Source organism: Engystomops pustulosus, chromosome 3 (genome assembly GCF_040894005.1).
Source record: "Engystomops pustulosus chromosome 3, aEngPut4.maternal, whole genome shotgun sequence".
Lineage (NCBI taxonomy): Eukaryota > Metazoa > Chordata > Amphibia > Anura > Leptodactylidae > Engystomops > Engystomops pustulosus.
Genome location: NC_092413.1, coordinates 196,885,180 through 197,029,358, shown reverse-complemented (window position 1 = coordinate 197,029,358; position 144,179 = coordinate 196,885,180). Strand labels below are relative to the sequence as shown.

At 41.7% G+C, this 144,179-nt stretch overlaps 1 protein-coding gene across 1 annotated transcript; it reads right to left on the bottom strand.

The window, feature by feature from the left end:
* Positions 1-131,847: 131,847 nt before the first annotated feature.
* On the bottom strand, positions 131,848-134,781 carry SOX11 (SRY-box transcription factor 11). Its single transcript, XM_072143526.1, has one exon. It carries the CDS (start codon positions 134,559-134,561, stop codon positions 133,407-133,409), a length of 1,155 nt encoding a protein of 384 aa, XP_071999627.1. The 5' UTR covers positions 134,562-134,781; the 3' UTR covers positions 131,848-133,406.
* Positions 134,782-144,179: the final 9,398 nt, after the last annotated feature.

Here is a 144,179-nt window from a genome sequence, read left to right as displayed (position 1 = left end):
TGTAGAAACCACTATTGCAGCTGGCACCAATACTGTGCCATTGTTTTCCCTAGAATCGTCTCTCCCCAATGAAGTCACAAGCCTTGTTGGTGGCATTAAAAGGGTTAACTCCACCAGTGATGTGCGGACGTGTACCTGTAAATGGCAGTGGCATTTAAATGGTTAACATCCTTGTTCAGTGCCAGCGTCTAACACATTTGTGACCAGGGGTGTTTGGGATCGAATACCCAAATCGAATTTTTGTTTAAGGTTCGGCTCGACATACCCAGTCCTACTCATCACTAGTGGTGAACCTTACCCAACGCAGCACTCAGAGCCATCTCTTTGGGAATGTGGGCTATCACCACAACAAGCAGTTTGCCCGAAAGGCCACCTTCTGCTGCTCCTGGCAGCGACCGGCGGCCAACCGTGTGCCTCGCTCAGCACTAATTTAAAGTGACACATCCCTTGGCTGCCTAAAACTGCAAGAATAGTGAGTAAAAGTTTGGATTGTCATTGAAGCTACAGGAGTTCCTGATCCTAGAGCCACCATCTTCTCCTGCTGTGGGGGCCCTGGAGGGATGCTACAATCATAACATGAAATTCTCCAATTTACAATAATTAATTTGGCTGTGACTTGCAGTTTGAGCACTCGGTCTTTAGAAGGTTTGTTATCACTGTGTGTCCATGGACACCAATATCTGCCATAATATAATTGGGTGTATAGGACCATGAGCTGGCCAAAGAAATGGTAGAATATCCTGTTGGTTCATTGGTGACCAGTTGTCAGGAGTAAAATGCGAAGTATACTTGAAAACAGCATACAACTCTCCCAAAACTTATTATTTATGGACTTAGTCCCAAGCAAGAAAACACACAGTCCCAAGCTCTGTATACTGTCATGGACTGGCTAGCCAAAGCAAAACTTACCAAAGAGTGGCCTAAGGTCTGACCAATCAGATCCAGCTTCTAACAAACTGTATATTTAGTATGTTCAGTTTGTGAAAGACTGTAAATGAGTCAAAATCATCAGGCAGCAAATCTTGTGCCTTTTTTGAAAATAATCACAGCACAAGACATGTCAATCTTTTTGTTGTGCTTATTATTAAGAGTCCATAATCCATGGAAAGCCCGGCACAGACAAGTCCTTCTTGGAATCCCAGGAGTCTGATGTCATCTTTGAGGTTTGATTGAATTTGCTGCCTCAATAGTAGTACTACTATTACTATTACTACTATTACTATTACTACTATTACTACTATTACTATTACTACTATTACTGTGACGACTACTATTACTACTACTGCTATTTGGCTTTTTTGATTATCTAAACATTTTCTATTCCAAGTAGATACAGTATTATAAAAACATATAGTATTATGCTTAGCAAACTGTGGGAAACTCCAAAGGTCTTGATAAAATTAGCAAAAATCAAAAGAAAGAAAAAAAAATGCTGCATCAGCGATTCTCGAAATGACAATCTATTTTATGCCAATCCGTAAATTGACAAATTAAACAAAGATAATGACACGGGTTCATTTACATTATTGCTCCCGTCGAGCTCCCGTCTATCCGCACACTGTACTCTATGCAGCGCAGGGACACGAGGATCTGAGGCTGCAGTCAATAATACATTTAGATTTGCCTCTGGCCACTGTGCAATGCCACTATGATTTATGGATTTACATTAGCAGACAATATACCAAGAAAGTTTTGTGATCTAAATCTTTTCTGTAGACTACAGTTTTCAAATCTCAGAATGATATACGCCTCCAAGTGCCCGTTTTGAGCCCGAAACTCGAGACAGATGTACTCATTTCCTTTAAAACTTTCCAAACAAAGTTTTTTGAAGGATGACTCGAGTATTACATGATGTTTACGTCCTCTTAAAGTCGTTTTTAAAGGGAAAATATACCACATTAGACTAGTGACATAAGGCAGAGTCCTATCGTTTGAAGTTGCTTTGGGAAAAGAAAATGTAAAATAACGCGTCTGGATCCCACTCATGAAAACTCGGCTTGTGCCTACAAAAAACTATTAATCACTGAAGTACACAGTTCCTGAAAGTGGCTTTAACAGACTAAGTGAAGGCAATAAATCTTCGTTCTAAACAGTCTTTGCCTCATTACTTATCCCTGTAAAGAATTGAGACGTTTAAGACATTCTTAGCTTAGCATGTCTCATGTCAGTTTGGGCATTGACCTGCTGACTTCAGATTCTTTAAGGCAGTAACAGTAATAGCCAGGAGTGTATATTCACAGTACTTTATCAATGTTATATATGTGTGTGTACATGTGTCCACCCTTGACGTTCTGCAAAATTTGATAAGGAGGACCTTTCACCACCTCCACTACTCTGAATGCTATAAAAGGCATCACTCTACCGATTCTGGTTCAGGTGGAATTTTTCTCTCACTCACACTGTTCTAGAACAATCAGTTCTGGCACCCAGTTTGTCTATAAGGTTATTCAAAGACTAGTGGCAGATGGACCCTGGGCTGTTCACAAGCCTAGGGTTCCCCCAGTTTCCAAACCAACCTTGTGCCCCGAGGCCTAGTCTCCTCTTCCCAACGACACCACTGCAGCGCATACTGGCCCCCCTTTAAAGAAATATCCACAGCAGAGTCCCCCTTTACAGAAGTATCCACAGCAGAGCACCTCTTTAATGAAATGGCTACTACAAGGACCCCCTTTAATGAAATGTGCACTGCAGATCCGCTCTTTAATGAAATGTCCACTACAGAGCCCCCCTTTAAATAAATGTGCACAGTATAAAATGGGCACTTCAGGGCCCCATTTACTGAAATGTTCACTGCAGAGTCCTCCTTTATAGAAATGTCAACAGCAGAGCTTCTCTTTAATGAAATGGCCACAGCAGAGCCCTCCCTTAATTAAATCGCCACAACAGAGGTCTCTTTACTAAAATGGCCACAGCAAAGCCCCCACTTATGAAATGGCCACAGAAGAGTCCTCCCCCATAAAAGAAATGTCCACAGCAGAGCCCCCCTTTAATGAAATCGCCACAGTAGAAGGCCTCCCTTTAATGAAATAGGGCCATAGCAGAGCCCCCCTTTAATGAAATGGCCAAAGCAGAGGCCCATTTAATAAAATAGGCAAAACAGAACCCCCCCCATGAACGAAATGGCCACTGCAAGGCCCTCCTTTAATTAAATTTTCACAGCAGTGCTTTTCCCTTTACAGTATTGTATTTGAAAAAAAAAAACACTATACTCCCCTCCGGCTTCTTCTCCCTGCAGCTCAGTATTCTCCTCTTCCAGCTCACACGTCATAGTGTATGTACACGGGCCGGAAAAAGAGAAGACGGACCCAGAGGGAGAAGAAGCCAGGGGTGAGTATAGGGCTTTTATTTTATTAACCTGCTAATCTTCATGTAGGGCCCAGGTATGGGCGGGCTTGGGCCACGGGGAAGCTGGAGGCCCTGGTAGCACGCCAATGCCGCCATTACCAAAAGCAGTTGGTCATTGCCTGGTTGTTGTCTGCTACAACATGGTACGGCCTTCCTAGCAGTACACAATTAGCATACAGTACACAATTAACATATTGGACACCAAAACTGACAGCATTGATTGCTTAATGGGATCAAGAGAAAAAGAATCCAACTTTGCTGGAATGAGTAGAGGGACACCTTTCATAAGGTGAAAAGAGTTTGAGTTGGTGATGGTGGTAAGGATTCCTAATTAGTGATGAGTGTACCTAAACCACAATATTCAGATCAAGGGCAGATGTAGACTGCCATGGGTCCTGGGCTGTATGAATATTATAGCCCCTACAATTCTGGAATTTCCTTCCTACATATTGTACTAGAATCAGATTCTTGGGGAATGAAGGATGTGTCCCTTCTATCCGCTTTCAATCTGCAGTATTAAAATCTTTGGAGGAGCTTCAAATTTCTAAAATGGCTCTTGGGTACATCTGCATTGAGAGAATGATCAAAGTTTCATGGGTGAAATTCCATCTCAGTATCTTATTTGGTATGTAGTTTGGGTAGCCCGGATTATTACACAAACGGCATATAATATAATCCCCTGCTGATTTGTATCCATGCTGAACATTGTGTGATTGGGTGCCCAAACCCAGAATTCATCCAGAAGTCCAGGTTTGGCTCACAATCCCAATGGGGGTGTTAACTCTTTAAATTCTACCAGCGGATGCACCTTGCCTTTTAAATTTGTTGGGTTCCCAACCTGGAATTGGTTAACTCACCCCTCATTTCTATTTTCCATTATACAATTTTGGTCTCCTACTATCCACTGTTTTTACCACCATCTCCAGAACTTCTTCCACATACTTCCTACTCTTCCAAAATAAATCAGACTGTAGCCCACCTTAAAAACCTTCAAACGTAACCTGATAATCTATTTATTTCTGCCCACAATATGCATTAACCCTGCTATGCTCCTCACCTAATGACTCCATCTACCTTTCAATATAGATTGTGAGCCCTCGCATGCAGGGTCTACATTTCCCTATTTTTAGTTTCTATCTAATACTAATAACCATATGTGGGCCACATATAAGAACCTTCACCATCACCGGAACCCTCACCACTACCCAAACCTTCACCACTACCCAAACCATCACCATTACCAGGACCTTCACCATTACCTGAACCTTCACCACTACCCAAACCTTCACCATTACCAGGACCTTCACCACTACCTGAACCTTCACCACTACCCAAACCTTCACCATTACCAAGACCTTCACCATTACCCAAACCTTCACCCCTACCCAAGCCTTCACCTCTACCTGAAACTTCTCCATTACCAGGAACTTAACCACTACCTAAACCTTCACCATTACCAAGACCTTCACCATTACCAAGACCATCACCACTACCTGAACCTTCACCACTACCTGAACCTTCACCACTACCTGAACCTTCACCACTACCTGAACCTTCACCCCTACCCAAACCTTAATCATTACCCAGACCTTCACCATTACCCGAACCTTCACCCCTACCCAAGCCTTCACCACTGCCTGAAATTTCACTATTACCAGGAACTTAACCACTAACTGAACCTTCACCACCACCCAAACCTTCACCATTACCAAGGCCATCACCACTACCTCCAACCTTCACAACTACCCGAACCTTCACCAGTACCTGAACCTTCACCACTACCAAAACCTTCACCACCACCAAAGCCTTCATTACTACCCGAACCTTCACCACTACCATGCCCTTAAAAGTATTTAACCCATAATATAAACTTATCTCACATGTTAACTGTGATCTGCTATAATCTGTATTTGGCTGCAGTGGTAAATTACCACCTATGTCTACAACTATAGAACAGAGTTTTTTTGGTCTTTGTGAATAATCCTCAATGAATCACATACAATATACAGTAATCTACTATACATTTATAGAATTTCTCGCCTTTTTAGTACTTACAATCAGGCAGGAAATGTGTGTGCACACATCAATGACTCAGTATGGGAGACCATGTCCAGGAATGATTCAACTTATATACATAAATTCCTATATAGCCTCGTTTGTTTCCCTAATTTCCGTAGGTCACTTGTCTCAATGCATACAGTAAACCTCCAGGAATGGTTAATAAAGGCTATTGGTTACAAAACTCTTTTTGGTCTTATCTACCTAGGCAAATCAGATTCATCATCTCTATACTTCCACGTTAAACCTCTAGAAGTCAACATGTTATCTTACTATTTACTCTATTTGGTTTATCAAAATTTTTAAAATATTTTTCTATGGCAACTTTTACTATTTCTGGACTATTAACTGTGAACATTTGTGATTATCAGTTAGAAGGTTCTGCATACACAGTGGTCTTGAATTATGACCTTGCAGTAAAACCATGGGAAACAACTTCATAAACCATGTCCGGGACTCTCATAGACAGTAATGAGAGTTCCAGAAATAGCCAAGGGCTGTGCTGGGTAATTTACAACACTGTATTGTATTGAATAAAGGAGATGGATGCACGCCCGATCTGCCAAGCCATTGGTTATTGAGAACAGAACCTCGCTTCTAATGATCGTTGTGGGTCCTAACAGTTGGACCCACACCAATCAGGATGTAATCCCCTATCTGCAGGTACTATCATACTTGGTACCATCAGTAGTGGATTATAATATAGGTGGTTTGGGAGGGAGCCCCGGACCCAAGCCTTCTAGGGGGCCTATGGCCACTCGTCCAACCACTCACCAAATTTTATACCGAGAAGGGCCTTCACCCATGAAATACATGTATATCTGTTCCTGCGCTGAATACACATGTACACAAAAGCTGCTTCAGGACCTTTGAAGGTCCTCCAAAGGTCCAAAAACCGCATCCACCATTCTCCAAGAAGCTGACTCTAGTACCATATGTAGGAAGTGATTCCAGGCAACGCAAATTGGCCATCAACCCTCCCATCATCCAATGCTCAGGCCACTCACCCACATTCTCCTCCTCCTAAAAGAAAGCCCCATAGCCTACGGGATAAATGAAGCTCAGCATTGGAGATTGGAGACATTGCTACCATCCACAATGTCCTACCATTATAATCCACCAGAAAACTATCCCAGACCCGCAGATCAGCCTGACCAATCGGATAAAATGGTCTAGATGCCTAATCCCAACCGTCTCTGGCACCAATCGATGACACAACACCCTTCCCATTGACATCATGCTGCAGGAAAAATTCAACTTCCCCAACTTAGATTGAAAGAGACACAGGGTGATCTTTGTTTTTACCAGAGCCTCCTGCACCATCAAATGCAAATCCAACAACTTAGCCAACAGTAGTCGGCCCACCATACACACAGTATTAATCTCAATCCTAAAGAAACTCAATGTCGTGATCATCCCTTTAGTCTTGTCCTCCCCTAAAGATACCCAACCAGTTTAAAAACATCCTGCAATGTGGTCAACAAGATCTGACATCCAATGCCCCTCGCCGGGCCTACACATAAAAAAGTCATCCAGGTAGTGGATGGCCGCCTTGAAACCTGTGACCTCTGTAATGACCACTCCAAAAATGTGTTGAATACCTCAAATATGGAGATGGAGATGGAGCAGCCCATGGGGAGGCAAGCATCAACATAAAACAGATCCTCAAAACAACAGCCCAACAGGTATATCAAATCTGAATGCACCAGAAACTTGCGAAAAGCAGACTCAATGGGGCACATTTACTTACCCGATCCTATCGCGATCCAGCAGCGCATTCTCCGATGAGGATTCGGGTCTTCCGGCAATTTACTAAGGTCGTGCTCCCGATGGCCACTAGGTGTTGCTGCTGCGCTGAGGTCCGCTGGAGTTCACCATCCTATTCCTGGTTCCGAATCTGTCGGGTTTTCCGACGGCCACATTTCTGTCACATTCATACCGGCGCCGATGCGACACAATCCGATCGCGTGCGCCAAAAATCTTGGGAAATCCCGACTTTTGTCAAGTTGGATCTGGTTGGACGTGGTGTAGCGATGGGTCTTGGTGAGGCTCCACCCATCATTTTCTATTTTATGTCACCTACCTGCAGCGAGCTACATAATCACATTAGGTGAATGACTTGAAGTCGTTTTGGAACACATATGGTACTGTACTCCGGATGAAGAACCCCCTCTATGATGTCACTATAAATGTTCCATCTCCTTCATGCAATCTTTGATGTGAGAACCTCTACATCTCTTTCTTCCTTACATGGCATTAGAAGAATCAGTCAGAAGTTAATATTCCTTGTCTGCAATAAGGACAAAATCTCTCCAAATTTTGCTCAGCAGTCTGTATCCAGAGCCTCACATTTCACTTCTACGTTGCAAGGTCAGGAGATGAGCAAAAGGTCTAGGGAAAAAGGTCAATGAATGAAATCTGCAGATTTTGGAAGCAGCGGTACAATTATTAAGATAACAAAGGATCAGCTCCAGGCTTTAATATAGATCTTCATTTTATTAACAACCGTGCAATAATATGAGAGATGTGAAGATACACTAGCACTTAATACAAGAGGAGATGCCTTTGGGCTTGGACACTGCGAGTTCATATGTATTTTAGAATTAGTCAGCAGTGTCACAACATTATGATTTGCCCATAGTATATGGAAAAAGATCAAGAGATCTTATTATTTCAGGTGAAACTCATTTCCTCCCTAATTAAGTGCAGACATAAATTGACATTCCCATATTGATGTTATAATAAATGTGACCTTATTATAGTCAAGCCTAAACTTCTACATGCCAGTAGGTTTCGTTGCACTGATATGTTTTATGCCCATTTAGCAGGTTTCGACTATAAAACCTTAATTTGAAATTGGAAAAAGTTAAAAAGTATATTTTCAATTAAACCAGCGACTGATGGCCATATATAAGCATCCAAATTACAGCCGCTAAACCAGAACCCGTACACAATTCTTGTAAGCTAAACCTAGACCCACAAAGCTTCAGTCCAGTTAAACAGAACCATTGGGATTATGAATTTTGCTGCCATATTGTGGAGGCTGAAATATGAGCACATTTATATAGTATATGTTTTATACTTTTTATTTTTTTAAATAAGACTTTTAGTTTTGCTCCCAAAGAACAGCATCCTTTGACGTCTTACATTTTAAGCATTGTAAATCCTTCAACCTTACTCTGCACAATAAGATTTATGACTCAAGCTGCCAGAAATGTCATCCCTTCCCTTAGGAAATCATTTTGATGTCAGAAGTAGCAGTAGGTTAGTATATAGTCAAGTAATTAAGGTTATAGTGAAATATTCTACTTCAAGGGCTGCAGTATCTGCTTTATTCTCACAACATTAAAGTAAATCTATTTGCAAAATCCATCAAGATAAACCAGGGACACTTACTCATAGATCCAGACATCATGACTGTAGTAATCTTCTTCTTCTATATTTGTTGTTCATGGTCTCCGTCCTTCTAAAATCAACTCTTAAAACTATGCTAATGAGTCAAAAGGGCTCAGAGGAACATAAAAATGTCATTCACGTGTCTCTCCCTCCCCCTGCTCCCTCAAAACTTCCCTCCTTCCTCTGCCTGCTGTGATCTCACACAGTGGGAGGAGGGAAGTGCTCCTGCACAGTGTAACAGGGTATGAAATTGTAGCACTGAAATTACTCTGTGCAGGAGGACTTCTTCCCTCCCACTGTGAGATTATAGCAGACAAAGGAGGGTGGGGTGTCAAAGGTGCAGGGGGGAGGGGAGACAATGTAAAAATCTGTAAAGCTGCATCAGGGAGGGGCTCTTCTAACACACCTGCAACCCTTCAGTCTCATTAGCATACGTTAAAAAGTTGATTTAAGAAGGAAGGAGTCCATGGATAACAAGTATAAGAAGATTACTACAGTCCTGGTGCCTGGATCTATGAGTAAGTGTCCCTGGTTTATCATGATGGATTTTGATGACAGATTTCCTACAAGTAGGACCGCCCTCTGGACTCCTGATCCCACAATAGAAAATATCAAAAATCAAATCCCTTGTTTGGGATAAATATCCACTTTTTCTGCTCTTTTACTCATTAAATTCTCGCCACAACACAAAAATTCTAAAGAAAACTTCAATGCGGCTCTGTGTATTCTTTTCAGGGACAATGCTGTACGGGGGAGATGAAAAGAGGGCACGTTAGTATAAAAGAGGTGGAGTATTTAGTTTTGCTGAATAGTGAAAACAGCATTTTACTTTGTAAACTAATCAAGATGAATGTAAGCCGTAGCTTTTCCAAAGTGGCACCCTGCTAAATGCACTGTCTGATCCAATCTGAGCGGAGGCAGCGCTCCACCACCGCTTCCCTTTAAGCCGCCTTCATAAAAGATCAAATAAACAGAACTGATTTGCGATCTCCCTTTCTTCAATGTGGTGGGTACAATATCCAGAATTTGATTGCAGATGCTGAGACATCTTTGTTGTGGAATTGGCAGGGTGACAGTAACAGGATATGATATAAAAAATAATGGCGAAGAAAGAGCAATTAGAGATTAATCTCTGATTTAGAAATAAGGGGGCGCCGCCTCCTCCCTTAGAAGCTCCGGCGGGATTTAACCCCCTTGTACAATGCTGGGGACCACAATTGTTTCAGCTAGTGGTGCGCTCCACACATCTGCTTATGCTCAAGGAGATGCGGCTGCTACAAGCGCCTGGAAGGAAATCGTGTAAATGTCTGCATTGCAGATGATAAATGGGCAGATGGGATACAATTATCATTTGTAGATGTGTTTTTGGATGACTGTTTAATGGGTCGTACAGTATTGGAAATTAATAGTGGGGGAAAACAGCACCACACCTGTCTGCAGGTTGATTAGGGTATTACTGCTGAGCCCTATTCACTTAATCCCTTAACGACTTGTGACACCACTTTGTGGCGCGGCTGCACTATACCTGATGCGAAACAAATTTCTGCACTGAAGGGGGCGTTCCGGTACTCAGTTGGACCTTGCACCACAGACGTGTGGCACGCCCCATGTTACAGGTGCACCAGAAAAAAATGGTGCACTCTGTTGGGGCAGTGCAGGGGGTGCCAGATCTCAGGAAGAATGTGAGGCACAAATCATAAATCTGGCAACACTGTGACTACACAGGGAAACTGCACAACAGTTTGCACTGTTCTTAGTAAATGCGCCCCAGTGTCATCAGAAAATCCAGACACACTTCCAATGATTTAAATCATTTTTTATTTTCATATTCAAATTAAATTCATATAAATCATTGGAAGTGTGCCAGGATTTTCCGACTATACATATGGGGTAGGAACCCTTCCAGTGCACTGAGACTTGGAGTGCCATTAAACCACCATTGTTGATCTGTAACAGTGTGCCAGTGGCACACTGTTACAGATCTACTGCATGTTCTCCATACACGTATACAGTAGTAATGGCGAAATGAAAATTTTTTTTGTACAGAACGCTTTCATTTTGTAAAATGTATTAAAACATAGTAAAATCTGTATAAATTTGGTATCCCTGTGATTGTACTGACCCAAGGAATAAAGCTGACATGTCATTTGCACATTGAAAGCAGTCTAAAGCAAGCTCACAAAAAATAGTGCAAATGTGTTTTTTCACCAATTTGACTGCATTTGGAATTTTTTTCCTGCTTCCCAAAACACAACATGGAATAATAAATACTGTCCAATATTTAAGCAGAAAGTTATGGATTTTTGAAAATGCAAAAACAAAAAGGGGTCATTTCATTACACTATTAACCTCCTCAAGTCAGGTATGAAATGTCATTTCTAGAATTTCCGGTTTTATGTGAAATCTTACCCCTTTACCTTATAAAAAAAAGTTTCTTCAAGGTCATATGCAAATTAGCAGAGTCCTATTTTACCTGAGATGAGTCATGTTTAGAGGTCGCAAGGTAGGGACACTTCAGATGCCACGATCTTCTACAGTACCTACAAACATGCTAGTGTCATATTAAAGATAACAGTCTCAACTTTCATATGGCATTAGGCTTCTGCATCTGTGAGGTACAGACCTGGAGATAAAGGCAGTTAAAACTGCCTAAAGGAGTCTAGTGGATTTGTATCTGCAACTTACATTCCCAACTACAGGCAGTCCCCAAGTAAGGTCCCACAAGGTAGGTTCTTTAGGCTTGTTCTTAGGTTGTATTTATATGTAAGTCGGAACAGGTATATTTTAGAATTGTAACTTTTTTTCTGTCCCGGTGACAATTGGATTTTAAATGTTTTTTGCTGTACTGGGACCAAGGATTATCAATAAAGCTTCATTTCAGCCTAGGACTAAAGAAAAGCATCCAGAGAGCTTCACAAGAGGTCATATTAGGCAGAGTGGTCCGTCTGTAACTACGGGTCGTCTGTAAGTCAGGTGTCCTTAACTCGGGGACCATCTTTACCTTCTGTAGCTCACAAAGCCACAATCCTGATGCGATCTGAAAGATGAGATTCTTATGTTTAATATGAGATCATGATTCTAGGTTTTATAGAATCCGGAAAAAGGGTGTCTGAAATGACAACCCTCCCCTGCAGCCTCTTAACTTGACTGATCTCAGCAAAATATGATTCTTCTATGCTCATTTTCACATGACTTTTAAGGAGATTATTTTATTGGTAAACAAGAAAAATCTACATAAAAGAGGGAATTCGAGAAAGGACATGTCATCCATTAACTGGGGTGGGGGCTGCTAATTTAAATGGGGTAAAATTTGGTGTCTAAAGCCCCTTCCACACTGGCGTTTTTCACGCGCGAGTTCTGCGCGTGCATTTGACGCGCAGAACTTGCATTGCACTCTGTCCCATTGTATTCAATGGGTCTTTCTTCATTAGCGTTGTTTTTCACGTGCGTGCTTGCGTTCGTTTTTCACGCCCCATTCAAGTCTATGGAGATGCATCAAGAACGCATTGCACTCGCAATCATTACAAGTGCAATGCGAGTGCAATGCGTTTTAAACGTAAGGGTTGCTAGGTGACCAGAATAACAGTATTTCCCCTGCTCGAGAACGATCATTTAATTAAAAAAACACAATGAAGAACAGTAAAGAATAGAATAAAAACAGTGAACACAGGATCATTTAAGAGAAAAACACAGTGCAGAACACAGTGAAGAATAGATTACAGATGTACGGCACATCTGCTTACTTTTGTCGGGAGATACGCGCGGAACGGTGCGCCCAAAATAGCATGTGAAGAACAATATATATGTGTGTGAAGAACACATTGCAGATGTATTTAAACATCTGCAATTTGTTCTTCACACATATATATTGTGGTAGATATAACTATAATATTAAATGGGGTTGTTAATAACATGGTGGGGATGTCTTGCTTTATAAAAACTTTTTCGGGGATATGTATTTGGTGGCTGGGCTGGACCGTGTACAATGTGCTCCACTAACCAGCAACCGTTTAGCTAGATTGGCCACTGACTGTGGCACGTGCATCGGCACGGGGCAGGAACACTGCACACACGCCCACTCTGCGGCCGGCCACACCCCATCACGTCCCTCCGTGTTTCCTTGTGGTGGCGGTGGTGTAGAGGGGATAATGTTTAGAATTCCGGGTGGTTCACAAGACACTGTTAATATTTTAGCACTTGTATATCTGAAAACTGATGTACCTCTCTAAATCTCTAAAAGCCCCCCTCTAAATTTTATAATGTTCTGGAATCAGGAATGAGTATTTTCAGGTACTCCAGCCTTATCATTAACAACTGATGCGAACATCAATAGTTTCCATGTAGTTGAACTACATTCTTCTGTTAAAAGAGAAAGAAATCTGCACCCTCCTGCCACTTTATCATTACTTCCTTAAAATGTTACTTCTTTGGGGTTAATTTATCCTTAGTCAGGACTCTTGTGTTTGTCTTTTTTTGGTTATTCTGGGTTTTGGACTCGTTTGAGTTATCTTAGAGGTTGGTATATCAGGCAGCTGAGTCTGTGGGGCTATTGCGACTTTTTATTAAAAATTCACACAAATGCCACAAACTCTTCTGCAACCTGTTCTGAAGTTTTTCCTACACATGAGCGGAACTGGAGTTTAAGTGCAACTTTTTAACAGCGATTTGCGCCAAGGTTGTGCCATTTATATACGTCCACATCTGGATTTTAAAGATACATCAGGAGCAACACTGAAAACTTATTGCGCCTCTAACTTTGCTATGTGAGTGGACAAGTTGCAAAAGTTGGCGCAAATATGCAAAAAAGTTGCAAAAATAAGAGGAAAAAAAAGAGGCACAGGTATCAAACAGTTGACTGGGCTGTGTTTTGCCCTATGCCTCTCTCCCTTTCTTTCTTAGGATCCTAGAGAACGCTGACATTAAAGGAATTTTCCAGGACTAAAGATTTCCTGTGACGGTATTTCCAAGTGATGAGTTAGGGTACGTACCGTACTTTGCTGGTTCAGGTTTCCCGGACCCAGCACGCGATCGGATTGTGGCGCATTGGCGCCGGCATGCACGAGACGGAAATCAGCGGGCGTGGCCGTACGAAAACCTGACAGATTCGGAAAAAACGCCGCATTTTTTTTAAAAAAAGTGTTGCCGGACACGCGCTTACCTGCACCCAGGAATAACTTGGTGAAGTTCAGTGCATTCCGAGGAACTTCAGCGCAGCAGCAACACCTGGTGGACGTCGGGGGAACTGCCTTAGTGAATCCCAGCAGAACCCGAATCCTCCGCAGAGAACGCACTGCTGGATTGCGAATGGCCTGGGTAAGTAAATCTGCCCCATTATTTATAATATACGAAAACAACTTGATGACCCAATGTACATGTGTTTATTACACAAGTCCATAGGACCAAACTGTCCCTCCTTATGCCACCAGTTTTACATAACAGAAATAAGTCTCTGAGATTAGAACTGTTCTAGTTGCCAATGGCAACCAATCAGAGCTCTGCTTCCATTTTTCCACAGCTGTTTATAAAATGAAAGCTGAGCTCTGATTGGTTTCCATGGGCAACTAGAACAGTTTTACCTCAGAAACATGATGATAAATATCCCCGAAAGTGCCTGTTTTTTGTGCGATTGACAGTAAAGCACCATATGGCGGCGCGGACCGCACTAATGTCAGATATTCCGACGATTACCATTTTGCGCCGCATTTAAAAGGGGATTGTGGTGCACATGATCGGAATTTGGTGCATCGGCGCCGGCTTTCATGCTTCAGAAATCGGGGGGCTTGCTGTGGGACGATCCAACGGATTTGGACTGAGCGCGGGATTTAACATTTAAATTGTGTTGCAAGACAATGCACTTACATGCACCAGAAACAAGATGGTGAACCCGGCGGACCTGAGCGGGAAGCGACACATGCAGGATATCGGGCGTACAATCTTAATGAATCGCTGGACTTCATCTTCGTTGGACCATCTGGATAGGGGACCGCGACAGGACCAGGTAAGTAAATGTGCCCCACTGAGTAGTAGGGACCTCCTAGTATACACTTTCTCTGAGTATTTTCTATAAACATATTCCTTTAAACCGTCATAAAATAAATCACCCAACGCTTTTTCGTGCATCAAACCGTCCACAGAAGTGATTTGTAGCTTTGTTTTCTCAGACAGTTTAGTCTTGGTCGCGTAATATGATTTATTTCCCTGGATGCTATGTGGAGTACATTTCCTAAATGATACACAGCTATGTACACAACGGTAATTACACCCTATTAATTGTATGTAATGTGTACAGTGAAACAAGCACAACAATGTGATGTCACTGGCTGCAATCCTATTACAATCCTATTAGCTGACAATTAAGAAACCTTCCTACTTAATAACACACATTCTGTTATTACATCAGGTCCCTATCTAAAGAGTTATGTTAATGGAGAATGGGGAATTCAGAACCTGTGCATCCTGATATCCTGATACGTGCAAGGAAAACCCAGTGTGCCGTGTGTACCGTATTGTCCCATATGTCACCGCTAATCTATATTATGTTGTTTTGTTGAAATACATTATAAACTAACAACATCATTACATCTGTATAGGCCCAGTCATAATCTTCCATGTCAATTTCTGTTTATTGGAAATGAATCTCAATTCTAGTGGATCCTTATGTTGTTGTTATTGCATTAAAAATCGAAAAACTAAAAAAAATGTTGTACCTGGAAGTCTTTCTTGAGAGCAAAAATATTTTAGGTTATGGGAACAAAACCTTTTGTTAATGTGATGTTGATCCAGGGATTTAATACAACTGCCATATTGAGGTCGGAAAGGAATTTTTTTCCTTTGTTGGGCCATAAGGCTCGTAGGATTTGTTGCCTTCCTCTGGATCAACACTGTAGGATTATATGTTGGACATGAAGGAACTGCATCTATTTTCCACCTAATCTACTATGATGCTATCACTACAGGCAGTCCCCTGTTTGTTTGTTATTAATTAATTAATTAATTTGTATGTAAGTCGGAACTGTATATTTTATCATTGTAACTCCAGCCAAACGTTTTGGTCTCTGTGACAATTGGATTTTAAAAATGTTGGATTGTCATAAGAACCAAAATTAATAATAAAGCTTAATTGCAGTCACCTTTTATAATTGTTATGGCTGTTTATTGTAACCTAAGACTTAAGTACAGTAAATTATAAACATTCACTTACATAAATGTCTGCTGAATTTTCTCACATGCACAGCTCTGCTGCATTCACTCCAAAACACAGCTCTGCCACATTCACTCAAATGCACAGCCCTGCTACATTCACTCACATGCACAGCTCTTCTACATTCACTCACATGCACCTCCCTGCTACATGCACTGACATGCACAGCTCTTCTACATTCACTCACATGCAGAGCTCTGCTACATTCACTCACATGCACAGCTCTTCTACATTCACTCACATGCACAGCCCTGCTACATTCACTCACATGCACAGCTCTGCTACATTCACTCACATGCACAGCCCTGCTACATTCACTTACATGCACAGTTCTGCTACATTCACTCACATGCACAGCCCTGCTACATTCACTCACATGCACCTCCCTGCTACATGCACTGACATGCACAGCTCTTCTACATTCACTCACATGCACAGCTCTGCTACATTCACTCACATGCACAGCCCTGCTACATTCACTTACATGCACAGTTCTGCTACATTCACTCACATGCAGCTCCCTGCTACATGCACTGACATGCACAGCTCTTCTAAATTCACTCACATGCAGAGCTCTGCTACATTCACTCACATGCACAGCTCTTCTACATTCACTCACATGCACAGCCCTGCTACATTCACTCACATGCACAGCTCTGCTACATTCACTCACATGCACAGCCCTGCTACATTCACTCACATGCACAGCCCTGCTACATTCACTCACATGCACAGCTATGCTACATTCACTCACATGCACAGGCCTGCTACATTCACTCACATGCACAGCTCTGCTACATTCACTCACATGCACAGCTATGCTACATTCACTCACATGCACAGCTCTGCTACATTCACTCACATGCACAGCTCTGCTACATTCACTCACATGCACAGGCCTGCTACATTCACTCACATGCACAGCTCTGCTACATTCACTCACATGCACAGCTCTGCAAACTTTACTCACAAGCACAACTCTGCTAACTTTACTCACATACTTCTCTGATTAATTCACTAACATACACAGCATTGTAACATTTATTCACATACACAGACTGCTACATGCATGCACATAAACATGTTACAATAAAGGATATTGTTTGTCCGAAATGGGTCAACGTTTTCTCAAATTGAACCATCATCTATGCTTTTAAATAATATAGAATAAAGATTTTGGTTTTAGTTTGGTCACACTGGGGAATCTCCTCTTTTTCATCATACTCACCTGAAACAGCTCAGTGCATCAATCTTCCGCGTGTCTGACCCTTCTTACTACATGTCCACCTCTGAACCTCCTCGCTCCTCCCTCCCTTTGGGTCAGCAGTGTCAGCATCATTGAGGAAACTATGCTGGAGCTCCCCCACCTCCATAACCGGATCTCAAGTAACAGAGGACATCAATAAAACTCTCTTTCTATAAGAATGCTGGTTCCTATCCCAAGTACAGAGGCATCAGTGAAACTTGTTTGAAATCATCTTAAAGATACTTTGTATGCTTTGTAGGGCGGGGGGTTGCTGCTGACAGGTTCTCTTTAACCTGTATCACAATGCATGGATTTAGACTTAGCTGCGACCACCTGGTCGCTTTCTCTGTTGGTGACAGCTAGTGTACAGGCCTCTGTAGCACCGAGGGATCAGACAAGGAACATGGCAAGAGAGCAGGCAAGGGACTGCGCAGGTAATTCTGGTATAGGCTAAAATCTGGGCAGGCATTAAAGGTTTCAAAATAGTTTACAAGCATCCAGATACAACTAACAAGACATTCACAAAGAAAAGTCATAATGATAAAGTCAGACATCCAGACATGGGTCAGGGAAATGACAAGTACCGAATCATGTAGCAAAACAGACAGCAAAACACCTCATTGCAGGAACAAGCAGGTCAAGGAACCTTTGCTCAGCCAGATTTCTGTTGAAGAAGCTGCTTTAAAGGAAACCTCCCATGAGGAATCTACCATCAGAAGAAGATCTGATAGTAGATTCCTCCTGCCGGGCTCTGCCCTAATCTGTAATTAAATAATCCTGCAACCTAACCTAACACAAACTTTACTTTAACCCCTTAGCGAGTCCCGCGAATAGCGCTCAGCGCAGTACAGCTACTGCGCAGAGACGATGCCGGTTCAGCGCTGCATAGCAGCCGAACCGGCATCGTTAGCCGCGGGATTTCAACGGTAATCTACCGTTGACATCCCCGGCTAACACCCGTGGTCGGAGTGGGCTCCGATCGCAGGTGTTTAACCCGTTAAATGCCGCGGTCAACGCGGCATTTAACATGCCTTCTGGGGGTCTTTACCCAACGATCGCCCCCCGCACCGTTTTCGGGGGGCCATCGCTGTTTTGGCACCTCTGGGGTCCGATCGGGACCCCAGAGAAGCCTGGAGGGATTACCTTTAAGATGGCGTCTGTGACGTCATCTTAAAGGCAAAGTGTCAGCCTATGCATCTGCATAGGCTGGCACTGATAATACCCTGCAATACATTAGTATTGCAGAGTATTATCAAGAACAAGCAATCAGATGATTGCTTATTCATATCCCATGGTGGATCATGTAAAAAAATGTAAAAAAAAATGTTTTTCAATAAAAAATTACTTTATAAATCACTAAAAATGCCCATAAGCCCCAAAACATATAAAGAGACATATAACGCTCAAAAAAGTCTAAATCATAACACAAACCCCACATATATAGTATCACCGCGTCCGTAACAATCCATAGAATAAAACTAAATAACTATTGAACCCATATGATGAACGCCAAAAAAAACGTTAAAAACCCGCCAAAATTATGATTTTTACCTATTATATCCCACTAAAAATGCAATAAAAAGTGATCAACAAAACATATGTACTCCAGAATGGTACCTTTGCAAAGAACAACATGTCCCGCAAAAAACAAGCCATCAACCAGCTCTGTAGCCAAAAACGTAACAATGTTATGCCACTTGGAAGACGGCGATGAAAAAATGATATATTTTTCCCCACATTAGGGTTTTATTTGGCAAATTTAGTAAAACATAAGAAAAAATATTGATGTCTGGTATCCCCGTAATCGTATCGACCCATAGAATAAAGATAACAGGATTATTAGGCTATACGGTGAACACGGAAAAAAAAAAATCCAGTACAGAATTGATGCTTTTCTACTCATGACCTCAAAAAAAGTTCAAAAATTTTCAACGATAGGTGATACCAACCCCAAAATGGTAACACTGGAGAAAGCATCTCGTCCCGCAAAAAAAATGCCATCACATGGCCCAAATAACGGAAAAGCGAAAATTTTATAGCCTTCAAAAAGGGGCAACGAGAAAACTAAAATCCTGACAGCTGCAGGGTGCTTCTTCCCTTCTGCGCCTCGCTGTGCCCCCATAACACAAGTAACGGCCACATGTGGGGGGTCGCTGCACTCAGGAGAAATTGTAGAACAAATTTTATGGTGAGTTTTCTCTTTTTATCTTTTGGAAATGTGTAAATTTTAGGGCTAAATGAACGTATAACCTACAAAATTTGACCATTCTAAATTTCACCGCCATTTTGATTCAATTACTATGAAGATCTCAAGGGGTTAACAATCTTTGTAAATGCTGGTTCTGATAGTTTGAGGGGTGCAGAATTGAAAATGGGTTGGTTATATAGGGGGTTTTTGTTGCTAAATATGTAAAATTTGATTTCAAACTATTTATCCCCAAAATAGTCAATTCTGAAAATACGGAAAATCGCTATTTGATTTGTAGGCCGCATGACGTCAAAATAAATTATCCAAACATTTCAAAAATTATGAAAATGTAAAGTAGACAAATGGGAAATGTTATTCTGCAAGTTATTTAGGTGGTAAATCGATCTGCCTGAAAACGCGGTGATTTTGAATTTCGAAAATGGCAAATTTTTCTAAAAATTCAAGTTTTTTTTCTTTTTTTTGTAAATAAACTCAAAACTTATCAGCCAAAATTTACCACTAAAATGAAGTACAACATGTGGGGAAAAAAAAAATCTCAGAATCACTTTGATAATTAAAAGTGTTCAAAAGTTATAACCATATAAAGAGACGCAGGTCAGAATCTAAAAAATGGGACTGAGCCTTAAGCTGTAAAATGGCTGCGTCCTTAAGGGGTTAATAATAATACTGGGGCGTGTACTGGCCTGGGCAGGCACAGGCAGCTAAGGCTACTCCACGCCCCAGTAGCCTCTGCAGTTAATTTACATATTACCAAAATAAAGTTTTTAACAAGTTAGGTTATGTTCCAGGATTATTAAATTACAGATTAGGGTAGAGGCAGGCAGGAGGAATCTACCATCACATCTACTTCTGATAGTAGGTTCCTCTTGGTAGGTTTCCTTTAAATAGGTAAATAAGATTGAAAGTGGACAAAAATTAAGGTTTTTAAAGAATTTAACTGGATAATTTGCATTCTAGGATGTATAATCTTTAGATAACGCAATGAACTATTATTTGATGTAAAAAAAAAAAAAAATTTCTTTTGCAACATAGAATTTCAGCAAAGTTGTTTTAGGCTAAGCAAAAGCATTGACTGCCTCCAACAACAAGCAGCAGAATTATAATTACAGCTCTGGAGCATAAAACATGCTAGTAATAAGTAACACAATGTTTTAAGGAGCATAAGTAATGCAGTGTTCTTTGGAGAATTATGTATACTATAACATAGTGGCCAAGGAAAACATACTCTAAAAACGAGATGTTCATGTACGGTATTTTTGGAAAAAGTTAAAACAATTTATTTATAGCAATGAGGAGGGTTTATCACATTAGGTTTGACCTTGTGTTCAAGCTGGCGTTGTAACAGTGAATGCTCAGCGAGAAAAATCCCAAATTCATGTCAGCAAACATCAGATGTACATTTCTTAGCCTACGACAGCCCCAAGAATCTTTGGCATGGAGGGATGTCTTTAGTGGCAAGAATTCTAGGAATTGGACATCACTCATGAGCTATTTAGTAGAGTCTGTAGGGTGTAGACATTCATTCATTACTAAGATGCTTTAAAAGCTTCAATCCAAGATACTTTGCTGTTCTTTCCTATCCCTGCAGTGGTGGAAACTGTATATATATATATATATATCTATATTATGTAACAACAAATTCATATAATTGTAGCTACTCTATTTAACACCTTTATGGAACCCAACTTAACAGTATGTCATGGTGTGTTCTGCATAAATTGGGTTTTCAAAGAGCTTAAGTACTAATGACCTCTCTTTGGGATTGGAAGTTGGGGTCCAACTTTGAGGCCTCTACTGACCTGCACAATACAGTGGCTATTTCATTCACCGTTTGCATAGGCATAGCAGCCCTTATGTGCAGGCCATGGTACTATAGCATGTCCCATTTTCTTTAACCTGTGAGTGGAATGGAGACCTTTATTTGCTGAGAGGAAGGACACCCATATACAATTCATAAGGGCCTTGAAGGCATATTAACCTTCAAGATAATTTCATGACTATAGTTATGATTGACCACTCAATTCCTGCTGAAACAGAAAGGATAGCAGAACTCTTCGATGCTGCATCAGGGGTGCAGAAGTATACCTGAGATACTAGGGCCTGGCAGCAACGTCTACTTCTGCACCCCTTAGGCCACTTTCACACTGACATGTTCTCGTCTGGGTGTACATGGGTGAGCATGTCTGGGCAGCGTTCACCCCACCTCTCCAGCACCCTGCCGTGTGCTCGCCCAAGCAATGGTCGGACAAGCAGCCATCAGTGTGAAAGCAGCCTATAGGGAGAAGTGCAGCAAATAGGTACTTATGGTGGGAGATAAAGCCTGCTCTATCTGCCCCCCCCCCCCCTCGGTAAAGTAAGGAACGGTGGACAATACATCCATGAAAATGGATGGACGTATTGCCCACTGAAAGGTATGGAAATGTATTCAACCTGTATCGCAACAGTATGGCACGTGTTGCGTATGGCCATTTTCACACGATCATGTGAATCCACCCTTATACAGTAGCTGCACCCCTGATTTGGCATCTTAGGGTTCTGCTATCCTATCCATTTCAGCAGGAGATGAGCTGAAATGGATGCTTCATAATACGATATTGCCTGAGCATTCACATACAGTAATAATATGTTGGGATAAAAAAAATTATTCCAATGAAATTTGAAAAATTTGTTCAAATTAAAAATATATATATATATATATACATTTAAATAGAAACAGTCTCATTAAATAAGTGTGATCAAATCTAAAAAGGATACATTTATAGTATGTCTGTGGCAACTCGAAAAACTACAGTGAAAGTGAAGTTTCATGTAGCAACTGTTAAAAAAATGGTGCAATTTCTTCTTTTGCAAAATCAGTGCTAATTCCCATATTTTGCAATAAATAAATTATTTTCCTGATAAAATAACCAATGCAGTTAGTTAAACAAAAAAAGAATTACAATATGGCGAAAAATTGGTTCTCTACTAAAATGGGATTTTCCAAGTTTTTCCAAGTAGACCATGTGATCTACTTTATTTACATATTTTACTGGTCATTTACTTAATTTCATTACTTATGGTCTTATGGGACCAAAAGCAAGAATCGGGAAACATCCAAAGTATGTTTTTTTTTCTAACTGGCCCCCATTTCTCAAATTTTCAAGACCCTTTTAATAGGTTTAAATCAGGATATTCAATTGAAGCTTTCCAAGCCTATAATAATTGAAGTGGCTCCATTTAGGTAAAGAGATGGCATTGCTGTAGGTTACAGTTTAGTAGGTTTTAGTTTAGTTTATATTACTTATGTATGGTTTGGTGTATTAAAAAAAATGGGAGAGGGTGTGGGGCATGGTTTATGTTTTCTGTTATTCTGTGTTTTTGTTTTGATGTGATCATTGGCTGGGTGGGGGTTGTGGTGTCATTATTGTGGTGTATGTTTTATTATTGTTATATTATTATTTATTTATTTAATGTGTGCTAGGTGTGAATGGGGCTGGACCAACAGGTGAGCTGTAAATATTGTGTATATACTTTAAAATAGGGGAGGGATTAGTAATGTTTGGTTTTGTGTTTATGATTGCATTTATGTTATGTTTTTTATTTTACATTTTAATAAAAAACCTACAGGACCTGCAATGACAGGTACAGGTAGTCCACCTGGCCAATCACAGCCATGTCCAACTGCTAGGGGCATAAATAAGCCGGATCTGCCGCCAGCATATCACTCAACATTTCCAGTTGGGTCCAATCATCTCTAGATGCAGGACTTGTAGTGGTGATCTCCAGTTGGCAGTAAGCATGAGTCTTTATTTAAGAACGAGAACAGGAAGGGAAAGGTTTGGGGACTCTATGGGGTAGGGATGAGGGACACTGCTTATATCTGCAGCCAGGTGCACCCAATATACTGAATAGTAACGTTTTCACATACACTATAAACCAGAATGTGGAATTAAATTTGTATCATCGTCAACACTGATTTAGAGATGTTTAACCCAAGGATCATTGACCATCCCTCAACTCCCCCAACAGCATTTCTAAGAAAATATAAAATTGCAGTCCAGAATATTCAGATAATTATTCTGAACATTAATTACTCTGCACATTGATTTAGTTATTACACTACAAGAGAATAGTTCTATGTAATAACAATGGCTTCCAGGAAAGATCTATAGAAAGTAAGCAAATTATTCTACAGGTCTTACATGGTTTAACTGCCAAAATGTAAGGAATTCAGGGTAAATATTTTCTGTAAAATAAAGGTAGATAATATACTACATAATATTATAAAGTGATCCTATACAGTTTACTATAGAGAAGAAGGGAAAAGAGGCTGAGCTATAACACTAAACACAGGTCATGGACAAAAGGGGTTCATATTTTGTGGAGAAAAGCATTGTTGGCCACAGGAAAAAAATCCCTAAAGAATTTCTATCAGCCAATGATCCAGACATTTAAGGGAGATGGCAAGATAGCAATAGGTGGGGGACAATATTGTTCCAAAAGCCTCCCAGTTATCATAGACATAAATCAAAAAGAGGGAAACAGCATGGCCACCAAAAATTATCAACTACACTACAAAAATTTAACTTGATATTGCCAGCACTTGATAAATCCCCCTCATAATATTTGATACATCTGCCTATAAATTTTCGCAATTTATGACTATTAAATTTCCACCTGAAAAGGCACAGCCATAATATGTGTCCATGATGACAAGCCCAATAACATCCCAGGAGCAGCTTGAAATTAAATTTGTAAAATTATTTATGCTTACCTATGTGAAAGTAAAATATGATAGTTTTATCTGAAGAAGAGTACATCCTGACAGGATTCCAAGAAGAGAAGTGAGAGTCCAGATTACCCCGCCAAGACACAGTGATTGACAGTGAGAGTCCTGATTACCCCACCCACACACAGTGATTGACAGCGAGAGTCCTGATTACCCCGCTAACACACAGTGATTGGTAGTAAGAGTCCAGATTACCCCGCCCACACACAGTGATTGACAGTGAGAGTCCTGATTACCCCACCCACACACAGTGATTGACAGCGAGAGTCCTGATTACCCCGCTAACACACAGTGATTGACAGTAAGATTCCTTATTACCCCGCTCACACAAAGTGATTGGCAGTGAGAGTCCTGATTACCCCGCCTACACATATTGATTGACAGGGAAAGTCCTGGTTACGTCACTCAAGCACATTGATTGACAGTGAATGTCCTGATTACTCCTCTCACACATAGTAATTAAAAGTGAGAGTCCTGAATACCCCATCCACATAAAGTGATTGACAGTAAGATTCCTGATTACCCCACTCACACACAGTGATTGACAGTGAGAGTTCTGATTACCAGACCCACACACAGTGACTGACAGTAAGATTCCTGATCACTCTGCCCACACACAGTGATTGACAGTGAGAGCCCTGATAACCCCACCCACACAAAGTGATTGACAGTGAGAGCCCTGATAACCCCACCCACACAAAGTGATTGACAGTGAGAGTCCTTATTACTCTGCCCATATACAGTCATTGACAGGTTCTGGTTACCACCTCCTTACCATAGCAACTAATTTGTATCCAAAAATATAAAATGCAAATACATTTTTATGCATTGAATAGTTATACATTTATAACATATTTACTGTACATTTTTCTTAAACTTTTATGTGTATTTTTTTCATTTTGTATTAGACATGGGATCATTTTGACAATGTCAGGGAGAAAGAAGCTCTATCCTGCTCTCTGTTCCTGTCCAGTGCAGTATTACCAGTGTCTCCTGAGGCAATTTAAAACCTGGCAGCCGTCCCAAATGTACTGTTTGACAATCCCCTTTCCACACAGCTGGCATAATGTGAGAGAGGCATGTGAATGATGAAAAAATAGCCCTCATTCATTGTAAGACGCCACGGGCAATTTTGAGTCCTCAACATATCTCATCCTTCTTTCATGTAACAGGCCGCTCGAATTGGGGAATTTGTTCACACATCGAGTTCAAAACAGCCCCACATTGCGGACTAAATTTACTGAAGGGGAAGGCCTCTAGATATGCAGTGCCTGGACTCCATGTGGATTCCTTTCCTGTAGAGGAAAAAAGAGTATTCTTATAAGATATTCCAGAGTTCAGCTTCACTTTAGTACTACTGTGAAGAATGAAGATAATGGGGCAGATTAACTTACCTGGTCCAGTCGCGATCCCGCGGCGCGTTGCCTGACAAGGATTCGGGTCTGTCGGGATTCACTAAGATCATGCGCCCGATATCCAGTAGGTGTCGCTGCTGTGCCGGGGTCCGCCGGAGTTCACCTTCTTCTTCTTGCATATAAGTGCTGATCTTGCTACACAATTCTTTTTATAAATTCCGCAGTTTGTCTGAATCCGTCAGGTTGTCCGACGGCTATGCCCTCCGATTTCTGTCGCGGCGCCGATGCACCACAATCCGATCGCGTGAGCCAAGACCCGATCCCGACAGAATCGCGGCCGGAGGACCCTTAGTAACTATGTCCCAATAAATTGTTTGTAGAGTTTGGTTTAGTTCATATCTGGGATTGAACATGGCAATAACTTTATGAAATTTGTAGGAATTTTATTATGGGTTGAAGTGTCTGATCTGTGAGGGTCTGGATGCTAGGAACCACATTGAATTCAAGAATGAAGGCTCTGTGACCCCTTGGTAGAGGTCAACTATACACTACAGCATCTATTCAACAATATGAGACTGCTGGAGATAGAATGGAAGGTAAGAAAGATGTATTGATGAAACAAGAAGACCAATCTATAGCTAACCAAAATCTATAAACCACTTTTAATAGGTGTCCTAAAGGGAACCTGTCATCAGATACCCTTTTTTGAATTGCCCACAGAGATTAATCGTCATATTCCACAACAGTTTCTATAAAATCTCTACCATTTATTGTGAAAAAAGATAAATTAGATCTAAGTTTTACCTGGCTCCCCGCCAGCTTGCCCCTTGGGTGTGGTTTAGCAAGCAGCAGGTTTGCTCACCCTCCATGAATCGTCACACTGCATTTAATAAAAAAACCTCCCCTACACTCCTGCCCCTTCTCTCCTCTTCTTCTTCTTCTCGCTGACCACAGCAAGCAAAAATCATGCTTGCGCAGTCAGCACCTTCTGCACAGCACAGATAGTGGACACGGCCGGACCAAGCATCTCAGTATGGCGCATGCGCAGGTAGCAGTGAAGACGGTGCAGAAGGTGCTGACCACTCAAGCGTGAATTTCATTTGCTGTGTTCAGCGAGTACAGAATGAAGAAGAGGGAGGGTTTTTTTGAAATGCAGTGTGATGAGCGCTTCACAGAGGGCGATCAAACCATTCCCAGGGTTTGAAAGTGAGCGAAAGGGAGTGAAACCACTCCCAGGGGACACGCTGGCAGGGAGCCAGGTAAAACTTTGATCTAATTTATCTTTTTTCCCAATAAATAGAAGAATTTTTTTAAAACTGTTGATATGATGATTAATGTCTGTGGGGACATGGGCTATTTGAAAAAAGGGTCTCTGATGACAGGTTCCCTTAAACTACTTTTGAACTCCCTATTTAAAGGGTCCAGAATTATATTTCTGTTTGGTGGGGAGCAGAAACTTTACATCAATGATGTAAACCAATGGAACCTTTGTTCGAGCCTAAACTCAGATCATAGAGCCGGTAGCAGTTGGCTCTGTTCTCTATGTAGTGGACAGAAGCTTTAAAGTCAGCCTTGGATACTAATGAAGAAACCAGCAGTCGGCTTCATGTTCTGTTTTTGTGCTGAGCCCCCCATCAACATCTAAAAGGGCCATGAGGATGAGGTTAGACCATCAATATTAACTCCAGGACAACAAGTTTAAGATCTTCCTACCTAAAGTAAGCCAACCACAAATTGGCATAAAGTTTTAAAACAACTCTAAAGATGTGCCTAATTTATGCTACCGCTTGAGCCCCTCTAATCTAAGACGTAATGAATAAATCTCAATATGTCTTACACTACTAAAGACGAAAACATGCTAAGAACTTTCCCTACAATTATTAGTAGATCATTTGTATTACTATTTATATAAAAAGAAAAGTTGTTGACAAAATAACATTATGATTTTGGTGTGACATCCCATGACCATGGCATCCAATCAACTATGGTGGTCATGAGGCCACTGCATTTCGCCATGTAGACTTTGTAATTAATATAAACAGAAAACGGCAATGAATATATGAGAATTGTATTTGATTATTTTTACAACACAGAAAACCCCTTTATCATCTTTCCCCACCATTTTGAATCTTGACTTTTTAGACCGGGGTGTGATGATCATGAGACGCACATGGTGCACCGCTCTGTTTGTGCAGCTGTCTGCCACAGCAATAAATGAGCAGTTGAATGCCATAGTGATTAAAAGATTAGTATGTTCAGAAGTGGCACAGAGAATGAAGACAATCTCAATGACCTTTTACACATGTCATAGTTTGAAAAACATTTCAACCTACAAAAAAAAAGTACCTGGAAATACAAATCCCACAGAGGGAATGCTTATAATTTTCTATCCAGCTGTTACTGCGTTATTGGACAAAACATAACCCCAACACACACCTAGGCTGCCCTGTCCTACTCTCAGTCCCACATCTGTAACATTCTTATAGCTCAACTTCGGGACTACATGACCAGGTAACAACAGGAAAAATTATTCGGATTCGATAGGAATAATCCAAGATTCTTTATTTACACAGCAGTTTCTTCCAAAAATCTTCAACTATGATCCACACGTTCTGGTGCAATGTGTCCGAGCATATGGGTTTTGAATGTCAAATTGTATTCCCATTCACAGCTCTTCAGGGTAAACATGGATGTGTTATGTCAGACCATGTGGATTGTAGCTGACATTTTTATTGTCCCTATCTTATTTGTCAGTTAGTGGGACCAAGAGCATTCAATTGGTCCCAATCTCAAGTATTCCTACTTAACCACAGAACTCTTCCATGTTACCTTTTGGTTTGTCATTGAGACCTTTTTGTTGTCCACTTCTGACTTTCCCATATTGCGGCTCACATACACAACTGCGTTCCATCCAGAAGAAACAAGTTCTGTTTGTCGTCTGTAATGAAAAAGCTATTTGAACAAAAATAATGCCATATTTAATAAGATAAGGTAAAGGATTATCAATTCCTACCTAGAATGCTACATTGTTGATCCAGAGGATCCAGAGGAAGAAGAAAAATAAGAATTTTTTATTATTGTCCCCACTGTATCTATGTATTTGTCTAGGATGCCATTATTTGATATGCTGACAATTGTGCAAGCTTTCACACCTATAAAGAATGGAAAGGATTAAATTCTTATCGTAGGTACACTTCAACTGTGATAGACAGAATTTATTTACAAAAAATCACATTGTACGATTTTTAATAATTCATTTTTACTTTGTTGGATGAAATAAGGACTTGATCTTCTACCAACCACCAAGAATTCAGTCCAGACCTGTTAGTTTTTCTTTAAGAAGCTCCTCCTACTCTGCACTCATTAGCTGTTTGAACTTGTTTCCTGTATATAAGAGACCTGTCCACACTTAGTCAATCACACAACAGCCTCTTCACCATGGACAAGACCAAAGAGCTGTCTAAGGACAACTGGGACAAAATTGTAGATTTTACAAGACTGGGATTGGAAACAGGAAAATACGTAAGTAGCTTGGTGAGAAGACAAAAACTGCAAAATTATTAGATAATGAAGGGAAAACAAATTATCTGTCCAACTTCCAAGGTCTGGGGCTCTATACAAGACCTGTGAGGTAAGGATAATTCTGAGAAAGATTAGGAATGAGCCAGGAACTACTCCACTTGACATTTTGGGAAGAAGAATAAGAATTAGTACAATCTCAAGAACACCGACCTAACTGTGAAACATAGGGATTGAAACATCATACTTTAGGGGTGTTTTTCTGCAAAGACATACAACGACTGCAAAGTATTGAAGGGAGGATGGATGGGCCGTGAATTGAGATATTTTGGCCAACAATCTCTTGGTAAGAGCATTAAAGAATGGTCATGGCTGGGTCTTCGAGCATGACAGTCACCTAAAAAACATTGCCTGGGCAACTAAGGACTGGTTCCATGAGATGAATTACAAGGTCCTAGTCTGGTGACTTGGAGTTACCTAACAAGTCACCAGAACTCAACCCAGTTGAAAATATTTGCCGGTTGCCGAAGATCAATTTTGCCCATCAACAGCCCCAAAACCTGAAATATCTGGAGAAGCGGGTTAGTCTCATGCTGGGGTGCGGGAGAGAAGTAGAGAGGAGCTTGTAAGTGCCCGAATCTAACATTGCACCTAAGTTGTGCCTAAAGTAAAGTAATTAATAAGAGGCAGGAACTGAACTCATCACAGATGGTTGTAGCTTGTGACAACAATGCGCCAGAATTAAGGTGCAACAACTTCACTTAAAGGGGTTATCTGGGTGTTAAAAATTACTTAGGGCTGGGCTGGGGAGGGCTATTTTAAAATAATAAACATCTACTTACCTCGTCCGGTGCTGCTGATGTCCCATGCCGTGGTCCGTCTCCTCTGTGCGGCCGTTTGATTACAAGGGCACACAGGCAGCTTTCAGCCGGCTGGAAGCTCCCATCCGACACCATCTCCCATCGCTTACAACGCTGAGAGATAGGAACAGATGGGAGGAGCCGGCCACATCGCGGACCGGAAGCTCCCTATGCGCGGCTTCTGTGCCCCTGTAAACAAAGAGGGGCACGGATCAAACGGGCCACGGTGCGGGACATCGGCGGCACCGGACGAGGTAAGTAGATGTTTATTATTTTTAAATAGCCCTCCCCAGCCCGGCCATAAGTAATTTCTTATAACCAGATAACCCCTTTAAATGCATAACACTGATACATCTGGCCCAATATTGTATAAGTATGTATATAGAGATAGAAATTTCATAGATTGACAAAAACATAGAGATAGATAGATAGATAGATAGATAGATAGATAGATAGATAGATCTGAATTAATATAGTTGCAGGCCATGACTTAACTTTGAGTTTAATATATTGATGACTTAGCTTTTTATGCTTCTACAAAAAAAGAATGAAAGTATTTTCCTGTATTGTATGTGCACCATGTAATAATATCGTCTTCATGTCTTAAATCAATGCATATGTTATTGCTGTTGGGAAGTCAGAATCCATTAGTGAACTTAACTGATAGGTCACGAAAAGTAATAGCCAAATTAATATTTCATCAGCTTTTTGTGGAACTTGCTAATGGGAGCCAAGTCATTCAGCAGCAGAGTTTTATTCAATGTTACATCATTTATTCTCTGGCCGTTATCTGTAATTTTACACCCAGTGAGCGCTTTATATCAGAAAGTGCAGTATTTTTCTCATTCATTAAATCTTTCCTAATTGAACTCCATTCATAATATCGATGGCGTAGTCCCTGGCAGCGATAACTTTCTCTATGACGGACTTTATGTTTTAGTGAAGTAAAGCCATTGAAGGCACTTACAGTCATTTACAATATTACGAGCAATGTAATGTTAATATTATGTAGCCGCATGAAAGGCACTTTGTGCATTAGGTGAAAGTTACATTTTTTACAAATTAAGTTTTTATTATATATTTTTGTTTGGTAAAAGTTAATTTTTCTCATGTAAAACGAAGAATAAGATGGTATGGTCTACTTTTGCATCTCGTGCATTAGCTTTACTGTGTGGACTTGGACAGAATAAGGAAAATGAACTTGTTATAAAAAGGAAAGAAGGTTCAAAAACCTTCTTTATTGCTTTCTATCAGGTATCCTTCCGATCAGTTAGGTCATGTGATCTCATAGTGACCAGCTCAGAATTATGTGCCTTTGTATATGTGGCCAAAGGTCTCTCTCCAACCTGATCATAAGTTACACAGTTATAAGGATGGAGATGACTTATGATTAGTCATGACCCGACTCATTAAAGTTCAGGTTCAGCCAAAAAATCTGTGTGGGTCCCGAACTCGGACCCTAGCCTCAATCGGTGCTGATTGTGGGTGTGAACTATTTAAATGGTAAAAGCAAAAATAATGGTGACATTCAAATTAATGTGTTGCGTAAACTAACTTGCCAGTGGCACATCCCCATTTTAGAGAAGATCATCAATCCCCTATGATTTTATTGGGAGTGCCAATCCTGCCCAAAGTTGTTGACACACACGTGCCACATTAATTTGAATGCCACCATCAGTTTTGCCAGTTGCATTTAAAAGGTTAATACCTGAAATCGGTGCCGGCATCAATCACAGGCAATAATAGTGGAAGCAGTGAGTTCAACTGAACCTGGACAAGAACTTCTCCTTGAAGTCGGGGTTCTGGCTCAGGACCTGAGCCTGCAATGTTTGGTAAGGTCCTGAACATTACGGTTTGGGTCTGTTCATCACTACTTGTGATCTTTTAGATCTAGTAGAAGGTTTATCATAATGTACTGTCAGCAAACTGGGATAATATAGTCTGTAGCTGCTGATGTGATGTTCTCCTGATTCATCTTGGAGGAGGTGGTAGACTTTGTATATGACAAGGATGCTTGCTCACTTGAAGACCACTGAGAAGCTGGGAAAGGAGAAACTAAAAAACACCAAATATTCTCTACCTACTTTAGCTCCCCAATCTCCCTGCACTGCCCTCGTCTGTTTACACTATTGACAGCACCAGAAGAGCTGTAGATGCAGTAGCTGCTGAATTAGTGGTCAGCAAAGTCCATGGGGCTGGAAGTTTCTACAAGCAACTAAGATTTGCCTTCTCTTCCTGATTTAGTTTAGGGCATATATCACAGGTAAATGTATTGAAAAAGTAGTGAACGAAAAACTAATTTCTTAAGTAAATATGGATGGATATCCTAATTCAATATGGATCTCTATCCATACTGGTTATGTATAAATATGAGAAATGTTAGATGGGAAAACAATTGCAAAGGCTTACAGAAATGTATTTCTGGAGATGTTGTTGTTGATAATGACTAGGGATGATCGGGCTCAATGGGATACAAGATACAAGTTTGTTGGATTTGGCCAAACCTTGAGAAAAGGCTTGTGTACCCGAACACCTGTGATTGGAGCCGACACCAATGTCGTTTTTAACCCTTTAAATGGCGCTGAAAAAAATGTGTTGGCAGCGTTTAAATACCTTAAAAGCATCTAAGGGGTTAACACTTGGTGCTGGCGCCAATTGTAAGTGTTACTGGTGGGGGTCAGCCTGAAAGGTGAACCCAAAACCAGACATCTGGACATCTGAGGGTCTGCTTATCCCTAGTGATGACAGCTCCCGGATGCCTCTTAGCTGCATGAATGGCTCAGGTGGGATTTTGAAGTGATACCAAATTAGACCAGGCGGAGATTTCAGTTACATCTTAGTATAATAAATATGGCAGGCCGTAGTGTTCAGGACGGGCTGGGTTGAAAAGAAAAAACCTGAAATGGAGCTTTTAACATGTCCATCAGAATTAATAATTCCTTTATTTATATAGCACATACAAATTACACAGCACTGCACAGAACTTGCCAAATCAGTCCCTGTCCCCATGGGGCTCACTATGTAATCAACCTACCAGTAAGTTTTTGGAGTGTGGGAGGAAACCCACACAAACACGGAGAGAACATACCAACAAATGTTGTTTGCAAATGGGTGGACTTGAACTCAGGACCCCAGTGCTGCAAGGTTGTAATGCTAACCACTAAGCCACCGTGCTGCCTTTAGGGTTAGTAAATGTCCACCATTGTCTTACTGAAATCACTCTTGTTTCATCTTTTATCATTCTGGTGACGTGTAGTGTCTTTTGACTTCCAATGATTATGTGTGTTATGGCATCCACTTTGACCGGACTTCTGGATTATCACCCTAATAGTACTCACTGGAGCCTTCGGTAGTTTAGAAATACCTCTATAACCAATACCACAATACTAAGGTTGTGAAGGTGTTGAGGCATCTTACAGGTTTTACCCATCTTGATATGTTTCTTGCATGGCATCATGGTAATGAAATATCCTCTTATTGTTTAACCGACTGATCTTGTTCTTCACTAACTGATAGAGTTCAGCTTGTGTCAAGACTTTTTGGACCTCACTTGCTTCATGTGTACAATACTTCTTATTTCTTATTATTATACATAGCATCATTTATGGACATTTGTGGCTTTATATATTTGTCAATGTGAATTGGATAAAACATTACCAACATCAGGTAAGAATTTTATGTCAATAGCACTAATAGAAAAATACTTAAAAAAATTGGTGATGTGTTCAATATTTCATAATATTTTTTTATTATGTCCAATCCTTTGTCCCCACAGTAGAGAAGTCATGTTTAGATATTGTCCTCTCTCAAAGCAAAAGTCTGATCTCAATTGGATTTTACCATTTCTTTTCAACTAAACTCCTATTAAAGTGATTGGGAGTATTGCCATAATTTACTGACTATATAACAGGTGAAGCTTCTTCTTCCTCGTTTGTCCAATTTATAGGTCCCAGATCTATAGGAGATCTCCCGATGCTCCCCTTTTATTGTGCAGAAGAACTGCCTGTAATGGATCTGCCCTATCCATGTATTAACTTAAAAGTATAAATTAGAATTTTTTTTTATCCCACAGACAACATATATGGGGCCTACAGTGAGTCCCATATGGGAAAGAAGTGCTAATTTAGATGTGTGACCACCACTTTATATGTTCTCACTTTCATTGGTCCCACAGAAGTGAATGGAGTAGTAGCCATGCATGTGTACTACCATACATTGACACAGGAGCAACGTCAATACACCAGGGCAGATTTATCCTATTCTGATGCACATTTTTTTGGTTGTATTTGAGTGACTTTTTGGACGCAATAGGGTATTTGCGCAATTTATACTGCCTTTTTACAGAAGTTGCTGGAGTTCGCCATGTAGCAGTTTCCTGGTTTGTATAATTTGTATTTCTATTGCTTCCAGATGTTTGCACCTTATCTAACATTGGTTTGCACCTTAAAGGGTACAAATAATACATGCCAATCCCAACCACGATTAGTTAAACAATGGTGGAGTTTGACAAAGAGCCAAAACTACAAAGACAAAATGGGGCAGATTTACTTACCTGGTCCACTCACGATCCAGCGGCGCGTTCTCTGCGGTGGATTCGGGTCCGGACGGGACTCACTAAGGTAGTTCCTCCGCCGTCCACCAGGTGGCGCTGCTGCGCTGAAGTTCCCCGAGGCCCGCTGGAATGCCCTGAAGTTCACCGGCCTATACCTGATGAAGGTAAGTGCAAGTGCCACGACACTTTTTTTTAAAAAATGCAGCGGTTTTTCCGAATCCGTCGAGTCTTCATTCGGCCACGCCCCCCCCCCCCGATTTCCGTTGCGTGCATGCCAGCGCCGACGCGCCACAATCCGATCGCGTGTGCCAAAATCCCGGGGCAATACAGGGAAAATCGGTGCAAATCGGAAATATTTGGGTAACACGTCGGGAAAACGGGAATCAGGCCCTTAGTAAATGACCCCCAATGAGTTTTGAACTCCAAATCTCCTTAAAAACCTCTTTAAATGATAGCATGTAATACTATGTATCACCTATAGTGGCTGCTAGAGGGTAAATGAGCAGTGGGGGGTAACTTTCTCTGCCAATATCAGCCGCCAGGGATTTTCGGGCTATGCACACGGGGCCTTTAATGGACTATTGTAAGCATTTGATTTTACAATAAATGAGAAAGACGGGTGACACTGAGTGGAATTTTCTTCTTCCATTCCTGATCATAGTAGAGCTAATAAAGCAGTTTCTTTGCTATGTTGACTTGATGGCGGCAAAATTGCGGTGTCATTTATCTACTTTTAGAACTAAGCTGTCTCCTTCTCAAAATGCATTTTCCTCCAATTGTTGGCTTAATAGATAAGGGAAAATGGGAATAGTGAAACACAGTAAGCTCGGGTACTCAGAATTCAATCTATGTTGTGTAAAATGAGCACAAAGTAACAGAATGAACTGGAAACTATGTAATCTGAAAGTAATACTGCGCTAAAATGCTTCGCTCCCCGGTGACATTAACCCATTCACCCAACATGAGCTGCAATGCATAAGTTAGCAATTAAAAGAAAATTCAGGGAAACTCAATAAGCATTAAAGAGCTAAAACTGAACATTCATTAAGGAGCTAAAAACGTAAATGAATGCAGGGAACACATCCACATAAGAAATAATGTTATCTGAGGCTATTAATCATTTGCTTTATTTTCTGTGTCGGAAATCTTAAAAAAATGCCCTAAGTTGCAGGTTACATGATAAGAAGGAAAGATAATGGGGCAGATTTACTTACCCGGTCCATTCGCGATCCAGGGGCGCGTTCTCTGCGGTGGATTCGGGTCCGGCCGGGATTCACTAAGGTAGTTCCTCCGCCGTCCACCGCTGGTGCGCTGAAGTTCCCCGGAGGCGCGCTGGAATGCCCTGAAATTCACCGACCTATACTTGGTGAAGGTAAGTGTAATTTTCGCGACACATTTTTTTTCTTAAATGCAGCGGTTTTTCCGAATCCGTCGGGTTTTCGTTCGGCCACGCCCCCCGATTTCCGTCCCGTGCATGCCAGCGCCGATGCGCCATAATCCGATCGCGTGCGCCAAAATCCCGGGGCAATTCGGGTACAATCGGCGCAAATCGGAAATATTCGGGTAACACGTCGGGAAAACGCGAATCGGGCCCTTAGTAAATGACCCCCAATGGGTTCTTTCTGGCCTAAAAAATTACCTGCAATGTGAGGCCCAAAGAGGATCTTTATTTCGTCTCACTAGTGTCAGATACTGGTTGTCTCCTTTTAGGCTAGGACCACCCATGTGACAGTTGAGGGCCTAGTTAACATAGTTTTAAAGTTGTTTTTATACATATTATTCAAAATAGACTAAGTATGTGAACAGCCAGGTCCCACCCATTTGACAGTAGAAATAGGTGGCATTTACTTTTCAGGAAGAGTGTGAACAGAATTTGAAATCCAACTATACCACAAACAGTTGAGCTTATTGAAGTATCCAAAGAGATGGAATTGATCTAGATGATGAAAGGTCCTCTTTAACAAGACCTGTGATAGTATCTCAATAGAGATTCCATGTTTACAAAATCTTATACACTAAAACTATGTTCCCTGGGCCCTCCGGAGAAATAATGCATCATGTGAGATCCTACAACTTTTATTTTGAAGATACAGTAGATTATCATTTGACATTGGGCATTATTCGCTTGAGCTTCCATCATGAAGTCTAACATTTGGGTTCAACGTTGAGTTCCATCACAGACAACATATGTTCGATGAGACTCAATATTCCCTTATATCAAAGAAGAATACATCATGTGACATTCGGTCCAGTGTAGCCCAGAGCTTTCATTATGAAGACATGTATCATCTCTCATTTCCTAGAACATAAGGGGGCATATTTATCAGGACGCAGAGGGCCTGAAATAATCGCAAATGCTAGCTTTTGCGATTATTTTCCCCAATCTGCCACCTTCACGCCAGTGGGGCGTGAAGGGGGGAGGGGGGCGCGGCCGGACGAGAGTGGGCCGGCGCGGGGCGTTACTGTCCCCACGCCTGCGCACTCGCTGCTGCAGGTGACTTTTCATACGTGAAAAGTCGCCGGCTGCGTTTTTTTCTACGCCAGGCCCTGCCTGGCATAGGATAAGCGCTGCGCTATAGGCATCCCGATACATCAAGAGAATTCGCACGAGCGCCAGCGTATGATAAATGTCCCCCAAGGTGTCATCTCCTACAGAACTTGTAATATCAAGAAGACCCATCCTTCTATTGCCAATGTTATTTGTTAGAGGCCCATACACTGTCCGCTTCACCACATTGGTGGATTGACTGACCTCACATTGTTATGTGCACGAGAGTCTTAACATGGTTGCAGTATTTCACTAAAAATTTACTCCGCAGATTTAAGTAGTTTTCTAATAAATTATGTGCAGAATTGATTGATCATCCTGGCCAGAACCACTGAAGTGTGAGATTTGGTATTGCCTTCAGACTCTAAACAAAGTTTCAATTGAAAATTAGATTGAGCACTTACCTAATATTATCAAGACAGAGGTCTCAGCCTAAGGTGACCTGTGATACATCCAAACTGACAGGCGTCCTATTCTTGATGAATTACTGTGGGGAATACAGAGACATTTACAGTCGCTGCAAAATATAAAACACAATCCAAGCTTTATGGAAAAGGAATGGCTCAATAGAAACAAATTTATAAAAAAAAAAAGAATGGAAAAAATCTGAAATATGTACAAGACCATGAAGACTCAAGTTACCGAAAGAGACTTAAAACCATAGGAAGGTCAAATAAGTGAGTTTGTTATATTATAACTAACAAATTACTTTGTTCTTTATATATTAAAGCATTACTGAACCTTCAAAACTATTTTCTTTCATTTCAGAATAGAATAGTTCCAGTAATAATAGTAAACCTTACTTTAATAAGTAAAAAGCTTCTCTGTCCCATTTCTTTGCTCCTTTCTCTTCTTGTAGTGAGCAGTTTTTCCGAAAGTAGAAGAGAGAAAAACTTCAAACTCCTTACGTAAGGTCAGAACTCGATTATGGATACTCACTCTCAACACTTGGTCTCCTTTTGGTTTGAATTCTTGTAAATACTTAATGTATATATATATATATATATATATATATATATATATATATATATATATATAAATTTATGTGTTTATTTTTTTCTTGTTCCATAACTATTTGTATATGTTATTTGTGTTTGAGTATATCTTAGTATTTCACGATCCTGTGATCTAATAGGACGCATCACTCATTTGCTATTGTGTCTTCCGGTTAAGTGGCTACAATTGGACATGTGCCAAACATTTTCTCAACCTACAGCTAAGAATCAATGTGATTCGAAACGCGTCAGCTTGCTTTTCTGGATCCTTGATGTTTTTAATTATAATGAAATAAACTAGATGCTTTTAACCTAAAGAATTGTTTTCTATATCTGGAGTCTACTTTGCGCGAGTTTTTCTCTCTTCTACTGTGGACTAATACGGACCCCGGCTCAGCATTTGTCTCAGTGATCCCATACAGCTTTCAGGAATTGGGTGAGCTGAATATATCTTTGCTTTGTATAGTGTTTCTGAAAGTCTTTTCAGGTCTGTACACCTTCGATAAATAAAACAAAATATAGAGCAACAAAAAGAGGGGGGGAGTGCATGAAAAGTTTCTTGTATGTCCTACCTTTGCTTGGAATTGGCCAATGCATACCATAAACCTACAAAAACAAATCAGACAACTTTACAGCAAATGTTGAAAAAGAATAACAATATACTTTAGGAAAAATGATTCGGCCTGTTTTCTACAGAAATACTCGGATGATTCGGTAATGGTGGGCTGTATCACAGAGGGGGACGACGGTGAATACCGAGAGTCAGTGAATACGTTTACTGAATGGTGCAGCTCAAATGGTCTCGTATTAAACGTAAACAAGACGAAAGAATTGGTTATAGATTTTTCAAGAAAAAAGGGCGTTATGCCCAAACCACTTAATATAGCAGGGACTGAAGTGGAGCAGGTTGGTAGCTATAAATATCTGGGCGTGATCATTGACAATAAATTAAGCTGGCATGAGCATATAGAAAAGGTTTCCAGACGTGCTAATAGTAATCTATTCTTTTTACGTAGACTAAGGGCATTTGACATCCCGAGGACCATGTTGGTCGGTTTTTATAATACGGTTATGGTGAGTGCATTTGCATTTGCCCTAGTGGCTTGGGGCAACTGTATTTCTAGTAGGGATTGTCAAAAGATGGATAAAATAATTAAGAAAGCCTCCTCGATAGTAGGTCTGCAATTTGATAGATGGGAGAAACTTGTACAATGCAGGATAATAAGGAAATTGGAAAAAATTATAAATAACAGTGATCATCCAATGCATGGCGTGCTGCAGGCACAGATTAGTGGTTTTAGCTCCCGTTTTATTCTCTTGCGGTGCAGGTCGGAGAGATTTAAAAAGACGTTTATACCGGCTGCTCTCGAGCTGTCAAATGCCGCAATTGGGGGGAAAATAGGAATGTTTTAGAAAATAAGACTGTTGGAAAAATGGGTTCTATTTTATTACTTTTATAATTTATTTAAGTAACTATTTATTGAATATTGGGTGAAATTTACTTATGTGTATTGGTGTTTTTTACTCTGTTTTATTGTATATGTGTTCTTTTCATGTGAGTTTTTTTTATATATGTGATGTTCTGTCAATTTGATGTATTGCAGAGGTGACACTTTAAGTTCCCGCTTGGGATAATAAAGTATTATTATTATTATTATTATTATTATTATTATTACTCTTTATTTCATACGATTGATTCAACATTATAAAGAAAACAAATATTAATGGGACATGAGGATAATACAAAGGGTGATACCATACATCAAGCCAAATGTACAACCGGGAATTAAAGTATAATGCATGAAATTTTCCACAAGGTGTCATAATGCATCAGACATCATATAACGATGTATTGATGCAGACTGCAATATACTATACATCAAAGTCATGCAGGGAAAGTTTGATGAACACCAAGTAATAAGAACTAATTTGAATGCTTATTCATATTGTGTGGCCTGTGTCCAACCAAGATGACAGAGCACCCCATTGCATATTTTCATATACTGTCTCCGTCTAGGGGTGGATAGATAAGGGTGGCTAATGACATATGGCTAATGAACTAATTACATATCTAGAGAATATGTCACTTCATGTTTCAGATCTCTAAGGAGACAAGTTTATCCAGTGACTGTCTGTCAGGAGTAAAATTCATTAGAAACTTTATCAGCTTCTCCTTATCTATCAGCTGTCACTGTATATACAGGAGAGAAAGCTGATTCATACACACGGCTAAAAGCAGAAATAAAGGACAAAAACAGGACAACTATATTCAATAAAGTATATTACAAAGTTTATTATCATCTGTACTTTTCATTTACAGTTTAGTTATACTTTTACAAGTTACATATCTTCCTAACGTCACTAATACTCACATGATCAAAACAAAGGGAATGTCCTCATTGGATAACTCTTCTGTGGAATTTCATCTACTGAAATTCATTAGTGGGGTTGTTTGTAATGTTTAACCAGATAAAATGCCATTGTCATGGGGAACACGAGTGCTCACCCGTGGCCTTTCGTGCTTGCTGGTGTGGCCCCCGCGCTGTTTACCTCTCACCGCTCCTAAATCCTGTCCACGGCCCATTTGCGCGAGTCCACGTCTCCTAGGCTGCGTGCGTGCTGGCTTCAGGAAATTTAAAAGACCAGTGCACCGTTAATTGACGCTGGCCATTTCCCGGAAATCTACTTATACCTGCTTCTCCCTGTACACTCGGCCGGATGTTTGTGCTCATGTCTAAGAGAAAGCTGTTTCCAGTGGGTTGTTCCTGTGTTTTGACCTCCCGTTGTGACCCTGGACCTGTTCCTGATTACACTCCTCCACTGCCAGCCCTGACCTCCCACTTCATCTCCGACCCTGAACCTTTGCCACCTGTCTTGAGCTCCTGCCTGTCCCTGACCACAAGATTGCCTTCCGACATTGTTCCTCGACCTTGGCTGCCACCGCTGACAAGTCCCACCTGTGGAACGACCTGGTGGTACCACACAGCACTAAGACCAACCTGCTTTCCTGCTTTGCTCTGGTGAAGACCAGGTGCCACTTAGATTCCAGTCCCAGGTGTTGGCTTGTGTCATCGTCCGCTGTGGTCCACTAACCCCCAGCGTTGACCGCCATAAATTGGCTGTTTTTTGGCATTGCACATATTGCAGTTTAAAACTGCAGGTCAGTATGCAGGTGGATAAGATGTTCTACAAAGTAATGGATTAGGTGACAGCAACCCCATCGACAGCCCACAGCAGGTGGATATATACTAATAAAACTTTTGATAAGCAACATTTTAATACATTTCTATTTTGTGCCCTTTTGGTCCAGTTTTCTCCTTTTTTTCCCCCTGATAACAGATCCTAAAAAATAATTTCAACTTAGGTTCCAAACAAACTTTTGGGGGAAAATGCCAAAACACAAACAAAAACATCATCAAAAATGTTGAATTACATTTCCACAGCACCATGGACGTTAGAAATTCGGTTTAAATTAGCAACGCAAGATGATTTATGCTCGGTCCTATACTTTCTATAGGATTTATGATCTGCTGCAGGCGTTACTTAGAAATGAAATAGAACCATACTAATTATATAGAGCAAATATTCTTCATACAGAAGATCCCACTGATTTGTGGGTAGTTGTCCTCTTACGCCCTTTGTTCGGAATGTAGAAGAAGCAGTAACTACATATTCTTCCCATCTTTTATCTACGTCCAAGAACATTTCCTTTACACAGATAAATGTTCTGTGTGCACATATATTATATGGGCTCATCTTGATCTCATTACGCTTATAGAAAGCATGGCTTCCTGATTCCAGTGCACGTTGCAGATCTTTCAACAGCACGTGGCCAGCTCCAATGTAATTCATGACGCTGTGTGGTATATACTGGATGCTGATTGCAAAAACATGTTACTTTGTATCTTGACTGAGGCGCTTTATCAGCTGGATCTAGTCTGGTGTCATCTATTCCAACAAAACTGGTGTCGTCGGTGGGATGGGACCTATTTATCCAACAGCTGGAAACCATACAAAGCAGCAGAAAGTGTAAGGTACTGAACCTGGATAGAGGTTATCATGCCTTTCACTTTACTAAATGTCATACACTTAAATTTATTAAAACACAAAATCCCCCCCCCCCCCTAAAAAAACGGAGCATCATACTGTACACTAATTATACAAATATGATTAGGGATAATGTGCCTACCATATATAGTTACATACAGTTAAAAGACTACTGCCTCCAGGATCAAGGAGTGTAAACCAGTGGCGTAACTAGGGGCCCCATAGTAAACTTTTGTCTGGAGCCCCTCACCCCCAACCACAGCACCACCTCTGCCCGTTTTGCACATATATAAGGGTCCATATATAATGCCAATTGTCAGGCCTGCCACACAGACCCACACCTTGCAGATGATGAAAATCTCATTTTCCGGCCGGACTGCGGCTAATACAGTTTATACAGTGCTGGCGCTGCATTTTGTCTGGATGATGAGAAGTCCTTGCATCATATTTTGAGATAATAGAAGGATTTTCAAGGTGTGGGTCTGTGGGGCCAGGCCGACACACAATCTTGTATTCCACAGGCTGAAGGGGTCCAGGGACCCTATCACAGCCTCCCCTCACTTATAACATGTCCAGCAATGGCCTCTCCACACTAATAACATGTCCAATAGCAGCCTCCCCTTACTAATAACATATCCCAGCAGTGGCCTCCCCTCACTAATAACATGTCCCAGCAGTGGCATTCCCTTTACTAATAACATATCCAGCAGTGGCCTCTCTTCACCAATAACATATCCAGCAGTGGCCTCCCCTCACTAATAACATGTCCAGCAGTGGCCTCCCCTCACTAAAATCATGTCCAGCAGCGACCTCCCCTCACTACTAACATGTCCAGCAGTGGCCTCTCCTCTCTAATAACATGTCCAGCAGCGGCCTCCCCTCTCTAATAACATGTCCAGCAGTGGCCTCCCCTCACTAAAATCATGTCCAGCAGCGACCTCCCCTCACTAATAACATGTCCAGCAGTGGCCTCTCCTCTCTAATAACATGTCCAGCAGCGGCCTCCCCTCACTAATAACATGTCCAGCAGCGACCTTCCCCTCATTAATGACATGTCCCAGCAGCAGCCTCCACTACTCCACCCCTATGACTTTTTCACAATATTTCTGTTGTGTGATTTTTTGTTCTACATTTTTGTGATTACTATCATCTCCTCCGATGCAGCATCCCATATAACATATTCCATAGTGCTCTACAGAAATTGGCCCCTTTAACATCAGGACCTGTGGATCTGTACTTTAAGTTTTTGGAGTTCAGGAAGAAACCAAAGTACATGGAGAAAGCCAAAAACAGACATGGTAAAAGTTTATGCCCTCCAAGCACAGATGTCCCTGGTAGGAGTCAAACCTAGGACCTTAGCATTACAAAGTAACTGTACCATGCTGTCTCATACCATAACAAAGGACACTCCCCCAGAGGAAGTGCCATTGGCCGGTGGGGTATAATTAATGTGTCCCTGTCTATTTACTTTTTTGTTCAGTTGTATATGACTACACTCTATTTATACGTACAATCACTATCTACGATGTTTTCATTTGTGTTGCCTTGTATGTATTAGACAATGTGGGATATTTTATCGGGTAGTATTGATTGTGACACACAGTTTTTAATTCTGCTTCTTACTGTTTGCTAATTGCAAATTTTATGGATGAATTAATAATGATTTATATTAAATTGAGACATATGAATTCTTTTTGGTCAAATTTTCAGTTATCTATATTTGTACAACTGGTGGTAATCTTAGAATTATTTCTGTCCATACCATTTAGTTATATAATTTTAGATATTTCATAATGTAACAAAAGATGTAACTTAAAATGAACCGGTCTCCAGAAATGTCTATGCTGATTTTAAAAATGTATTTGCCAGCATTCTGAAACATTTCAGTATCTTATATAAGTTTAATTCACATTACCTGCACCCTTCCAGCAGTGTGTGGTTGTCCCCGTCAAGGGGAAGCTGCAGCCTGTGTGTGCCTGTATCTCCTCATCTATTCTTTCTCTCCTTCCCTCCATTCCCCTCCCTTCCCTGTCTGCTCAATGCAAATGACAGGAAGGGGAGGGAGCTGCCTGAATGTTGAGGAAAGGAGACTGACACAGGCACACATAGGCTGCAACTGCCCCTCCCCTGGGACTCACTACATGCTGCTGGCAGGGAGCCAGGTAATGGGAATTAAACTATTAAAAACTACTGAAAATATTCAGCAGAGGCTATTGGAACCCATAACCAGCTAAAAATGACTTTTTCTAGTGAAATGTTTGCTTTAAAGAAGTCGGGCATGAATTTGAAAGGTACAATACCCTTAAAGGGCCACCCATATTATTGTTACCTTGGAAAACTTTCCTCCTCTGCCCATTGGTGCTGTGGGTCATGTGACCAACTAGCAGCTGCTTTATGGTCTTCTTGCGATGCCCATGTCCTTGTCCTGGACCTGCATCAGCCAGGAGGCGAGCATCGAGGGTGTAGTCACCCACTACAAAGAAGGACCTGACGCTTAAAATAGTGGGGCACATTTACTTAGAAAGAAGGAAACTGTACTTAAAGTGCTATTTCCATGTATAATGCTGGGTGCAACACAGAACTGCATACTGAGTGAACGGCCCTCTGACTTTAGAGGAAGTCCCAAAAATGGTGACCCACATGACAGGAAGAAGGAAAAAGTGTACTGAGGTAAGTACAATATGGTTGAACATATTTGTGTATGGTTCCTCCGGTAGTCTTTCCTCAACCCTTCAAAGTTTTTGGGCTAAGATTCAAAATTTCTACCACATACCAATTATGTGGCAATTATAATACTTTAGGTCCTAGAATCACCCCTAAAGCTGTGCCTCTACACCAGATTGTCAAGGTCCTGTACATCGTCTCCAGGGGTTATTCATATTCTATCAAGAAATTTGGAGTTAACTTTCAATATGTTCCATATAGGAAATAATGACCTGTAAGGCCCCTTCTCCACTGGCGTTTTTCACGCGCGAGTTCTGCGCGTGCATTTGACGCTCAGAACTCGCATTGCACTCTGTCCCATTGTATTCAATGGGTCTTTCTCCATTTGCGTGGTTTTCAACGCGCGTGCTTGCGTTCGTTTGCACGCGCGTCAAAATCGCAGCATGCTCTATTTTTGCGAGTCACGCGCAATTTTCACGCCCCATTCAAGTCTATGGAGATGCATCAAGAACGCATTGCACTCGCAATCATTGCAAGTGCAATGCGAGTGCAATGCGTTTTAAACGTAAGGGTTGCTAGGTGACCAGTATAACAGTATTTCCCCTGCTCGCGAACGATCATTTAATTAAAAAAACACAATGAAGAACAGTGAAGAATAGAATAAAACCAGTGAACACAGTGAAAACAGTGACCACAGGATCATTTAAGATAAAAACACAGTGCAGAACACAGTGCAGAATAGATTACAGATGTTCGGCACATCTGCTTACTTGTCGGGAGATACGCGCGGAGCGCTGCGAACAAAATAGCATGTGAAGAACAATATATATGTGTGTAAAGAACACATTGCAGATGTTTCCATACATCTGCAATGTCTTCTTCACACATATATATTGTTCTTCACATGCTATTTTGTTCGCAGCGCTCCGCGCGTATCTCCCGACAAGTAAGCAGATGTGCCGAACATCTGTAATCTATTCTGCACTGTGTTCTGCACTGTGTTTTTATCTTAAATGATCCTGTGGTCACTGTTTTCACTGTGTTCACTGGTTTTATTCTATTCTTCACTGTTCTTCACATCTGCTAACTTGTCGGGAGATAATATACGCGCGCGGAACAGTGAAGAATAGATCGCAGATGTTTGCAACTGATCAGAAGACATTATTTTTCAATTAAATAAAACATTTTATTCCCGAACCTTGGTCCCTTTGAAAAAGTCCCATGGACTTAAAAAAAACGCGCGTGAAAAACGCACCGAAAACGCAAAAAAACGCGAACAAAAATGAAACAAAAACGCAGCAAAAACATCAGTTTTTCACGCATTGCACCCTGACGTGAAACGCAACGCTAGTGTGCAAGAGGCCTAAGTGCCCATACTTGCACATATTTGGCAGCAGTGTGCACTAAGACATTTGCCAAAATTATATTATGTGGCAGTAATCTGAGAGGCCATTGCAAAGCTCCATAAAAATGAATAGTTGTCTTATATTTTCTATATAAAAGAGTTTTACACATTAACCCGACTCAGCTAGAAACAAAGACAGTTCCTAACACTTGATTCAGTAAGAAGTTCACATACATTACATTAAGACAAGTACAAAACTACAAAGATCCGGAGACAAGGAGGTCCCTGCACGTGAGGGCTCACAATCTATATCGGAGGGAAGATGGAGACACGAGGTGATGGAGCAGAGCTTTGATGTAACTTTTTACACCTCACTGTATGTGTGAGGGTCATAGCCATAGCTATGTAATACATGCAGGAAATTCACAAGCCACATTCACGGAATATTTCAATATTAAAGAGGTTTTCCACTTTCAACAAAGTCAAATCCTCTTCGTTTTCTAGATCTCTGCTTGCTGTACTTCTACAGGGAGCTTCATTGTTTATTTGCTGTGGATAAACCCCAGGCTCTGGTTATGTGATGTCACACAGGTGCACAGCTCATTATATCCCTGGTCATGTGATGTCACATAGGTGCACGGCTCATCATGTCCCTGGTCATGTGATGTCACACAGGTGCACGGCTCATTATGTCCCTGGTCATGTGATGTCACATAGGTGCACGGCTCATTATATCCCTGGTCATGTGATGTCACATAGGTGCACGGCTCATCATGTCCCTGGTCATGTGATGTCACACAGGTGCACAGCTCATTATATCCCTGGTCATTTGATGTCACACAGGTGCACGGCTCGTTATATCCCTGGTCATGTGATGTCACACAGGTGCACGGCTCATCACGTCCCTGGTCATGTGATGTCACACAGGTTCACAGCTCATTATATCCCTGTCCATGTGATGTCACACAGGTGCCCGACTCATTATCTCCCTGGTCATATAATGTCACACAGATGCTCAGCTCGTTATACTCCTGGTCATGTGATGTCACACAGGTGCACAACTCATTGGGGCACATTTACTAAGGGCTTTGCGACGCACTTTAGTCAGACTGTTCACGTTCTTCATGGCTTTTCACGGCTTGTTATTTTCCTAGTCATGTGATGGCACACAGGTGCGCAGCTCATTATATCCCAAAGAGTCATTAGAGCTGCGCTTTGTTATGAGTCCTGCACCTGTGTGACATCACATGACCAGGGACTGTTTTTTACTCACAGAAAGTAAACAATAAGGCTTCTTACACAATGACAGCAAGCAGAGATCTGAACACCTGTGAGGAAAGTTTATTGGTAAATTGTATAACTTTTCATTACACAAACCATCATTTTTTTGCTGAAAGCGGACAACCCCTTTTAAGCTTCTGTTTTTCTATGCAGACATTTGTAATATTAAAGATAATTATGTGACCCATACTGTAGTAAATGTAGCAAAGTCGTTGGACGTTTCCGCTTACACATAACAAATGAATAGGCTTTCTTATAAATTATTTATTGAATATTCAATATGTTAAAACTGTGAATAAAGCGGAGTGAATGTATTCATCGATCCCTAGGTTCGGTATGAAACGTCTGATTTTTAGGCACCAAACTGAATATGGGATATACAAATTTCGACCTTTTTTGATTCAGACCCAAATTCAGGTTCTAGAGATAAAAAGCTTCTGCATATTGAATCTTCAGTGATTTCCTTATCTATTACTGTGAGCAATAGGGTGGCGGTCAACACAGCTCTACCCAGCCTTACTGACCTACCTGCCCCTCTGCCTGGCTAAGACATTGGGAGATTTATCATTAGTAAGCTCTTTGCAATAGTTTTATGACTGCCAGGGTCGGCTTCAGATTTCAGTAGGCCCCTGGGCGACAGAGCCTCAGTGGGCCCCTTGGTAGTGAACTCACATGGCAGCATTAAAAATTCAGAAAATAAAACTGTCTCCTGTTCCCTAAAATATTCCCTGGTTTATAAAACCAAACAGCCCCCTCATGTTTTTTTTATATATAGCCCTCTCATGGGGCTAAGCCCCCTCACCCCATGGATTCAGCAGGACCAGTACGAAGGATTATAAACCAAGCACACTGAGATACTGGTGTGTGCCTCCTCTGGCAGGATCTGCTCTTCTTTAAGCTTCCTATTGCCTTGTTTTTAAGAAAAACAAAAGACTGTAAAAATTATGCAAATGAGCACTGAGGGGCTCCATTAACACCTATGGAGGCCAGAGCCCCTCAGGCTCATTTGCATAATTTTAAAAGTCTTTTTTTTTTTAAATAACTCAAGCCATAAGAAGCTAGAAGAGTAGTTTCTGCCAGGAAGGACACACACCAGTATGTCAGTGTGCTTGGTTTACAATATTTGATCCTGGTGGTAAATGTCCTTTAACCTTCAAAGATCCCCACTTTTGACACTCCCTTTTGACCAAAATGGTTGCCTGATCATAAAATGTACAATGTTTGGAAACAGACGTGACCAGTTTTCAATGAATCTGTAGCACCACAAGAATAAGAAAGCATTACACCCTTATTAAATCTACCATCCATTTAACAGGAACCTGTCATCAACTTTTACATGAGTAATCTACATGCACCGTCAGGTAGAGTAGGAAATATAATCTAGCATCCCCTCTCATCCCCTCGTAATACATTTACCTTTGAAAAATAAGCCATAAAAAAGTCACTTTAAGTCTAGTTGAAAAGAGTCACCATGTTTTTGGTGTTATTTTAAAGATACTTATCTAATCTTTTGTGTTCTGTATTCTACAAACCCAAAAATACAGGCTGGTGAAGACATAGTTGTGAATGCAAACTACAGATAAAGATCAAATTCCCACCTATGTCTTTTACTACAATCATATCCAGTTCTGTAGCACATAGAATTATACCATTTGAAAGATGAGATTATCATCTTTAAAACAATCCAAAAGAATGGTTTTAGGTGCTTAGAGATTAATCTGAAGAGACTCATCTCAGGCCAAAAGTAACTTTTCTCAGCTCATTTGCATGCAAATTTAGAGGGGATTTTTATAGATAAATTGGTGAGATTTAATACAAAAAAGGGAATAATAAAAGCGAATTTTCATGTTTTAAATTTAGTAAAAGCTTGTAGACATATTTCCTCTTAATATATGGTATTATAGGTAATTTTTGATACACATAAATAGTTATAGTACACTTCAATATATTACAAATTTGATGTAATTTCATCTAATATATCACATTTTATCCTAAACAAATACAGTCCATTGTTATCAGGCTTTTATGTTTACAGCCGGGGGGGGGGGAGTGAACACCGATCATAAGTGGCCATCAGATGAACACAATGAGAATATAATGTAATGGTGATTGCTACCGCGTGGAGCCATTGTGAAGGAATCATAGCTCAATAAGATAAACATGAGAATGAAATAAGTATGAATGAATGAATGAGACGCCTTACATAGGACTCCGCCACCATATGTACAGACACAGAGGACGTTAATAAACTGGCTGCTGCATACACATAGGTGGATCCCAGCACCCGCTATCACTGCCGAGATGTCAGCAGGTGAAATAACGTGTTCCACGCTGCATCCGTAAATAAAACTGTTTCTTTAAGGGTCGGAAAGGTCAACATTTACTAAGCAATCTAGCGTCATAGGATGCCATTCAATACTGCCAGACAGCATCCAGTCCACTATAATGAATGAGGGAAGTGTGTGTCAATCAACTGTTTTCTTTACCCTTAACCCACCTCGTCCTTATCAAAAAGTCAATAGAGGTATAGGACGAGGAACAAATGGAGGTCAGATTGCGCTCTATCCATGGTATCTATTCAAGCGCGTACAAAGATATCCTTCATAAGCCGTGCTCTTCTGAGACATTTCATCTGTATATTTTACCAACAGAGATAAGGGTGTTCCAAAAAATGTTTAAAAAAACTCCCTTTAAATCCATGTTTTGAAATTGTTACTATACAATGGTTATTTTTTGGTGTAAAAATGGCTTATTTACACCTCAATAGTTTAACACCTACAAACACCATCCATACACATGCACACTCAGTTTTAAAGCAATGGGTGGCAACTAGTGTTGAGCAGACCCCACCCCAAACTTCATTTGGCTCCTCCCCCTGTAGGTTAACGCCTGCAGTTGGTGCTAACACTTTAAATGCAGCCAGCAAAGTTGTCACAACATGTAAGAAAATTGCCTGCGGCACAGGGCGGTGGCCCCCATCAGATTGGCATGTTAGTGGCGGCAAGCAAGAGCTTTTTTTTTTTTTAAATGTAATCATTTTTTAGATTTTTTTTTTATATTCATTTTCAGTCGAACCCCAAATTTTAACAAATTTGCTCATCACTATTAGCAACAAAAAGTTGGGTTTCCTTTTGCAAATATTATAAACTGTTTCATCATTGCTTTTTGTAGGATTTTTTATTTTGTCTTTAGTAAATTGTGCCTATGCAGCCAAAATTGCTTGTATGAGGTCAATAACTGATGTTAGATGAGAAGAAGTGAATCATCAAATATTCGCTTTGTAGAAGCCTTGCCAAAGACTCGGGTCATTTCCAAATCTACCCAGTCCAAACCGATGTTGGTCCAATTGCCCTAAAAATTGGTATATAACTCCCTCTAGTCCTCTAATACACAGATTTTCCATAAAGAGCTCCTGTTTTATTTTGTTAATTTTTTATGAATTCTTTACTTTTCCCTTGCCCCCCCCCCCTCCCCACTAAGCTCTAGGATGGATGACTGCAGTAGGTAGGCGCCACTTTGTCAACTCTGGTGCTTTAAAATTGGCAGATTCCTAGCAAACTTACGCACCAACTGATAAATTTGATCTTCTCTAATAACAACTATGGCTATGGAATACTCAATGGGGCATTTTTCATGCCTTGTTGCCCGTTTTTCTAGTGTACCAGGCATGAAAAAGTCGGATTTCCTAGCACATGACAACTCCCCCCACCTTGCCTCCTCTACACCATTTTGTCTAAGTGGGCGTGGTGGTGCGGGGAGCAGGATACACCATGACAACATTGCCAACATTACTATAGCCCAGGCCAGAATCGTGGGGCAGATACTTCAAATTCATCTGTGCACACGATGCTAAGAGGCCGGGAACCTCTTGGTATATCCGTCACGTTATGCGCTAAGACTGCCTACAAAGCGCTCAGTCTTGATATATTCCTCCCAGTGGCTGCTCGAACGATATTAGAGGACTGCTGGTGAAAAGCCTCAAGTGCCCCCTTTGTCCTAATTTCTTATCCAGCATTCGGAGAAGTTGAGTTTCTAGGTCGATCTGTTGTGATCACCTGAACAAAATTTGGAAGCTCCGTACTTCCACTATTGTGCCCTGTTCTAGAAGCATCAGATGCCAAAGATTACTTACAGCAACCAAAAGATCCCAAATGAAATCTCTAAGATGTTCGTCATTTTCCTAAATAATAATAATTCTTTATTTATATAGCGCCTACAGATTACGCGGCAGACAAAGCCGAATTGGTCCCTGACCCCATGGGGCGCAAAATACAAACATCCTACCAGTTTGTTTTAGAGTGTGGGAGGAAACCCATGCAAACATGGGGAGAACATACAAACTCTTTGCAGATGTTGATCTGGGTGGGATTTGAACCCAGGACGCCAGCGCTGCAAGACAGAAGTGCTACTCACTCTAAAGAAATTGTCCAGGATCTACTATGGAAGTTATGGAAGCTACAGATGCACATGACTATGAACGTTCTTCAAAGGAAGTCTACAGCCTCTACATTACAAAATCAACGCTTAATTGAGTAGGACATTTTATAAACTTTCCAGACATATCTGGGTGATTTTTTTGGAGTGATTTTTGGTTTCTGAGAATATATATCGTTTTAATCATTATGCAAATAAGCTTCTAGGTGCACTGGGGATGGGGCCTTACCTGTAAGGACAACCATTTTCTTCTTTGTACACCTTATTTCTGGAGGTATTGGTCATTGTCTAAAGGTGTGGTGCTCAGTAGTGATGGACAGTGAGGAAAAAAGAAACCCACCAGAAGTCCAAGCTCAGACCCCGGTGCACCAAGAAGCTAATTTACATAAAGATTTAGCAGAATTTTCTCTGACATGACAAATCACTGTGAAACAGGAAAGATATGTCTGGAAATCTCATGAACTACTCTACGTAATGTTACTTGTGAGGTGGTTTGGGAGAAGATAGACTCAATTTATAGGGAAGACTTAGCGTTTCATCTAGTAAATATGCATTGATTTCAGCCGTCGTGACAAGACCCTTAGCTTGAAGAGTGCTGCATCGGGTTCCTATATATTGACATGTAGGTAATCACAGCTCCCTACTATGTATTCCTTTTCTTTACACAAATCCGTAATTCCTTTCTGTCATTATCAGAGAAAAAAAACGTCTTCACATTTTACTGGTGAGGGGCTCAAATGATAAAATCAATACATCCCACGGGACATTAACTGCCAGGAAATGCCCCGTCCATCTGTATATATTGGGGAGGAGAATGCTTTATCTGAGCACATTACTTGCTTTTACAAGATGGAAATCACAAGACATAATTCACATTAATATGATTGATCGGGTAGGTCACATCTTCACATAGATATATATGACATATGCGTTTCTGCTACAATAATATGAATCTGAATTATTGCTTTTTACTGCTCTTACTTGAGATGTGACCCGTAGGTAGGTAGCGACAGATCTGGGAAAAAGTTGCTGAGCGAATAAAAGTATTAGATTTACTGCTTATTGAATTCATTCCATTTACTAAATGTATTTAGTAAATGATAGAGAGATAGATAGATAGATAGATAGATAGGAGATAGATAGATAGATAGATAGATAGATAGATAGATGATAGATAGATAGATAGATAGATAGATAGATAGGAGATAGATAGATAGATAGATAGATGATAGATAGATAGATAGATAGATAGATAGATAGATAGATAGATAGGAGATAGATAGATAGATAGATAGATAGATAGATAGATAGATGATAGATAGATAGATAGATAGATAGATAGATAGATAGGAGATAGATAGATAGATAGATAGATAGATAGATAGATAGATAGATGATATATAGATAGATAGATAGATGATAGATAGATAGATAGATAGATAGATAGATAGATAGATAGGAGATAGATAGATAGATAGATAGATAGATAGATAGATAGATGATAGATAGATAGATAGATAGATAGATAGATAGATAGATAGATAGATAGATAAAAACCGGATAGTTCAGAGCAGCACAGCAACTTGGTTGGGTGCAAAATCCGTAAGCACTCTGCCTAGAGCGCCCCCAGTATAGATTTCCACAAACAGCAGCACTCCGAGATAGTGTTCAAAAAGATGGGGTGTCTTTATTCCATGTGCAAGGTTTCAGCTCCCATAGAGCCTTTATCATTTACTAAACAAATGCTGATATCAGAGAAAGATGTGCTACTGTCAGCACCTGTCAAGCAACCGCGCAACCACAACCAGGCTTGGCGCTAGCTGTCAGACTAGGTAAGTGGTGGTGGCGAACTCACCCTGTGACGTCCCTGCGGACTAAGGCCCTGCCTGCAGCACGTAAACCACCCTGACAAGGGCAAAACCACTATCAGGAACCTAACTGATGGTCTCTGAGTGACCCTACAAGATGACAGGGAAGACTTACTTCATCTGGCAGCTGCTGGATGGTGGAGCGTACAAGTAACCAGAATACAGATATAGGTCAGTGTTCACACTGGTGCACAGAAACCGACACAAGACATACAGGAAGGTGGGGGTCACACTAGGAGATAAACTATGCTGAGGGACAATCAACAGATACAGACAGATAAGTGGAGGCAAACAAACCGGGTCAAAACTAAGATGGCGGCAAAGGTACAGAATCATATAGCAAAAAGAATGGTCAGTAGGCAAAGCAGAAGTCAATACACAGAATAGCAAGAAAGGCAATAGCAAGAGCACAAGAGACACAGATTGGACTGAATAACCAGCACCAAATGAAGGGCTGGGCAGAATATAAGGCAGTAATGGACCTAACCTCCAGCACTGACTGGCTCAGCCGTCCATCACTCAAACCACAGCTGTAGGCAAAACGATTACAAAGAAACACCCAGCTTTCCCAAGATCAGAAATGGAGCTGTCAATCACAAGCAGCACTGGGTGTGGTTTTCCGGCAAGAAGCCTAAAACCTGATCCCATCAGAACATTTTGAGAGTTCTGACACCTACCATGTATGAATTCAGACTCCATATGTTATATAGTGCATATGATACTCGTGGTCCTCCGTCAAACCACCTAAGAGTAGATTCACCTGCTAGATACAAAAACTCTACATGTCAGAAGAATACTTACATATATATACAGTATATATTTGCACTAAATTCCACAAGCACATCGTATTTCCAGACAGTCATTAATCATAATCTGCTAAATGTGTGACACAATGGGCTTATCTGTTTGCACATAGTGATATGAGTCATATAACCACAAAGTGTGACAACAAGATCCTAATAAAATGGAACAGTAGTAAAAGATAAAGTCTGTGTGACAGGTGATAATGTATGGGGAAGCGAGGCCTTAGTGGAGCTGTATTCAGTAAGAGCCTGAGGCCCGGGGAGATAAAGTGATACACAAAAGGTTATATAAACCCCAAAGGCCCTGCAGCTGAAGGCTCTGGATCAACATTATTATCAGATTTAGTCTACTGGTTCTTCTTCTTTAGTATAGGCACAAAATATGTCCAACAAGATGCTGCCTTTAAGTAATATGAATGAATGTTGATGGCCAATGTCTATTCATTGGGGGTCCGGCCCATTGTCTCTGAGCCAATCATCGAAACAGTCCAAAAGAGGAAACTCAGGTATCCAAGCCAAAATTTTATATATAAAATCCAGTATTTATTGTAGACAAAAAAGTTGAAAACATATCACTGTAGTCACTGTAGTCTGATGCATTTCGGACCTCCTGTGTCCTCCTACGACTAAAGGAGGCCTGAAACCAGGGGCGTAACTTGAGGCGGTGCAGAGGGTGCGGTCACAACCGGGCCCAGGAGGTTTAGGGGGCCCATAAGGTCTCACTTTCCCATATGAGACGACTAGTACTAAAAAACATACATTATAGTCGGGGCCCTGGCACAGACTTTGTACTGGGGCCACTAGCTTCAAGTTACGCCACTGTTTGAAACGCGTCAAACTATGTGACTACAGTGACCTATTTTAACTTTTTTTATCTACCGTAAATACTGAATTCTGTATATCAAATTTTGGTTTGGATGCTGTTTTGGACTGTTTCGAGTATTGGCTGTTTCCCACACGGCTCTACTTGCATCGGATACCAATGAGGGAGTGGAGCCAATCTGAGCCAATCAGCTGTCCAGCCCAGCAGTATCACAGTGGATGGAGCTGGAAGTTTTTTGGGGGTTGTTGTTTGATATTAAGGAAACAAAAACCTAGCAATAGCAGAAGCTTTAGAATGTATTTAACATTGATGTAGCTCGAAGTAGTGGTAGTTACTCTGTGTTGTGGCCGGTAAATGTAGCGGCAGCTCATATCACTTTTATGAGATCTGTGACTGCAGTTACAGCTTCCAGCCACAACACTAAACACTACTCCACTTTCGGCCCGTGCTCTGTGTCCAAATAGTTATCCCTTCGTGCAAGATGTCATATCCAGTACCAATTAGTACCAATACACCTGGCTCTACAGAGATGCAAGGAAGATGCCAATCTCTGATATAAACCTCTGTTTTATTGATGGAATCTGCATTACTGGTGTAAAGTAGGATCCAGTTTTTTCTATATATCTAGGATCCATTATTCCATTATTCTAGAACGGAATGACTGGGAATTCCTGCAAAACTGGATTAGCAAAAGCTTTCCACTAATCTGTTATTTTCACCAGGTAATCTATTCTTTATCCTACATCCCAGAGATAATGCGGTACATTTATTAATGTGTCACTGACAGAATTCAACCCATGGCCCCTATATACTGGGGCTATAGGCTGGCATGGGCTGGCTATATACTGGGGGCAAGGGCTGGCTATATACTGGGGTCATGGGCTGGCTATATACTGGGGGCATGGGCTGGCTATGTACTGGAGACATGGGCTGGCAATATACTGGGGGCATGGGATGACTATATACCGGAAACATTGTCTGAACAAATACTGGGGGCATGGTCTGGTTATATAGTGGGGACATGGGCTGGTTATATCGGGGGAGCATGGGCTGACATGGGCTACCTATATACTAGGGGCATGTGCTAGCTAAATTATATTTCTTCTTACAATATATACATTTTTGTATATACTTTTATGTGCAGGATATTTAAATGTGTGCTGTTTATTAATTTCATGTAAATATTTATATGTGCAACATTGGTATCAAAGTTCTTGGTATATTCATTGCTGGAATTCATATATGTATTTGCTACATTCATAGCAGGTATATTTTTACGTTTGGGTTATGTATGTATCAGGTGTTTTCACTGGAAGGACATATTTTATGCTATATTTACTGTTGGGAGGCCTTATTGTAGATGATCCCATATTTATTTTTGGTCCTTTACATTTCATTCTTATGATTTTTAATGAGTCGAGCATGAAATAAATGAGACTACTATACTAAGTAACGCCACTGTTCTACATACAACTTTATGCTTGTTAGGAATTGAAGGGATCACAACATTCTTCTGACCATATCCCGGGAAAACCTTTCAAATGACCTCCTACTATCAGACGCATAGATGTATACATGTATCTTGACTTTCCTAGAACTGGATATAGTGATCACATAGGAGAGGAATTTGTCCTTAATCCTGCCAGATCTCATTGACAAGATACCAAGACCAATGAGAAAGTAGAAATATGGACATCCATATTTTTTTCCTTTTCAAAACATATTTTAATTTGTCCGGTCATGTGTAGCTACGGCTGAAATGCATGAGGATTGGTCAATGTTTATCTGGATTTACTGTCCCAAACTCTACGCTCAGACTAAAAATAACACAAAGACTGAGTTTCACATTGTCCATGGGAGACATTTATCATGCATGAAAAAAGTCGGCCAGCCAGGAATTGTATCTTTTAGTCGATTTTCCAAGCCAAACGCCACTTACTCTGAAAGTGGAGCAAGACAAGGCTGGAGAGGGTTGGTCTATGGTGTGGATGGTACAGTATCCAATGGAAAAGTGTAAAATACAATTGACATCTCCGCCAGGCCAGACTTCATTCCAGCGTCCGAGCTCACTTCCGCATTCACTAAGAGACAGGGGCCTCTGGATCAAAACTGTAGGATTATGGGTTGCCCTGAAGGGGGCGCCAGATTCATGATGAACGGGTGCACAATTCATAAATCTGGTGCCCCCTGCATACTATACAGGCAAACTGCACCTAGTACAGTTTGCACTGTTTTTAGTAAACGTAGGCCTTTGTCTTTGAACATGTATGGTACTAGTATGGACTAAAATGGTTTTGTTGTTCAACCATCATATCATCCATACGATTTTTCACTACAGTCAAAGAGTTATCCATGAACCCCGCCAGCTGTATCCCTATAGCTGATACATAATGTGATGACTATTCAACCCATTGATCTACATATCATTGAGTTACTGTCAATGTTTTTCCTTAAAGGGGTTTAACAGAAAAACCCATGGGAGATACTCAACCAGCCCTTGCTACCTGTTCCCACGGCAGGGGCTTGGTTCCATCTGTTTATGGTCCCAGAAGGACCAGAAAAGCTTATCTTCCAGAGACCTCTGAATCTAATCACTGGTTTCAGCATCCACATGAGCAACAATAATAGTGTGACTGGTAGAATGGGTTAGTGGAATACTGTGAGTATCATTTTTTTATTTTTAAATCGTATTTTCTTCCTATTCAACCTTCTTTCTATCTCAATGACTTCTCACATGGTGCTATTGAGAATGTATAAAATATTTTTTTTTTAAAGTGTGCAAATTATTTAAAAATACCAAAAATCCCATTCAAATACAGGCGGTCCCCTACTTAAGGACACCGGACTTACAGACGACCCCTAGTTAAAGATGGGCTCCTATATCCACTGTGATCTCTGGTGAAGCTCTCTGGATGTTACTATAGTCCCAGGCTGCAATGATCAGCTGTAAGGTGTCTGTAATGAAACTTTATTGATAATACTTGGTCCCATGATAGCAAAAAATTTTTGAAATTGTCACTGGGGCCAAAAAAAAAAAATTGTCTGGCACTACAGACTAAATGACTAAAATATACAGTTTCAACTTACATACAAATTCAACTTAAGAACAAACCTATGGAACCTATCTTATACTGCCTGTATGTCAAAATAAATCACTTACAATGGCAATGTATGGGGAACACCCTCCCGCCAGCATGTGTGCTTTCACCTCCTGATAAGAAAGGTCAGCGGAGGACTACAGTCGCTTTGGAATTCAACTCTGATACAATGATGACGTCACGCTCAGCATGGATGTAACTCCCAGAAATGAATCCCAGGTCTGGGTGTTGTCATGAGAAGAGAGAGTTCTCACACAACATGTACAGTTCTCATTCGAATCATAACATTACCAGCAAATCGAAAACACATAAACATAAATTACATCAACGCAATGTGGTAAGTGCGCATCAACTGTACACGGATGACAGAACCGGAATCTGCTTTCCAGATGTATTTTCCCCCATAAACTATTAGCATAAGGACATGTACGGATAACAGGATATTAATTGTGCATTGCAGCTATAAATGTCTTCCTGGGCCACTCCTGTCTATCTCCCTAACACTTCATTTTCCTCCACATCCACTTGTTTCTATGACCGGGCACTTGTTCCGTTCCATAATTAAGATTTCGTCACTCAGCTCCACACTGTGTGCCCTCCAATGACCTCCAATTATCCTTCCCTGCTCCTCAGCTGCTCCCCTCTCCACTCCTCCATTGTTTCTGGAAGCTTTAGGTGACACTAGACGCACAAAAGGCTTCTTCAATTTGTGAATAAGGGGTAAGGGTGAATATGGGTGTATCTATGGTGACAATCTTTTCTACAGGAGTTTGATACAAGAATTAAAAAAAATTACTTAATGGGGCAGATTTACTGGTAGTCAGGACAGCCTTTAACCGCCACAAATTTACCAACCTAAATTGAAAGGCTGAAAATATTTATGACCTATCCTACGGATTTCAATACCCAGAACTTTTACAAATCAATTGTTATCAGCTACTGTCCCTTTTGTCATAACAGTCGTGAAATAAAGCACTTGATAAATGTGGCACATGGCATTTAATACAGTTTTTTGGCAAAAATAAGAACACAATTTTAAACTAATAAACTTGGCCCAACATGAATTTTCATTTTAAATGTATGGAATACTATGCAATGGGAAGAATTCGATAAGACTGGTGTTTTTATCGGCGCTCTTAAAATTCCCTCCCCCGGTCCTCCAGCTTTGTAGTAAGTGTGGGCGTAGATCTGAACTGGTGGTGTGTGGGTCGAAAAAGCCAAAGGGTGGGGGAGATTCATGCCAGAAAACTGGCAGAGAAGCCATAATAAATCTCCCCCATTATGTAAATGATGCTTCTCTTTTACACCATTGCAGAATAGTGTACTCCTATCTTAGCAAAGACAAATAGTTTGGTATATCCATAGAATTCAAGTAAAATCACAAATTCAACAGGGGGAGGGCACAAACGGTTAGTGAGGGTATCACACAGGAACATTAAAAACATAAACGACAGGGAGAGTCAAAGTATTCAATGGTCGTCTGACGAAGGCTAGCGCCGAAATGCGCGTCGGGGAATCTACCCATGGTAGACGGGAGGCACAACATAATTACGGGTATGCTAATATCGCATCATTTGAACATGCACTGAGCACTTTATGTGTCAAAAAGGATGTAATGGCACCTCAGGCCAATACTGTCAGCATTTGGTGCACTTTTTTGCAAATTTTTTGCATTAATTAAAAATATGATTGCCCATGAATTATGCGATATGACCTTAGACCATTGAATACTTTGACTCTCCCTGTCGTTTATGTTTTTAATGCTCCTGTGTGATATCCTCACTAACCGTTTGTGTCCCCACCTGTTGAATTTGTGATTTTACTTGAATTTATTATGTAATAAAGATTTCATATATTTTTGGCTAAAATTGGCTTAGTGTTGTGTTTGTAGGTGTATAGTTCTAAAAAGCCAATTATATGATTTGACTGAATAATAGAAAGGGTTATAGAAATAGAAATATTTGAATGAGTAAATCATGACTATGGTATAATGTACATCAAACACCACAAACTCATACCCTTTCTCGTATCTGTAGCCCAACTTTTTGTGTTTTTGTATATCCATAGAATTATAGATGGTGCCGAACAAATTGTACCTCGTGATTTTAGACCCTTTTTTGCAAAATACTATGGGGTCAAGAAACTTAGTTCTATTTTGTTAGTCCTGTTCAAATAACACACCAGCACTAGGCCTCCATTGTTGTTTGAAGCTATGGTTGCCTGTTGGCTGAGTTGTTGGGTAATGGGGCTCTCCTCTCTTCCACATAGATGATCATCACTGGTCCTACACTTCAGGGTAGCAATATTTTATACAGGCGGTCCCCTACTTAAGAACACCCGGCTTACAGACGACCCGTAGTTACAAACGGACCTCTGGATTTTGGTAATTTACTATACTTTAGCCTTAGGCTACACTAAACAGCTATAACAGTTATCACAGGAGTCTGCAATGAATCTTTATTGTTAATCCTGATTCTTATGACAACCCAACATTTTTAAAATTCAATAGTCATAAAGACCCAAAATACTTTTCCTGGAGCTACAATTCTAAAATATACAGTTCCGACTTACATACAAATTCAACTTAAGAACAAACCTGCAGAACCTATCTTGTATGTAACCCGGGAACTGCCTGTATACAGTACAGACCAAAAGTTTGGACACACCTTCTCATTCAGAGAGTTTTCTGGACTTTCATGACTATAAAAATTGTAGATTCCCAATGGATGTGGTGCAGAGGCCCTGAGGCCCAGTTTGCCCCATATTAGTATATAATTCCACATGGGTTAATTCATAGTTGATGCCTTCAGTGTGAATCCACAAAATTTATAGTCATGAAAATACAGAAAACTCTTTGAATGAGAAGGTGTCTCCAAACTTTTGGTCTGTACTGTATATGTCTTAATTTACCTTAGATGACCCCCACTGCATTTTATTATATTTTTTTTTATGTTGTTTACACACATGTTTTTTTGAATTTTTGGACTGTTCCTGTGTCAAACCGTGTTACCTAAATAAAGAAATTCTTTGATCCTAATGTTAGTCTCCTTGGGTTTTTTGAGTGCCGGACTTCCCTGTCATTGTATTTTGGAACCTTCCAAGTTATCTGTACCATCCCATGGCTCTGAAAGTAGACCAATGCTAGACATATCAAAATGTGTTGTGTAAAAAGGTCTATCTATTCTGCCTTTGCTGTTGATGTGGCAGTATAGAAGATCACCCAGAAAAATCTGAATTAAGGGTAATATGGGGAATGCCAGGGAAACATTTACTGCTACAGTATCGATGCAATGAAGTTTTCTGAATGAGTTGAGTCATGCACTCATCAGGAAGTGGTTGGGATATTAGCCAGTCATCAGTACAGCTCACAAAGCTCCAAATCCAGCCTGGCTACAGATCATACAAGTCAACATCTATATTAGATAACGTGTGTGACCACACATGGATTTATACAGATGTTAGAAACTAAAATTAGTGGCAAAAACTTTTTTTATCTCGCTCCCCAGTCATAGTGCCAGATAGTCTGTGCTTTATTGAAACTAAAATTAGATCTATAACACAGATCCCACAGGAACCAATGGCAATTTTCAAAAGCTGCATATTGATGGAGGTCGATTTGTAAACTTTCATAAAATAGTTTCTTGTGTGATGTAGAAACACAACTGGTCGATGCCATGATTTTGGAAGCCCATTGTAGATTGTAGATTAGGCTGTGCCTCTGCAGAGTTTACAAACCACTCTTTCAGAACATTGGTATAAATTAATTGGATGAAGGCTACATATTAGATTGAATGGATTAAAAAAAAAACATGGAAGGTTTCTATCTCAAATAGCACCATACCGGTTCACAGATTGTGTGTGGTATTGGGCTCTGCCATATTAATGTCATTGCAGCTGACCTGGAAGCCAAACCAGTTCCCAAGGCTGTACTGAAGAGACCCAACCAGGTCGAAACAATGATGTCTACAGTTAGAAATCTGTTCCTCCTGGAATAGATATACTGGTTTGGTTTTGATCCTGCATCATGTGATAAGGCCTCTTGTAGGTCTTGCTTGATGTCAAGGGAGCTGCCTCACAAGGTAGTAAAAAAAATACATGGTTTTCCTTATCCATCCTGGAAAACACATGTTTTTCCAGAATCCTCTAGTGAACCGTCCACAGTTATAAGTCTCCACGTGCCTACAAGGCAGCCTTAATTGGCGGTCTCCGTAAGGAGAACACTTACTTCCCGACCCTGGTGTACAAAACACAACCGATGGACAAGATGGCACTGTGGGGCAGATTTACTTACCCGGTCCATTCGCGATCCAACGGCGTGTTCTCTGCGGTGGATTCGGGACTTCCGGCGATTCACTAAGGCAGTTCCTCCGACGTCCACCAGGTGTCGCTGCTGTGCTGAAGTCCGCCGAGGAGTTCACAATCCATTGCTGGGTGCAGGTAAGCGTGTGTCCAGCGACACTTTTATTTTTAAATGCGGCGGTTTCTCTGAATCCGTCGGGTTTTTGTTCGGCCACGCCCCTGATTCCCATCGCGTGCACGCCGGCGACGTTGCACCAAAAACACAGGGCAATACAGGGAAAATCGGCGCAAATCAGAAATACTCAAGTAACCCGCTGTAAAAACGTGATTCGGGCCCTTAGTAAATGACCCCCTGTGTCTCATGTGTTTTAAATCCTAAGTGAACTCTTTAATTACTCTTCACTACTCAAATGTTATATCCTATTTCGAACATGGAACCTTAAATGATTTGTACATTTTTATGAGCTTTATACGTTGGCTCTAAAAGTGTACAAAAATACATAAATAGTCTATACCAAAAATATTATATAGTCATAAAACATCTTGAATAGTTTTTTTTCGAATAGATAACATTCTAACCAACATATATTAGTTTTCACTTGCAAGTTTTTGCACTTTTTGATAGGATATGTTCTTTCAGGATGCCCCTCATATATATAACCCACACTAAATCTTGAAATCCTGATTTGTCTGTTTTCTTGTACCGTGGTCCTTATCAAGCCATTCTTCTTGTTAAATCTGTTTTCTGTCCTCTAAATGGTAATATCCACCCATCATGACTATGACGAGTAGTGTATAATTTGGAGGACTAAATCAATGTATACATAAATCAATATGAATTGATCAATCTATACATACTAATTAGTAAAGCTGCAAAAAAAAAGCTATAAAATTCCCCTGGAGTAAAAAAAAAAAAAATTAGGAACCAAATATCCATAAGTTTTATTAGACCAACATGTTTAGAGAAATATTTTTCAGTCTAAACATTAAAATGTTAAAGGAAATCTACCATCAGAATCCAGGGACATTACTCGTAGATCCAGGCACCGGGACTGTGGTAATCTCCTTATATTTGTTATCCATGACCTCCTCCTATCTAACATAAACTTTTACAATTATGCTAATGAGCCTGAGGAGCTCTGGTGGGTGTTTCCTGAGCCCCTCAGTGATGTATTTTCACTGATTGTTGGTCTCACCTCCCCTGCACTTCCTGCTGCTGCTAGATTACACAGGCATAGGAAGCAGAGAGAGAAGGGGCGAGACATGCCTTGATCATTGTAACGGCCTGTGAATCTGCAGCAATGAGGGGCTCTGGAAACACCAACCTGGGCCCCTCAGACATTTGATTAATTTTAAAAGTTTATTTTTAAAGGGAGGAAGCCATTGATAAATATAAGTTTACTCCAGTCAATGGGGCACATTTACTTACCCAGTCCAGTGGAGTTCACGAAAGTGCATAATCCGAAGATCATGCTAAGATTGTGTGCCTGATATCCTGCATGTGTCGCTTCTCCGCTCAGGTCCACCGGAGTTCACCTTCTTCTTCCTAGAGTATGTAAGTGCTTGATCTTGCGACACAATTTGAAAGCTAAATCCCGCGCTCAGTCCGAATCAGTCGGATCGTCTGACGGCACGTCCCCGATTTCTGTCACATGAAAGCCGGTGCAGCTGCGCCACAATCCCATCGGGTGCGACACAATCCCCAGTTAAATACCTGTCCCAGTGGCGCAAATCCCGAAAATGTCGGAAAAAATTACAAAAGTGCGGCCGCGGACCCTTAGTAAATAAGCCCCAATGGATCTTTGAGTAAGTGCCCCTGGTTCATCCATGCTTTGATTTTGATGGTAGATTTCCTTTAAGTAAAAAAACAAAAAAACAAACTAAGTATAATTATTGCTTTACTTATTAAAATTGAATAGAAATTACATAATGTTTGTATTGCAAAAATGTTATTACAACAATGAGGCACATGTATTATCGCATCTGACCCTAAAAAAATGCCGGGTTTTTTTGGTGCTGAAATGTTGCGGATCATTTATAATGCATTTGCGCCAGAAAGAACAGATGTTTCCAACTATCCCAACACCTCCGTCTTTTTTTGGCGCAAGTGGGCGTCGCCTAACGTTCCCACATTATCCTCCACATTTATGTGTATTTTGTTGGCATTTTTAGGCACAATTTTTGGCGCGCAATAGACCAGGAAAAAATTGGTCTGTGAGGAAAATTAAGGCGCAGTCCATGTAAGATTTTGGCGCACACTTCATTACTGTCGGCATTTTTCTGGCGCACTTTTGCGGAGACTGATCTCCGATGCCGACAGTAGTCCTTGCGGTACAATTAGTAAATACCCCCCAATATCTAGGTTCACTATAGATTTTGATTAGCTTATCAATGAACACAATTTAATACTATAAAAATTTCAAATATTATTTTTTTCTCAACAATGTAATAAAATTATAATTCAAAATAAATACAATAATAAAAAAATGCATATAATAATATTTATTAATATTAAATAAAAAATATACATGAGGAGAAAAAAACGAAATTTCAGCTTCTACCAAACGTCGACTTGGATCTCCTCTACCCCACACAGATGCTCAGATGCCTCCTGTTACAATTAAAATTAATATGGTCTCCACTGTTGAATAGAGGGAATACAATCCAATAAGCCCTGGTCGCTTCTCCTTTTTATGGCTTCTAGATGACTACAATCCTGCGGCTGCTTTTTAAAAAGAAAGAAGGGGGAAAAAAAAACAGGATGAAGTATTTATCTGTTAGCTTGTCTTCTTCTTTTGACTTAGCACCACAAAGCAGAGCAAGCCTCTAAATTGAGAGAGAGAGACAGATTATTCACCAGTCTTGTGTGGTACAGCTGCTTACCCCCCGCTGCAAGCAGCTAGGCAGCACAAAAAATGGGAGAAAACAAAGGCCACATGCCGATCACACACAAAAGACTCATCATTTTAGAAATGCAAAGACCGAAAAAGTACCCAGGAAGGAAAATTGACAGACAAAACTGTAGAAAAGCCCAGTGATGTACTCAATGGAACAAAAAAAAATCAGATTTTAATATCACTTGATTTCGCTCCTAAGATTAGGGTTATTGGGAAGTGGGTGAATGGGATGTATAATGGCATGGCTGCAAATGATTTGTACAGAACAACAGAGGCTGGAAATGTGTGTAAGAATAACCTGATGTATAAAGCGTAAAATAAAGGAGACACTATAATATGTTACTGTAATTACAATATTTTGTTTCAAATAATTCACAAATTTCGGCCGTTTTAAAATATTCAAAAATCAAAATGATTTGCTTAATTATTTTCTAAGATATCACTAATCCTCTCTGTATTATGGCACTTGGACTTATGGCTCTAAATTACAGACCCACGGGTACTTCATGTACCGCCTAATGGCGCCTTAAAGAGGACCTCTCACCCCCGAAAAATACCCCCACTAAATATGTTCCCCCTAATCCTGTCCCCAGCCCCTTTATATTTATTCAATTTTTATAAAAATTTGTGTGTGTAAACTTAGTTTTAATCGATCCGACCTCTTACCAAATAAGAGGTCGGATCGTCGTACAGGTCCCCTGTACACACCCCCTACACGCCCCTGTCAGTCAGGGACCTGTAAGAATCGCCTTGCCGGCTCTATGCAACGCGGCGCGCTGACAGCGGCTGCAGAGGAGCTTATTCACAGTGTGAAGATAGAAAACTGCTGCAAACACTTTAGTAAATGTGGGCCATGGTGTTGACAACACACTCTCACTACAGCCTACGGCTGCAACCTCTGTACTTACCTTTATTGGTACATTTCTGTATGAAATTATCATCCATAACAAGTCTACCAACGACTTACATGCATTCTGGTCCTGTCAACAATGGGGCACATTTACTTACCTGGTCCCTGCGCGATCCCTAAGGTGCGTTTTCCGCCGGAATGCACATCTCCTGCGATTCATGAAGATCTTGCGCCTGACTTCCTGCATGTGTCGCTTCCCCGATCAGGTCCGCCGGAGTTCACCTTCTTCTTCCCAGTGCATGTAAGTGCAGGTCTTGTAACACAAATTAATTTGTTTGTTCCAAATCCGTCGCCCCCTGATTTGTGTTACTTGAAACACGGCGCGACTGCGACACAAATGATCGCTTGCGACGCAATCACCGGCACAATCCACGAAAACGTGGGGGTTCTGAGATGATCCAATCATCAAAAATTTGCTTCACTGAAGGTTCACCAATCTTTCAAAAGATTTTGTCCAAATCTATTCTGTCGCAACCAATGGTGTTCCAAGTTGTCCTGAACTGGTGTATAACCATCTCTACAACTCTAAAACAAAGATTTCTCAGAAAAAGCATTTAGTTCCATTCAATCTTTTATAATTGTTTATATTTTCTGTCTTCTGTCCCTCTCCCCTTTCCTTCCGTGGCTCTGGGATGAATGATAGAAGTAGCTAACTGCCATTTTAAAGGACATCTACCACCAGGATAAAGAATTGTAAACCAAGCACACTGACATACCAGTGTGTGCCCCCTCCGGCAGGACCTACTCTTCTTTTAGCTTCTTATTTTCTAGTTTTAAAAAGGGCTTTTTGGAGTTATGCAAATGAGCCTGAGGGGCTCAGGGCTCCATAGATGTTATTGGAGCCCCTCGGGCTATTCTTCTTAGAAACAAGGGAATAGAAAGCTTAAGGTAGAGCCGGTTCTGCCAAAGGGGGCACACACCAGTATGTCAGTGTATCTCTTTTACAATTCTTTATCCTGATGGTAGATGTCCCTTAAGTTATTAATGGAAAACCAAAGAAATTGTATTTGCTCCGTGCTTGAAAAATTGCAGATTTGTACCAAATCTATGAATCCAATAAATAGATTTACCCATCTCTACATATAAGAAAGGAAAAAATAGACTGAGCCTTCTGGTTGGAACTAGCCAAACATCTATCTCTTCCCAGATACAATCGGTCTCATTATGCCCAATTCCTTATTCCCTAAGGAGATAAGCCACCATCTGAGGTATACAGCACTGGTATACTCCCCTCTTCCCAATGACAACACATATACACTCAGTCAAGAGTCACATGCATATGAATGAGAATTGGATGGTTGGTAGGGATAGCTGCTTTCCAAGCATTCAACAACTATTGAATGCATATTGGGAAATATGAAAATAAGTTTTCCAGGGTGGGATAGTGAAAACATTGCCTCTTAGCTACCTTGTAAGGCAGGCCCCTTAACATCATGCATGACTTTCAGGAAGCCTAATGACATGATCTTGGATAAAAGCAAAATTAGACCTTGTGCTATTACCTTTGTAGTGAACACAAACCAAGGGCCCAAGTTATTAATATGGCCTTATATCAGGGGCGTAACTATAGGGGTAGCAGCCATATCAACTGCTATGGGGCCCACAGTGCCAGGAGCCCCGGCATCTGGGGTATTCAGTGTGAATATGTTGTATATGTGTATTTGTGATGTGTATATGCTCTAAATATGTATGCATATGTGAAGTATATATACAGTATGTTGGTGTCTATGATGCATAGGTGTATATGGTACTGTATGTATGTGTGTATAGGCTGTATGCATTTATATATGTATGTATATTTTTAAGTGGTAAGTTGGGTCCCTTTTAGAAATCTGCTAGGGGGCCCAACCTCTCCTAGTTGTGCCACTGCCTTATAGAAATATGGTGGAGGGCTACCAAGTAAGGACTTTTTGAGACTAGTGTGTGAAAAAAATATGGATGCATTACAGGTGTCATCGGCATGAGATCTGTTAGTGAAGTTATCAACCAACCTTATTTTTATTTCACAGTTTTTTAAAAATTGAAGATAGCAATAAGAGACGGACCTTTTTCTTATGGACATATGGCTCAGAAAATGATTACACACTGATGATGCATCTATGCATCTATAGTTAGAGGCCCGAGAATACCAGATGTTCATGTACAGGTGGTCTTCTAGTGGAGATCTACTCAGAACATCTTATGCATCATGAATTATCAGCTTTCCGAGAGTAAAGGTGATAATTATCCGACCACTGGAGATCCCACTGGTGGGAACCATGCTGATCATGAGAATGGGGTTCCACGCTCCTTGATTTTAATGAAGTGGTGGTCAAGCATCTACAAAAATCGTACGCATCTTTGTTATCTAGATGACAATCATTTTGTAAAACGCTTCTGAGAGGTGATAAGTAGCTTCATGCTGTGTTCTTAAGATGGATTACAGAAAGGAAATGTGCTTTGGCTTAGATGAAAGTTCTTTCCTATATTTCACTAGAATACCTCTATCTACCAACTTACCGTTTTCTCTTCTTCAAAGAACTTTCAGCTTTGAGAAATCCATTTTTTCAAATGAGTCTCTAAAAATATGTATATAACCTCAATGATAATCTGGAAGAACGAGGTAACAGAAGCTCAATATCTCCTACAGTGACAACGCTAAAATAAATGAGAGTCCCATTGCAATCAATTGGGTGTCTGTAAATGATGTGGACATGTTGTGTCCTCCAGGAAGGAGATTTTTAGCAGCTCTGGCTTATTCATGGGGACCACATAGGTATATGAAGGCCACCATTTCAGGTGTACAGAGCCTCAAAGGATGTCTACTAGAGATGAGCGAACATGCTCGTCCGAGCTTGATGCTCGGTCGAGCATTAGGGTACTCGAAACTGCTCGTTGCTCGGACGAATACTTCGCCCGCTCGAGAAAATGGCAGCTCCCGCCGTTTTGCTTTTTGGCGGCCAGAAACAGAGCCAATCACAAGCCAGGAGACTCTGCACTCCACCCAGCATGACGTGGTACCCTTACACGTCGATAGCAGTGGTTGGCTGGCCAGATCAGGTGACCCTGGGATAGACTAGCCGCTGCCCGCGCTGCTCGGATCATTCTGTGTCTGGATGACGCTAGGGAGAGAGCTGCTGCTGGTCAGGGAAAGCGTTAGGGTGTTCTATTAGCTTACTGTTAGGCAGGAGTGATTCTCAAAGAACCCAACAGCCCTTCTTAGGGCTACAATAACGTTCTACTTTTTTTATTTTAATTTGCATCTAGTACCATTTTGTGAGGAATTAGCAGGGGGACTTGCTACCGTTGTGTTTAGCTCTTAGTGGCACACATATCCATAGCAAAGACCGAAGTGGGAAAATTTAGTAGGGGTTGGATTTCAATTAGGCACTAACTCAGTGTCATCTCATCTGGCATAGTAGTGTGCTTTGATACTTGGCTAGAAAATAGCCATAGGAGAATACAAAGAGCTTACTTACGCATACAGTAGCGTTCTATATATTTGATTTCTGGTTGATCTGCTGGTGGCTGTACTTTCTGCAGTGCATGTACTAGCCAATTCTGAGCAATTTGTAGTGAGACTTGCGACCGCTGTGTTCTGCGCTTAGTGACGCACATATCCATAGCAAAGACCGAAGTGGGAAAATTTAGTAGGGGTTGGATTTCAATTAGGCACTAACTCAGTGTCATCTCATCTGGCATAGTAGTGTGCTTTGATACTTGGCTAGAAAATAGCCATAGGAGAATACAAAGAGCTTACTTACGCATACAGTAGCGTTCTATATATTTGATTTCTGGTTGATCTGCTGGTGGCTGTACTTTCTGCAGTGCATGTACTAGCCAATTCTGAGCAATTTGTAGTGAGACTTGCGACCGCTGTGTTCTGCGCTTAGTGACGCACATATCCATAGCAAAGACCGAAGTGGGAAAATTTAGTAGGGGTTGGATTTCAATTAGGCACTAACTCAGTGTCATCTCATCTGGCATAGTAGTGTGCTTTGATACTTGGCTAGAAAATAGCCATAGGAGAATACAAAGAGCTTACTTACGCATACAGTAGCGTTCTATATATTTGATTTCTGGTTGATCTGCTGGTGGCTGTACTTTCTGCAGTGCATGTACTAGCCAATTCTGAGCAATTTGTAGTGAGACTTGCGACCGCTGTGTTCTGCGCTTAGTGACGCACATATCCATAGCAAAGACCGAAGTGGGAAAATTTAGTAGGGGTTGGATTTCAATTAGGCACTAACTCAGTGTCATCTCATCTGGCATAGTAGTGTGCTTTGATACTTGGCTAGAAAATAGCCATAGCAATAGGATAGCATTGTTTGGTTTTAAAAACTCAAAAAAAAACAAAAAACACAAAAAAAAAAAAAAACACAAAAAAAAACAAAAAAAAGTAAAAAAAAAAATAAAGTTATAACTCTCATTTTAAAAATGTTTAACCCGAGGGCTAGGGGTAGAGGACGAGGGCGGGGACGTGGGCGTCCAACTACTGCAGGGGTCAGAGGCCGTGGTCCTGGGCGGGGTGAGACACCACCTGCTGATGAGGGAGCAGGGGAACGCCGCAGAGCTACACTCCCTAGGTTCATGTCTGAAGTTACTGGGACTCGTGGTAGAGCACTGTTGAGGCCAGAACAGTGCGAACAGGTGATGTCGTGGATTGCTGACAATGCTTCGAGCAATTTGTCCACCACCAGTCAGTCTTCCACGCAGTCCACCCATGTCACCGAAATCGCCACTCCTCCAGCTCCTGCACCTCAGCCTCCTCCCCCCCAGTCTGCCCCCTCCCAGGAAAATTTGGCATTTGAACCGGCATACTCTGAGGAACTGTTTTCTGGACCCTTCCCACAGTCACAAACCACTTGTCCGGTTGCTGCTGAGCAATTTTCCGATGCCCAGGTTTTCCAACAGTCACAGTCTGTGGGTGATGATGACCTTCTTGACGTAGTGGAAGTGTGTAAAGAGGTGTCCGACGATGAGGAGACACGGTTGTCAGACAGTGGGGAAGTTGTTGTCAGGGCAGGAAGTCCGAGGGGGGAGCAGACTGAGGGATCGGAGGATGATGAGGTGACAGACCCAAGCTGGGTTGAGAGGCCGGGTGAACACAGTGCTTCTGAGACGGAGGAGAGTCCTCGACCAGAACAGGTTGGAAGAGGCAGTGGTGGGGCCAGACGGAGAGGCAGGGCCAGAGCTGGTGCATCAGCGCCAAATGTGTCAACTAGTGAAGCTCCCGTGGCGAGGGCTCCTGCGGCGAGGGCTAGATCTTCAGAAGTCTGGAGGTTCTTTAAGGAAACACCGGATGACCGACGGACTGTGGTGTGCAACATTTGCCAAACCAGGCTCAGCAGGGGTTCCACCACTACTAGCTTAACTACCACCAGTATGCGCAGGCATATGAATGCTAAACACCCCACTCAGTGGCAACAAGGGCACACCACTGCTCCTTCCCCTGTGTCAGCTGCTAGTCAGCCCCCTGCCCAGGACCCTGCCACAAAAACCCCATCGTCGCCTCCACGATCCTCCACAGCATCCACCAGCGTTCAGCTCTCCATACCCCAGACGCTGGAGCGGAAACGCAAATATAGTGCAACCCACCCGCACGCCCAAGCCCTTAATGTGCACATCTCCAGATTGCTTAGCCTGGAGATGCTGCCCTATAGGCTAGTAGAGACCGAGGCCTTTCGCAACCTCATGGCGGCGGCCGCCCCTCGGTATTCGGTCCCCAGCCGCCACTACTTTTCCCGATGTGCCGTCCCAGCCCTGCACCAGCACGTGTCAGACAACATCATCCGTGCCCTGACCAACGCCGTTTCTGACAAGGTCCACCTGACCACGGACACGTGGACGAGTGCTGCCGGGCAGGGCCACTATATATCGCTGACGGCACATTGGGTTAACTTGGTGGAGGCTGGGACCGAGTCTGACACTGGGGCTGCTCATATACTGCCGACGCCGAGGATTGCGGGGCCTACCTCGGTCCAGGTGTTTCAGGCCTACTATGCCTCCTCCTCCTCCCACCCCTCCTCCACCTCCTCCTCCGAACTACCATCCGTGGGCACGGCGCCATCAGTCGGTAGCTCTAGGCACAGCAGCAGTGCCGTCGCTAAGCGACAGCAGGCGGTGCTCAAACTGCTGAGCCTAGGCGACAAAAGGCACACCGCCCAAGAGCTATTACAGGGCATCACGGCGCAGACTGATCTGTGGCTGGCACCGCTGAACCTCAAGCCGGGAATGGTTGTGTGTGACAACGGCCGTAACCTGGTGGCGGCTCTGCAACTCGGCAGACTGACACATGTGCCATGCCTGGCCCATGTGTTAAATCTGATAGTTCAGCGTTTCCTCAAGACATACCCCAATCTGTCTGATTTGCTCACGAAGGTGCGCCGCATCTGTGCGCATTTCAGGAAGTCCAGCCCAGATGCTGCCACTCTCAGGGCAGCGCAGCGCCGCCTCCAACTGCCCGCTCACCGACTGTTGTGCGACGTGCCCACGAGGTGGAATTCAACACTGACCATGTTATCCAGAGTTTACCAGCAGCGCAGAGCGATTGTAGACTGCCAGATGTCAACTTCCACCAGAACTGGTAGTCAGGTCAGTCAGCTTCCTCAAGTCTACAATGAGGAGTGGACGTGGATGTCTGATATCTGTCAGGTGCTGAGTAACTTTGAGGAGTCAACACAGATGGTCAGTGGCGATGCCGCCATCATCAGCCTCACCATCCCGCTGCTTGGCCTGTTGAAAAACTCTCTGGTCAGCATGAAGTCGGAAGCTTTGCGCTCGTCACAAGAGACAGGGGAAGAATATTCCCTTGTTGATAGCCAAAGCACCCTCAGGTCTGTTTCTCAGCGCATATCGGAGGAGGTGGAGGTGGAGGAGGATGAGGAGGAAGAGGAGGAGAATGTTGGTGAGACACAAGAGGGGACCATTGTTGAGTCCTTTACTGTTCAGCGTGTATGGGCAGAAGAAGAGGAGTTGGAGGAGTTGGAGGAGGAGGAAATGGACAGTCAGGCCAGTGAGGGGAGTGAATTCTTACGCGTTGGTACTCTGGCGCATATGGCAGATTTCATGCTAGGCTGCCTATCCCGTGACCCTCGCGTTCAAAGAATTTATTCCAGCACCGATTACTGGGTGTTCACTCTCCTGGACCCACGGTACAAGCAAAATCTTTCCACTCTCATCCCTGCAGAGGAAAGGAGTGTGAGAATGCATGAATACCAGCAGGCCCTGGTGCACAAGCTGAAACAGTATTTCCCTTCTGACAGCGCTAGCGGCAGAGTGCGTAGTTCTGCGGGACAAGTAGCGAGGGAGAGTAGGCGAGCAGGCAGCTTGTCCAGCACTGGCAAGGGTACGCTTTACAAGGCTTTTGCCAGCTTTATGTCACCCCAGCAAGACACTGTCACCTGTCCCCAGTCTCGGCAGAGTAGGGCTGATCTTTACAGAAAGATGGTGAGGGAGTACGTAGCTGACCATACCATCGTCCTAAATGATCACACAGCTCCCTACAACTACTGGGTTTCAAAGCTGGACATGTGGCACGAACTGGCGCTGTACGCCTTGGAGGTTCTTGCCTGCCCTGCCGCTAGCGTCTTGTCCGAGCGGGTTTTCAGTGCAGCTGGTGGCATCATCACCGATAAGCGTACACGCCTGTCGACTGACAGCGCTGACAGGCTGACGCTTATTAAAATGAATAAAGGCTGGATTTCTCAGAATTTCCAATCTCCACCAGGTGAAGGAAGCTCAACCTGAATAATTGATCCACTCCTCCTCCTCCTCATTTTCCTCCTTCTCCTCCTCTTTGTACAGTAAAGCAGAGGAAAATGGCTATTTTTTGACAGGGCCCACTGGCTCTTGCTATAGTACTTCATGCATTTAATTTTTCTGGAGGGCCACCTACCCGGTCCTCTGTTTGAAACAATTTTTGTGAGTGCCACATACAGGCACTCAATCTATTCCATTTTACTGCAGGGCCACCTACCTGCTCCTCTGGTTTGAAACATTTTTGGGACTGCCACATACAGGCACTCAATCTATTCCATTTTACTGGAGGGCCACCTACCTGCTCCTCTGGTTTGAAAAATTTTTGGGACTGCCACATACAGGCACTCAATCTATTCCATTTTACTGCAGGGCCACCTACCTGCTCCTCTGGTTTGAAACATTTTTGGGACTGCCACATACAGGCACTCAATCTATTCCATTTTACTGGAGGGCCACCTACCTGCTCCTCTGGTTTGAAAAATGTTTGGGACTGCCACATACAGGCACTATCCAAATTAAATTGTCTCCATAGCAGCCTCCACACGTTGTCTCCATTGCTACCTCCAAAAGTCGTCCATATAGCTGCCTCCATACATCGTCCCTTTATCAAACGAGGTGTGTCAGGCAGAAATTTGGGTTGTTTTCATGGATTCCACATCAAAGTTGTTAACTTTGTCGCCACCCTGCTGTGTTATCCACAAAATATACTGGCAAACTTTTACCATTTAGGGATATTATTTCAGCGCTTCTTGCGCATCTGTTTACATTCCCCTCACCCGGCATATCCTAAACTTATAAGAACGCTACTACACTTGATCTTATACAAAAGGTTCTTAGAAGTGCTGTTTGGGGAGTAGCCTAGAGACAGGGGCTTGAATTGGCGAAAGCTCGCCTGGCAGCGGAGCGCCAGCTCCATGCGCATCATGCGCTTCTTGCGCATCTGTTTACATTCCCCTCACCCGGCATATCCTAAACTTATAAGAACGCTACTACACTTGATCTTATACAAAAGGTTCTTAGAAGTGCTGTTTGGGGAGTAGCCTAGAGACAGGGGCTTGAATTGGCGAAAGCTCGCCTGGCAGCGGAGCGCCAGCTCCATGCGCATCATGCGCTTCTTGCGCATCTGTTTACATTCCCCTCACCCGGCATATCCTAAACTTATAAGAACGCTACTACACTTGATCTTATACAAAAGGTTCTTAGAAGTGCTGTTTGGGGAGTAGCCTAGAGACAGGGGCTTGAATTGGCGAAAGCTCGCCTGGCAGCGGAGCGCCAGCTCCATGTGCATCATGCGCTTCTTGCGCATCTGTTTACATTCCCCTCACCCGCCATATCCCAAACTTATAAGAACGCTACTACACTTAACTTGGTGCAGGCTGGGACCGAGTCTGACCCTGGGGCTGGTCATATACTGCCGACGCAGAGAATTGCGGGGCCTACCTCGGTCCAGGTCTCAAAGGCCTACTATACCTCCTCCCACCCCTCCTCCACCTCCTCCTCCTCCGAATTACCATCCGTGGGCATGGCGCCATCAGTCGGTAGCTCTAGGCACAGCAGCAGTGCCGTCGCTAAGCGACAGCAGGCGGTGCTGAAACTGCTGAGCCTAGGCGATAAAAGGCACACCGCCCAAGAGCTATTACAGGGCATTCAACATCAAAGTTGTTAACTTTGTCGCCACCCTGCTGTGTAATCCACAAAATATACTTGCAAACTTTTACCATTTAGGGATATTATTTCAGCGCTTCTTGCGCATCTGTTTACATTCCCCTCACCCGCCATATCCTAAACTTATAAGAACGCTACTACACTTGATCTTATACAAAAGGTTCTTAGAAGTGCTGTTTGGGGAGTAGCCTAGAGACAGGGGCTTGGATTGGCAAAAGCTCGCCTGGCTGCAGAGCGCCAGCTCCATCCCAAGATCCAACTAACATAGTTGCAGCACCTTTAATCTACTACTAGTTCACTGCCTCCATAATAATAATAATAATAATCTTTATTTATATAGCGTCATCATATTCTGTAGCGCTTTACAAATCATAGGAAACAAATACAAATGTAATGTAACAGAGCACAACATTTGTATGGAACAACAGGAGTGAGGTCCCTGCTCGCCAGAGCTTACGGTTTATGAAGATGATGGGGTAACACGAGGTAAAAGAATATTTAATGGTCAAGCCATTCTTCTTAGGGAATAGAAAAAAATATAATAAATGGAATTGCTGTCGCTTGAACCACTCAGCCGTCATCTTATATACCAGGTCCAGGGTGAATGGGACTGCAGAGAAGTCTGGTGCCTGTTGGTTGCTGGATAACAGATGGGAGGACGACACAGGACGGGTTAGTAGAAGAGTTAAAACTTCATGCAGTTAATGAGTGTTATAGGCTTGCCTAAAGAAATGGGTTTTAAGAGCACGTTTGAAACTTTGGAGGTTAGGTATTAGTCTGATAGTCCAGGGCAGAGCATTCCATAGAATTGGTGCAGCTCTAGAGAAGTCTTGGAGACGCGAGTGGGAGGTCCTTACTAGGGTAGAGGTTAATCTAAGATCACTGGCGGATCTAAGAGCACGGGTTGGGCGATAGACTGAGATAAGAGAGGAGAGGTAGGGGGGTGCAGCATTATACAGAGCTTTATGGATGAGGGTTATTATTATTTTAAACTGTATTCGAAAGGAGACTGGCAGCCAGTGCAGCGACTGGCATGAACTGTAAGCATACATGGTCCCCTTATCAAACGAGCTGTGTCAGGCAGAATTTTGGGTTGTTTTCATGGCTTCCATGTTAACTTTGTCGCCACCCTGCTGTGTAATCCACAAAATATACTGGCAAACTTTTATCATGTACCGATATTATTTGAGCGCTTCTTGCTCACCTCCTTTGGTTCCTCTCTGACACCCATTGGTTTGAAGCCTGAGTCCAATTAGGGTATGTCGCCATGCCACTCTCTAGCCTGCTGCCGCTGCCTCTGCCTCTGCATGCCGTCCCCTATAGTGTCAGGGTCAATTATTGGATGTTTTACATGCTATCTAGCTTCATTCTGTCACTCTGTCATGGCCATGCTGTTGCCCATAATTTCGGCATAATGGTGCGATTAAGCAGCCTCAGAGGCATCCATGCATGCTGCCCCTGCTGTTTCCTGTCCATTTCCGTGGTGTTTCCATCCTTTTCTGAGGTTCCCAGGTGTTTGGCCAAGCTTCCCTGTGCAGAGCCTTGGTCCCCTTGAAAAATGCTCGAGTCTCCCATTGACTTCAATGGGGTTCGTTATTCGAGACGAGCACTCGAGCATCGGGAAAAGTTCGTCTCGAATAACGAGTACCCGAGCATTTTAGTGTTCGCTCATCTCTAATGTCTACCATCATTTTAGTGATGGTAGATGTGTCCTAGTAAGAAGTTCCTGCGAACTAGAGGACTTCTTTCATTATAACTCTATATCCCGCAATCTCCAAAATATAAAGTTATGAAAGTTATGCAAATTATCCTGGGGCACACAGGCTACATCACCCAAGTGCCTCAGGTAGCTTTGTATATTAATGTATGCAAGGAACTGGGCGGTGTCTCTAGTGTTACGGGGGTTGCATACATTAAAATACAAAGAGCGCCCTGAGACATTCAGATGATGGAGCCTGAGACCACCAGGCTACTTCTTACACATCTACCATCACTAAACTGGTGGTAGATGTCCTTTAAAGACCTTGCAATAGCTGGGGATTCTGGGTAAGGAATATGCAAATACATTATCCAGGATAGAAAAAGGAAAACTATGCATCCAGTGCTACCATAATTATGCCTGCAAGGGCAATCTCTGTAAGTAAAATAAATTCCTATGTCCATGGCTTCTCACCTAGCCAACACAGTTTCCTATACTGTACTGATGAGATGCGAGCGTAATAATCCAGTCATCAAAATCCATCATGATAAACAAGTGAAATTCACTCATAAATCCAGGCACCGTGACTGAAGTAATCTTCTTATGTTTGTTTTCTATGGTCTCCTTCGTCAACTTTTAAAATTATGCAAATGAGCCCTAAGGGCTCTGGTGGGGGGCCATTACCAGAGCCCACCATGATGTAGCTTCACATTCTGTTACACTGTCACTCCTCCCCTGCTCCCTCAACACTTCCCTCAGCTAGATGTAATCTCTCCGATTTTATAAGGGAGGAGGCCATGGATAACAAATATAAGAAGATTACCACTCATGGTGCCTGGATCTATGAGTAATGTCCCTGGTTTATCATTCTTGAGTTTAATTCTAGATTTAAGGGTAGCAATGGTGAAATAGTTTTCTTTTCCCACCATGGGAAACATATTTGCACATTTGTAACAGGTATATGAACATTATTTTTCTAAAGGAAATAATTGTTTTGATTTGTTTGGATATTTCAATCACATTTTTAAAATACATTCAATGCATTTAATTGAACTTAGTAAAAAAAAGAGATTTTTTTTTAGAATAAAATATTTTTAAAAATTAAGAGAAATTCAAACTAATTGTCTCAAGGAAAAACCACATCTGGCTATTCAAATGAAATGCTGCTGCTTCTCTGGCTGATCCATGTAATCAACTGTGGGATGGTCAAACATAATCAAAGCTGATAGCTCGCCCCCATCCATCAGCCGGGAATGATTATCCAAGAAACAAACCAGAAATGTTTCCATTCTCCTCTTGGTGTCAGGCTTGTTAATTGAGTCGAGGTACTTGCGATAAGCGGAGATGCCTCTCACATAAAATCAGACTTCTTGTTTATGGTTGAGAGTGACCACCAAAAAAATTGGCCTGTACGAATTATGTGAAAAATTCGGTAAGTAGAGGAATGTAAACTTTAGGTATTACACAACATGTCATAAGGTTAAAATTAAGTCATTTCAGACTAACCCACCTGAAAGCATAGGGTAAGGCCTTTCATTTATTTCAGTTTTTTCTTTTTTCATAAAAAAAAAAATGTTGAATTTGCTACCCATTCATTGCAATGGCAGCCAGTGAATTTTTTTCGTCCTGAAGGAATCATAGCTGAAAGTGGGTGGACACATCCCGATAAGCCACGGTTTATGAGTTGGATTTTGAGGCAGACAACCACCTCATAATCTGATACAATGGGCAAGATCTATTATCAATCTCTTGTACTTCTGTTTGAGACTTTTTGGTCTTAGTTGGAACATTTTGGTCTCAACTAAGACCAAAAAGTATCAACTGAGACCAAAATGGTCATAAAGCAGTACAAGAAACCAAACAAGGTGGTGATAGATCTCCTGCAAAAACTTTCAAAAGAACCCGGGCCAAAAGATCCTCTAGTACAACAACAGAATAATGAGTCCTAATAGTCCTGCAGAAAATAACCACATTAAGGGCTCTTTCACATTGGTGTTGTTTTTTATGTCAGTGGTTCAGTGCTTTCCACAGATGCCTCATAAAGCCATTGATTTCTATGGGTGTTTTGACATCGGCTTGTATTTTCACTGATCTGTTATCTGTGGTAAAATTATGAAATGTCCCATTTATTTCATTGATTCAGATCACGGAAGACAATAGAAATCTATAGGTCTGCAAAAGTAACAGATGAAACACTAAGGCCCGTTCCACACTTGCGAGTGTAATGCGATGAACTCGCATCACACTCGCAACGCATGCTGCTCGGAACGCACGGCCCGAACGCTGCACCACAGGAGTGAACTCACCATGTCAGTTCACTCCCGGTGTGCAGCGTTCGGGCCGTGAGTTCCCAGCAGCATGCGTTGTGAGTTTGATGCGAGTTCATCGCATCACACTCAAAAGTGTGGAACGGGCCTAAGGCTATATTCAAACTGCCGCCAGGGGGACGTATATACGGCCGATATACATCCCCCATAGATGGCAATGGGCGCACGACATGTCCTATCTTTTCCCGTATTACGGAGCCATGCGCCATACATCCCTATGGAGTGGGGCGGGGATGAGCAGCGCTCACCTCCTCCTCCTCCTCTCCCCGCGTGCTGCTGTGTGCCCGCCGTGCAACGTCAGTGTGTATATAGCCTAAGTGTGATGTTTTGAAAGCATTGTTATACCTTTTTATTTTGTGGACAGGGAGACAAAATAGATTCATTGCGGAGACTAAAAACAGAGACACAACAAGAAAAACAGAGGCACAACGGAGACAAAACGCAACGGATGCGCAACTGATATTGAGCCCCAAAGCCAATGTGAAAGAGCCCTTAGAGGTGTGTTTAGATCCAATTACTAGAGATTTTTCATAAAGAATTTGTGGAGTCTGTGTAGACTTATGCGCTGTTTGGCTCTTTCATTTGCTACCCAGCAAAGCTCTGTGCTCCATAATAAGGACTGTCCTATTTCGGTACAGCTTAGAACTAGGTACTGGCCTATTGTAAGGATAAAGTATTACTTGGCCCATCAAAGGCCAATAAAAACAACAGAGAAAACCCCTTGTTTTTTAGAAAAAATGTTCCCTAAAAATTAATCTGATTAAAGCATATGGGGGGACATTAATCATAGTGGGTCATAGTGGGTTTTTGCGCCTGGTTTGCTCCTCTTTTTGGCTCCTGATCTATGATGGATCTAGTTTTGCCTTAGTAAATGTACTTTGGATTTGTCTCATGTCCGATTCATTTGCGCCTAAATTTGCGCCAAATTTGTCTCAAATTATTAGATCTCATTTGTGAGCAATAATGAAAGGAGACTGAGAAAAGATGACAGAACGTTCAGGGCTTCATCTCTGCACCAAAAACTATCATTGTGATGTAACTGCAGGGACTAAAAGTTACAGAGATGTAAAAAAAAAAATTCTTGCTGAAATGAGTCTTTTCCTTTTTTATTATAATTTACATGAAATGGAGACTGATAATATTCTCAGATCTGTACAATAAGACAATAATCACTCCCAGAGATGATCCCATAGACAATGATGAAGTGCTTACTGGAGAAATTTTACATTTTAAAACTGCTCTGAAGTATTTTCCATGTTGCATAAGAGGTAATTTTTCATTTTGGAACCTAAAATTTATGTTTTTAGTAATGTAAAGTGATTTTTTTTGGGAAGCGCAGCTGCTCAGAGTAGGTGCATTTTTGCGTCTATTTTGCGCCTTTTTAGGCGCAAATTTGTGATAGATCCCATGCAAACATCTGTATAGGAGGCTCTCACTATGTCAGATAAGGCGCAGGGACTCAAAACCACTAAGTGCTGAACTTTGCTGTGCGCCAGAAAATGGTGCATATATGCGGCAAATTAACGAGATGCGCCAGATTTTTGCACTAAAAACCACTTAAAACAGTCTAACAGACTATGATTAATGTCCCTCATGATGTGATCTGTATGTATGGATGATGGGCCCACAGAATATGTCCTTGTAAGAGGAAACTCATTGGGGTTTATTTAAGGGTCCTGCGGACGCATTTCTGTCAGGTTTTCCATCATTTTCAGGGATCACGCCGCTTGGACAGGTATTTAGTAGACGATTGTGTCGCACGCGATCGTATTGGAATCGCGACACAGTGCATTGTCGTCGGACAATGCACTTTCGGGATCTCCTCCAGACCGGGAAAGTAAATGTGTCCCATTGTGACACTGGCCATATACATAAGATTTTTATTGGCTGATTCTAATCTGAAACCAACAACAATAATCTTAAATCTATCGTCACAGACTGTCTGCCTCAACAGGAGAGTTTTATTTAGGTTTGTTTCTCCTGAGATAGGTGGTGAATACCTCTTATACATTGTGATGATGAACTTTAAAGAGGTTGTCTATTCAGCACGTGAGTCTCAAGTTTCACTATTTGTGACTCAGCGCACTTAGAAAATTTTTGGATTTTTTTGGAATTAGAATTCAGACAAGCTGTTGAGTTTCACCTTCAAAGACACATTTCCTATCCTATAATTATCTGATCGCTGGGGGTCCAATTGCTTGAAGACCTGTATGTCCCCTGAAGTGCCCTACGTGAATGGAACACTATTACGCATGCTTGACCAAGGCTTCATTGACTTCTATATGACACTTAGGACAGCGATATCCTGCAGCTCCATAAAAGTGAATAGAGTCAAAGGTCACTAGGGTTCCATTTGTATGGGCCCATGTTCCCAAGCTCTCTGTGAGTCCTAGAGGTGGAAACCCCAGCATTAAGACATTTTAAAAGGGTTTTCTTTAATTATCTATGTATAATAGGGGTCCGGGGATAAAAAAAAATGTTGATCGAAATTTACAGGATTCCAGTGAAAATAATCTTTGCTTCGCGGATTCATTGATGTTTGAGACTCTCAAGACTAAACACTGGAGAACAACTAGATCTGCTATGGAAATTTGTCCTTGTTCCTCTCAGGTCACCCATGAATGCCATGTCATATGATTTTTTCTGTTCGTCAGTACCAATAATGACTCTTTGTAGTGGTAATCATTGTGTCTAAGGAACCAAAGTGGTTGGATGCAATCAACTGATTATTGATCATAATTGTCTAATTGAGACATTTAGCTGTAAAATTATCTACATTATTCTTTCGTTTATGGGGCACTAGGTTAATTTGGAACTATCTTCCTCTGGAAAATTATAGTATCATTTATCTTATTTAACAAAAATCATTACCTCTATGGCCAGACTTCAGGTCTGAGGAATGTATCTGCAGTAATGGTAAATTTTGACCATTGGAATTCAATGATAAATGAATAACGACTAGAGGTACGGCTATTGTATGAATAAAACAGCACAGGTTAAATCGGCACATTGACACATAAAATCAAATTTTTTTATTTACAGTGATTTCTTATTGGCCATGTATCAAAGAAAAAAGGTAAAAGCACAATGAGCCACAATTGCCCACATTTATAAACGTGTTTGTGTCCTATTTCCGTCTGACTTTGCTCTAGAAAGAACGCGCAAACGGCTATCACATGCATTGGGGTACATTTACTTACCCGGTCCATTCACGTTCCAGCGGCGGCTTCTCCGACGAGCGTTCGGGTCTTCCGGCGATTCATGAAGGTCCTGCGCCCGATGTCCACCAGGTGTCGCTGCTGCGACGAAGTCCGCCAAGGTGCCCCGGAGTTCATCGTCTTCATCGTGGTGCATGTGAGTATGGCCCGTGCGACCAATTATTATTTTTAAATGCAGCGATTTTTCCGAATCCGTCGGGTTTTCCGACGGCCACGCCCCCCCCCCCCCCCATTTCCGGCGCGTGCATGCCAGCGCCAATGCGCCACAAACCGATCGCGTGCGCCAAAATCCCAGGGCAATTCAGGGAAAATCGGCGCAAAGCGGAAATATTCGGGTAACACGTCGGGAAAACGCGAATCGGCCCCTTAGTAAATAACCCCGATTGTGTCCGCAAGCAGTGTATGGAGCGCCCCCTACACTCTCCACGAACAAACCGCACCAGGTGCAGTTTGCACAGTTTTTGGTAAATGTGACCTCGTTACACGCCATTTTCCTCACCATAGAATAAAGACGAGTGAATCTATTTGTCGATTTGTAAATCTGGAGAAAAAATCCAGATTTCCAGGCACAAAATCCAATCAGAATATTTGATATATATTTTTCTGGAATATTTCAAATTGGTGTTGTTTTTTTACGTCCGTGGTTCCATGATTTCCACAAATGCCTCACAAAACCATTGAATTCTATAGGGGCTTTCACATTGGCTTGTATTTTCAATGTCCTATTTTTTTCACTGATGCGGATCACAGGAAGCAATACAAGTCTTAGGGTCCACAAAAAAATTGATGATACATCCGTTTTGTTTCACTAATGAGGCTGAAGAATCAGGTGTGAAGTTTTCAAATCAATGTTAAGCCTCCATTTATTTTTTTCTGCGGAAGCGGAGACAAATCAGAAGTTAAACGGAGACACAATGGAGGCTAAATCATTGCTCAACAGAAGCTGAGCACCAACGCCAATGTGAAAGAGCCCTACTTCATTTCAATATTGTATATGATAACAGTGGAAGTCTAATTGATCCATTAATAATAATAATTCTTTATTTATATAGCGCACACAGATTACGCAGCACTACACAAAGCATGACAAATCGGTCCCTGTCCCCAATGGGGCTCACAATCTAAACAATCTACCAGTATGTTTTGGAGTGTGGGAGCAAAATGGAGGACCCGGATGAAACCCATGTAAACACAGAGAGAACATACAAACTCTTTGCAGATGTTGACCTGGGTGAGACCAGAACCCAGGACTCCAGCGCTGCAAGGCAGAAGTGCTACCCACTCAGCCACTGTGCTGCCCCAGTGACATTAAAATGTCAATTAATGTGAATGGACTTTTTATGTAACCATTAACACCAGATCCGTTAGGATGCTTTCATTATCGTTTCAGTGAACTGAAAAATTGGAAAAAAATTGTTTTGTTTTGGAGGACTATACCAATTTTCAGGACAATTAAAGCAAAAATGATTACAGGATCCAAATCAAATTTTATGAAAAATTTAAGGACACCTGGGCAAAGTGAATCTTAAAGAATTGCACATCTCTACCCTAGAATGCAAATGGCTTTTCTGGGCTGGACTATCCATAGGTGATCATGTGTGTGTGACCACCAGCAACCCCACCAATAAGCTGAGAGAAAGGGGGATTCGCACTGGTGTGTGTCCATTGCACATCCATTGGATGTTATCTCTGTTTAATTTTCGGACCCATAGATCTTTCTATTGCCTCCTGTGATCCGCGTGCATGCAAATAATAGGACAGGTTCTATAATCAAACGGATAACGTATCAGTGAAAAACTATGGCTCAGTGCAACTATGCAATTGGCGGCACGGTGGCTGAGAGGGTAGCACTTCTGCCTTGCAGCACTGGAGCCCTGGGTTCAAACCCCACCCAGGTCAACATCTGCAAAGAGTTTGTATGTTCCCTCGGTTACCTCCCACACTCCAAAAACATACCGGTAGGTTGTTTAGATTGTGAGCCCCATGGGGACAGGGACCAATTTGGCAAGCTCTGTGTGCGCTACATAAATAAAAGAATTATTATTATTATGACAGAAAAACTATGACTTCAGTGAAGATCACGGAATCATGGAAGTAAAAAGCAATGCCGGCGTGAAAGGGCCCTAACAGTGACTGTGGTGCCGGAGCCGGAAGCTGACATCTAGTGGCCCCTCATAGTTTGGACATTGAAATCCCCTGTAAAAAAGCTGATGTGACTGCTGTAGATATGACAGGTAAATCAGTGCTAAACATCTCCCTGTGTGGCCCCCAATTAATATATACCTTGAAAGTATTATAGTTTAGGTCAAAAACCTTTTTTTTTTAGAATGCTTTTTTCCCCAAGGTTTTTCAAGTCTCCGCACTGGTTTTTCCCCTTCCCCCATGGCCAGCAGACCAGGATGTAGATGCATTGACTGACATCCAGAGGTCAACAATGTCATACATTATACTGCAGCCCATTAAAGGGCCATTCAGTTTTCCAATGTAACAAAAAATGTTTTCAGAATCAACACATGAACGTAACTGGAGTAATTAAAAAGATGTATCATGCCTTTAAGGGGTAATTGTCAACATGAAATATAACGAGCGCTTATGATAAAGCAGAGCCATGTAAGCTCCAGCCGAGCTATTTAGATTTATAGACTAGATTAATTAAAGCAACATAAGCGCATTAGTATAGGAAGGACGTGATCAGTCCTAGATATGAAGTAATCAATAGCGTAAGTGATAATATTCAATAATCATGTCCCACATAGTAAATAGGATCTTCACCCATAGCCCGTACACGAGAGGAAGATTGCAATCTCTTACCCTTTTGGGGCCTTGTTATTTGCAACCAATTACATGTAAACCTAATTGTGCAACAAGACTGGAAAATGTGAAGACACGTCCAATGATGTACCAAGCCATATATTTTAGGTAGTGGAACCTTCCTGGCTCCCCATATGTACTTATATCTCTATGACCGAGTATACATGTGTACTGAATCCAGAGAGGGGTGAAAGATGCTGCCAAACCCTCTTATTTTGAATATCGTAGAAATGATAGCTTAATAAACCTTAGAAACTTGCTATGGAATCTTCTAGAATGTTTATATATTAAGTAACTATATGCTGCCCTCGCAGATTTTAGCATCTAATGTCTACAGAAGTGCCCTAACTGTACCCAAGATATTGGAGAAAAAAATCAAGCAGACGGAATTTAGAATTTCGAATTGTTTTGTTCTCAAATTATTTAAATTAATTTTAAATGTACCTGCCAACCATATACGGGCAGTCCTGGACTTAAGGATATCCCGTTTATGAATGACTACTAGATAGAAACAGAGACTGTGGGACCACTCTGCCCACTGTGATCTCTTATGAAGCTCTCTGGATGGGTGGTAATTTACTTTAGACCCAGGCTGCACTGATCGTTAGGCCCTGGCACAACATCACTGTGGGGTATGACCGCAGTAGTGTGGCGCTGGGCCTACAGATCATCACAGCCTGGGACTAATGTCAATGACAGTAACCATGTACAGAAAGCATCAGTGGGAGGTGACAATTGTATCAAGTTATTAAAAGTTATTAAAAGTGTCTGCAACTTTGTACCAACAACAACCCAAAATTTCTCAAATCCAAATTAAAAATATTTGATTTGGGTGGGAGTACCATTTTAGAAATACATCTGTCCCGATATACAAATTCTTAAAATTTTAGAACAAATCTGAAGACAGGGAAGACATATATTCTGGTCAAGGCCGAGCATGCATGTTGTATGTGAAGGAAGGTTGTAGGTAGTATTTTGCTGATAGTTGATAGGCGATATTTGGTTTAGTCTTGGACAAAAGTTTACGGATCAGGAAAATTTAACTACTACTCGATATCTTGGAAACCAACTGTATAAAAACTCAAATTCAATCATTTATTTTATATGATTCCCCTCAGATGTGATTCTACCAACTGTCAGAGACTTTAGATTATCCGCAGATCCTAAGATAAAGGATCCCTATAACGTACAAGAACATCTAATGGCCATGTGATATAGCACGAGCAGACTACCTCGGAGATGGGAAGACCATATTATGCTGTGATTATTTGGTTTCTTAATTTAGAGCTCTATACTCTCAAGTCACGTGTGCAGTCACTATACTATCCTATTGATATGCTTTAAAACCTGGAATGGACTAGTTTGAGACCACCAGGGGAGATCTGAAAGGGGGCTCATGATCCAATTATACAGAACAGATGTATCCCCCCCTTATAATTGGATTGTAAACTCTGCCAGGCCCCATGTCTACTGTTATGGCAGGTCCATTATGAAATCAGGATTTGACACCACCAAAGGATAATCATTGTAGTGGATTAAAGTTGAGGGGTTTTTTATGGTGCACTTTTTTGGATCTACACTTGGAAGCCCCTACCCACTTGTAATATCTGCACCTGTCCTCTTCTGTACATTGGATCAAAATTTGTCCTCCATCTAAACTTTCAAATAATCTGTAATCTCCTTCTCTAACCTGTTATTCTGTACCAAGATACTTTGCATGACAATAACTGATTAGTTACCTATTACCATTTCCTTAGATCAGCCTGGGATATCCCTCCAATAATGGCCTCTGTCCACCAGATTGCATCTCCATTCTTCTTACTTGATACATCACCCAACCCCCTTCCAACCTCTTTTTGTACAGGATACTCCACTCCATTGCCGTCACGGCCCTTCCCTTTCATTGCCTATTGTCATGTTTCAGAGAAGAGGGCTTACTTGACATTTGTTCATAGCCTAAATCTCCCATTGTCCATCTCACGCCCAATATGCACTTGTGTGTGCCTCAAGCCCCTTCTTTACAATTCATTTAGTCAACTTCCCTCCTACTCTTACCCATTCTCTTTCCCACCTGACCTGTTCTTTAATTTTCTATGCTAAGTGCTTTTTGTGCATAACAATAATGTTCATAAGATTTGGACTTCGTCGTCAAATTTGTCCTTCTCAGTAGACCATGAGGTATTTTCCATGTTTTTTTTACAGAATGTAACAGATTGGGAAGGAAAGCAGGAATAATGGAGGTATAAAAGTGATAACATTCATGGCTTGTGGAAATGTATACTGTAAGCTTTCCTTCCACTCGATCTTCTGGATGTTGTTTCTGGCCTTCTCTGACTGGAAAGTTATTCTTTATCTCCTAACAATGTCAGGAGATCCTTACCTCATAGGGCACAGTGCTACAGAAGTTGCCACACTAGAACTATGGCATTTATGGTCTGTTTTATTTGATATTTCAATATAATGGAGTCACTGGAATAAGTAAATTTTTGTGTAAGACCGGTACATTTACCGGGCCCAAAGCAACCGGCCATATACCAGTGATGGCAAACCTTTTACAGCTGGGGTGCCCAAACTTTAACCAAAAGCCACTTATTTATTGCTAAGTGCCAGCGCAGCAATTTAAGCAGTAATTTATTTCTCCTTGTTCTTTGACAACTTTCATCGTTCAGCCTCCTAAAGACACCAATGCAGTTGAAAGGAGGAGGGCAAATCCGCCTATTATTGTAGGAATATTCTGGAGGAAGATTCTTTGAGTCCTGTCTGGTGAACTTCATGCTGGTGTGATGGCCTGGGTGCCCACAGAGAGGGCTCAGAGTGCCGCCTCTGGCACCCGTGCCATAGATTCGCCACCACTGCCATATACCACTGCTTGCTGCCCATCTGACATTGGCCAGTGAGCGCAGATCACCCCACTGAGGTCCATTGGGGGTGACTAACCCCTACTAGTGATAAGTGGACCCGATCCAAAATATTCGGGTCTGCACTCAATATTGCGAGTTCAGGTCTTCAGGCACGATCCTGGACTTCAGAAAGAAGCATCTGCTTATTAACTCGCAGTGCTATTCTATACATGCTGCGGGCTAAGCCATCTGTGCCCCAATTTTTCAGAGGCTAAAAATGTATCTAAAAAATCAGGCTAAAAAATCACATCTATACCAATTCAACACCCAACAATCCATAACTGATAAACTTGCAATACTTTTTTCTGTCACACCACTAGAAATGTGAGTGCGGTGATCTGTAGGACGGACATCCTTTAAAAGTCTATTATTGGAAAACCGTTTTAGGAAAACACTCAGGTCATAACTGATACACTGTCTTATGCCTGGTGTGACCGTACACTTAACATAGCGAGCGGCCAAATGCTCTGGCTTCAAAGAGCATCAAAAAGATAATCCTAGTGTCGTGTTCTTCACTATCAGGGCCTGTACTATGCAGGGCACAGGGGATATTTATCAAAGGAAATGACTGGTTTTGTAAAATTAATTTTTAAAATGGAATATTAGATTCCTCCACTCCTCTGTTCATACAGGATCATCCTCATTCACTACCCCAAATGTTTGGCTACTACAAAAATTACCTCTATTTTTAGAGGAGTGGGTAAACTGATGTATTACATGGAGTGTATGGATTTTATGAGTGTGGTGGGGGGGGGGGGGCAGCTTGGTTTACCCCATAGAGTGGCAAATTGGAAAATGTACCAATATTCCATCATTTTAAAAACAAAAAACTGAAGTAAATGCCCGGAGGTATAAATAAACATCATGTGACCATATGATGTCAGGTTTAGGGCCTCCAAAATGTATACAATGCCCCCTTTAACCAATTTATATACAAGTGCTACCCCTCATTAGTTTATGTGTATTTTCTCTTCAATACAGTGCCCCTCCCCATTGATATATGTATACTACTGGCACTCTGCTATATATTACCTTCTAATAGATTTATATTTAAACATAACCCCCTTTCCCTGCTTTACAGTGCACCCCCAATTAATTTATATACAGTTCCCCCCTCATGAATTTATATACAGCATCCCCTTTTCCTGCTATACATTGCCCCTATCATTTATTTATGTACAGTAGCCTTCCATGGCTAAACAGTGCCTACCTTCGTTATACTGTGCACACCCCCATTCATTCATTTACAGAACACCACTCATTAATTTATATTCAGCACCCCCCCCCTCCTACAATACAGTACCCTCCTGAATGTAGCCAATGATAAAATAATAAAAGTTACTTACCTTGTAATCCCATGACACAGATGTCTGCCTCTTCTGTCCCCATTTTTGTAGAAAGGTGGGCACATTGCCTGTGTCATCTAGAAGGCGTATGTCGAGATTTCTTAACTGTATCACTCTAGGATCGAATGCCCCATAAGCCGCTCTAAAAGTCATATACAGATTCATTGTGAACAGGACAATTTTGATTTCTATGGGGCCTATGAAAGTGCATATAGGACAGCAGATCCCAATCTATATTGTGTATATTAGGAGGACTTGTGGTCCTCGGTTCCGCTGACCTACGGGGCTGAAACAGCCAATCTCCTCCTGTCCCCAAGTTGTATCTATGGGACTAAACTACGGCCAATCAGTGAAGACCTATGCAGCATAGGGCAACTCAGGGTGACTTGATGATCGCCATTAGTCCCAGTGGTCAGACCCCATGCGATTAGAAATGTATCCCCTATGTAGACAGGGAATACATGAATTTAATGTCAAAACATCTTTATGTTATGCCTCTTTCTATTAACTTTCTCCAATTATTACCATTGCGACAGTATAAGCCTCTCATCATATAGCATAAACCCAGATTATAATATACATATGAACCATAACGACATAATATACATAGCATAACGACATAATATACATAGCATAGCGAAATAATATATTGCCTCCACAGTTGCTTTTAGCGGTTTGCCTACTTGTCACGATTACGGTATATTAAGCTTCTTCCTAATACCTACCTGCAGGAGCGTTACATATACAGTCTATAATAAATCCAGGAGTTAGTACAGCGCAGATTAGGGAAGGTTTAATGCTTTGTGCTAAAACCAAAAAGTAAAAACCTTAAACACTTGTAAATAACTAAAGACTGGGGAAACCCGATTGTATCCTGCGCTCTGCACTTAGAGAGGGATTGTCAGGCTTCCAGTGAAAGTAGGTGAGTGTCTAGAAATAGAACGTTTCACTCAGCGCTATAAATAATCGCCAGTATTATGTAATCTTAAGTATATACATGTTATGTAAGCTTTTGGTGAGTCTGAGCTAAGAAAAGTAATGAAAGCAAATCCAGCTGTAAAAAAGCCACTGGAAGACGCCTCCCTATATAAGGGAGATGTGATTTATATGCAACTGTTTAAAGTTAAAGGCAGGTATTATAGAGGTAGTTGTCATGATAAATCAGGCAATGCTATCGTCATTCATTATTGCAGAATATCAGAAGTGCACATTATTCCCCTTATAGGGGACACCCTAAAATACACCAGAATAATTATCATCTTTTTTATATATCATCATCATCATATTCTGTAGCTTTACAGGGAAAATATACAAATAAAATACTACATTACAGAGTACAAACAGTCATATGGAACAATAGGATTGATGGCCCTGCTCACAAGAGCTTACAGTCTATGAGGATAAGGGGGTGACACAAGAGCTTACAGTCTATGAGGATGAGGGGGTGACACAAGAGCTTACAGTCTATGAGGATGAGGGGGGGCACAAGAGCTTACAGTCTATAAGGATGAAGGGGGACACAAGAGCTTACAGTCTATGAGGATAAGGGGGTGACACAAGAGCTTACAGTCTATGAGGATGAGGGGGTGACACAAGAGCTTACAGTCTATGAGGAAGAGGGGGTGACACAACAGCTTACATTCTATGAGGATGAGGGGATGACCTTACAGTCTATGAGGATGAGGGGGTGACACAAGAGCTTACAGTCTATGAGGATGAGGGAGTGACAAAAGAGCTTACAGTCTATGAGGATGAGGGAGTGACAAAACTGCTTACAGTCTATGAGGATGAGGAGGTTACACAAGAGCTTACAGTCTATGAGGATGAGAGGGGGTGACACAAGAGCTTACAGTCTATGAGGATGAGGGGGTGACACAAGAGCTTACAGTCTATGAGGATGAGGGGGTGACACAAGAGCTTACAGTCTATGAGGATGAGGGGTGACACAAGCGCTTACAGTCTATGAGGATGAGGAGGTGACACAAGAGCTTGCAGTCTATGAGGATGAGGGGGTGAGACAAGAACTTACAGTCTATGAGGATGAGGGGTGACACTAGAGCTTACAGTCTATGAGGATGAGGGGGTGACACAAGAGCTTACAGTCTATGAGGATGAGGAGGTGACACAAGAGATTACGGTCTATGAGGATTAGGGGGTGACACAAGAGCTTACAGTCTATCAGGATGAGGGGGTGATACAAGAACTTACAGTCTATGAGGATGAGGGCCGACCCAAGTTTTCTCTGTGTTTCCTCCCACACTCCATACTTGTAGGGTGATTAGATTGTGAGCCCCATTGGGGACAGGGACTGATAGAGCAAGATCTGCACAATGCTGCATAATCTGTGTGCGCTATATAAATAAAGAATTATTATTATTATTAGATACTATATAACCGAAGATAGGGACATCTGAAGTGACAGTGCTCTTCCAGCCTTGTCTTATCTTTGGCAAATATGACTTTTCTCTGCTCATTTGCATGACTTTGGAGATTTTTTTTGGATGAGATTGCACTAAAAAGGGAACTCTAGAAAGGATATTTCCTACCCTACTTGATGTTGCAAGTAATTTAATGGGTAAAATCTTGTAAAACTCTTACAAGATTTTACCCATTTAATTACTTGCACCAACACGTAAGTATTACCAAATCCCCAGGGCCAACACCTAACACAATCTGCAGTTCTGTATAGTAAAAACTGGTGCTAGAATAACTGATATAGCAGAGACCTAATATATACGTGATATTGAGCTAATTTATTGTCCTTCCACTGTGTATCTTCATGACACCCAAGAAGATAGAGCTACTCATCCTATGAGCAATGAGTGGTCTCCAGATATTGATCCTTTGCTATATTCAGACAGTTATATTAGGGGACACAAGGGACTGACATATCAGGGAGGTTTTGGGAGTGTAAACCTGCCTCATGCCCCATGACACGTTGGGATAATATTTTCACTTCTTCCTGCAGAAGTCGGAGACCTTGTGTGCGCCCACCAAATAAATAACGTGAATACACCAACGACCTTACAAAATCAATGTTCAATAATATTCCAGGATCTCGTTGGGCGAGTGATTCCTCTTTGTAGTTGCTGGGTGATTTAATGAACATTACGAAGGTCCATTAAATCAAGGCCTGCCAATAATTCTCAATAGCTATTACACTAGACAAGTGTCGCTGTGCTGAGTAATGATACTTGTACACTACTGTAGCGGACACGCAGCAGACGACCGGCACAAGTAAAGCATTTCTAATCATGAAAAAATTAACAATAAAACAATGAAATTTTAAAAATCGGGATTAAAGAAGACATTCAGCAGAAACAAAACTTTCCCTCCGTTCACTCCCAACCAGACGACATCTCACACTCTACACTTCTTTTATAATTACTGATCTTACTCTATTGTGATTCTTAAATTTCCCCTGCTATTCCTCTCTGCTTCGCTAACAATCCCATGATGCCTCAGCGCATCATGACATGACTATTGAAGAAGACCTGATACCAGAATTTTACCCTCCAAACCAACAATGCCTGCTGGTAAAGGGTTACAAGTCCTCCCCATATCACCTAAAATTAGCTTTTTTTCTCATATGCAAATTAGCTTACTTGACTCTCTGTGTTTTTTCCCAGGCTGCCAGTGAAACAGGTCCCCTTATTTTGACAGCTCTGTGTCTCTTCAAATCACTGCCCTGCCTCCTTGTACTTAGGGACTGTTTGCTAATATTCAACTATAGATATATAAAAATTTATTTTTTATAGGAAGTTATATTATAGGAAATATTTTTACATGGTGCTTTATGTTACATTCGTGTCATGTGACCAGGGTGATGTCGTCTAAGGTCTTATACCCTTTACATCTGCAAAATGTACCCCATGTATGTATCTGATCACATACATGAAATCACGGAATGCCTCCATGGAGGCATGAAGAGGAGTAGAAGTTAATTGAGACTGTTGTGATTTCATGTGATCAGATACATACATGAGGGATGGTATAGGACAGCGATGGTGAACCATTTAGAGGCCGAGTGCCCAGACTGCAGCCAAAAACCGACTTATTTATCACAAAGTGCCGAAACGGCAATTTAATCAGCTTCTTATGGCTCCCTGCTCTGACATTCAAGCACATTGCTGTCTTTTGGAAACCAATTGAATTGAAAAGAGGGAGGGGACATTCAGATTATCATTGTATCTTCCCTCCCTTAAACAGAAAGAATCATAGGGCAGGAGCTCAAATGATAATCTAGCTCTTTCAAATCCTCTGTGCACCACCTGCAGTCCCTAAAAGACCAGGAGGTGTTACATTGTCCTAAATGCATCATATCTTGGGGTACCCAGGACTGCAGGAGGAGGCCTTCAATCACCCGACCTGTCTGACAAACTCTGTGCTGGGCCAACAGCCTGGGTGCCCACAAAGGTGGCTCAGAGTGCTGCCTCTGGCACCCGTGCCATAGGTTCGCCACCACTGGTATAGGAGCTTAGATGACATCACCCTGGTCACATGACATGAAGTGCTGGATAGTAAGGAGGCATTTGACATGAGGAGTAGATGGGAGGGGCTGGCCAAGCAAGACATGTCCCCTCTGATGCCAACTATGATAATATAAAGTTGATTTATGGAGATGTGGGGGGAAACAATATTTAGCTAAAAGAAGTGTGTCAATTAGTTAATACAGGCAGTCCCCGGGTTACATACAAGATAGGGTCTGTAGGTTTGTTCTTAAGTTGAGTTTGTATGTAAGTCGGAACTGTATATTTTATCATTGTAATCCCAGCCAGAACTTTTTTGGTCTCTGGGACAATTGGATTTTAAAAATGTTGGGTTGTCATAAGAATCGATATTATCACTAAAGCTTCATTACAGACACATTTGATAACTGTTTCAGCTGATCATTGTAGCCTAGGACTAAAGTAAAATAAATTACCAATATCCAGAGGTCCGTTTGTAACTATGGGTCGTATGTAAATCGAGTGTTCTTAAGTAGGGGACCGCCTGTAACTATATTTGTGAAAATGTGGTGACAAGTTCCCTTTAAGAAACAGAATCCTCTCTCCAACTATGTTCTTCATGAAATAAGTATAACGTCTGGGGGGCTGAGCTTTCAAATCCCTATTGATAACTGTGTGCTAGGAACCTGTCTGATTTTTATTAGTAGTTGGGATAACAGTTTCTTCCCACCCTGTGTAGAGACTGTGTGATACAGTGCGTCATGCAGGAATATCTGGGTGAATTGAAACTCTATTCACTTTTAATAGAGTTGTATTGCAGGTACCTGCACAGTATGAGGTCATGTGACTATGAATAAGCCCCAGCACTGAATCAGGATCCCACCGGTCAGACCACTATTTAGTGCCATTTCATTATATTTGGGAACCCCCCCCCCCCTAAAATTTGCTACTTGAAGCTGGATTCAGGCATTTGACCAATTCTATCGGACTTCATAACATTGTAGTTAAATGCTGTATCCTGCAGAAAGGTTCCAGAATATAAAAAGGATTATATGTTATATGTAATCCCCTCACTATTGGTGAGTAGACCCAAACCATAAACCAGAAGCTCTGGTTCTGCTCAAACCCCCACACACCATCAAGCCGCAGAATTTAATTGGTTCTGAAACCTGGACGCTATCATGGTTTAAAAAATAAAAATTTTTATGGTCCCATTTATCACTAGATACCACTTACAAATGGTCCCGCGGACGCATTTCTGTCGGGTTTTCCGTCGTTTCTGGGGATCGTGCCGGGGATTGTTTTGTGTTGCAATCACGCCGGCTTTCATGCAACACAAATCGGGGGACGGGCCGTCGGACGATCAGACAGATTCGGACTATGCACGGGATTTAACAATTCAAATGGTGTCGCAATACATGCACTCACATACACCGGGAGGAAGATGGTGAACTCCGGTGGACCTGAGCGGGGAAGCGACACATCCAGGATATCGGGCGCACGATCTTCATGAATCATGGCAGACTTCATCCTCGTCGGACAACGCACCTCGGAGATCGCGCAGGGACCGGGTAGGTAAATGTGCCCCACTGAGTTTACTGCACATTTCACCAAAACCCAAAATTTATATTGCATCTCCCAAACCTCTTAACCTACTAAATAGTCATTTACTACAAATAACTTTTTTTTTTTGGACAGGTAAATCCATCACCACACTCCTTCTTCTTGTCATTGATGACCAGCAATTTACTGTTACCTTTAAAACGTATTCATTTCATACTGTTGTATAACAATGCCAGATGCTATGACCATACAAATACATGAATCCAAAATGTAAAGTGCATTTGTATGTTAGAAGTGTTCGTGGACCCTGCTGCTTTTGATGGGATCAGCCTGTTGAACGAACTTAAAGGGGTCAATGCAAAATAGACAAAAATCATTGTGATTCAATGATCAAAATCTAGACTAATTATTTATACAGATCAAAACAAAACATTATTAGGCTCCTGAGCCTCAAACTGCTAGAATTCCTGGACGTACCCAAACACATTCCACTAAAGTTGATATAAATTGACTATTTTAACTACCATATATTTTGGACCGGATTATAAGGCGCACCATCAATAAATTCCTGCTAAAACCTCTAGGTTCATATATAAGGCGCACTGGATTATAAGGATGAATGACCAGCAGGTGGCAGACCTGTGCACAGTTCAAGGCAGCTGTTATCTGTAAGTACGGTTCATATATAAGGCGCACTGGACTATAAGGCGCACCTGATTTCTGAGAAAATCAAAGGATTTTTTGTGCGTCTTATATTCCGAAAAATACGGTATAACAAAAGAGTGAATCTATTAGATGGTTTGCAGAATTGGTACAGTTCTGGCATCTTTCCGGTACCAAGTGGAGATTTATCCTAAGTCTCTTAGAGCAGAACTGTTCTAGTTGCCCATCGCAACCAATCAGAGCTCAGCTTTCATTTTCCCACAGCTCGGGTTATAGGCTAGGAAAAATGTAAAAATGTACAATAATTATGTGTTTTAGAGGACAAGAGGGGGTTATATATCAATTTTCAGGACAATTGGGAAATTTGATCAATTCAAATCAGAAAATTTTGACAAGCTCTCCAAGAATCGAATCTTTTAAGAGACACTCAGCTCTAATAATCATGGCCCTTTGGGTGAAATTGAACACAAACAATTATTTTTGCCAGTGAATGATACATTATCAACTTTATCCATTTGTGTAGCTTTTTTTTCCAATACAGGCAGTCCCCAGGTTACGGACAAGATAGGTTCTGTAGATTTATTCTTAAATTGAATTTGCATGTATATTTTATAATTGTATATTTTATAATTATAACCCCAGCCAGAATTTTTTTTTGTCTCTGTGACAATTGGATTTTAAAAATGTTGGATTGTCATAAGAACCAGGATTAACAATAAAGCTTCATTACAGACACCTGTGATAACTGTTATAGCTGATTATTGTAGCCTGGGACTAAAGTACAATAAATTACCAATATCCAGAGGTCCGTTTGTAACTAGGGGTCATCTGTAAGTCGGGTGTTCTTAAGTAAGGGACTGCCTGTATATAAGAGTAAACACAGTTTAGGTCAATTTCCCCTTTAAGAGCCTTGGCTTGTATGGATTTTTACATTTCCAGAGTCCTATTTTCTGTTGTGTGCTCTGCAGTTAAGAGAATGATATCAACAGGATAAGAAGGCTCCTTAAGTACTCTGAAATTATCTGTGGTTATCTTATTGGCCTATCATTACAGATATGTGATCTTGAAAAGTCATTGCTTAGTCATGATTATAGCCCTGCTCTACTTTCCTACTTTCTTAAGCCACAATGGAAAAAGGAAGCTGACAATTAAATTAATATTAGAAGAGTCTCTAATTGTATTTACCTTGGCAAACAAGCAATGTTAAACCCTGACGCTTCAGATCTCGGGAACTAAGGTCTTAGTGATGAAAAGCCACCGAGCATTGAAATGTAAGTGTCCAAAGAGGGTTATTAACATACTGTACGTAGAACAAATGTCTGAAAAGGAGACCTTTTAACATGTTCCCTCCCATCTGTAAATTAACAGCAGGGTCATGCTGACAATAGAGGTAAGGATCAGTTCCAGTTCGCTGCTTCTAATTCAATCTCATATGGGCTCTTTTTGTAAGTGGTCAGTCCAGGAGATGACCTGTGCCCGCTGCTATGCTGCAGAAGGAACAAGATATATTCACTACATATACCGTGAGAAAACTATTGAGCAAGGCCTTCTCATTTATGTCTTCTTTCGAGCGGAATAGCATCTGTAATCCCTTCTACTGTATTTTCGTAGACCTTGGTTTTCTAGCCACTGGTGATGACCTTCTGACCACTGGTGATTGCTTCACCAATTAAGTACCTTTAGCTTCATCAAATTAAATGTCTTAGGGAGACCTCAAGTGTGGGTCAGCCTCTGAGCCCCATTATCTGTGGGCGAAGAAGTAGCCACGGGACAACCCGAGAGGTGTCTAACGTCCCTTTTTCGTGCATTCACATCTGAAAAAGTTAGTGCTTCCAAAAACATTTTATATCATTTATGGGACATCATCTGCTTTTCTGCTAGACAAAAGAATCGTTGTTGTGGTCAAAATATCTTCCCTTGTAAACAGGTTATGTATTGTTGACAGTGAGACAGTTATTAGGGGATGAAATCTGGGGCGTAACTTGGACGGTATGAGCTGGACTCCTACTCCCAACATTTCTTGCCTTATGTAATAAAACAGAAAAAGGAGATACTTACCTCTCACCGTTCCCTGCAGCATTGCTTATTCCATTTTTTTGGCACGGCTGTGCATAGCTCTGAAGCTGGCAGACACAATATTGTCATGAATTCACACCTGCCGGCCTCTGCTACAGCTATGCACAACACCGGCTTAATGGCGAAGTGGGAAACTGTCGGCTTGCAGTATCACCACTGCAGTTAAGGCCTGTTACACTTGAGTTTGTGCAGCCCGTATACACGTGCCGTATGGTGGCCCGATCTGACAGTCTGCAAACAGAGCAGCGGACGGGAGTCCACTGCACATTTCCCTGCCAGCTGAACAGCCACAGATTGTGCCACCGTACGGCATGTAGGAGTGTAATCGCCCTAACTTTGTACGCAAACAGAGTTGGCAGCTACTACTAGTCTTGACCAGGCTCCTTACTGTGGAGACCCCTTTGTGGCAGAATACAGCAGTAGTTCCGCCATTGAATGAAGGATTATACAGTATGAACCCATTAACAACTTGCACCTTCCAGACATGGCCCATTTTTTCAAATCTGACATGTGTTCCTTTGTAACCCTTTAAAATATCCAGGTGAATTTGAGATAGTTTTTTCGCGGCACATTGTACTTCCGGTTAGTTGAAAAATTAAAGTCATATGCCTTGCACTTTTTTAAAATAAAAAACTGAAATTGCGATCGAGCCAGTGCTAGAAGCATGACATAATAGTACTGCTAGGGCTATGTCTCTGCTGCCTGTGCAGTACTATTAAGTCCATCATCTGGAAGGGGCTAATGATCATTCATTCATATAGGATTTGATTGTGCCATGCAAAGATAACTTTTATTGTTGATTGTACTTGTTAAAGTGTTAATGGGCCCGTAAATTAATGACCCAAACTCCAATTTGTTCGACTCTTAGAGTCAAAAGAACAAACCTTCATCCATAGTGTATTGGACTCCCCAGTTGCATTGCATACAAGGCTCTCATTCACTTCATGGATGGCTGCTGTTATAAGGGACCATGCACACGACCATAATTGTGGGCATGACATAGCCGCACAATTGCCACAATAGAGATTTATAGCATCGGGTCTCACCACACCGTGTCCGAGGCCGCTCAGCCTTCAATGGACAGGGCTTCGATGAGGAGCACTCACCTCTTCCTCGTCTCCGCCCGGCTATGTGATATTACAGGGTTACGGCCCCTTTAGATGTAACTGGCAGCAACCTTGGTGCTTAATGGTAGGAGTAGACAACGGCCTACACACAACGATCATATAATTATGATCTATCATATGTGAGGGAGGAAAACTTCTTTTAGGGCTCTCCAAATAAATGTATACATTTCCCAGATTCCTTTAACCATGACCTGTAACCACAACATTTAAAATTAAAAAAATTCAATGGTTGTCTGTTTCCGTCAGATATATTCTAAATTTCGGCTAATACGTGTGACCACTCTTATATGTGTGTGCCAGGTTTTTAGAGTTTAAAATACTTATGACCTATCCTTAGGATATGTGCTACTGGGTTCCATACGTACCCTGTTTCAAGTGGAATTACTACCAGCTGAAAAACCAATCGCACTTATGAAAGTTAGACTTTTGGTAAGTTTCCAGTCCTCCAACAAAAGTTCTGAGATCACTCAGCTTGGAAATTCTTTGAAATTAAAATGTATGGCGTCTCTGGTGCCTATGGGGTTTTTCTTTCTGATGACTTATCACTTTTCCTCTTCCCCCGAGAAGAAATATCCCAAAAAAAAGCTCCCTGGATAGGGGAAGCCACTTAATTTATCGAATTTTAAAGAATTCACCTCTTACCGCTTCACAGTAATGTAATAGAACTCTAGTAATTATAGATGCAAAGTATATTGACTTTTTGCTCCAGTTGCTATTAGTTCCCAAATTAAAAATATTGAAGAGAGTTCAATAAAAACCACACATGTATGTAAAGGCGGTGAAACCGGCCCTTTAATTTCCCTGGTGCATAGTAACTGAAGTTCAGGAGGTCTTCATTATGGAGAATGAGTGTCTACAAGGTGGTGTTGGGTCATGTTTTGGGTGCTAGTAAGATAATGTCTAAGGAGGTGTTTTACAGCTATGCTAGAAAAACAGACCAAATCAGTAGATATTTACATTGGGGGAGGGGATGTTGAACCTGCATTAACTATACAAACCAAAGATACAAGGGATGAGGTTTCTGTCTCAAGAATTTGTTCTCAGGAAGCCACTAAATCCCTAGCGGGGACGGGCAGGCTCCCTGACTGAGCAGTCACTTTATGATAGTAAGCAAGTGAGTGGCAAATAACACACCCAAAAACATCCTGTTGTAATTTCCCTTTTTATGATACATTCTAGAGCTAGCCCAGAACCTATACGTCCCCCATACACTCCCCGTATCTGTAAGATATCTGATCGTTCCTCCAACAGATACAGTTTTTGTGTTAGTCCATGTATGGAACTAATAGAAGGAAAAGAATTCCTAAGGTAGGACTAACTGGTCATGGGTTTTTAGTTGGACATTTGAATTTTGACTGCTCTGTTACTATTAAACCCAAGAGGCTTCTTTATACATAAAAGGGAATTTTGGAGAATTTGAGAAATCTCCTGTGGGTTGGGGGAAGAGGTAAAAAAAGAAGAAAAATAAATTTTACTTACTCTGCTTTCATCTCCCAATTCAAGCTAAAGTGGCCTCAACAGGGCCCTGGTGTCATTGTTTTCTTTCACTTTTGGCCAAGAAGCCTGACGAGGATATGTATGCTTTATTTTGGTAAAGTTTTCCAAGATCCCCGGAAAATCATATTTGCCAGACTTTCGAGAAGATTTTTTTAAAGGTAAACGGGTGAGATTTCACGTAAAGAAGGAAATTCTAGAATGGACATTTCATCCCCTACCTGATTAGACTAGAAGTTTAGTGGGGTAGGGCCTTTTGATAGGTTCCCTTTAATTCTAAATGGATTTATACCCTATCCTCCTAGGGCTCATGTTGTAAGGCATGCTGAGAGTCAGTAGAAATCAATAATTTGTAGCATACAAGAAAAACTCAGATTAATCTCCATCACTCTCCAGTTCCAATCACGGGATTCCCAGCGGTTGGACAACCATGATCAGACACAGGGGTGTAACAAGGAGAATATGGGCCTCAAAGCAGATTTCTGAATTGGGCACCCCTTCCCCACGAAATATACATACTATGCAATAACATATTAATATACTTATATATATATATACAGTATATATAGAATACAGGAAATACACACATATACATACAGTAATATATACACCCATGCTGCATATATACACACATACAGAAAATACACACATACATACAATACCATGTACAGACATACAGAATATAAACAGAAATAGATTATATACACACCACACATACATAAAGCATACACCCAATGCACTTTCAATACCCCAGATGACAGGGCCCCTTTACATTGCGGGCCCCATAGCAACTGCTATGTCTGCTACACCTGTAGTTATGCCCCTGATCAGGATCCCCTAAAGGAAGACCAATAAGCCCCAAAACAGGCCTCATGTTCATTAAACATTAAGCTCCTTTTAACCCAGTGATTGCTGTAAAGGGATTATGCGTTTGAGCAGTTTCTCAGGATTGGTCTAAACTGTACATTTTCTTTCTTATGTGTAACTTTATAGATTCACACTCTTCAACTAATTTTCATTTCTTTTTCTGTAGTTTCTTCAACATCACTCTGACATAAAACATCTGGTCTTCTTTTGGGTTCAAGGCTTTTTCTACTCTCAAGAACCAAATAGACTCTATGGGAGGACTCTGAGTAGTTTCTAGTTTGTTGTTTTTTAGTCAGACTGTTTATATAGCAATGGAGGTGTGCAATTAGGCATTAGATGGTGTGATAAAAGCAAACAATGCGGTACAGCCCCCCACCGCCCCCCACCAAACCTGAACCGTGTAAGCCAAAACACAAACTGAAGCCTACAAATGACTAAAGATGTGATAAATAACACAATGCCATTATATAAACAGCAAATATATACAAATCAGGGAAATATTTAAAAGGAAAATTATTCTCAGTCTCGTTTCTTGGTTTCCGGGTAAAAATATTGATAACATATCCATAAAATAGTCTCTTTAAATCCAATTATGAGGTCCAGGCCCTACTGCACACACAGATCAGCTCTTCACTGAGAGCAAAACAAGACGCAGACAACCCCATTCTATGTGTAGTGGTCAGACCAGGTAACTGCAGATCTGCTCCCATTCATTCAGATAGGAGCTTAGCTGCAGTGACACCGATTGGCCACTATTCTGGAGCTGTTGAAAATTTTTAGCCCAGGAAAACTCATTTTGGCAAGAAGGACAATATAGTTTTTTCATCTGTGCCTGTTCGCATTCCAATAGCTTTAACGTTTTATATCTTTCTCTGGTTAGTTTTTCTAAAGATGTTTTAAAACATAATAATAATTCCTTTATTTATATACGTAGAGCACACAGATTACGCAGAGCTGCACAGAGCTTTCCAAATCAGTCCCTGTCCCCAATGGGGTTCACAATCTAATCAACCTACCAGTATGTTTTGGAGTGTAGGAGGAAACCGGAGGACCCCGAGGAAACCAACGCAAACACGGAGAGAACATAGAAACTCTTTGCGGATGTTCACCCGCGGAATTGAACCCAGGTCCCCAGCACTAAAAGGTTGTAATGCTAACCACTAAGCCACCTTGATGCTATATTATTAGTGTGATAATAGATATTTACTTACCTCTCCAAGCTACTGTCCCGCAATTGTCCACCCCCCCCCCCCCTTCCTGTTTCTCTTAAACATTTCTTATTTTGGGAGATGCCAAGAAGTAGGGTGCATCATGGACCTAGAAAGTTTCAGAACTGGAGCAGCATGAGAGTGGGAGCAGGTATGTATCATTATATTATGTTAATATCCCCAAGTAAATGTGCTTTAAACTGCTCACCATAAAAACGTGATATCTTTCGTAGTGGACCCACTGAACCACCACAAGTGATGATATAAGGGCGACACCTGGAAGTGGAGTCTAAGTGGCAACCACAAAGCTAGTTGGACTCGCTGCGGCGGATACCACCAGGACGCTCCACAGACGTGACTTTGCTCGTCATGGTGGCCAAGGCGAGGTGTAAAATCGTAAGGCATGGGCGGAGTCGGGGTCAGGCATGAGGTCAAGACAGGAGGGACAGGATCAGAGTCAGGAACAAGGCAGGAGGTCAGGACTGGAATCGAGGTCACAACGGGAAATCACTATAAGCACAGGAACAACAGCCAAGTAGCTTTCTCATAGGCACAATGCAGGGGACACAGAATGGGGCCAAGAATTTATCAGAGCAGGCAGCCAGCCGGCGCCAATCATCACGAGGGCACAACTTTTTATATTTTCCTCGGGTTTGTTTTGACATTTTAATAACTTAAAACCTATCGAGAAATTGGGTTTTTAAGCACCAATTTCTGTATATCCATATCTTATGAGTGTGATAAGAGAAAATTACTAACCTCTCCCAGATACTGTCCCACAACTGTCCCGTCCTTACTCTTCACCATTTCCTGTTTAGGGAGATGCCAAGAAATAGAGTGCAACATGGACCTAAAAAGTTTCAGAACTGGAGCAGCATGGGATTGGCACCAGGTATGTAACATTATATTATAATATTGCCCCCATGTAATTGTGCTTTAAACTGGTCACCATAAGAACATAATATCTTTATTATACAGGTTACAATAATGATAATCCCCTCTCCCATAACGTACAATTACACAGAATATTTTCTTAACTATTAGATGAACTGGCCCCAAGGATATAGACCAATGTCTATCTAATTGCATGGGTGCCTGAGGACAGTCTTAACAAGCAAAGGAACAAGTTTTCCCTCTATAATGACCCCGTATACACATTAGATATCTGTCAGCTGATCACTTGTCTTACAGTAATCCCATGACATTCCCTCATGCACATGCGGCCGGAATGGAGAGAGTTGATGCCGGAGTCTTCTGTCAGTGGATGATCTTTTATGGGCCAAAAGATCGGGCAATAGTATTCCAACGATCTTTATCTCCACTCATATGTGTCATCAGAGAACAGTTGGGGAGAATCAGTAGGCCTCATATACATTAGATGGTCAAAATGTTAGGATTTTGCCGATTTTCTTTAGAGAAATGAGAAGTAGCAAAGAGAATATCTACTGTATCTCTGGAGATCCACTGATAAATAGCCACTGAAGTCGAGGCATACTTCACTCTCCATTAAAGGAGTTTTCCCATGTAGCAAAGTTAGGCCCTATCCATGGGATGGGGCCTAACATTCTGATCAGTGGGGGTCTCAGTGCTGAGACCATCGCAGATCGCGAAAAATAGGGGTCTCTATATCTTCATCAGCTCTATAGAGATTAATGGAGCAGAACAGTCATGCGCGGCCATCTGCTCCATTAGTCCGAGGAGCCGCGAGGGGTCCGTTGGATCAGCAATTTAGGCCCTATCCCGTGGATAGAGAAAAAAGCACCAATGGTCTAGATTCCAGTTCACATCAGTTGCACAAACTGCTGCAAACAATGACATGAAAAAGTGCGCTCACTTACATGTGAGACCTACAACAGTATATAAATCATGTCAGTCGACCAATCCTCACCTTCTATCTTCCAAAAATTAATGACATAAGCAAGATGAGCCCTGCATCAAGGAAAAAGACAATAACATCACAACACTAGTAAAAATAGATATACATATACAGATGCAGGATATAATGGAAATAGTTTTACCATTTGGCTATACAATGCTGAGAGAAAAAAACTGGATAGGAGCTAACTTTAGTTTGGGGGAAAACCCCTTTAAGAAAGAAGCAATGCAGAAGGAACCGGCAAAATGGAAAAATGTTGCCAAAACATTCTTAAGAAGACAGGGCGGGATTAGGGGGGATAATATATTATGTGGGTTTAATAAATCTCAAAAACTTGTCATGTAAGCAAACAACATTAAGTCGTAACATTGAATTGCGTCCCATGGTAATGCAGCCCGAATTTACACATGAAAGCTGCACAATGCTTCTCCTCTGAAATCTGCTTAACATTTCAATGGAGAGCTGCCAAGCTGGGTTTATGTAAGTTAGTAGCACCTTAAAAAGAAATAATGTCCATCAGGAGGTTTACTGATAAAAGGTAACAATATACAGTAGCACTGGAAGCTATTGACTGCCATTGTACATCAGCGCCCGGGACAATGAACGTCAACGTCCAACTCATGGTAAAATCAACAGTATGTAAAATGCGTTTCGAGGAAAGGACCTGCATTAAACTCCCAAGACGGATCAATGAAAAGTGAATATGTGAATTGCAGGGTCTAGTAAATTATTCACGATTATTTCCAAATACAGCAGCAACTGTAATGATGGTTCAGATGTAGCCGGGACATTTTTATAGAAATGTTTGTTGGAAAATACTTTAAACAACAAAGACCGGCTCTCCTTACACGTCAATCATCATAAAAACTTAAATTTACTATGAAACTCCAGGAAACTTATGACTACTTTGACAACTGGTTGTTACCACCACAGGCAAAATTAACCAACACACAACACCTACAGTCTTAATTGCAATGGGTTGTCCAGGTAGCACAGTGATTTTTGGATCCTCCAGAGCAGGAAACACTGTTCATTCATTATATGCACTGGGTTATAGATATGGTTCCTGTAGAGAGAACCAAAGGTGGAAATAAGCTATTGACTACAAACTCACTTGGAAAACTATGGTCAACTTGAGAGTACCTTCCGATGTTCTCCACGAAAAGTGGAGACTTAGACACTGCCATACACCCCTGGTATCAGTTACCGTATATACTTGAGTATAAGCCGACCTGAGTATAAGCCGAGACCCCTCATTTTAACACAAAGAAACTAGGAAAACCTATTAACTTGAGTATAAGCCGAGGGTGGGAAATCCATTGGTCCATAGCCTCCCTTGTATCTAGCCTGCCGGCCCCCTGGAGTAAAATCAGTGAACTCACCTTCCGATGCAATCAACCCAGCAGGTCCTCTTCAATCGATTGATGCTCCGGCATCGGTTCCGTGTCCCTGCGCTGTCCTTCGCAGGGATCGTGATGTCAGCCGCTCGCACATCATACTGTGTGCCGATGCCAGCGCACATAGTAGAAGGTCAGCAAACGGCTGACATCACGATCCCTGCAACGGACCGCGTGGAGACACGGAGAAGATACAGGGCATTGATTGATTGAAGAGGACCTGCCGGGGGGGCTTGGAAGGTGAGTACACGTTTGTTTGTTTTTTTCTTGACTAGAATATAAGAGTAAGGGTTTTTGTCATTTTTTGTGCTGAAAAACGCGGCTTATACTCGAGTATATATGGTAATTTTCTGGATCACCCAAGTATTGGGCATGTTGAAACACAACCTCTCTTCCCTGACATCTGTATGTATTCAATTTGGCACAATTTGTCACAGAAAATGTGATCTGGATAAGGGTGTGGATTAAGGATGTGGGTCAAAGAAGTGGTCTTTTGAGAAGATTGTAATGTATTTACAAACTAACTCAAACTTGTATTGATAAATATTGTGTAGTTCCTAAAATTGGTGACATTGGATTTGTTGTCAAAAACTCTTAATGCTCAAGCTACAACTTGTGGATCCAGAACAGCTGGAAAGATACAGCAAAAGGCTATGTAGATAAGCAGCCAGATTGCATGTGGTCTGGTAAGTGCTGTGTAAACAGGGAGGAAATGCTTTATTTAACAAGCTCAGGGAGGCAATTAGGAAAATGGCTATTTAATACCAAAATAATAACACTTCAAATTATTATTACCATCATAATCACCACATATGTATTCCTATCCCAACAAGAAGCAGTCCTAAAGTAGGTACTGTTCGTAGCCATCATATCCCACCTTGAGAGTGTGGATCGTGCTACAAAAGTGATGTGCTCGTAAGTATCCCTTCCTTGTAACTATTAGTCAATGTATAACAATAATGTAATAGTCACTTGGATTTTGTTGTAGTCTATGGTGATCCAGACATTGTTGGATTGGAGATTGTTGGGTTGACCAGGGCAACCAGGACAAAGTATGGGAGGACACATAATAACAAACCCTTGAGCTTTCACCACCTTAAGAACCTAAGAGACCTTCACCACCCACTCATCTTTATGGCTGTTATTCATGTGGTTCTATCTTTTGAAGTCTGAGGGAGTTACCACCCACAGATTTCAGTGAAGAGGGCAATGCACATAATGCTTCCCACTCTCTAAAATGTGGCTGCAATAGGGAGTCATATTAGGTCTTAATCTTAGCAATCGAAAGAGGTTTGTGGAGCAGCATTGTTGCAACCAGGATTATGACCCAATGTGGGTGCAGGCTTTCAGGGATCTGATTCAGGGTCCCGTTAATCCAATATCCAAGACAGGGAAGCAGCGCTCCGTTGTAAAAACAGGTGTTTTATTTCACCAGTGGAAAATACAATGTTTCAGCTATCTCTATGTAGCCATTCTCAAGCATCTCAAGGTCTTAATCCTAGAGGTATAGTGATGGCAACGACCAACGTTAATCCAGCCATACCTCCGTGTGTGGCCACTCAAACTGCATTGTAAGACCTAATAAGTAATAGAAATAGACTTTATTGGTAAATTATTGAATTCTAGCTTTCACTTTTATTTTACTTCAAAGACCCTCTTGTATTATGGTCCACTGTCGTGTCATACGCTGAATACTGAATGACCAGATTTCTGTAAATCTGGTGTGCCAATATGACAATGAGATCTCAGCACTACAAATCTGAAGTGCAAAAATTTGCTGACTACAAAATTAATTTGGGTACCTTAACCAAAAATTCCAAGGAAGAATTTATAACCTTTAAGTCACATGACCCCTGTATGAAATTCTACAGAAGGAGACATAGTACCTCTTCTGACTTACACCAATGGCCTCCTGGTCAAGTTTCAAGACCTGAAGATTTGGACTTGGTGGTGCCATGAAATAGTTCTAGCTCTACCACAGGGGTGTCAAACTAATTTTTCCAGGGGGTCACAGCAACCTCAAGATTGCCTTAAAAGTAATTTTATTACTGTATAAATGAATATTCTTCAGCTGTTTAGGTGTGACAATTATACAGTATAACCATTACAAACAGCCATTTGAGCAACCAATAGTCACAGTAGAAAATATCATAGTGTCAACCAATAGCCAATTCCATCAATGCCCCCACAGTAGCCATTGGTCATAGTGCCCCCATAGTATCCAGTAGTCACTGCTCCCTCCAGTAGTCAGCAGTAAGAGCCACAGAAAAGGGGGCATTGCAATAGCCCCTTTTCTTTAGACCTCTCTGGAGCCCTTATGGCTCATTAGCATAATTTTAAAGTTGATTTTAGAAAGAAGGAGGCCATGGATAACAAATAGAAGAAGATTATCATAAGATTAACACAAGATTGTCACAATGCCTGGATCTATGAGAAAGTGTCTCCGGTTTATCATGCTTGATTGTGATGGTAGAGTTCCTTTAATTTTTCTCAACCCCTTTTTCTTGATCCCTTCTTATAGGCCATCAATAAAAATTCCTGGAAACCCATTTAAAGGGGTATTCCCATCTGGGCATTTACATTTAATTAAATTCATTTTCCTTATGTAAACATTTCTTTAATTGGATGTTAATAAAAAAAAGTGTTCCTGTGTGAAGATAATTTCTCATAAATGTAGCCATGTTGTCCCTTAGAAACAAGATGGCTTCCTCGGATACGACCACGGCACACTCTGGCAGCGGTGGCCAGACGTGCGCTATAGAGTCCTGCCGGACCACCAGGATTCAGCATTCATTACCACAGGGCGGCTGTGCGACATGTAGTAACTCCCGGGCATTTTATATACAATAACCTTTTGTTTCTTTGTGCAATCTCTCCAGCAGAGGTGGCCGTATCCGAGGAAGCTATCTCGTTTCTAAGGGACAACATGACTATATTTATGAAAAATTATTATCTTCACACAGGAACATTTTTTTAATAACATTTAATTGAAGAAATGTTTACATATGGCAGATTAATGAAACTGAATGTGAGTGCCCAGACGAGAATACCCCTTTAAATTCTCATTGTCTTTTGTGTGTACTTTGTATAGAGCTTTCTGTATTTTCCCATATTACAACTAAATGATGTTCTACGAGTCCCATTTTTTTAGTGCCACTTACTTCTGAGTCTCAGTTCCCACTTGTAACAAATTTTTTACACAATGGGGCAAATTTACTTACCCGGTCCATTCGCGTTCCAGCGGCGGCTTCTCCGCTCTGGATTCGGGTCCGGCCGGGATTTAATAAGGTAGTTCTTCCGCCGTCCACCAGGTGGCGCTGCTGCGCTGAAAGTAAACTCATCGCGCCGGAATGCACCGAGCTGGACCAGGTGAAGGTAAGCGGTCCTTATGCGACACATTTTCGGTTTTTAAATGCGGCGGTTTTTCCGAATACGTCGGGTTTTCGTTCGGCCACGCCCCCCGATTTCCGTCGCGCGCATGCCAGCGCCGATGCGCCACAATCCGATCGCGTGCGCCAAAATCCCGGGGCAATTTAAGTACAAGCGGCGCAAAACGGAAATATTCGGGTAACACGTCGGGAAAACGCGAATCGGGCCCTTAATAAATGACCCCCAATATGTCCCTATTCCGCGACACCCTGTCACATACAGAAGATCATGGATACCACTGCTCTAGACCCCTCACATATACGGTAATGGCCCCCTGTGTGAAGAATCCTCTGTATGCGCATATCTTTGTTTAGCTGTGGAAAAACATTTATTCGCCTTTCCTCTCTACCCCAAAACATCAGCAGTTTCCTTCTCTGTGCGACTACTGTATGAGGCTCTAAAGCTGGCAGATGTGATGACATCATCATAACACCCGGCTTCAGAGCCGCGTTTTCCGAGGAGAAGAAATAAAGACTGCTGCTGCTTCGGGGGAGTGGGGAAAGGTGATTATCAGATGTACCTTGGGATTTACACTTCTCTCCTGACAAGCACAGCATGGGCGCAAGCAAAGGGTCAGATAACACAGTCTTGTGTTCAGTGTCAGACTGGATTTCCTTAGGCTCACCATAGAAAATCAATTTAGGGGCCCACTCTTCATTTTAACCCAGGAAATATACTCTAGCAGTGTCCAAATTGTGGTGTTTTCTGATGTACCTCAGAGGTTCAGTATTGGGTTGAGCTGGGTACCAGAGGGTCCTCCGGTGGGCCAGTCTGACACTGCTTGTGTTTGACACAAATGCTATACCGCCGTCGTGGACACTTTTTTTTTAGCATAAATAAAGTTATTTTCAGTCATGTTCAGTAGCAGACAATATAATGCACAATACATGTATAATATATAATATACAATACCCAATGATATGCCCTGTTTGAGCTTATGTAGCTAATACATGGAGATCCAAAGAGAATTTGGCTTTAGAGGGTAGTTGAGCGCACACAAATCAATGGACCCTATAGATACCTTTAATTTTAGTGGGGGACCAGGAATGCTTTGTTTTCTCTACAGCACTGCAGGGAGCATTCACATAGTGATTTCCCACAGATAACAGCAGAACTGTGGGGCTCCCAGCAGAGAGATTGCCCACAATGTCACCATCTGATGGCCAGCCACCACGGGAGAAGAGGTTGTCCTACTGGAGCTGCACTTTCACTTTAATAATAATTAACCTCTATTTATGTTGATCTCAATATTGTTACATATGTTCCTCCATATTAACACCACTAAATCATTTAATAAAATGCTACAATCTCATTTACAGTATGACCATATGTATGTTGTAATTTTTTTTTAGTTAAAAGTTTTTGCTACATTTTAATTATTTACTATTATTAATTATTTATACTTATTTATACAAAAATTTCTATCACATGTATAGTATATAGCTTGATCTATATTAGGGTCTTTGATCAGTGACTTTGTCTTAACCATGAAAATGTGATCAATAGGGTCTAACGTCCAGGATTGATAAGATATTTTCCTCTGTGTCTGGTAAAGGTAATGTAACATTAAAACCAGTGGTATTTACTCATAGGCACCGTCACTGTTTTAATCTTCTTCATTTTGTTATCCAAAGCCTCCGTCCTCCTAAAATCAACTTTTAAAATTCTGCTAATGTGCCAGAAGAGCCCTGGTAACAGGCCCATCCATATTGTCGCTTCACAGGCTGTTACACTGTGCAGGAGCACTTTCCCTCTTCCGCTGTTTGATATCAGAGTAGGCAGAAGGAAGGGGATAGTATTGAGGTAGCAGAAGGGAGGTGGAGAGGGTGTAAAAGCCTTTGAAGCTGTGGCAAGGAGGGGTTCTGGAAGCACCCCCTACAGCCCTTGTGGCTCATTAGCATAATTTTAAAGTTGATTTTTAGAAAGAAGGAGGCCATGGATAACAAATAGAAGAAGATTTTAACAAGATTAACACAAGATTGTCACATTGTCTGGATCTATGATTTACCATGCTTGATTGTGATGGTAGATTTCCTTTAATTTTTTTCTACGAGTCCCATTTTTTTTTAGTGCCACTTACTTCTGAGACTTAGTTCCCATTTGTAACAAATTTTGAATACAATGGGGCACATTTACTAAGGGTCCGCAGCCGCGAATCCGTCGGGTTTTTCCCGAATATTTCCGGTTTGCGCTGTATTTCACAGGATTGTGGCGCACGCGATCGATTTTTGGCGCAATCGCGCCGACTTTCGCGTGACAGAAATGGGGGGGGGCGTGGCCACCGGACAACCCGAAGGATTCGGAAAAAACGCAGAATTTAAAAAGCCATTTGTGTCGCAAGATCAAGCACTCACATACACCAGAAAAAAGCAGGTGAACTCCGGCGGACCTCGGCGCAGCAGCGACACCTGGTGAATATCGGTGCACGGACCTTAGTGAATCCCAGCAGAACCCGAATCAGCGTCGGAGAACCCACCGCTGGATCGCGACTGGACAGGGTAAGTAAATGTGCCCCAATATGTACCTATTCCGCGACACCCTGTCACATACAAAACATCATGGATACCACTGCCAGCCCCCTCCAGCAGTCTGCTCTTCTGGGCAGTACTTCCTTCGCCTCTCCACCCCACTACTATGTGCTACTACGCTTCCAGCACAGGAGAGGGCAGGGGGGAAAAGGAGACTGGGCTGATGACCCACCTGTCTCATGCAGAGGTGGTGGAGGACATCACCAGAACTAACATCTGAGCATCACATGCAGGTTCGGCGCAAGGTTTTAATAGGCCCCTGGGCGACAGAGCCTTAGTGGGCTTCTTTGCAGTAAACTCACGTGGCAACACTAAAAATTCTGAAACTAAAAGAGTCTCCTGTTCCCTTAAATATTCCATAGTTTATCATCCCAATCAGCCCCCTCATGGTTATTTTATATAAGCCCCCCTCACCCACTATGGATTCATTAGATACAGCCTCTCAGCCCCATTAATTCCTTATGTACAGCCTTATATGGGCCCCCCAGCAGCTATGGGCCCTGGCACTTGCCCAGGTAAGCCCAGTGCTGGCGCCGGCCCTGACCACATGGCTAACAGGTTTACTAGCAAAGGCTAAGATCACAACCACCACTAGCGGTAAAAACAGATACATAGAGCTGATGGAAAATGTAAGACCTGCAGTTTATGATCTCTCTCCATCTATGTTAGTTTCCCTTCTGTTAAGCATCCGTTATTTACATTGGCCTTATTTATATAGCGCTGCATCCCATGTAGTTTTTGCCATTATAAATAACAGAATTAAGGGACGGACACTAATGGTTGTGTGGATTGGGCCTACAGGACATTTTTAGGTAAACACATTAGGGTGGATTCCATAATGTGTTGCCGGCTCCGACAATGTAGAGCTAAACCATCAATCTGAACCAGAGCTGGTGGTTCATAGAGCTGAACCAGTCTATTTCTGTGACAGATTCATTTTTGTGAAGTTCTACTTTTCTGTCCGTCCACGCCCCCTTTTCCCAAGGTCATGCCCCTTTTCTCTAGGCTACACCCCCTTTTGTTGAAAGGTGAAAATAAAATGTTCTAAAAGCGTAAAGTAGTTTCATTAATACCCGCCCATTATATTGCAAGTGCATTGCAAATGGCAGGTGTGACTTAAAATTGGATGCTAATAAAAAATAATTTACATATTGAATCAGCTTGCCAAACCACTAACAAGCTCTGTGCAGCCAATGACAAACTACATATGTATTACAGAGCTTTATATATAGTGAAGGAAGACCAATTAGATGGGTATTAGCAAACCCCCCAGAACATGTAAGTGAAGTGTATGGGGGGATAGGTGTTAGCCAACACGTACTGATTAAACCCCCCAAATTATCTGTAAATTATTATTACAGTAGAACAGAAGCGATAGAAGCTGCTTTAGGCCTCAGCAAATGAAAGAGCCCTTCAGAGGAAAGAGATTATCTACCGTATATACTCGTGTATGGGGATTGGAAGCCACCGGGGACACCGGAGGGTGAGTATTAAGTTTATTTTTTTATCTGTATGCTACACGGGGGCAGGCTGTATACCGATGGGAGCAGTGCTGTATACCGATGGGGGCAGTGCTGTATACCGATGGGGGCAGTGCTGTATACCGATGGGGGCAGGCTGTATACTGCAAGGGGGCAGGCTGTATACTACTGGGGACAGGCTGTATACTACTGGGGACAGGCTGTATACTACTGGGGGCAGTGATGTATACTACTGGGGCCAGTGCTGTATACTACTGGGGACAGGCTGTATACTACTGGGGGCAGTGCTGTATACTACTGGGGACAGGCTGTATACTACTGGGGACAGGCTGTATACTACTGGGGGCAGTGCTGTATACTACTGGGGACAGGCTGTATACTACTGGGGGCAGAGCTGTATACTACTGGGGGCAGGCTGTATACTACTGGGGACAGGCTGTATACTACTGGGGGCAGTGCTGTATACTACTGGGGACAGGCTGTATACTACTGGGGGCAGTGCTGTATACTACTGGGGACAGGCTGTATACTACTGGGGGCAGTGCTGTATACTACTGGGGGCAGTGCTGTATACTACTGGGGACAGGCTAGTATGCTACATGGGGCCAGGCTGTATACTACTGGGGGCAGGCTGTATGCTACATGGGGCCAGGCTGTATGCTACTGGGGCCAGGCTGTATGCTACATGGGGCCAGGCTGTATGCTACATGGGGGCAGGCTGTATGCTACATGGGGGCAGTGCTGTATGCTACATGGGGTATGGCTGTATGCTACGTGGGGCTGGCTGTATGCTACGTGGGGGCTGGCTGGCTGTATACTACACCCTCGGCTTATACTCGAGTTAATATGTTTTCCCAGTTTTCTGTGGTAAAATTAGGGGTCTCGGCTTATACTCGGGTCGGCTTATAATCGAGTATATACGGTATGTCTTTTTAAGGGGTAGCAATTCTTACTCCAATGCCCTTATTCACTCCGTAACCGAACCCAAATTTCTTTACAAAGAGTATTCTGGGATTTAGTTATTAATCACACACACCCCATATTAGAGATTAAATGTTCACTTCGCAGTTGACCAAGCACAATGCTTTACATTGTATAGTGGCTATGTCTGGTACTACAGATAAATCCCATCCCCTTGATGGGCAAAGGGACCAAGTGATGTATAAATGTGACATAAAATGCTGGTGAAGTGGAACCAAAATGCAGAAAGGTCATTGTTTCCAACAGTAGATCGGCAGGGGTGCCACAGCGGCTGACACAGAGACTCCATGGGGGCAAAACAGGCATAGAAGCCCAAAATGATGAATGATGTTAGGCATTGCAATTATTATCCCCTTTACGCCAACTCCACGCCAATGGGGCTTACAGAGGCGCTACCTAGACCAGGGGTATAAAAGATTTTTTTTTACCAGGGCCACATCAGCCTTTTGGTTGCCTTAAAGGGGCCAAATGTAATTTTATTACTGTATTATTGTAATTTATACAAAATTCCCATTGCAATTACAATCAGCCCTACGAGGGAAAACAAAAACCTGAACAACACAGACTCCTGCATTTACTAAATGCTATGCAAACGCAATCTTATTTCAATAGATGTTTGCAGGAAGAGTCTGTGCGTTATGGAAAGCAACCACAATGCAATAGCCACGTGTGAATGCGGCCTCAGACATTGGCATGGCCCCAAAGCAACCAATAGACAGAATACATCCACGGCAGCCCCACAAAGCAGCCACAGTGCCCCATCACCCCCCAAGCAGCAGTCACAGTGCCTCACACCTCCCCCTCTAGCAGCAACAGTGCCCAACCCCTCCCCCCTAGCAGCCACAGTGCCCCAAATCTTACACCCCTCCCCCAGCAGCCAGAGTACCCAACCCTTTCCCCCTAGCAGCTACAGTGCCCAACCCCTCCCCCCTAGCAGCCACAGTGCCCATTCTTACCCCCCCCCCCCAGCAGCCACAGTGCGCCTTACCTCTCCCCCACTCATCTTTCTCCACAAATCACGTGTCCACCTCAGAGGCAGCGCGTACAACAAGCGCACATAGGAGCGAGTACAAAGATGGTGGCTGCTGCTACGGGGAAGCGGTAAAAGGTAAGTATGGGAATTACCCTGCCACTATGCTGTACACTGACGAGTGCAGGCCTTGCGTTTAACACCCGTGACCAAGACCATGCTAACATTCAACTTGAACATTCTCGCGGTCTTTGAACAAAACAATGCTGGCAAAGTTTTGGGCGCCAGCACAGCCACCCGGTGGATGCATCAGGAGGCCTAAGCCTCTTCATGTAGTCGGTGGCACTGAAGGGACGGGGCTTCCATCATGTGATAAATTTCCCCCTCTCTGTTCATAACCCATCAACACGATCAACAGATGACTATTATCCTCCACTAGAAGGTGCCAAGGTCAGGCCATATGTAGGGCGACAAAAAAAAAAAAAATTCTAAACCTTTAGCAAACCAAACATATTAACGTTATACATTTATTACACGTTTTCACTGCTAGGCAAATAAATATTAATCCTAAAAAACACAGATTATTTATTAGCCACCGCGTTTCAGTCCACCCTCCATAAACACGGCCACAATTCTATCATTTTAACCTTTTTTAATGTGCTTTCGCCAGAACACCATAGTGCAATATGTTTCCTCAATGTACCTTGTACTACAAGCAGACTTCTTGGCTCCAGTATAAACTTCCTTGCTCTGGATGTTACAGATGGCAGAGATTTGCAGAAACCAGTTTGAACTACTTACAAAACATACATTTCACCAGGTCTCTGAAAAAAAAAAAAACCCTCTTGGTTTGCAGAATTACTTTTTATTCCAGTGATATAAATCACAGCCGCTTGGAGGGTGGACAGAAAAGCCGGCTTGTTTGGAGTGTGCGTTTCATTTCAGGAATAAAGTTATAAGGGATTTCAGGGAACCATGTGTCTCAGTAAATTATGACACAATTTATTGCATGGTGCCGGGGCTGGAGTATGTGCCGAGGTGGGTGAAACATTTGTAGACTGCTTGGCTAAGTGTTAGCAGAACTGATTAATGTCAAGCGAAGCACAATCCTTCCAGGCCCACTCCATTAAGGGCCAAGCAACTGGACGTAAATATAAATGGCTATAGTACATAGCTGTATACACAAACAGTATACATACACACGAATGCTAAGAGTGCAAAGTGATATGGCATCAACTTGACATAAGGTTGGTTTCATATAGAGCAGCTTGATGCAATTTGTCGAGTTGTGGTTTTATTTCTAATGTTCAGGTGTTACTTTAAAGTGAACCTGGCAGCATGTTATAGAGCAGAAGGAGCTGAGCAGACTGTAAATCAGGTCCTATGTGTAGGCATCATGTTATAGAGCAGGAGGAGCTGTTCATAGTGTCCTATCTGAATGCAGCATGTTACGGAACAGTGGGGGGGTTGTGGTTAGCATTACAGCCTTGCAGCGCTGGAGTCCTGGGTTCAAGTGCCAGGGTCAACATCTGCAAAGAGTTTGTATGTTCTCTCTATGTTTGTGTGGGTTTCTTCCAGGTCCTCCTGTTTCCTCCCACACTCCAGAACATACTGGTAGACTGATTAGATTGTGAGCCCCATTGGGGACAGGGAACAATTTGGCAAGTTCTGTGCAGCGCTGCGTAATCTGTGTGCACTATATAAATAAAGGAATTATTATTATTGTACATAGTGTCCTATCTGCAGACAGCATGATATAGAGCAGGAGGAGCTGAGCAGATTGTACATTGTGTCCTATCTGCAGACAGCATGTTATATAGCAGGAGGAGCTGAGCAGATTATTCATAGTGTCCTAACTGCAGGCAGCATGTTATAGAGAAGGAGGAGATGATCAGATTGTACATGGTATCTTATCTGCAGGCAGTATATTATAGAGAAGGAGGAGATGATCAGATTGTACATGGTATCTTATCTGCAGGCAGTATGTTATAGAGCAGACGCGTTTACAACTGGAAACAGGGACAAAAATTTTGCATCAGTGGCTAAAGTATAATCGCTGTCATGCCTTCTACTGGGTCAATGTTGTAGAATCAAATTGACTTTATGGAACTTTGTCTTTATTCAACCTTACCTATTGCATATCTATATGTTCAGCCCATGCAGACATCATGGACACAAAGACACCAAATAAATGTGGTCATATAGTCATACGGTCTGTTAGCAATGAGATTGTTGTCCTTAGATATGACCACTGCTGCTGGAGAGATTGTACAAAGAAACGAATTATCACATTTCTCATATGAAATGTCCCAGAGAAACTGCATATCCCACGGCCGCCCTGTGGTAATGAATGCTGAATCTAGGTGGTCGGACACCTTATTAGTGCATGTATTGTCACTGCTGTCGGAGTGTAGTGGTGGTCGTATCCAAGGACAGCTATCTTGTGTCTAAGAGACAACTCTACTACATTTATGGGACATTATCTTCACAAAGGAACAAATTTTTTTTTGTTTAAATGAAAATGAATTAAATTAAATGTACACAACTATCCCATTTGCATAATCCCTAAAGCTGAAATAATATGCAAAGTTTAAAATACCCTAAAGTCAGACTTAAAAGTTAACATCAAAATCAATAATTAAATAACATAAAATAACATAATATAAATTATGTAACATCATAGTTAAAATCTACAATTTTTGTGTCAGATTGGCCAAAACATCAGATGTGCAGCTGTGCAGGCCACAGTGTATACAAGGTGGTCCCCTACTTACAGACACTCAATTTACAGACGACCCCTAGTTAAAAACAGACCCCTCCGCCCCCTGTGACCTCTGGTGAAGCTCTCTGGATGCCTTACTACAGCCCCAGATTGCAATAATAAGCTGTAAAGTGTCTATAATGAAACTTTATTGATAATCCTTGGTCCCATTACAGCAAAAAAAATTTGTGAGACTCCAATTGTCACTATGGCAAAAAAAGAAAATTGTATAGAACTTCATTTATAAAATATACAGTTTCGACTTACATACAAATTCAACTTAACTACAAACCCTACCTATGGACCCTATCTTGCACGTAACCCGGGGACTGCCTGTATACTGTATAGAATACTTTTCAGGACACAGTGACATAATCCCTAGACACTGATCTTCAGGATCACGCCCACAGGGGCTGTAGATTGTCTACGTGCTGTAAGGTGTTGTGAGCCTAGGACTTAGCGACTGGGAAAACTTAATTAAGACATTCAACATCATTTGACCTGGCTAAGATGCATTGGAACTGTTCTATTCTGAAAACAATTCTAAATGAGCAGATCTTCTGTTAAGCCCAATGAGTTCTATAGTCAATAGGCCCAATTATCACATCAGAGCCTTCGTCAACTAACAGAATACAGATGCCCCTACCCCTACAATTGCTGTTGGCCAAATGCATTAAAATTCATGTAGCCCAACCTTCCCTCCCCCCGCTTTGACCTATCAAGGGAGAATGAAGAAGCCACATACATTTAAGATTGTTAATTGGCCCCACAAAAATCAAGCAATTTGGCCAAACATACTCAATTTTTATCAGATGCCCTAAGAAATTTGAGTAACAAACTTGCAAATCATAGAGCCTTTTGAAGTTTTAGGTTCCTAAAATGGAAACCACCAGCAGTGTTTTCCAATTTAGAAATTCCATTTCCCAAGTTTTTCCTAAGGGACTCCTTTAGTGTAGACCTTAAAAGGAACCTGTCAGCAGCCAAAGCACTTCTACTCTACAAAATGTACCTTATATGGCCGGTTGCCCTTGTGCTGGCTATGTCTTTATAAAGGCTCAACATGGCCTGCTGCCAGAAAAATGAAGTTATATCCACAGCCTTCATCCAGTCAAGGAGTTCTGATTTTCGGCGTAGCAGTCAACCAATCAAAACTACTCATGGCCGTTTCATCAGATAACCCTTCCTCCTTCTTTCCACATAGCGATGGCAGGCCCTGCCTCCTTGGTCTTTGTAGACTCCCTGTCCTGCCACAGTCTCGCCTGTGCAGTGTGCCGGTCATCTTCACTCCCCCTATACCCCCACTGTTCCCCCACATTGGGATCATGCATGAGCAGCTATGTACAGATGCTGTTAGATGGCCCAATTGCAGCCATAATTTGCACATTCATAAGGCATCTAGCTCTATTCTATGTTGATAACTTCTGCCTTGAGCATTCCGAGCACAGTCTGTGGGTACGGCAACAGGGGCAAGTTTCAGACCTGAAAGTGGATTTAAGCGTATATATGTATGGTTAATGTTGCTTCCTAGTTTGCCTATGCTAAAACAACTGCAAATGTTTGCTAATCAATAAGCTGTTGACTGAGTGTACAGGAGCCTAAAGGTGGTAGACCCTTCCAGAAAACCTGTGTGTCTGGTAGAAGTTTCTCCCTCTCTCACCACTGACAATGGTTTATCTGAACTTAGCTGTAAGATGTACCGCCACTTCTACTCAAGTGACCCACCAGCACCTGCCTTTGGGACTTCCCTTCACATCCCATGTCTTGTTGACTTTCAGGGGGCAGTGTACCTATTACTGTATGTCATTGGTTGAATGGTTGTGCCAAGGACATCAGTAATGAGCGCACTGCGCTACAGGAGTTCCAAGTAGCTGCCGGTGGGTCACATGAAGCTCATCTGGGCAGTGGAGAAAGGATAGCATGGCTAGTATAATGTGGGTTAAACTAAAACCTTGGTAAACTAGGTGGCCAACACTTTAAACAAACATTATGGCAATTCAAATGTTTGCAGACCTTTAGACCTCCACGCCCCTCCATACCCACAGCTCTCAAGAAATTGTGATTATTTCAGTGCTTCTATGCCAAAAAATTGGAGTAGAAGCACTGATAAATGTCCTCCAATATCTTTAAATTTACATTCCTATCAGTACTGATGGATGAAGACCTAGCTGCCGCTACTCACTCTTCCCCCTCCCTTCTCCATAGAATTTCTATGTAATCTGACACCTCAGTGAGCTACTGTCCAGTAAGGAGGCATCATGATAAGAGTGAAGTATCTCTTATAAGATATATGACAAAATTACTTGTAGTCACTTTGTACAAAGTTTGTTGAAAAGTTACCGTCCATTTAAAATGTGTCTTAACAATGGCTTCAGATTTTTTTCACAGCTAATGTATTTCCTAAATATATTTTCTGGGGTAGACTTTGAATCAATACAGACTATAAGTTTCTAACAATTATTTACTGTCAATAAAAATAAACTTTTCCTCTTAACTGTAAAGCCGCAGCGTCTCATTAGTATTCCTGAGTAATAATCTTTTAATCAGATGGCTCACCAGAAAACTTTGTGAGAATTACAATACAGAACATGAAAGTGGATGGAGCAGGGAATGTATGGAATAAATGAGAGAACCTTTGGCTTTGCTGCCTGATGGGAACCACATGGGAATCAGTAAGGTGAGAGGACTGGAGGGGGAGGAGCTTCCCCAAACAAATTAAAGACAAACACAATCTGCTTTTTAAGTCAACATTCTTCCTAGTGCAGAGAGAAGAAGTCTTGTAAATTGTCGTTGTTGATAAACACAAACTGTGTTACTCCCCAGTGGGTACAATGCAAATAACAAATATCAATGAGGCATTCACAATAATAGAAATCATACACAATTTAGTTAAGTCCGTTTTTTTATTTTAAAAGTTAAGAGAGAGACATAAAAAATAATAGAAATGACACACAACTTAGTTGAGTCCAAGAGTTTTTCACTTATATCTCAAGCTCACGAAACAAAACTTTAAAAAAAAGTTTATTTTGTTTCTTCTACTTTTTCTTTTAACATTTGAAAAAATTGAAAAACACTATTACAAATCTAATTTCTTATTTCATTTACTTTCGAATTCCCCCTAATAAATTCACATTTATTTCTACAAATCTCTCACATTCTATATGTTTTATATATGTTGACTTTTCGGATCTGATCAAGATTTTTTCTTCGAAAAAGTAGATACATTTATGCATAAATATTAATAATAATAATCTTTATTTATATAGCGCCATCATATTCCCTATTGCTTCACATTTTTTGTAATTTTTTTTTACTATGAAACTAGGTTTGTATGTACAAGTCTATATGCCCCAACAATGTATCAGTGTGCCTCAAAACGCGAGTTTTATTATGTAACCACAGCTGCACTCGGGGTGGAAATATTTTCCTAACAGCTATTAATACTTGAGATCAGAGCTGGAAACCTGTTTGGGTGGATCTTATTTTGGGTTTAATAAAATGGTACGGTGGTTTCTATTACCTATTTATAAAAGTGAATTGGTTTTCTGGCTGAAGGAAAAGGAGGGGAGGGTGGGGGGCAGGGCAATAAAAAAGAATTAGAAAACACTATCATAAATTCCCTAGAGGTGCCTTAGAGGTATACACTGATGTTGTGACTTAAGTGTGAGGCCTGGTGATGCAGCCACTGCTCTCCTCGTCTCCGTGTAGCGCGCAGATTTCAACAGCACAGCATGACACCCAGTGGCTAAAAAAAGACACTTCAAAGAGATTTTCTGTAATACATTAAAAAATAAGGTTTGTTCTGTCCAGATCAGTTGCCTAAAATGTGGCTACAAGTAAGTCTCTGGCTCCATTAATATAAACAGCCCCAACATAGGAAAATAAATACGACATGTACGCCTGAGCCCTGATCAAGCCAAACCCTGTGCAATTAGCTGACACAATGGGATTAAATATTAACAGTAGATTTGAATCTATTCTGGAAGAATAAATCTATAAATATAGAGTGATTTTTTTAATTCTTTTTTCTCCAATTTTGTCCATTTTCTCCATTCCGACCCCTTTTTGATGCATTTGCTCAATTTGTACATGTTAAGCTGTCAAGTCTGAAAAAAAGGGAAAAAAAAAAGTCAGGGCTGTTTCTCCTTAAATTACTAGCAGAGTGAATGGTAATTGTAAGCAGATGGCCCTTTATTTGTGGGTTAAGAATAATTACCCTTAGGACGGTTCTAAGCCCATATCAATCAGGTTCCTTGAACAGATGACTAGGTAAAGATTTCTTTTTTTTTTATTTAAGAGACACTATTCATCTACACATCAACCTTTGTATTTTATGACTTAGTATCCATAATTTAAAAAAAAAATAAAAAGTCCTATTTTACCTAGAAAAGCCCTCAAGAATTTTTTTACAGGACTTCTAAATCATCTTAAGACACTTTAAAAGAAATCAAGCATGAAAATCCAGCATGACTAACCAGTGACACTTACTCATAGATCCAGGCACAGTGACTGTGGTAATCTTCTTACATCTGTTATCCATGGCCTCCTTCCTGCTAAAATCAACTTTTACAATTATGCAAATGAGCCAGAAGGACTCTGGGGAACTCTACCAGGGCCCCTCCATACTACAGCTTCACAGGCTGCTTCCCTCTCTCCCCATCCCTCTGCTCCCTCAGCACCTCCCCCTCCCTGTGCCTGAAGTAATCTCACACAGTGGGGGAGTTCTGCAGTCACACATAGGGGCAGATTTATCAAGCAGTCTGAAAGTCAGAATATTTCTAGTTGCCCATGGAAACCAATCACAGCTCCCCTTTAAAATATTCATGAGCACTGGTAAAATGAGGGCTGAGCTGTGATTGGTTGCCATGGGCAACTGGAAATATTCTGACTTTCAGACTGATTGATAAATCTGCCCCATAGTGTTCAACGCATGCGTTTCAAAGCGCATTTCAACAGATGAAGATAGATTTGCCTAAAGAAACAGCTGTTAACAGTTGCGCTTACAAATGATGTCTTGATATTGTGTTAACAAACACATATGTTAACATAATGTTTACACATATGTTAACATATATGTTAACACAGTGTTGATGTTTTGTAAACACAAATGTTAAAAGCTGTTTAATTAGGCAAACTCTTTTACAGCTGTTACAATGTGTTTTGAAACGAATGCGTTAAACGCTACGTGTGACTGCACCAGAGGGGGGAAGTACTTCTGCACAGTGTAACTGTGACACTGTGCCTGTGACACTACAGCAAGAAGGGCTTCTGCTAACACACTTTTCCAGAGCACTTCAGGCTTATTAGCATAATTATAAAAGTTGATTTTAGAAAGAAGGAGGCCACGGAAAACAAATATAAGAAGATTATCATAGTCACTGTGCCTGGATCTATGAGTAAGAGTCCCTGTTTTATCAATGCTTGATTTTGATGCTAAACTTCCCTGATTTTTTAAAGGACATCTACCACCAGGATACAGAATTGTAAACAAGCACATTGATATACTAGCATGTGTTCCCTCTAGCAGTATCTGCTCGTCTTTTAGCTTCTTACGTCCTTTTTTTTTTTTTTTTTAAAGCTTTTAAAATTATGCAAATGTGCCTGAGGGGCTCTGGGCTCCATAGGTGTTAATGGAGCCTGGAGTCCCTTGGGCTTATTTGCATTATTTCAGAGCCTTTTATTCCTTACAAACCAGTGCATAGGGAGCTTTAAGAAGAGCAGATTTTGCCAGAGGGGGCACACACCAGCATGTAAGTTTGCTTGGTTTACAATTCTTTATCCTGATGGTAGATATCCTTTAAGTATCGTATATAGGTGTGTACAGTAGCATATGGTGTCACTATGGTTCCATATCACAAAGTCATAGTCCATGGTTTGGTATCATACCATATTTTGAATCAATATTAATATGGGTATAATTGGGAAGAGGGGGAGGTATGTGATCACACCCATGCCCAAGAGCATTAAAAAAGTCCAATAATAGTCGTATTCTTAATTCATTTTAGTAGAGAGGCCAAGTAGAGATGTTGCAGCGGGGTCTATTGTTAAGCCTCATAGGACTTTTGTTTAAATTTATATTAGTCTGTATGAATTTTCGAGGCTTACGTGTGGGCTCACTGATTTGTACGGGTGCCATATTATGATCCCTGAATTATTGAAGGCAGTATTCAATTTCCCCAATTTTGAATAAAAAAAGACTCGAATAACAACAAAATAAAATAACATCACAACTGATCTCTCCAATCCTCTGCCGATCCAGATGGTCCTGCAGTTTTCTCCAGTCTCTGTTTACAAGCTGTCAGCACATCCTTGGCCCTCAGTGGTCAAATGCCATATGTCTACTTGTATAATGGTGACCATAAATTTAACATATTTTTAGCTGATATAACCAATAAGTGATGTAATGGTGACATGTATTTGGCTATTTTGGGTTTTCATTAGATTGGGCGCAAGAATATTATAGTATCTTTTTTACAAAAATTGTATTAATTGAAATCGGGCCTAGAGATTCCATTTACTTGCAATGAAGAACGGGTGCACAAGGTTGAAGATGAAAAGGAGGCCTCATTACGTTCCTGGTTTTACCACTTGAGGATAGAAGATTTGGTATTAGTATATGAGGTAAACTCTATAGATTCTCTGGAGACTTCTACAGCAGTTGCAATGGGATTGGATGGACCATTGATACAGCGAGACTTTACTTACTGTTGGCAAGTGGTGCACAAAGATTATTTCATAGGTTCCTCATATTTAAGGTAGGTGATCAATATCAGTTCAGCCAGTGTCTGACATCCAACACCCGGCCAACCAGCTGTTTGAAGTGGTTGCACGCTCTACTGAGTGCCCCTTCTGCTTCACACACCAGTAACATCATGTCCATTCTTCACTTGGCCTGTTTGAAGCTCACGCTCATCCAAGTAAATGAGAATAGGCTCCGATACCAAACACCCACTTCTGATCTGAGATTGATTACTTATCCTAAGGATAGACAATCAATAAAATAAAAAAACAAAATTCTGCAGTAGCCTTTGAAGGCTTTTAAAAGTCAATTGTTGGTACCAGAGAGGAGCCAGGCCAACCATCGTTAAACCCTAGGAACAAACTCTACTACATGGCACACACAAGGTTATCCTATATGTAGGGCCATTGATAAATATATATAATAAAAGTACACAACATTTTTATATTTCTATATATATTTCTGTATGTGCGTATGTATATTTTAGGGCTCATTCAGATGGGAGTTTTTTTGCAGATAGCATACTGACCCATTGATTTCTCTGTGTTTTTTTATTCATTGATGCGTTACTAGTCAACGCCTTATATATGGAATAATTCCATATATAAGGCGCACTGGACTATAAGGCGCAGGGTTCGGGGGCGTGGCAGGAAAACGGAGCGGAGACCGACCCGGCAAGAGGTGAGCGGTCTCCGGGGAAGAGGGTCCGTTCAGGTGGAAGAGGGCAGCGGACCCTACTTACATAGGTCCCCGCTACCGGAGACAGCAGATCTCCAGCGGGAACTGCAGACCGCGGCAGAAGTTGGTTGGCGCTATGGCGCCTGTTGTTCGTGCCGCGTGGTCTGCAGTTCCCGCTGGAGATCTGCTGTCTCCGGTAGCGCGGACTTATGTAAGTAGGGTCCGCTGCCCTCCTCCATACATAGGGCGCACCGGACTATAAGGCGCACTTTGGATTTCTAAGGAAATCCTAGGTTTTTATGTGCGCCTTATAGTCCGGAAAATATGGTATGTATGTCATATCAAAATTCTATTAAAAAAAAAAGCACTATTTTTTTTCTCACATCTACCTCTATAGAAGTCAATGGATCCGAAAAAAAACGGATGGCACATGGATGACATCCGTATGTGATCAGTTGGTTGGTTGCCAGGCAGCGCAGAAAATACAATAGTAAATCACCTTTTTTTGGTTTTGTTTTTTTTTTGCAGATGTGAAAAAAACAATGACATACAGATGTGAAAAAAAAAAAAAAAACAGATCCCAATACAATACGGACTGCACACGGATATCACACGTCTGCATTTTTTTTTAAAGAGCCCTAACGCATGTATAGTATACACACACAAAAAAAATGTATTTATGTATATATGAAATAAGAAAATATCATATTGTATTTTATACACTTTTACACTAGTTTTAATGTGTGCATAAACTAGTATTTGCATGTGTAAATATAAAATATGACATAATATATTATTGTATAGTGTGTGTGTGTGTGCTGTCTGCTTCTTACTCCCTGATGATCTTCTTATACCTGGAGGAGCGGCAGACAAGGCTACAGACTGACACCGCCTGCAAGTCATCGTTGCAGAAAACAATTACAGAATCCAAACCCTCGAGGCTGCCGTCACATCCACAGATATGAAGCTACAAAATGAGATCACTTGCTTCCCCTACATACATACGTGTGTGTATATGTGTGTGTGTGTATGTGTGTATTACAGCCGCCTCCTATACAATGTGGATTTGTTAGTAAGGTATGGCAGGCTACTGCTGCTGCTGCTCATGAAGAATGTCTAGCATTTCATATCCATCTCTCCTCAGTGCATGGTTCCAGTGCTGTGTGTAGGAAGCAGACACAGAGCTGTCTGCTAGGGGGGGAGGGGTAGAAGGGTATTGATGGATGTAGTCTAACCACCTCCTGTGCCTGCTATAGGCACCACAAGCGGAAAGCCCTGAGGGTGCAAGCATTTGCTAAGGATTTTTTTTTTCTCCTTTCTTCCAGCAAATCTTCATTTGGTTCCTTCTCAGACAGATGCTAGGGGGTTTTATTGTGGCTGTCCAATAATGTTCTTTAGACCATCTGACCAGTGCTGGGGCTATCTCTCTCGCTCTCTCCTGCTGTTGGTCTAGTTGGGGCTTGCCAGAACCACTATTCATGAACAGATGCACAGTAATCCTTTTTTTTAAACCATGAATAGAAAGGCAGAAAGAAGGAAAGGAGGGGGGGGGGGTATAAGTGTCACATGTCGAAATATTATTCTTGCAATATGTCCAAGCTTGAGCTGGTAAGAGATTGCACTGGATACAAAGTGTATTATATGTTTAATATTGTGATATATAATATTGTTGCAAAAGAAAATCGACTCAGCAGCAAGGCTCATGTGTGCAGGGTTATAAGTAAGCGATGACATACTGTTAAGGGATTAGATTCCCATCCCAAGCTTATTATTCCTTGCCAACATACAATGATGTAATCTCTCCTGTTACAGAAGCAGCAGTCATAGCATCATTACATGTGTCTGCTCCTTTCTTTGATAGCTACACGCTAAGAGAGGAGAGCAATAGGCTGATAGGGGGTAGAATGAGCACTATTTTATGTATGAAAACACATTTACACTAGATACATGCAATATAGACATGCATACATTTACACATTCATTGTATATACAAACACACACACACACTACATACAATATAGAAATGCACACTCATACACACATAAAAATGCATACTCACACAATATAGACATGCATACACTACATACAATATAGAAATGCATACATTTACCTATTCATTGTATATACACACACATACACTACAAACAATATAGAAATGCACACTCATACACAATATAAAAATGCATACTCACACACTATAGACATGCATACACTACATACAATATAGAAATGCATACATTTACATATTCATTGTATATACAAACACACACATACACTACATACAATAGAGAAATGCATACATTTACATATTGTATATACAAACACACCTGCACAATATATAAATGCATACTTTTACATATTCATTGCATTTATACATTGTGTATTTATAATGATTATGTAAATATATGCATTTCTATATTGTGTGTAGTGCATGCATGTGTGTATGAGTTTGCATTTATACATTGTGTGTTTGTATATATAAACTCACACACACATGCAAGCACTACACACAATATAGAAATACATACATTTACATATTCATTATATATGCAAACACACACATGCACTAAATACAATATGGAAATGCACATTCATACACACATACATAATATAGAAATGCATACATTTACCTACTCATTTCTAATGCATACACATAATATACAAATGCAAATAATCATGCATATACTATACACACACATACATTATAGAAATGTATTCATTCAGACAATATAGAAATTGATACATTCATACAACATGCTTGCATAACATATGAATGTATATATAGTAGACAAGAAATGCATACATTCACACAAATACAGACATGCATATACTATACACAATAAATTCACATATGCATACACACAATACAGAACTGTATGTATCCAAACACATTTGCAGACACACGCGCACACACAATAGAAATAGATTGATCCATACACACGTGCATACACTATATACTCACTAAAGTAAATACATCCACTACATGCAAAACTAGAAATGCATACATTCACACACACACACGTATGCACACAATGTACTAATGGCCTAATACATACATCTAACATAGAAGTGACTACATGCATACTCGCAATATAAAAAAATGAATGTATCCATACACACGTGCATGCACCACACCCCCACACAGTATATAAGTGCATCCACTATACACACACACACTAATATATATACACACACACATTATATACCAATGACCTCATACATACATGCACATATGTATACACTATGTACAGAAAAACATACATGCTTATACACAAAATAAAAAAGTATTCATACATTTACACATACACGCAATGTATCAATACACACATACCTACATGCACAGGTAATTCTCAGGGTTTCATACATACAGAAGAGATGTAACCTATAACCTATTGGCATAGGGGCAGACATTTCCCTGGCCTTTCTGTCAGTCTCCCAGTGAACCCTACACTCAACGCCACATGGCTGATAACAGGAAACAATAGATTGCATTCAGCTGAAGATAAGATAGACTTTAGGTTAGGTCACCGGGGTAAACGGATCACCTCCACAGTGACTGGCATCTTTAAATACATTCTTTGTATGATGTTACACAGTCCAGGCAGACAGGGTAGATTTTCTACAGTGCACCCCCCCCCCCCCTCTCCTCCGCCTCCTCTTCTGCCATGTATGTAAATTATTAAAAACCCTTAGCAGCCCACTAAATATTCTAAGACTAAGAGCTGCTCCACATGTCTGGGTGGTAGGAGCGTGGATCAGAGAGATGGGCAGCACTATGGTCAGGCAGAGAAATAATGCAGATGTGTGTGGAGGGAGGGTGGGGGGGCTACAGCACAAGTCAGGATACCTACACTGACTGCATACAAAGCACCGAGCCAGTGTCATGTTACTGAAGCATGAACCCACTGTCTGGAGTCTTATCACTTAGGCACGCCCAACATCCCCTCCTGCTTCCATGCATGTCCTCTCCAGTATCCTCATATACCTACACGGAGGAGGGGGGGGGGGGGATGTCTGCACGCTCCGCTCTACATGTCTGGGTCATTCCATACACACCATATGTACAGTGCATGTGGGGATCCATTGTGTCTGGCAATGTAAAAGCTGCAAATAATAAAAAGATACAACAATAGAATATAGAACGTACATGTCCCCTTGTTCCTATATCATGCAGAATTATAAAAAGTGTTCAAATTATTCTAAAGGAACCTAAACCCTGCCACACCCCCCCTAGCACACAACCCACATGTGGGTAATAAGACATGCATGTGGCTGTGCACATTAGTGAAGTATTAGGCAGGGTCACACCCCCCTCAGCACAGCCTGCACATGTAGACTGACATGATGTCACCCTGCCCTACAATGAAACATACTATAGACTCATGCTGCCGGAACCCCTAATACGTGCAGTTTTGGGGGATTGCATAAAAGATTAACATAAGATCCCCCCAAAAACATCATGCAATGCAATGCAATATGTAAGGGGGGGGGGGGGGAATACATGCATGTACGTGTAACACATCTCGCCCATAATCATGCACATGCAGTATGTCCGAGGGAGGTATTCATGCAAGGGTAACATAATATACCCCAAAACCATGCACTGAGGTGGGCGTGGGGTCTACATGTAAGACTAACAGAATATCTACCATTCACTTGCAGCATTGAAGGGGTCTGCATACAAGTTTAACAGTTTATCTCCCCCACAATGAAAAAACATAATGGGGGGGTGGGGGAATTAACAGAATATTGCCCCAAAAACCATGTACATGCATTATAAAATCAATACAAAATCTCCCCTAAAACTATGCACATGCAGTATGTTGGGGGGGTAGAGTGTATGAGTACCATAATATTTCCTCCTCAGCAATAATCTGTTGGGGGGGGGGGGGGTTAAGCAAATGTAACATAATATGAAGAACTATGATGGGGAGGGGAGGTCTACATGTACATTTAGCACAATATCTTTCCAATAATGAAAAAAAAAATATTAAAGGGGGGAGGGCTGCATGCAAGATAAACCACACATTTTTGGTATGTTGGGGGGGGGGGGGGATCTACATGCAAGCTGAACCTTATTTCTCCCCAATAGCCATGCACTTGCTCTCCCCCCTGGCTGCACCATCAGACTCCTCCACACCCCCTTCTATAGAACATGCAAGGGGTAGACAGCACTGGAAGGGGAGACTTCATACAAGTTAACCCCCCCCCCCAAATACATGGATAGAATAGAAGAAACAAGCAAGGTCACGCACCCTAGTTTAGATGCAAATCAGAGTAAAAAAAACCAATGAAGTGACCCCTCACCCCACCCTACAAACACACCGACACCACAAGCAGTTTCTATCAGTTCCAGCTGATTTATTAAAATCATCAAGATACAGACTTTCAGCATTAGGAAAACAGGCAATGATGTGGAGACAGTGCACGAGTCTGTTTATCCATCATTTGCTAGAAAATATGCAGATGGTCTGTATACATTGTATCCAATTATATTGCACATTTGTGATTTTTTTTTATTTTTAAAGAATCCTTTTATTATGTGCCTTTTTAGTGTTTTTTTTTATTCCCTCCATTTTTTTTTCTCTTTCTCTGCTAAAAATCCAGCATCCAGTTTCATAACTTTTTGTTTGTTTTTTTTTGTTCCTTTTATGGTCAGGCCCCATCCACATAATCACAGCATATGATATACATAGAAACCTACTATATTACAGTACATATACAATCTTCAAGCTAACAGCTTCTGAGGTCTATGTCACCATTTCAATAAATCTTTACCTACAAATATTGGACAAATCTGAACTATAGCTGTACAAAAAAAAAAAAAAAAAAAAAAAAAGTTTTATTATTTAAATCACAAGGCCTTGTCATTACCAATTTTTTTTTTTTTAGATGCAAGGATTTTTTTTAAGTCTTCACTTTTAATCCTTAAGATCAGGACATCCTTTGTAACTCAGTATTTACTTGCATGCTAAAAAAAAAAAAAAAACCTGATTAAAAAGATAAAAACATAGGAAGTGCCTGAATGTCTCACTGAAAAACGACAAAAAAAAAACAAATTTGTTTACAAAAACAAAAAAAAAAAAAAAAAAAAAGACAGCAGGAATGTTCCCTTTTTTTCAAACTGTACAAAAATACGCCTGAAAATATTTTAATTTTTAAAAAAAGACTGAGGTCTGTTATGTATCAAAAAATGTTTCAATACCTTATGTTTTTTTTTGTTTTTGTTTTTTTTTTTTTGTACTGAGGTCTGGGTTGTCTGAAATTCAAGGAGGTATTAAAAAGGGAACAAGGTACAAAAAAGTTGGCAATTAAAATCACATTGTGAAACCATATACATTATTTTTTTTTTATTTTTTTTGTGTGTGTTTTTGTAGATCTGAGAAAAGTAAAAACTCCTGATTGATTGATCACCAGTTCACAGTTAGGTTGTCCTGTATTTTGTGTTTTTTTTTTCCAGCTCCCTGTAGCTTTAAAAAGATTCAGATGCATAGAAGAGATCAGGTTTGTTTTCTCCCTCCAAAAAGTCTGTCAGATTTGAAATGTGAATCGTAGTCATAAAAAATAAAAAATGTAATAATAATAATAAAATACACAATGACCCCCTTGAGAATCAGCTCAGCTGCCAAGCAATATACATTTCTACAACATTTTTTCCAGACCGTTGATCATCGAAAAAAAAAAAATTGGGGGAAGAAAAAAAAAAAAAAAAAACTCATCTTTTTGTCTCCTTCACTACAGTGAACGCCAGAAATCACAGGCAGGGAAATTCAGTACCCCCCTCCCCATCGTTTCTTCCAAAGGTCCCCCCCCCATTTATTTGTCCTGTTTTTTGTTCATCCTCCCCTCCCGTTTCCCAAAAATATTAATACAAAAAAATTACAAAAAAAAAAAAATCAGTAGGTAAATACCAAGTCTGAAAAGTTGGCTTCCAACCAGTCTCCTGCAATCATTTCGCTGAGTTCTGGGGTGCAGTAATCTGGAAATTCAAAGTGGGAACCAAGACTTCCCTCACTGCTGCAAGAGTCCAAGTCTTTGTCCACTAAGGAGAGAGAAAGGTTTCCTGAATTGGAGTTGCCCAAGTCGGTGGCCTGAGGGTTCTGTGTGAAGTTTAAGCTCAGATCAAAGAGCAGATCATCTTTGTCACTGGAGGAGGATGATGAGGTAGTAGTAGTAGACACAATGCGGGATGGTGCCAGGGTGACGGTGGGTTGGACTGTGCTTGGTTTGGTGATGTTTTTGAAGTTGTAATAGAGTCTACTGTTGGCGGTGGCGTTGATGCTGGTGGCATGGCTCACCTCCTCGTACATGCTGGCACCTTCTGTGGACTCGGCGGAGGAGCTCAAGGTGGGACTAGCCGGCACTTTGGCTACATTGTATTGGATCAGTGGCTCATCTTCTTCCTCTTGCTTTATCCTTATCTGCAGTTCATCCTCTTCCTCCTCCTCGTCCTCCTCATCCTCATCCATGAAGACACACTTAACAGCCTTGCTCACCTTGAGGTTGCCAAAAACATAGTCCTCCATCCCAGAGTATTCCTGTGGGGACTTAGCCCCAGGCTTGGTGCTCTTCAGCTTGGAGGGGCATTTTTTGGTGGAGCTTTTGCTCTTGAGGCCATTGCCCCCAGCAGTGGGGCTTTTCTCTGGAGATTGCCCCAGCAGGGCTTGCTTGGCATTAGCCTCCAGCTTGGGTTTTTTCCTGGGTCTGTACTTGTAGTCGGGGTAGTCAGCCATGTGTTTGAGCCTGAGTCTCTCTGCCTCCCTGATGAATGGGATCTTCTCGCTGTCATTGAGCATTTTCCAGCGCTTGCCCAGTCTCTTGGAGATCTCAGCGTTGTGCATGTCCGGGGACTGCTCCATGATCTTTCTCCTCTCAATCTTGGACCATACCATAAAGGCGTTCATGGGGCGCTTGATGTGGCCGGTGGCCGTCTTGCACCAGTCCGGGTCACTCTCATCCAGGGCTACGGGGCTGCCGGCCATGAATTCCCCCTCCTCAGTGTCAGTGGGGTGGCTGCTGTCCAGGTCCATGCTGTCTACCTGCTGCACCATGATGCTAGAGCTCAAAGACTTGTCTGCAGCCGCTCTGCCGAGCGCTCCTTCTGCCCGACTTCTCAATCTACTAGTTATTAGAGCGAGGCATGTGCATTACATCACTGCGCCGCCCGCCAATCGGGGCGCGCGGGCCGCCCGGCGCTTCCCGCCCCTATACTCCTCATTGGACGCTGATTCTTACAATGGGCGTGGCTAACCGCTGGAAAGTGAGAGAGAGCGTCTGAGGCGGATTAACCCTCATCATCACGTCACCTTCTTCTGCTCATATTCTATAGGAACTAGTTATTAAAGAGCGATACATATGCATTACATCACTTCTGCTTCGACCAATCGTCGAGTAGCGACACGCCCACCAGCGGCATGGCTGGTCACGCCCCCTCCCTTAGCCTCAAGGGGGGCGAATCTTTTTTTTTTTTTTTTGTGGGCGTGGCCAAGACGTCTGTTATAAAAAAAATTGGTAACCGCTGGAGAGCGTCTGAGGGAGGTTAACCCCCTGCGCGCCGGCATGGACCACACCAGGGATGGTGCTGGCTCTATGTGGGAGATTACTGTGTGATAATGGCCGAGCATAAATAATCCAATAAAATCATCTACATAACACAAAACATAACTGAACTCTACCGTTTTTAGTGGTATCTGCTCCTGGGAAAGCTGAGTTTTTACAATATGGCTGCTATGACAGCCATTATCAAGATGTTTTCAGTCAATGAGCAGCCATATTGGTTCGCACCCAACTTTCCCGCTGCAATATCGCATTATCAGTGTGCATGATGTAATGTGTACTTAGGCCAATGCGGGCGCAGCACGTGCGCATGACATAAACAAAATCACACGACGCCACGACAATTTCTCACACATTTTATGATCATTTAATAGTATTGTCTCAATTTTATGTGACAATCTTGGGAAATTTTCATTTTTTCGAACCCAAATGAGGGGGGTATTAGGACAAAATGCTCCAATATTATCCACTATATTGTGTGTATATAAATCACCCTTGCACCCATGGCTTTACCTCCATTACCTATAGGGTGCTGGGCTAAATAAAGCGCAGTGCACACAGGAATAGCGCGCACAGGGACCCTGCACAGAGACACACATGTAACCGCGCTGTTCACCGCCATATGGTGTCCCCAAGCAGCACAGTATGGGCCTTAGGGATCTACACACGTCTGGTATTATTCTTATTACATCCCCTGGTCTTACATCTCAAGTAACAATATATTAGTAGAAGCACTCAAGTATATATCAAGTCAAGATCTGCAATGATGACTCAGGGCGCGTTCACACTTTGCGTTTTGGTTGCGTTTTCATTGCGTTTGAAACGAATATACAACAGCTGATGTAAGGTAATTTGCCTAAGTACATGCGTTTTGTAAACGGAAACGTTAACAGTGATGTAAATAGGCAAATCACCTCTCCTCAGCTGTTGTATATGCGTTTCTAACGCAATGAAAATGCAGGTCAAAACGCAACGTGTGAACGCGCTCTCAATGTCAATAAAATAAAATAAAAGAGCCAATGTAGGCCAAAACAACTCCCCCCAAAAAAACAAGGATTTCATATATTACTATCCAGTGATACATAACCTCCTGTCTTAGATGTGTGCAAAATAAAATGAATTTCACAAATTTGTGGTAAACATAAGTCTGAGAAAGTGTAATTTTTCGAGGGTGGTAAATGTATTTCTCAGAGGTGGCCAAGCAGCTTTCTGTTTTGGGTGAAATAAGACCCTTTTAGAATCATGTACCAGGCCAACCTTTTTTTAGGACATGACTATATATTGACCTTGAGCGACATTTATCATAAACTCTTGCGCCTGCATATGATGAAGGTCCCACCACTTCTGCTTCACCAAATACATGAGGAGGCTCCGGCCTAGTGATGTTTCTGGTGGGCGGCTTGATAGTTCCTGTAACCTATACATTTTCAGCCCTAAATGTTTGCAGGTCATAGCTAGTGCGCTGTTGCAGGGCAGGAACACACTGCAGTGGACTATTCTTCCATCAACAACGACAACTTCATACCCCTCCATGCCCAATTTGGCGTGAAGGGGGAAATAATTGCAATTACTGGTGGTTAGCAAGTCATTTCAATTATTTCAGGACTATCGAAAAGACTAATCTTGATAAATCTCAATGCACTTTGATAGAAAATTTGGCACTTTACTTTCCAAGTCTTTTTCAGATGCCTAAGGCCGCGGTCACACGATCCACTAGGCGTCCGTTCATAACGCGACGCTAGCGCACAGGGGAGCGTTCCTCGGCCCGACCGCACATGCGTTAACAGGGAAACGCATGCGATTGATAAGCCGATCGCATGCGTTTCTCTGGAAACGCATGTGCGTTCGGGCCGAGGACCTCCCCCTGTGCGCTAGCGTCGCATTATGAAAAGGACGTCTAGCGGTACGTGTGACCGCGGCCTTAGGCCCCTTCCCCACTTGCGTTGCAGATCAGTCTGATCATAGTGCGATCAGGGTTTTGTCAGTGAAAAACTGACATTTTGCATCAGAGTTCAATCAGTTTTCAGTCAGAGTTTGTTCAGTGTCTCAGTTTTTCATGCGCATTTTTTGATGCAATTTCAATGCGTTTTTCACGCACGTGGTAATTGACACGTGAAAAATGCATTGCACTTGCATTGGACTTGCATGTGTCTCAGAGTGCAATGCATTTTTTGATGCATTTCCATAGACTTGTATGGTGCGTTTTTCATGCCATTGACTTGCAAAAGTAGAGCATGCTGAGATTTAAACGTGCGTTACAAAAAAACGCGGGTGTGTACCTTTAAAAAAAAAAATGCAAGTCTGAAAAAGACACGCAGAACACACACATGAAAAACGCAAGTGTGAAAAGGCCTTAGGAAAATAGGTCGTTGTAGTAGAAAGATGTGGAATCTTTAATTATACCATAATCAAAGTTTATTAACATAATCCTGGACAATCCCTTGAAGGCTGTCCTGATTTATGACCCTATCCAGGGCTTGCAGTGTGACTGCCCACGTGACTGGCAGCACCTCTAGAGGATTCGCATCAGCTGCAGCCTTTCCTATACACTGTCTCTTTGGGCGAGGAGTCTTAATTAGTGGACTAAATCATTGCAGGCCTGTGCCCACCATCCCCCCACCCACCGTCCCTCAGCCCTAGGAATATATTGCACTTATAAACAATACGGCTTTTGTGTAGTTGATTTAAACGTCCCGTGTACAAAGCGTAGCGCGAGTTATTGGAGAATAATTTGCATTGTGAGATTAGTTGCATTGATGGACACCTTGCCAGATCTGGAGGCATAAAGTATATTTCTGGGCACAGAACGGATGGCTTAGCTCCAAATGTTTGACACAGAGAGGTTCTTGAAATTCTGTCTACATGCCCTCTGTGACCTGCCTGATAACAATACATTGTGTGAGTAATTCACCTCTACAGAGGAGGAGGGTGGTGGTGGGGTGGGGGGTGATTCCAAATTGCAGCTGAGCACCAGCGAGGCCATTGAAGGTTTAGCCCCAGAAGGAGATTTCTGTATAGAATCTGCCAATCAGGATCCACAGCCTGGAAAAGCAGCAGCTGGAGAGGGAAGGTGTGATAAAACTAAGCAACGCAACTATCCATCAATACATTCTTGGGCTATTCAAGACCCCCGGCCCCCTACTCATCCGTGTCAAGAATAGATTACCATCAGGGCTTATGTATGCCTGTATGTTAATCTACTGCTGTTATGTGTTTGATGCATATTTTCATGGCAGAAGGTGTTATACATGGATGAAAAATCACATACACCCATTAATAATATGCTCAGGATCATCATTTGGGATTCAAGATTTAGTTCATAGATTCCGGTTTCTTCATAGGTTCCTAGGGGCGCTGTGGTGCGTTTCCTAAAGAAAGCGAAAAAAAGCCATATAAAATGGTTGTGACTACTTAACCCTAAGTGAAGAATCTGTGATATTCTGTTAATATAGGAATCTTCTTTGGGATCTAAAGTTAACTCAGGGGTTTAGTCTTGGGTCATACAAATTTAGTGGCCTTCATTAGGGTATAACATTAATTTAGGGGTTTGGTGTAGGGTCCGATTTTAATATAGAGACCGTCTCTATGGTCTAAAGCTAACATGGGGCAGCACAGTGGCTTAGTGGTTAGCATTGCAGCGCTGGGGACCTGGGTTCAAGTCCCATGGTCAACATCTGTAAAGAGTTTCCTCTGGGTCCTCTGGTTTTCTCCCACACTCCAATACATACTGGTAGGTTGATTAGATTGTGAGCCCCATTGGGGACAGGGATTGATTTGACATCCTCTCTGCAGCACAACAGATTCTGTGTGTGCTATATAAATAAAGGAATTATTATGGGAGTCTTCTCTGAGATCTAAAGTTAATTATTCAGTCTTTTCCATTGTCTAAAATTAATATTGGTGTCCCTTCTGGGGTCTAAAGTTGAGTCTGGTCTAGAGTCTGATTTTAATATTGGACTCTTCTCTGAGGGTCTGGTCTGGAGTTTGGCATTAATACTAGAGTCTTGTCTGAGATCTAACATTAAAGGGGTTTTCTTGGAGTATAGAATTGGCCCAGATGGGCAGGGAATAAAAAAACTCATAATTACCGGTACCCTGCTCTAGCTCCTGATTTCAGTATTGCCCTTGTACTTCTGGGTTTTTGGGCCTGAGGCCTACTGGAAGTCTGGAGGGTCAAGGGACCTGTTTCCTCTCACACAGAATACAACGTCCATTTTCAAGAGGACTTATTTTGTCACTTGGTCCCAGAAGGCTCTTCATTGGATAAAGTAATTCCTGTGACACTCTGGAACTTCTGGCTAGGTGCAAGCCCCCAAACCAGAAACACTGGAGCGATGCATGAACTCGAATTTGGTTTTTTTTCTCCACTCCTCATCCTGGGAGTTCTCCATATTCCTAGAAACCCCTTATAATCAAAATATCTAATCTGAAGTAAAATCCATATAGTGGCATTTTTGGGGAAAGTCCTGAAATGGCTCTTGTGTACATGTGCACAAACAGATGTGTGCGGATTTCATGGATGAAGGTCTTTCTCAGTATAAAATTTGGTGGGTGGCCATTGGCTCCCTAGTAGGCTTGGGCCCGGGCTTCCGCCCAAACAACCTATATTATAATCTACTACTGGAAGCTGTCCTCCCCTGTGACTCACCTTTACTGTTGGCAGGCAACCAGGTAATGTGAATTCAGCTTATATAAACTACTGAAAGGATTGGTGACAAAGGCATTTTTGTATATCAGCACAGCATAGGCTATTGGAACCTGTCACCAACTAAAAATTACTTTCCTGGTGACAGGTTCCCTTTAAGGGTCTGGTCTGAGGTATGAATGTATATAAACACACCCTTTTCTATGTAATGAACACCCCCATAATTACCCAGTAAAGGACTCTCCCTTACATCTTTGAGATGAGGCCATAGAGCGTCAGCTCCTTTGCGGTAGGATCTGTGGAGCCTTGTAACAACACAGGAAGATATTCAGATGAAGGATATTGATTTCCATTCTATAAAATATAATAAACTATGAATTAGGTTGAGGAAGTCGGAGTTTCTGCACAGTAGTTCCATTTATCCAACGATGTTATAGAGACCAAAGTAATGGACAAATTACAGGAAGTCTTGGTTCCCACACATACACAGAACATGGATACCAGCAACAATATTTATTAAATCTCCCCGTACCTGGAAACGCTCCTTCATTTCCAGCAAGGCAGAGGTCTGGTGAGGTAACACATGCCTAATGATATTCCTATATAATGACAGCAACACGTTTCCTACCACATCAGTGCTTATTTCATTACTGTCCCATTTACCACCCACACTCCCCTGTAGCTCTCGGATCTGCGTTCTGTAAGACATTTATTATTCTTGCAGGCATCGGATTACCACTGTAGCTCATGACTACGCACGGATCGCTGTATCCAGGCCTCCCCAAAGCCCCGCGCCCCATAGATTTAATCCATATTCACAGTAACTAGAAAAGACTCCGGACCTGTCAGACTTAATATAGCTCTGGTGACCACAATGGAAAATGTCAAGTCTCTCTCTTCGTGACAATACACTTCAGCCCTGTTGGTAGTTGTAAACGGAGTTTACAGAGGAGCAAGGGAAAAAGTTCTCAATTAAAAAGATCACGGTCAATAATAAAAAAAATGAAGTCAAAGGACCTTTAAAGATCCTGTGTCAAGAGACACCCAAGGTTTAGTAGAGAACAAGGTTTGGTCTATAATATTAGATTGGTATGGGGTCCAACACGCCACACCCTCCACAGACATGAAGCAGACAGCGCCACTCTCTGTGTTGTGGCCAAAACGAGTCACTGCAGCTTAGCTTCAACTCAAATTAATGGAATATAATTAGAGATGAGCGAACACTAAAATGCTCGGGTACTCGTTATTCGAGACGAACTTTTCCCGATGCTCGAGTGCTCGTCTCGAATAACGAACCCCATTGAAGTCAATGGGAGACTCGAGCATTTTTCAAGGGGACCAAGGCTCTGCACAGGGAAGCTTGGCCAAACACCTGGGAACCTCAGAAAAGGATGGAAACACCACGGAAATGGACAGGAAACAGCAGGGGCAGCATGCATGGATGCCTCTGAGGCTGCATAATCGCACCATTATGCCAAAATTATGGGCAACAGCATGGCCATGACAGAGTGACAGAATGAAGCTAGATAGCATCTAAAACATCCAATAATTGACCCTGACACTATAGGGGACGGCATGCAGAGGCAGCGGCAGCAGCGGCAGGCATGGCAACATACCCTAAATGGACTCAGGCTTCAAACCAATGGGTAGCAGAGAGGAACCAAAGGAGGTGAGCAAGAAGCGCTCAAATAATATCGGTACATGATAAAAGTTTGCCAGTATATTTTGTGGATTACACAGCAGGGTGGCGACAAAGTTAACATGGAAGCCATGAAAACAACCCAAAATTCTGCCTGACACAGCTCGTTTGATAAGGGGACCATGTATGGAGGCAGTGAACTAGTAGTAGATTAAAGGTGCTGCAGTTAAAACTATGTTAGTTGGATCTTGGCATGGAGCTGGCGCTCCGCTGCCAGGCGAGCTTTCGCCAATCCAAGCCCGTGTCTCTAGGCTACTCCCCAAACAGCACTTCTAAGAACCTTTTGTATAAGATCAAGTGTAGTAGCGTTCTTATAAGTTTAGGATATGCCGGGTGAGGGGAATGTAAACAGATGCGCAAGAAGCGCTGAAATAATATCCCTAAATGGTAAAAGTTTGCAAGTATATTTTGGGGATTACACAGCAGGGTGGCGACAAAGTTAACAACTTTGATGTGGAATGCCCTGTAATAGCTCTTGGGCGGTGTGCCTTTTATCGCCTAGGCTCAGCAGTTTCAGCACCGCCTGCTGTCGCTTAGCGACGGCACTGCTGCTGTGCCTAGAGCTACCGACTGATGGCGCCATGCCCACGGATGGTAATTCGGAGGAGGAGGAGGTGGAGGAGGGGTGGGAGGAGGTATAGTAGGCCTTTGAGACCTGGACCGAGGTAGGCCCCGCAATTCTCTGCGTCGGCAGTATATGACCAGCCCCAGGGTCAGACTCGGTCCCAGCCTGCACCAAGTTAAGTGTAGTAGCGTTCTCATAAGTTTGGGATATGGCGGGTGAGGGGAATGTAAACAGATGCGCAAGAAGCGCATGATGCGCATGGAGCTGGCGTTCCGCTGCCAGGCGAGCTTTCGCCAATCCAAGCCCCTGTCTCTAGGCTACTCCCCAAACAGCACTTCTAAGAACCTTTTGTATAAGATCAAGTGTAGTAGCGTTCTTATAAGTTTAGGATATGCCGGGTGAGGGGAATGTAAACATCTGCGCAAGAAGCGCTGAAATAATATCCGTAAATGGTAAAAGTTTGCCAGTATATTTTGTGGATAACACAGCAGGGTGGCGACAAAGTTAACAACTTTGATGTGGAATCCATGAAAACAACCCAAATTTCTGCCTGACACACCTCGTTTGATAAAGGGACGATGTATGGAGGCAGCTATATGGACGACTTTTGGAGGTAGCAATGGAGACAACGTGTGGAGGCTGCTATGGAGACAATTTAATTTGGATAGTGCCTGTATGTGGCAGTCCCAAACATTTTTCAAACCAGAGGAGCAGGTAGGTGGCCCTCCAGTAAAATGGGATAGATTGAGTGCCTGTATGTGGCAGTCCCAAAAATGTTTCAAACCAGAGGAGCAGGTAGGTGGCCCTGCAGTAAAATGGAATAGATTGAGTGCCTGTATGTGGCAGTCCCAAAAATGTTTCAAACCAGAGGAGCAGGTAGGTGGCCCTGCAGTAAAATGGAATAGATTGAGTGCCTGTATGTGGCAGTCCCAAAAATTGTTCAAACCAGAGGAGCAGGTAGGTGGCCCTGCAGTAAAATGGAATAGATTGAGTGCCTGTATGTGGCAGTCCCAAAAATGTTTCAAACCAGAGGAGCAGGTAGGTGGCCCTCCAGTAAAATGGAATAGATTGAGTGCCTGTATGTGGCAGTCCCAAAAATTGTTCAAACCAGAGGAGCAGGTAGGTGGCCCTCCAGTAAAATGGAATAGATTGAGTGCCTGTATGTGGCAGTCCCAAAAATTGTTCAAACCAGAGGAGCAGGTAGGTGGCCCTGCAGTAAAATGGAATAGATTGAGTGCCTGTATGTGGCAGTCCCAAAAATGTTTCAAACCAGAGGAGCAGGTAGGTGGCCCTCCAGTAAAATGGAATAGATTGAGTGCCTGTATGTGGCAGTCCCAAAAATTGTTCAAACCAGAGGAGCAGGTAGGTGGCCCTCCAGTAAAATGGAATAGATTGAGTGCCTGTATGTGGCAGTCCCAAAAATTGTTCAAACCAGAGGAGCAGGTAGGTGGCCCTGCAGTAAAATGGAATAGATTGAGTGCCTGTATGTGGCAGTCCCAAAAATGTTTCAAACCAGAGGAGCAGGTAGGTGGCCCTCCAGTAAAATGGAATAGATTGAGTGCCTGTATGTGGCAGTCCCAAAAATTGTTCAAACCAGAGGAGCAGGTAGGTGGCCCTGCAGTAAAATGGAATAGATTGAGTGCCTGTATGTGGCAGTCCCAAAAATTGTTCAAACCAGAGGAGCAGGTAGGTGGCCCTGCAGTAAAATGGAATAGATTGAGTGCCTGTATGTGGCAGTCCCAAAAATGTTTCAAACCAGAGGAGCAGGTAGGTGGCCCTCCAGTAAAATGGAATAGATTGAGTGCCTGTATGTGGCAGTCCCAAAAATTGTTCAAACCAGAGGAGCAGGTAGGTGGCCCTCCAGTAAAATGGAATAGATTGAGTGCCTGTATGTGGCAGTCCCAAAAATTGTTCAAACCAGAGGAGCAGGTAGGTGGCCCTGCAGTAAAATGGAATAGATTGAGTGCCTGTATGTGGCAGTCCCAAAAATGTTTCAAACCAGAGGAGCAGGTAGGTGGCCCTCCAGTAAAATGGAATAGATTGAGTGCCTGTATGTGGCAGTCCCAAAAATTGTTCAAACCAGAGGAGCAGGTAGGTGGCCCTCCAGTAAAATGGAATAGATTGAGTGCCTGTATGTGGCAGTCCCAAAAATTGTTCAAACCAGAGGAGCAGGTAGGTGGCCCTGCAGTAAAATGGAATAGATT

Excerpts from the sequence above, each read along its gene's own strand:
- SOX11 (XM_072143526.1), bottom strand. The coding sequence starts at position 134,561 with ATGGTGCAGCAGGTAGACAGCATGGACCTGGACAGCAGCCACCCCACT.